This window comes from Melanerpes formicivorus, unplaced genomic scaffold (assembly GCF_026170545.1).
Source record: "Melanerpes formicivorus ecotype bairdi unplaced genomic scaffold, bMelFor1.0.p_v2 SCAF_1, whole genome shotgun sequence".
Lineage (NCBI taxonomy): Eukaryota > Metazoa > Chordata > Aves > Piciformes > Picidae > Melanerpes > Melanerpes formicivorus.
This window is the reverse complement of record NW_027142353.1, coordinates 10,815,937-10,960,115: the sequence shown is the minus strand read 5'-3', so window position 1 is coordinate 10,960,115 and position 144,179 is coordinate 10,815,937. Positions and strand designations below refer to the sequence as shown.

The 144,179-nt window shown below is 39.4% G+C and overlaps 2 protein-coding genes, 1 long non-coding RNA gene and 1 pseudogene across 19 annotated transcripts in view; all 4 read right to left on the bottom strand.

Moving 5' to 3' along the window:
• SLITRK5 (SLIT and NTRK like family member 5) overlaps positions 1-30,274 on the bottom strand; it is a 31,112-nt gene extending 838 nt beyond the window's left edge. Inside the window, exons 1-8 of one of the 16 annotated variants that reach the window (XM_068160614.1) lie at positions 30,015-30,274; positions 28,375-28,469; positions 20,225-27,353; positions 16,443-16,537; positions 9,363-9,895; positions 4,224-4,427; positions 4,001-4,079; positions 1-1,634 (exon numbers count right to left, since the gene is read on the bottom strand). The exon at positions 1-1,634 is cut by the window's left edge and continues 838 nt beyond it. In XM_068160614.1, coding sequence (XP_068016715.1) covers positions 24,466-27,345 — 2,880 coding nt within the window. In that variant the 5' untranslated portion in view covers positions 27,346-27,353; positions 28,375-28,469; positions 30,015-30,274 and the 3' untranslated portion in view covers positions 1-1,634; positions 4,001-4,079; positions 4,224-4,427; ... (1 more) ...; positions 16,443-16,537; positions 20,225-24,465. Of the gene's footprint in view, positions 1,635-4,000; positions 4,080-4,223; positions 4,428-9,362; positions 9,896-16,442; positions 16,542-20,224; positions 27,408-28,374; positions 28,568-30,014 lie in introns of those variants that run through there. The other 15 variants (XM_068160706.1, XM_068159813.1, XM_068160058.1 and 12 more) reach the window with 15 other exon arrangements.
• A 60,581-nt stretch (positions 30,275-90,855) lies between these two features.
• On the bottom strand, positions 90,856-116,727 carry LOC137452390 (uncharacterized). Of its 2 annotated transcripts, none has more exons than XR_010990079.1 (4): positions 116,635-116,727; positions 104,315-104,359; positions 98,395-98,573; positions 90,856-94,236 (listed from the first exon to the last, which is right to left on the bottom strand). It is a non-coding gene; the product is annotated as an uncharacterized lncRNA (long non-coding RNA). The 2 variants fall into 2 exon arrangements; XR_010990077.1 differs by having other exon boundaries at positions 98,395-98,570.
• Positions 100,835-100,932, bottom strand: LOC137445198 (U6 spliceosomal RNA; annotated as a pseudogene).
• LOC137445176 (large ribosomal subunit protein uL16m-like) lies at positions 106,928-113,891 on the bottom strand. The gene is given in 4 exon segments (XM_068146676.1): positions 106,928-107,019; positions 107,022-107,303; positions 107,306-107,393; positions 113,886-113,891. Coding segments are annotated over 4 exon segments (468 nt in total).
• Positions 116,728-144,179: the final 27,452 nt, after the last annotated feature.

The window sequence follows — 144,179 nt, the reverse complement described above, 5'->3', positions numbered from 1 at the left end:
TTATGTTCATACTCTAGATTACTAAACCTAGTACAAAACCAAGCACAAGAGTCATTGCTGTGGTTCCATCAATTGCAGGAAGGACATTTCTGTAACTGACAATTCTAATGAACCTTAATATCTGCAGAGGAAATACTTGTATCTTCTTGGGAATGTGAACTGTTGATAAGGGTTATCTTGAATAAAACAACCTGTAGATTAAAACAAAAAAATTCTCAGAGAACAAATTTGCCAAGTTCACCCAGAAAAAATATTTTATGAGAGAAAAAAAAAATATTTGTTTATGTATTTATTTTATTCTCTGTTCTAAATTGCAGTTCTTTCCTAAACCTTTCCTTTTATATCTGTGAACCAAAGGGATAATGCTTGTTTACCACACAAACAGAAGCAAAGGACAATAGGTAGCTTTTCCAATCTATCAAACAGTGCCCTAATGCATTCTATTTTAAAATGTATAGAAACAAGCAAATCTGCAATGATCAGGCAAAGATATTCTTCCCAAAGGTCCCTTTTCATTGGACAAAAGTAATTCTATACATAGTCCCGAAATCTTGTCTAATTCTTAAAAAAAAAAAAGACCCTGTGTAAATTAGGATTGGATCTGATTAACTAAAGATTACTAAGTTTTTTTCATTGTTGTCTTTAAGCTATGCTTTCTTTCACCTTTGTACTTTTTTTGGTGTAAAAAGGTAAATAGTGGATATAGGGATTTTGGTTGTTTGGTTGTTTTCCACAGTGGAGCCCAAATAATAGCATTAAGGTAAGAATTACACTATTATCTAAATTACATTCAGGCTTCCAAGGTTCTGAAACCTTTTACTGTTGCCAGTGATAGTGCTGTGTTCTCTTTTAAAGCCCCATATAAATCAAGATCTTTAGAATCTTTAAAATAAGAATCACAGAATTAACCAGTTTGGCAAAGACCTTCCAGATCATCAAGTCCAACCTATCAACCAACACCATCCAATCAACTAAACCATGGCACTAAATGTCTCATCCAGTGTTATTTTAAAGACCTCCAGGGATGGTGACTCCATCACCTCCCTGGGCAGCCCACTCCAATGGCAAATCACTCTTTCTGTGAAGAATTTCTTCCTAACAACCAGCCTAAACTGCAAAATTGGTTTAGAATCAGAATCATGGAATTGTTTGGGTTGGAAGGAACCTCAAGCATCATTCAGTTCCAACCCCCATGCCATGGGCAGGGACACCTAACACTAGATCAGGCTGCCCAGAGCCACATCCAGCCTGGCCTTAAAAACTCCCAGGGATGGGGCTTCAAACACCTCCCTAGGCAAACTAGGCAAACTGTTGCAATGTCTTACCACCCTCATGGGGAAGAATTTCTTCCTAACATCCACTAACATCCAATCTGAATCTATCTACTTTTTTTTTTTTTTTTTTTTTTTTTTTTTTCCCCATTCCCCCTAGTCTTGTCATTACCTGACACCCTGAAAGTCCCTCACGGACCCCATTTCCACCCTTTTTTCCCTGGGTGATGGTGATGACAAAGGTGTAGGGTAGGAAGACAGTTGATGGCTCCTCCAATATCTGTTCTCCATCTTTTGACTTATCCTTCAATCTATCTGGGTCATAAATTGCTTTATAAAGCTCCATGGTCCTTAGGTCGATGCCTACAGATGCAAGTGAGATGAAGATGCAGTTCTGTTGTGATAATCAGGTGTCAGGTAGAAAGAAAAAACTCCTCATGTTACACTTTTACACTTTTCCTCATGTTTCTGAATTTTTAAGGGAAGGGTAATCTATCTCCAGGTATGATTGGACTATACAGGGACACATTGACAGTCTATACACCTTATGAGTATGCAAGGCATGATATCTTCTGTACTATTATATCAATATGCCAGATAGGATGATATGCTTGTGAGACCCTTTCTCCCAGAAGCAAGAGGGTGAAATGGATTTTCAAGTCAATTTCATTGTATGCATCCCTCTCTGTTCTATTTTTCCCCAAGGAAGGTTGATACAGATTTATTCTTTCCCTCCCTGATGGAATTATGTAAATACCATTTTATATGTGTTACATATTGTCTTCTAGAGTTAGATATTAAATCTTTCCGCAATCCATCCACTCATACTTCTATTGACACTGTCCTACTTGCCTAAAACAAACATGATAAACATATTTACATGTTATTACTTTTATTAGTAATTAGGAGATTTCTATATTAAATATTTGTATATATGTGTGTGATTTTAAAGTATGCTTGAGTTTGGAAGAATGATTTTCTTTTCTACATACAGTCTATGGAAAATCCACTTTCAAAGACAAAACCAATTGCTGCTAAATTGGAAACCACATTTTTCTTCCCATTTTTTTATATTACAGAGACAGCTTCTACTTGAAAGAATCTATCCTCTAGTGTATGATGGACAGTTATTAACCATATCTAAAAAGCAAAATCTCCTGGGTTTAATAAGAAAAGGGGAAAAAAAAACCAACCAAAATAAAACAAAACCTACCAACAAACCACTATAAAAACAGTATCTATTTTACAATTATTAACTGAAGGGCAGTTGACTACATATATAATATACTGAAGGCTTTCAAGTACCTTTGCATATCACATTTTTCTTCCTCGTAATGGTTATGTCACATATTTTCTGTTAGTATCTGTTTCTCCTTCCATAAGAGTATAATTTTCTCTGCAAGCTTGGCTTGGTTTTCCTCAGTTTGGCTTGGCTCACAGCTTTAAGCTGTTTTAGCATTATCATATAAGTTGATTGATAGACAAGCAGGTAAAAGATTTACAGAATATTTTCCCACCAAATTGTCCATTAGATACTTCTGAGGTAAAAGTGATTTGTTTAGGATCAGCTGAAGTTTTTTACATTTTTACTGCTATGTGAGCCTGAGGAAGACCGTATAATGTGGAATGCAAATTGCTGAAGATTACAAGGGGAAAATGCTTTGTGCTTCAAAATGCAGTTATTTCTGCATTTCTGCTCAAAATATTTCCTAAAGTGAGTATTCCCTTACTTGACTCTTTTGCTAATTAACTGTAATTTGATTTGTTTCCAGATTTATTGTTACATCTCATTATTAACTATAGCACATAAGACTAACATAGGTTTTGCATGTCTGATGTAGATAGCTAGGTCTTTCGGGAAGTAACTACCTTATGTAACTGATGTAAATCAGCGTCTTTCTGGGGATATATCTCACTAGGACAAGCACTTGTTCCTGGGTGGGGACATTGTGGTACTTTTACCAGGAACATTGTTAAAAGGTGATCTGAAGAGTGATTTTTTGGTTTTGTGTTTGTTTTGGTTTTGTTTTTTCTTGTTTTGTTTTTCCAGATTATTGGAACATTAAATTGCATTAGAAAATAACAGGAAGTTTAGGCAATAACACTAAAAGCATGTAGTTTAGCAATTACTGTTATAATAATGGAAGTTCCTAGAAGCAACTATTAGACATTGGGAACTACTGGAGAGAGTCCAATGGAGTGCTACAAAAATGTTTAGGGGTCTGCAGCATCTCTCTTAGGAGTAAAGGCTGAGAAAGCTGAGGATGTTTAGCCTGAAGAAGGATGGGTGTGACAGGATGAAGTTTTGCTCAGTAGGACAAAGGGTAATGGGCACATGTGACTTTGAGGGTGTTGGAGGACTAGAAGAGGCTGTCCAGAGAAGCTGTGGAGTTGTCTTCTGCAGAGACTTTCAAAACTTGCCTGGACACATTCCTCTGCAACCTGTTCTAGTTGAACCTATTTCAGAAGGGGAGTTGAACTAGACAATCACCAGAGGTCTCCTCAAAATACTTTTAATTCTGTGATTCTGAGATTTTTCTTGTTTTCTTGTCAAGTAAAGGCAGCAAAATCATAATGGAGGCTAATGACATTTGATTATGAGTCTACATTTAATGCAAGTGAAACTTTAAACATTTTAATAAAATTGAAACAATATTTACATAATTTTATAGTATCTGTGCCTCTATGGGAGAAAGCCCTTTCCTAGAAAACTGTGCTTCCATACTTACCCTTTTTGCTATAGTGATACTTATTAGGAAATAAAATCTTTCTTCACATAAGTGTTTCTTGCATAGAAATCCCTGTTTCCTGGTTATTATGCATATAAGAAAGGAGAAGGCAAAAAAATTCATTGAAACAGTGACAGAAATTGCATCCAGCTCCCACTTCTAATGGGAAAATTCTGTATTTTAATGTTGCACACATTACTGAGGCAAACATTATTTGACTCACCCTGCATCTCTGCTGTGCATTCATCCTTAAAGAGGTAGATTAGAGAATGATTAATTCCCTGGAAGACTGCAGAATCTAGCAACTCTACTTTCTAGCTTCCAGACGACACAAAGAATGAGCATTACTCTTTAGACACGTATCCAGGTTGCTTGAAGTTAGTCTGCATGATTAAACTTCATGTAATAAAAATGTAAAAACCCTCACCTAAACAAATCAAACAAAAACCCAACAAATGAACAATAGGGAAAATAAATAAATAAACAGATAAAATCCCACAAACAACAAAACCCCACACAAACCACAACCTAAGCCCAACTTCTACACCTTTAATGAGTTTTCAGATGGAAATAACATCTAAGAATTATATGGGTGGGAGGATTCAGGAAACAACGTTTTATGTAAAATGCATTTCTGTAATGCTAGGAAATATTATATAAAAATTATCTAACTGAGCCTCACATACTGAACCCTACAGTCAGTCCACTGCACTGAAAAGTATTGCATGAGAACTGATCATAAAATTGTAATAATTAGAGGTCAATAAGATGTAACAAAATTTATCTTTCCTAGTCAACCTAAAATAATTTTATATTCTTTTTCTCTGTAATAACCTTTCAAATGTACCACCTTCCCTCTTTAGAAAATACTGAGATTTTTCTGATTCTGATCATCACACTTCCATTTTCAAGCACAAAATGTCTAGAATATATGCACTATTCACATTTAGTTGTTAGTTCAAAGTCCCATGCTCAATTGGTCACGCAGACTGAGCCAAATATTCCCTATCTAAAAATTATTTTATTTAGAATGGTTTCATCCTGTTTCCTCTAATCATCACAAGCTTTTCAACTAAACAGTAATACTGTAATTTAAGATATTCCTTCTCCCATAATAAGTTTAACTTTTCAAGACTTTTTAATGTATTGTATTGCTACTTCCAGTTCTCTGAATCTGCTATATTTGTTTGCTTGTTTTTAACTGTACATCAAATCTGTATTTCAGCTAGTCATTTTTGTTATTCAATTTATTAATACTTTCGGGATAATGAAAATCTTAAATTACTATTCAATTTGTGTGCTTTGAACATTACACAATTAAGTGCTCTGGAAAGTAAAATCATGCTATTGAGCAAAGGTTTTGTGTTTTGGTGTGGTTTTTGTTTTGTGAGGATTTTGTTTTTCTTAGATGAAACCATCAATAGTAGTGCAAATGGCTCAGCAGGTTGCATAGGGGAAGATGTTAAATGTCAGCATTCCAAAATTTGATCTAAGAACCTATCATAAAATAGTAATTCCATATCAAAGCTAAAATGTTTCATTATATATCCTTATTGAAGACAGAAGGGTCTCAAGAAAGGCCATAAATATTTGAAAACATAATTTTGGATAAGGTAGACTAAATGTCAGGTGATTACATTATGATTGCACTGAGGCACATCAGTGCAGGAGGCATATCAACAGAATTATCAAAAGACAAATGAGACACTAATTTAGAAGTTTTCTTTCACATTTTAAAATAGTTCCATACATCTGAGACTTCCATGCTTCTATCACAGTTCATTTAAAATAAAATTCTAACAGAGGGAAAATTATTCTGGATATTTTAAACTAATTTCAGAGCTTTAGCAGTCCAGAATACTAGAAATCAAGAGAGTGAAAAAAAGCTTGTCATTTGGTGGGATTTTGTGTGTTTTGGTAAGGGTTCATTTGCTTTGTTTGGGCCGTTTTATTTATTTATTGTTGTTGGGTTTTTATGCTGTTTTTTATGAAATGGGATAAATCTTTGGTTATGGGAACATGGGTATATGTTTGTGCATATGTGGGAGAAAGGTGAGAGTCATAGTGTAAAGGGACTTTTTCTTCTCAAATTTCTGTAGTGACTAACTGCTTGTTATTTCAACCAGTGAAAGAGAACATTGGTCTTCAAAACATTAATACATCTCACATCAGGGAGGCATTTTACTGTGTATATGGAAGTGCTGATGATTCTTTGAGATACTATTTTGTTGAGAACATAATGTTTTAAAGGCACAGAATGCAGGACAACCATTGGTCTGTTGCTCATATTTTAATATATTCGATTCTTACCAAAATAGTATCCAATATACTAGCCACTATGTGAAATACAGATTATGACTTCCACAAGTGTTTTCTTGACATTAAACCCAAAAGCTTGAAAAGGAAAATGGTCTTGTTACTGAATACTACCAATAAAAACATCTTAAATTGTTTGTGTATTACTTAGGAATGTAAGAATTTTGAGTCACTCTAATATCTCAAAAAATGTTGTCTTAATATTCAGCATCTATGCTGAATCATTTGTGATTTGAATAAAAGCAACATTTAAGGAACCCTGTAATTCTTCTCCTGAAAGAAATTTAGGACCTCTTAATGCCTTTAGTTTAAAATTCAGGTGTAATGAAGAAAATAATTTTATCTGCAGAAGAATCTACTGAGTGCAGTCTATTCTACTGAGTTTATGTACTGATATAATGCAGTTTTAAAAAAAGAAAGAAGTGAACTTGTCCTAAGGTTAGACCACCTCCACACTGAGTAGTGATTAAAGTCTTCAAGTAAAGTCAGTTTGGATCTATGAATGAGCAATTCACACTGACCAGAGGAAAGAATTTACCCTGTGATTAATATAAAGAGCACTTTTCCCTTACAATGAAATTCTGTAATAGATTATAATTTGCAATCATAAAAATGCATACAGTTTACTGTATACAACTATAAATATTTTAGAATAAGAATTCACACACCACTTTTGGTTGAGATCAGTGTAATTTCTAGATATATATTGCCTATAGTACCTCTACTTAGAACAGCTTGGGGAAGCCTGACTCAGTATAGGTCTGGCAATTTTAATGAGGTAAGATTTTCTTTCCATTTGCAATGATTGCCATGTATAGGGTCCATGAGTAAGAATGTTTTAGGGCTGTAAGACAAAAAAGCAAACTGCTATACACATTTAAGAGGTAAAATATATCTTTGCACATACACTTTTAATATCATTACTCAAATTAATAGAGTGTTTGTTTGTTTGGACAATGTGAAAGGCCTATCATAAAAAAAAAATCAACAAGTGCATATGATATTGTGTTGTTCAGCCGTAAAACATAGAGAAGAAAAGCACTTTCTTCACTAGAACTTATTTGATAGCACAGTCTCTAATTAATAATGGTTTTAAAAAGGAAATAAAATAACTAAAAATAAACCATTTCCAATTTAGTGGTACTTAAAAGTTTGTAGGGGTGATACAATAAGAAACAGTTTGTAGTGTGTATACAATTAGTATTACAGATGAAAGCTTTATAATTATCACTGTCACAGCAGGATGCAATATGTAGTAAGGACATGGTATTCTATAAATGGCAGAAGATATTTGGGAAAACATACTGTTAACATTTTGTAATAATTAGCAGAAATGTAGTAACTTTTTTTTTTCCAAGGGTCCTAACTTTTTCTGTTTGGTAAATTGTCCTACATAACCTGTTGTATCTGCAATATTTGATACAAAAATAATGGTATAATTTTACATACATAACTTTTGTTTGTTAATGTAAACTTTGATATCTGCATTTGTGCATAATTGGTTCATACAAAAACTGGCACGTAGTTTGTACAAACAAAAATTAGTGTTAAATTATCAACACTTATTCCCTCCCCCCCCCCCCCAGTTATTATCCATATCTGCAATATATATGGATGATATCCATATAAATCTTCCTTCAGGTTTTGGGCTAAACTTTGTTCTCTCTGACAAATAACAACAGATGTGTAAAAGTGATAGAAACACTGTGCAATCATGACAAAAGAGCAAAGGTATTAAAACAGCTATCTAGAACACTCTTCTAGAGAATAAAAGATCCTTAACTACCAACTATCAGAATGTTGCTTTGCTGGAGGATCACATATCCTACCTTTAAATGCAGGTAATCATTGAATCATTTTTGGCATTCAGCATTACAAAAATCGTAACAGAATGCATTAAAAATAATAATTAAAAAGGAGAGAAAAAGTGCTTTGCATAAAGGACAGGCCTGTTCCTCGTGTAATGAAAAGCTAAAAAAAAAACCTTAACTTTTATTTTTTGGTATGATACAGCTCTGCACTTTAAATTTGGGATACAAACAGTATTTGAAAAATTCAAATGCAACTAAGAATATTTGTATTCCCTCTATATGCTATCTAGAACACTTTTTTCCAAAAGAATTTGAAAAAGTGAAGACATTAGAATGAACAACTACCTCTGCTTCACTAAGAAAATACTAGTCCCTATGATATTATTATATAGCTGTTATTTTGGGGGGATTGTGGTTTTGTCATTAGCAATTTTACATAGCTGCACTGTAAATTAATCCACTAGAATCTGAAGTTTATTATGCTAGGAATTTTGACGTTTGCAATATATGACCGTTGTGCTAGTTGCTTTTGTACTACGCCATGAGCTAAGTAAGGCACAAAAGGCCAAATTAGGTTTCACATACCTAGAATATAAATCTAATCTAAAGGTCTTTGTTTTCTTTCTTTTATTCTGAAGTGCTTCACCTTGAGAAGTAGACTAATGTACTTTGGAGACATCCTTTGCCCACAGTTTCAATTAGTCTGATTTAAATCAGGAAAAACTGCCAGTAACTATCAGTATAATACATGGAGAAGTTAAGGCCACAATTTGTATAGTAATCTTCACAGGAAATCATTACACAAATCATATGTAGATTATAGAACCTGAACATTATAGCTATCAAGTTGTTGGTTTTTTTTTTAGCACTATAACTTTAGTCCATCCTTTTTTTTTACAATCCTGTCACAGTGTGGAAATCAATACACATTTATTCTGCATATGCATATAGAGAAATTAAAGCATACTCCCAGCTAACCACACATACACTCTGATATGAGCAAAGAAAGCCCACTAAAGTGCGGGGAGTTACATGTATGTGACTAAGGACTAACAATTGTTCTAATAAGAATATTCAATGTTACTGCTACCTCAACTGTCCTCTTTGTCATCATTGTCCCCTACTGTATCACTGAGACCACAGAGGCCACTGTGTCTAAACTTAATAATCATATAATTTATAATTGTATTAAGTCAAGCGGATTTCTAATATCACTTCTACAGACACAGACATACAATTATAAATGCATTTCCCTCCAAACTATCCTTTTTCAGGCATTGCATCAGGTTTTCAGCTTGTATGCTTGTCATTTCTCTGTCATAGTCTTATCCATGGTGTTCTTTCAAGCATGAGATTTTCTTTGGTGCTCTGATTTCTTTGGGTAATCTTTAACTAAAGGGCAAAAGAGAGGACAATGAAAAGCAGAAGCCTCATGATCCCATGCATGCAACTATAAAAGCTACTTGACATAGCAGACTTCCTTTGAGAGGGAAGAACACATCAGAGGGAAGAAGATAGAAGGAAATGCCATCTCAGGCTTCTAAAACCTTGAAACAAAAGGACACACTACCGCTGATTTTAATAGTTCATAACAACATCTGTCTTCCCCTAGTGAGTGTTTCCTGTGATGCAGCATTTCCTCATATGACATTCTTGAGTTCCATCTACCTCGGTATTGCTTCATGTCTCACGGCACCACAGGAGTTGTCATACTGCAAAAAATCTCTTCTCTTGTCAAGTGCCTAAGCACTACAGGAACAGCACTTCTCTGTCGGAATGAAGAGAGTCTTCATTATGTATTCCAGCTTCTTTTCTGTTTTTTCTTTTATAAATATACTAGTAGCAATGAAAAATATCTGACATCATTTAATAAACTAACATTATAACAAAATCCAGTTAAATTGTCAGAGACATTATGGTGGCACTTTGCTGCATAATATAGGTCAAATGTGCTTTAAAGTACGTAAGACTTTTACAAACATACGAGCATTCATAGATATCATGTACACCTATGATGCTGTATAAATGGAAATGAAAAGTATACATAGAGATATGTGTTTATTGTTATGAAGTTATATATATGCGATGTTCTCTGATGTTTGTAATTTTTAATGTTTAATACCACACATCAAATATTTTCAATATAAATACAGTCTTTGGATTATTCTGTTATGCATCTTGCTGAATTTGAGGCATTAATGCTGTTTGATATTTCCTTTCTTAACTGGTCATTGAAGCTAATGTGCAAAATGTCAGATAAAAATACATGAAATAAAATTATGAAGTAAAAAAGGCCATTGAATACCCAGTAATTATTATTTTTTTTAATTGACCAATCAAAATTGAAGGCTCAGTACTGCAAATGAATGGAATAAAATAAAATGAGTAATTTTACTCTGATAAGTATCTCCTGGTGCTATTATTAAATTCCTGAAAGTAAAATTACTCATGTTGTTCCGATCATGCAAATCTAACTATCAAAAACATCTTAAGTATTAAAAGTGTTGTTTTTTGACACAGAAGAGCACTTTAAGCATACATGCGATTCAATAAGAACACATTTTAAAATATGCTGTGAAATAACATTATTTGATAGAAGTATTTTTAATATGGCTTTTGAAATATTTATTAAATAATTTTAAAATTATTATTTGTTAATTACACTATTTTCAAACAATATAAAAATATTGGTAAATATCCATTGTTACAGATTGCAGTTTTGAGATGGTTACCTAAAAAAATATACTCTTAATTCCTATTAATTAAGAGCCTAAAGTGTTACATTCTGTAAGGTAGCTGAATCCACTGGTTTCTAGCAATTAGATAAACTATTTGTTTTGTGACAGACTTCACTGGGGGATGTTTTGTGCAATATTGGTAAAACACATCCAAATACTGAGCAACAGTAATTTTTGACAACTAGTTAACTCGAATGCTTAGGTTTGTTTTTAATTTATGCAAAATCATGTTTTGTTTGTCAGGAAGATTTTTATTTAAGAAAATCTGAAATATATTTGGAAAAGAGCACTTTTCAGGAATACGGTGAAGGTTTGTTGTCTATATTGAACATGTCCTAAAAAAATAAAGTGCTATTCTCGCTTCGCTTTCTGATAGAAAGTCTTTCAAATAATGCTTACAGAGAAGCAAATAAAAACATTTAATGGAAATTAATGAAAATTTTTCAAAAGTATTGTAGTACCCAGTGAAGTCTTACAGAATATTTATTACTGGGGAAATACAATACAATGTATTTGAAAGATTGGATCCTACAATGCTTTGCTGAACAAGATAAAAATTAGCAAAGAATTCAGGATTTGAAAATAGCTAACTTATTTCTAATACAAGATAGACAGATGCTCTTGGCATTGCATTAGTCATTCAGGCCCAGATCTTTAAAGGCATAAGGCTTAATTATTTGAGTAATTGTCATTTAGCCCTTTATTTTTATATAATTTCATATGAATGAAATAATTTGAAGTCTAAAGAAGAGATGAAAACTTTGGATGTTTTACTTGATTAAGGTATCTAAAAACAGGCTTAAGGGAAGATCTAATAGGAAACCTATTAAGTGACCATGAGATCACACACTAATCCTATCCTAAGGATAAAATCTAATCCTATTTTTGACTGAAGTGCTAAATTCCTCCTGGCTTGTCATCAGCAAATGCATAGTTACTTCCTTCTTGCTTTTTTTTTTTTGTGTGTGTGTAAAAGTGCAAGATGATCATTAAAATATATTTTAATGTAAGATTTTATATTTATATTTTATATTTTATATTTATATTTTAATGTAAGATATATTTGTGACATGATTAAAAGTATCAAGAATATAATACTTTTATTGAAAACACATCAAAGAAAATTAAAAGAACTGGCAGTGGCTGTTTTCCATATCTGTCTGTAGCTTTCTAGAATAATTATGACAAATCACTTATGTCTTATTCTTATTAGGAAAGATGTGAGTTTCCTAGCCAGAAATGTAGGTAAGAAAACATGACGCATGTTCATCCAGCACAGATTTAGCAATTTCTGTATTTCCAGGTTCTTCCTGTTGAAAAATACTGTAAAATACTATTTCTAGTTGGAGGATACATTTAGATCTATTAATGAATGAAGTTCTAACAGAGTGCCTTCCTTTAACATATTTAAAACTACTTGAAAATCACACCTATATAACAGATTCACATAATATGTTGTGATTTCTGTGAAAATCTCTTTTACCAACTACCTTCTTAACCTTCGGTTTTGGGATAGGCAAGGGAATTCATATTAATTGTAAATATTTTATCCAGGTGTAATATGAAAAAGTGAAATATCTTTAAAGATTGGGATTACATTTTTTTTTTTTAATAAGGAAATTCTAGCATTTCCATTAATTGAACAGAGTATTTCCATCTTGGATGATTTAATAAATTTTTGGTCAATTAAGACTAGAAGGATTCCGTAAGACTAATGCTGAGTTTATCTAACCTTGTAATCACAAACTTCTTTTTGAATACACAGCATATATTAACCATCTGATTCAAAGAGTTCAGTTGTACATATTCTACTAGGTTAATTCTTATGATGCTTAGTTACTCTTGAAGCTGTTTACTTTTCATTCTCATCTAAAGCATCTAAGCAGATTAAAAGAAAGCAGTACAACAGCTAAGAAAGTTTTTTATGGTGTCTTGAAAGTTTCCCCTTCAATTTATTAGGTTGTATTAATTTAAAAAACGTTAAGTAATGTAATTATTTCCTCGTTCATCCATATGAATGATTGAGGAAAATTTGCTGAGTAAAAAACAATCCAGGCCTTTTCATAGCACGTCGTAGCACCACGTCTTATATTTGTGTGCATCAATACATGCCACTTAGTATTTTTATAGCTGAAAAATTTTATATGAAAGGGTCTGTATTACAAATAAATAAACATACTCTGAATGCATGGTATAAGGTTTGTTTTAAAAGGGCATTTCAAGTATACAAACATCAAATCCTGTCCCTGACATATAAGCTTAATATGCAAAATGAAAGAGAGTATGGAAATACATGCCAAATACTTATTGCTTTCCTCAGGTAGCAATTAAAAGATAATCAGGAGAAAGTGTACAATAAATGTAGATGATTACTTGCATTTCCACATTGTATCTTTCTGAAATTATTTTTATATTATTGCCAAAAAATGTAAATCTGAGTTCCAAAATATGTGTATCCATCATATGAATAATGAAAATGGTATCAGTCATTAGAACTACTAGAAGTAAAATTAAAAACAAACAAACAATCAAGACCCACAAAAATATGTCTGGATGAAGTCTCAAACAGAAATCCTAACCAAAAGCTGGGATATTAATGCTAATACTTGGATCATGTATCCTTTAAATTTGTAATTTCTTTTTAAAATTTGCAATTTGTGTATGACAATATTCACTTCCTGCCTTAAACCACTGGGGAGTACTGCCTGTAAATAGAACAGTTACACATTTCAGTGGCAGAAGTGATGTTTGAATGCAGCTTTTATTAGCTTCTTAAGTGCCCAGTGCTGTTCCCATTGGCAGTGCTCCCATTGACTTCAATCAGGGCAGGAACAGGCCCTAATTTTGTAAGGCACTTTAGGATCCTTTGGGAAGAATGGTGTTAGAAGAATACAAGCCATAATTATCAATTAGTTGTCAACAAAGCACGCTCAAAAATATCTCCCATGGTCACAGAACGTGGTATCTTCATTTCAAGTTTCAGTTCTCTGTAGCAATTTTAATGCTGCTGCTGCTGAGTGTTTATTTGTCCAGGCACTAAGACACTTTGTGACACCATAATTTCCAACTTTGACATGAATAATTTTGATTCCTGTCCGGGGTGGGGGGAGTAAAAATCAGCCAGACAAAATAATTTTTCTAAGGTTATATAAAATGAGACAGACACCTCTTCTGACTGTGATACCCTGGCTATATCTAGAATCGCCTTTACAGGTAACAATCTCTTATAAAGAGTTAAAAAGTTGTAACTATCTAAAAAGAATACTTACAAGTTCAAGATTCCATAATATTCTAAGTATTTAATACTCTACATTCTGTCTGGTTTAACTTTTGCATCTCTGTTTTTGGAAAATAAAAATAATTTTTACTTCTGGTAACAATAATCATTACTTCCAGGGCCTCTGTCCTAAAAGTAACTTCTCTGTTCTCACTATTAAGAAATAGTTTTGACAACATTTATCTTTTAGGTATTTAAAATGCATAAATAATATAAACTGACCATATTTCCAAAACAGGGATTCACTAAAAAGGGATCCTATTTTAATACTATAGTCATTTAGCTAATTGTAATATGGAGAGGTGCAAAGCCTCTTTGCCATTTTTCACTCACTCCTAAAAATCCAGTATGACACAGAAGTAAATATGGCCTGTTTTTTCAGAGTTCAATGACAACTGTAACAACAATTCTTATTGAAGCATTTGAATGGCTAGCTATTTAACCACTTCATTCAAATACTGTAATGCCTGCTTGAATGAAAAAAAGCTCTTTTAGAAGACAAGAAATTAATATATTCAGAACCTGAAACTACTTATCTTCTATCTATGGATTTACAATTCAAATATCTGAATAAATAAAAATACTCATTAACCCTCTTATTACTTTTCTGCCATTAGGCTTAAAAATTACTATGAGGAACCTTTCCAAGCCAGTAACAGTCAACTAAAAATAAAATACAGAAAAAACAACCAGTAAGAATTTCAGAAATAGAACTAGTATTAAAGTTCTCAGGCCTTTCTAAGCATATCAAAATGCTCTCAGATACACACCAAATCACATATTTTCTACATGACTACAATCAGAAATTTTCATTTTTACAGGAAGAAAATATTTTGGTATTAATAGTAGTCGATATTCTAATACATTCAGAAGCACTTCACCATCATGTAAACCTGAACTCAGACTAAAGACTAACTTAAGCTTCTATGCATCAGCAATATATTTGAATTCCTTTTCTCCAAGAAATGTTATACAAAAAAATCTGACTAACCATGACAAGACTACTCACATCAATCAAATTATTCACATATTGAAATAGTCAGAGGAAAAAAAAATCTATCTTTGAAATTTTGTTTTCACTGTTGTGTTATCTTTCCATTAAAACTGTGAAGTAACATTAAGTTTTAATGATTAAATGAAGAATTGTGAAGCTTTACATCAACACACAGAGCACAAGATAAGGGTCACTGAATGTAAGACAAACATAAAAGAAAAATAATTTAACTATGCAATAGCAAATTGAAATTACATAGTATTGATAAGGCCAAAATTGGGCATTTTTTTATATTCTACCACAGATGATTACAAAGAGCAGTAAATAATTCTCAAACGTTCAAATGACAAGCTAGGTAAAATTTATACATATTTTAATGTTTTTAAAATGTAAATCAGACTGATTTGGACAATTGTTCCTAAGGTAAGTATTATAGAGGAAAAATGATTAGAGGATGCTTTTTTCTCCATTATTAAACTTGTGATGCTTATAAAACCTAACAAAAGGTTCTTATTAATCCAAGAATTCTTAAAAAAAAATCAGTTACAGATAACATTCAGTATATAAAATATACTGAAAATTATAGAACACATTCATTGTATAAAATTACATGTGGATGAAAACTTACTAACCATTGTAAATACATTCAATGATATTTCTAAAAACTGGTAACTTTACAATCATTATTTTACCCATTTCTCATATTTATGGAAACTTTTTTCTCAAAACAATAGCAACTTCTTATTCTTTAGGAAAAATTTCTTAAGGTAGAGTTGATGTATGAATTAACCCATTTTGCAGTAGAGGAGTTCTAACATTTAAAACTTATTAAGTAAAATATTGCACAATAAACCTAATGTATTATGCTACCAACATGATAGTATGGTACATTTCCACTTGCTTCTTGGTAGCTACTACTTGCCATGACAAAAAGGTAAAAAAAACCCCAACATTTCAGACCTAATCACAAATTGTTGATAAGAAGCTTGTGTTACCACTCTAATTTCTCTGCTGAAATACAGTTCCACTTTTTTTAGACAGGGTGCATTTAAAAAAAAACCTGACTACAATAGAAATAAATAAAATCTTTGTTTTGCAGTCTGTTACTTCAGACTTACATATGTGTAAATATGTTTAGGCATGTATGTGTTTGTGTTACAGATTTGGACCACCGATGTTTGTAGATAGAATTTAAAAAGACAAAACAAAATAAAACAAACAAAAAACCCCAACCCAAACAAAACCCCACAAACAAATAACCCCAAATCCCCAAACCAACCAAACCAAACACTAAAAAGCACTGTACCTAAGGCATAATTTCCATTGACATTGAAGAGAATTTTGCTTAAGGTCTTATTCCAGCTATCCAGAGTCACAAAAAGCCAAACACGTGCCTCTTCACTGCCTCGGAGTGGATGAATGGGAAAGGAGACAAATGAACACCATGTGATTACACTTAGGAAATGAATAGATATCTAAAAGAACAAAATATTTTTCTTTAAAAGAAAGTATACATACTTAATACCTTAGATTGCTCTGCAGACAACTTTGCTCTGTACTTAAAATAAAATAAAAAGCAGACTTCAAAACAAAGGCAAGCAGTTTGTATCAGTAATGAGTAGGGGGGGAAAAGAATAAGACTGGGATAAATAAAAATAAAATAGAATATGTATAACAGCTCAATTTTAAAGAGTTAGAATGTTTTTAAACATTAGCATTATAAAATTTTTAACCTCTGAATACACAGTATTTTTAAATTGTTTCCACAACCATTACCTATGCTCTTTGTATGAAAATAAACTAAAAATATTCACCCTTAAAAGACAATATATAATTTCATCTCTGAAGAAAGACAGTAACGTTTAGAAACAAAGATATAACTGATAGAGATGTTATAAATCAATGAGATTTGAAACACTTTTGCAGCAGCTATTTTCCATACGCATGGTAAGCAAATGAACAGTCTCTAACAGGAAGACACAACAAATTAAGACAAAATGTAAAGTTGTTAAATACTATAAAAAATAAAATCAATGGATGAATTTTCATTCACCTCAAAAACATCAAATATACTGATTAGCCAGTTGTTCCTTTGAAGTACTTTTCACCAGCACTAAAGAAGATATTTATACTTGAGAAGTGATTCAGCAGAATGTTCTTTCTTTGAAAGTATACGGTTCAAGTTCTTTGATCTTAATGTAGGCATTTCTCATAAATTTAAAAACAGAAAATTGTACAGATTCTTGAATTTTGAACTGAATGTGAAACATCCGGTAACCTATACATTTGGGGTTGCTATGAACTATCAGAAAAAAGTTAACTGAATGTGCAGTACTGCATGTAACTACACATAAACCCATGTAACCACATTATTGTATCACTTATAAATAGTCTCAGAATGTCTTTAAAAATACTTATGTGAAAGCTACTTAAAATAGGATGACTAATAGATTTTATGTAAATGTAATTATATTCAACTTAATAGTCAACCTCAAATTGCATTTAAAGTGTTTAATTCTATAATTTTAAAATAGAATTTACAATCATGTAACTGTATCATTGCTGAAGAGTATCAATACAGTGAACAATCTTGCATTAATTTTAGCAGAGAACAACTTTTATTGGAACTAACAGCTTTACTATAGTTGTGACTAAAGAACTGAATATTTCACCTAACTTCAGCATTTAGAAAGAGAACAAATCTTTGTTCTGCAATATTTACTGCATAATTTAATACATTCATTAATTTATTATTTCAAATACCAAGATCTTTGAAGGACTGTTTTCATTTTCAGAATCACTCTCGGTATGTGTTTAGGTACTCATTTGACTGAACAAGCCAATTGCTATTGTAATGAAGTTACAGCAAAGTTAAATTCAGGCTGCTCCCGTTATGTGATATTACTTCAAATGCAAATTGTAGAGTTTTAGGATGCAGGAATATTAATGCCTCTCAATTTATATTGAGCTAAGTTGCAAATATGTTTTGGCCCAGAACTTTTGTTATTAGCAAGTCTGAAACCAATAGCTGTATCACTATATTAGACAAGATGAAGCCATGTGGGACTGGAATGACTTCTTTGGTGGATACTGTGGATACAGCATTTATATGTTTCATATACTATATAAAGCACTTTTTCTTCATTACAGGCCTAAAAGCATTTAAAACACATATGGAAATATTCTTATTGATATAAGGCTTATATTAATATAAGTAAAGACAATGTTAATTAAAGAAACATAAATATAATGTATATGCATACATATGTATACATATATATATACATGCATACTTAAACAAATATATATATAAATGCACACATATATACATCTCTTTTTAAAAAATGAGAAAAAAAAGTAGTTAAAATACTAATCTACTTGGTAATTGAACTCGGTATTCAGAAATTAGAAAACTATACTAGATTGTCACCTTTCAAGCTTTAAGAATATAATTTAAGACAGTACCATTTTAAAGTGTTTTAGAATAAAGTTGATATGTTTCTGACAACAGCAATTGTGTATTTCATCCCCCTCCCCAAATAAGAATATAATTTTTTTGCCAAAGTCAGTACAAAATTACCAGGTACTGATAACCTAAAGTTCACAAATCAGATATACTGTTGAAATTATGAGAAAAAAATGTTTTATTACATGTTTAATCTTATTCCAATCTAGATATATTTTAGAAGGTTGCCCAGAACCATGTCATGATATACAATAGTAATCATGCGTCCAAACAAAAAGGAAACTCTTTGCGTTTGGCATGATCTATAGTTTTCTGCAAAATGTAAAAATACTGTAAATATGAGGCTGCAAAATTTCAGCAAAAGGGGTTGTATTTTCCATGTCAAAAACACCATGAAGGGAGTATTTTTTTCCATAATACTTATTTCACCTAAACCAAAGTTTCAGGACACAGTTCCTAGAAAAAAAGGTATGTTGCCAGTTCATATGGCCCATCATTTTCAAAAATCACTTCTATATAGGTGGATGCAAACTGCAAACTGATCAGCACAATATGTTTCCAAGATAAATTTTGCAGAGCTGTGCTACATTAATGTTGTTACTTTGCCTGCAATGGATATAGTTAATTTTGGAGGCACACAGCAGATCTACAAATGTCTATCATTACTATATTCAAAATTTTCACTTTACAAAACAGAAATGCTAAGAGAATGGCTTATTTCAATGACAAAAAGCCAAACTCATAAGAGAAAGGTAAATGTTTTATAACTTCCTTATATCAATGTAATCAGGTTCTGTACTTGCTCAACTGCCCATTAGCTGCAAGTTAAATAGTTAATTTGATAACTGTTTAATTACAAACTTCATTACACTTTATTTGTTTGTATATTCAATTAACTGAAAGGTTCTGGTTCTTAGGACCTAAATGTGCATTGCTTTCTTTCCTAACTCTGCTCTGTTTGGTGTTTTAAAAATAAACAGTTATTATAAACTATCATACTGCTAGTTACTCTGAAAAGTAGATGAATAAGGAAAAGAAGGTAATATAAAGACTTGAAATATTTATATTAACACAGTATATATACCTAGATGGATAAACAAATCTGTAAGACAAGTACTGCTGGGATGCAAGATCTATGTGCTCGTTTCATCAGAGCACACTGCAGTTTCTTAGAAGGCTGGAAGATCATGTAAATAAAGAGGTAATACAGCTGCCTTGTTCAGCATGCTGCTATCCTGCCCACTCCTCCCACAGCATCGCCTCACTTGTCTACTCCTCCACCCTGTTGTCACTCCATAGCTTGAGGTTCTACATTATTCCAGAGTAAATGCATGAAGCAGAAAAGCGGTACAAGTTCCCTACAACCAAATTATCAATAGAAACGTGAAGCCTATTTTAAAGCTGACAACTATGGAATTCTGTTTGCCATTCACTCTCTCTTCTCTCCCCATTTTTATTGTTTAATGCCAGTAGTGCAAACAATGTTCTCAGTTCTGCAAATGACAATCAAAGATTTTTGGCCCCCTTCTCTAGAGACTGGTTTGGAGATACTGCATTTCAGTATGTCAGTGTTAAACCAAATGAGAGACTATTTAGGACACTAAACAATATAATGAACCTACCCTCTCAAAATGAAGGAGATTTTTTTTAGCATATCCTTCATGATGAGGTGCTTTGATGGAGTCTGCCCCCTGAGAAGAAACCATATAAAATAAGCAGTCTCCTAAATTTCTGTAAGAAAAACACAACAGACTGGTCAGACACGTCAGCTCCAGCTAAACAAAATCTAAACAACCTACAGAACCAGGATCTTACCTTCATATTTTACCAACAATCATTATTAGCTATTCCTGCCTCTCCAGAGATACGTCTTCCAGAATGGGTCTTCCATGGGTCAGAGGCTCATTTGTTTATTGTATTTTACCACTGATTTCAGTATACTATATTAAGAATTAAATTATTATGTGATATGAGAAAAGGTAACACAACATCCGTTTTCTTAAAAGGAACACACCTATGAGTCAGCTGTGAGCTTTATAAAAAAATGAAAACAGGAAAACATTCAGAAATTAAATACTGCAATATACAGAGTCAACTGAATGCATCTTTACAACCTTAAGTGACATTCAAAATAATGGGAAGTAAATCTTAAAAAAGCAACACTGTAAGAATTTGGGCTCTAGAAGTCTAAAAGTAGAAGCTGTATTTATGTCAGAGTTTTAATTGATGACAGGACTGACATAAAATGTGATGTTTTAAGTAGTGTGTAAAAATGTTTAGAAATTACAGGGTGTATCTTCTGTGATTAACCAGTAGAAAGTCAGCTCATTTTATGAAAGATGGGTGTAAATTCATTATGTAACAGTGAAGGAGGAGTGGGAAATGGAGAGGGACTGAAAAAAAAAACCAAAACACTGTAATAACCAACATTAACCAGTTTGATAACCAAACTAATTGAAGGTTAAAATAAAGAATATTAAGAATTCTCAAAATAAGGATATGTTTTTCTTCTTCACAGACTTTGACCCCTTTGGTCAGCACTACCTCAGCAGATAATCATGCAGGTTTCACTGATCTCACTAACAAAATAAAGGTAATAATCTTGTAGGTATGCTTCTTTTCTTCAAACTATCCTGTTTTCAAAGCAAACGCACACCATTCTTTATCAAGTGATATTTTCAACTACTTTTTCCTGCTATATTTTTCCACAGTTAATAGATCATTGTAGCCACTGAGTGGGAAACCCTACTTGCATTTAAATCCTCACTTACAAATAGCCCTTTCACATGTGCTTCAGAATAGTTTTAGACTAAAGAATATTATTTTGCACTATGTGTCCTTTTTTTTGTGTCCTTTTTTAAAGGATAGATCTTCAACAATGCACATTCTGAATATAATTGACCTTTTTTTTTTCTTTTCTCCATTAATGGAATTGATTTTTTTCTACTGAAAATGAGAAATTGAAGAAATTTAAATTAATTCTTCCAATTTTAGTGCAGACTATTAGAAAAAAATGTTCATTAACAGGTATTAAGAGCATGCAGAAAACATGGTAGCAGCAGTAGTACCAGACTCAGAAATGGCAGCATCAGAATGTAAGCACAGACTGCCCAAGCATTTTTATCAGCTATTTCTTACAAATTCAGGGAGTTTTCATTTACTCATTTGTGGATGCTGCCTCTTTGTGGCAGACTGCCATGTAAAATACACCTTTCACATTAAGGTCTTAATCCTACACCTTTACTGACACCTATGCAAACTCCTGCTTACGAGTTTAGGATCACACAGAAAAAAAATAGACATAGTTTGCAAGACCTTCTCATTCAATGCTGAATTAGCCTCTCTTAGTGAATGGTTCAGTGCCAGAGAGGCTGCAAATTTTCTTACTTATACCCATTTAAAGACAGTGTGCCTTTACTGAGTTTAAATGGAAGGAGAATCAGGCCACTGCTCTCAGCAATAGTTAAAAATGCAGTAATTCAAAATTAGGGCTCCAAAACTGTGTTTGAGGCAACAATGCTCACATTTTTCACTAATGTCAATGTGAAGGCTGCAGGAGACCAAGAGCAGTGCACAGAACAGCCATGTGTTGCGTCTCTTGTAACAAAAGAACACTCCTCATACCCGCATTTCAAACTGAAATAACATTCTACTTACTAAACTGTCCAAGCTAAATACAGTCATGCTGCCTTGTTTTTTTTTTTTTGGTTTTGCTTTTGATCAGTGTGGGTGGCATAGAGGGAAGAACACATGCCAAGAAAACATTTTTCTTGAATTCCAACAGATCAGTTATATAGCTTTGTTTTTTGTAGTAAGTGACAGATTGCACATGCATAGGAAAAACAGAACAGAACAGAGCCCTTTTTGCAATAAAAGATATACTAGTGAACAATTCTGCAAACAATATCAAACATGACAACCTAATGAAGAATGACAAAATTACATGTGAAATATCACATACCCTGTTTCATATACTAAAGAACACTTCAGTAAGAAAACAAATGTATATATAAAACTATCCTATGCAATATGTTAGTGAAACACATAACCCTGTGTTGTTCTCTGACCCATGTTATGTAGACTGGTAGTTAACACGTCATGTTTTTCTTTTAAAATGTTAGATCTTTATGATGAGACATAATTGCTAGTAAAGAGAATCCAATGTACAAACAGATCATCTTGGCAAGAGATTTTAAATTTCAGATATTCATTACTTCATAATCTTACATTTGAAATATTTATCAAGTGTTTATTCAGAAACTATTAAAAAATCACATGTGCTGGGATACATATGAGACATCAATTTGTCCCATCTTACAATGACGTGTTTATGAAAATCCTTGCCATTGCCTGCTGCCCAATGGGGTAAAGACATTGTATATAGATGTGTACAGTCCATCATTTGGTCTTTCAGGATGCCAGTAAACACGTGGATCTGTACAAGTGCAATTTACTTGACTAAACAATCAGAAACTGGCTACAACAGTTGCAAAATCATTGTATTTTGGTTAACTAAGGAAAAAACCCACACAAACAAACAAACAAAAAAAACACACCAAAAAATCTCCAAACAAAAATCCAAAAGTGATAAATCAAAAATGAAACACTTATTTTTCCTGCTAAAATGAATGTCTTCTACATGTCCCTCCCTAGTTTGCCCAACCAGATGTCTGAACAGGGAGCTGCTAAAAGGTATAATTTTATGGAGAGAAACATGGTATATTTTTCCCATTGTGATCAGATTTTATGTCTTAGATTGTCTGTTAAGATTTGGTGAAAATTGGCATTAGCTGTACTGATTTGAAAGGTTCTTCTGAATACTACATCAGCTTTGGGAATAAAACTCTCAAACTCTGGAAAAAAATAACACTTCAATATCCCAGTAGTTTTACTGGTAAGAATAGCTCTGCATCCTCTGTCCTAATCTTTTGGGCAGTTGACTAACTTTGCTCAATGAGTGAATCTACAGGACTACACACATTGGCAAAGTTGTTCACATGCTTAAGCGCCTGCAGGATGAAGGCCTGAGCTGGGACTTCTTTCACAAGTAGAGATACTCAAGTGATTAAGAATTTGCAGGATTACACCTAAAATAGTGAAGGAAAGAGAAACTCTAATGTGCATATAAAAATAGGTGATACAATAAAATATTTTTCTTATATTTCATCAATAAGTTATTTTCACTAACCAGTTATGGATCATACATCTCTGCGCTCTTTAATGATTTGTCCACATCTACAGTGATCCTTTTAGTTTTTTGTTTTTAATTCAAAAGTCCAGAAAGAATACAAACACATCCTTAAAAAAAGGAAACCTTGTATTAAAGTCGGGGTGTGCTAATCTCTCCATAAAAGCCATTTAGATTCGCCCATAGCTAAAAGGGGAAAACGTGCGCTGTACTTTTCAACCAGAAACAAAGCAAAATTAAATAGAATTTGTACAAAATAAGCAAACAAAAAAAACCATGACTTTTGTACATGTAACCTGAATATGAGAGGACCCTCCTGCAACCCTTCCCCAAGCACACACAGACACACAGTGCCAGTGCCGTGTCGAATTTACACCATAGGTGGTTTCATACTCCCAAACACAGTAAAAGAATAAAAACAAGGGGGAAAAAAAAAGCTGAAAATAAACAGCACACCCTTCCAGAATCATTTCCCCATGCTGAAAAATCCTGTGCCAAGGCACTTCGCCCTACAATAAAATGAATTAAAGGAGGAAAAATAGGCCGGGGGCGAGGTGGGAGGTCGGCATTTACGTTCTTTTGCTTGTGGTTGTTAAATACAAATACTCTAGAGAAGGAGCTGCTGTGGCTGGCAGGGAGGCAGTGGGGCAGGGGGCGGGGGGTGGGTGGTGTTTCTCAGAACTGGCTGAATGTGGTCTGTTTTTCCAGCACTTCGAGGTAGTCCGGCTCTGCGTTTAGTTTTGCTTTTAGCTCCAAATACTCGTTCCTATTTGGCTCTACATAGACAGTACTCGGGGGGCTGTAGAGCACCGTCTCCCGGAGCCTGCTGTCCACCGGCCCCGGGTGCAAGTACTGGTGGGCACGCCTAAGGTCATAGTTGGGGGAGTATGTGTAGGCGGCGGGTAGCTTGGGGTAATCGGGGAGTGTGGAGCCGGGTGTGCCCACCGTGGAGGAGGTGGAATGTTTGTCGGGCTCCAAAATGCCCCTGTAAAATCGATCCGCGTCTTGCACTGGGGAGAGCAGCTCCTCCCGAGGCTCGATGGTGCTGACGCTATACGCAGGGCTGCGCACCGGGGCATCCTCCCCGCCGGGCGCCGGCGGCGGCGGGGGTGGTGGGGGAGGAGGCGCGCCCCCCCCGACTTGCAGGGGGTGGCTGCTATAGGTGACCTTGAGCTCGTGGAGGTCTTTGTAATCCTCGCCCGCATTACCCTCCCGGGAGCGGTAAATGGGGTTTTTGCACATGTGGCCCAATGGGTGCGGGATGTACTCGTAGACGTGGCCGGCAGGGGTCTTCACTTTGGGCAGCGCCACGCCCCCTCCACCGCCGCCTCCGCCGCCGCGGTGAGGCGGGTGCTGCTGGAGGTGTGGGTGGTGGTGGTGATGGTGGCCGCCGCTGTAGACGCTGTACTGCATATTGAAGGAGCTCACGTCGGAGTTGTTCGCGCTGGCATGGTCACCCTGGCCCTTCTTGCGCCGCTTCATCACCAGGACGAAAAGCCCCGCCGCCACGAAGACAGACATGATGAAAACGAGCAGTAGGCTGAGGATCAGCACCGAGAGCGGCACCGAGGAGCTGCCACCGCCGCCGCCAGCGGGCGCAGAGCCTCCCGCTGACGCCGTGCCGTTGAGGCGCACGGTGGAGGAAGAGGGGGTGGTCCTGGCCGGCAACTGGCCCGGGGACGGCGTAGGCGTAGAAACGACGATGTCCGAGTAGTCGGGGCACAGCAGGTCCGCCCTGACAGCCCGCATGTCGCTCTGGGAAAACTTCTTAGGGGACTCGCAGATAACCTGGTCCACCAGGACACCCGTGTTGAGCTGTTCCAGCCACAGCTTCATGCCCACCACGTCGCAGGTGCAGTCCCAGGGGTTCTCGTGCAGGTCGATCTGCAGCAGGGATTTCAGCTGGTCCAACACCCCACTCACTGGCAGGTAGGAGAAGTGGTTGCTCCGCAGGCTCAGCCTGTAGAGAGAGAGACCAGAAAAAATGTTCCCTGGCAAAGACCTCAGCAGATTGTTGTTCAAAAACAAGAGCTGAAGGTTGGGAACAGATGCAAAGGTGCCCGCCTCTATTTCCCGGATGACATTGTACTGCAGGAACAGGTACTGCAGGCTTTGCAGCCCATAGAACAGCTCTGGACTCAGCCGCTCGATACGGTTCCCATTCAGATACAGCCTTCGCAAATTAGTTAAATCCCCAAAAGCCCGGTCCTGAATAACTGAGATCCGATTATTGCCCAGATGCAGCAAATCCAGCCCAGTGGCATCCACAAAATCTGCCCTGCGTACCAGCGCAATGTAGTTTTCCGTCAGATACATCTTCTTAGGATTATATGGTTTGGGCTGCAGTTCAGAAATGCTCTCGATCTTCCTCTCCTGACAATTGACATTGAGGCCCAGATCAGAAATCTGCAAGTTGCAAGTGCAGGCAGTGGGGCACTCCAAAGGCACCGGGGATTTGGTCTGGTAGGCAATACTGGGGCCATAGTTGCTGTATCCCAGGTCTTTCGAGGGCAGGCGGGACGTGGGGCGCACCCTTGTCTTGTTGGGTTGGCGGGTTCCTCTGGGGGGCTTCAAGGGAGATTTGTAAACAGCTGAAGAAGAAGTGGCCACGGAATTGACCGAGGCTGGGGTAGTGTGGAAATGCCCTGTGGTACTCAGTGGCGTCTGTGGTCTCATTTCATAATCAGAGATGAGCCTCCTTGGGCAAAGCTCCTGCTTGGAGACTTCATCCAAATCTCGACCATGTAAGCGGAAAGGAGTCTCACAAACCACATCTCCCACCAGAGCAGAGTAAGAAATACTGTCCAGCCAATCCTTTAGAGCAATCAACTCACAAGAGCAATTCCAGGGGTTTTCCTCCAGCTGCAGCTCCACCACTTTATCCATGTGCTGCAAAAGGCCCACGTAGGGCAACAGCTTCAGTCGGTTACCCCTCAGGTCCAGGTGAGTTAAGGGCACAAAACGAAAAAGGTTGTTGGGCAGACTGGAAAGGAGGTTATCATTGAGAATCAGAACCTGCAGCAAATGCAGTTTGCTGAAGGCATTGGGCTCAATGACACTAATATAATTATAATCGACCTGTAGATATTCCAAACTCTCTAGCCCAAGAAAAGTGTCATCCCGTAAAAGTTCCAGCTTGTTATTGTTCAAGTGCAGTCTCCTTAAACCTCTCAGACCATGAAAGGCCCCAGTTTCGATGTCTTGTATGTCATTGCTTCCCAGATGCAAAATCGAAGCCCCTGTGTAATTGACAAACTGGTTCGGGTACAGCCTGTTCAAAAGGTTCCCAGACAGCAAGAGGTGGTAGACAGGGAACCTTGGTGGACTGATCTCAAAAAGGCTGATGATCCCTCTGTTTTCACAGCTCACTGTTAAGATGCTGTCCTTCTCCTCACAAGGACAGGCATTATCACAGATTTCCCCATAATACTCAATGCTTTCTGCCCATGAAAGGACTAGCGATGTTAAAGCAAATGCGATCGTCTGCAGCATCCAGATATGCATTTTTTTGTTGAGGTCCTGTTCCAGAGTTACTGTAGAGCTGCAAGCATACATTTTATTTCCTGTAAGAATAAGAAGAAAAAAAAAAAAAAAAAGAAAGCAGCATAATAACATAGCCCCATAAAATTTAAAATGGACACAAACTTAACATATTATCTTTGGTGGAGCAGAGAATGGATTGTCAACTAAAAAAACCAAAACACAAAACCCCAAAACCCACAACAAACCAAAAAATAACTCAACCAACCTTCTGTCACTTCTAATTTCCATACTTTTGAAACGTGGATGGCATGCATTGATTAAGAGATTGATGGGCAACCCCTAGCAAGTCAAATGCCTTCAATGTTTAAAAAGGTAAGGTTACAGTAGGAATTGTTCTGGTTCTGTTCATATGGGGTGCATTTCAGTGCTTTCTTGGGATTTCTTTTTCATGACCAGCCGCATAAATATACATAAAATGGCTGTCAGTTCAGTTTCATGGTTCTAATTTAAGAGAAAAGAAGCACCATTTTACGAGATTTCCCACCTCTCCTATTATCCATCTCCCCCTTCCCTTCAGAACCTCCCCAATGAACAGCGCACCAAGGTCTTCCCCTTGTTCTACCTTGATTTTTAACTGGTGGTGGAAATGCCATGTAGGAATCCAAAGAAAAATGCTCAGTGCTGAAAACAGCAGCTTAAGTCGACACAGAGAATAGTGACACATTCTCCACATCACACATTTCTTAAAACTCTTACGTTTTTGGCTTTTTTCTGCCTATACATTTACAAATCATACACACCCCCACATGGACATGCACACACACATGCACACCCGAGTGACTTTTGTGGTGGAATTCTTCAGTAATGAGATTAAATATGTTAACCCCCTACTTCAGTGCACTTAACAGCTCTCTTCAGTGAGATAAATTTTGTATCTTTACACAAGTAAATAATTTTAACAGATACAAGATACAGTGATCCCCCAAAATTACACTGTAACACAGCTGACTGTAAAACAGAGGTCTTCAGTTCTTAAGCACACACACATATATACGTGGTCCAATACAGACATACATAAAAGGAAGTGTTTTAACCACTCACCCAAAATTTGTGTAAAATGTAAAACATGTGGCTCATCTTCGGAATCTCAGCCATATCTGACATACCGCTTATTCCCAACGTTCTGCAAAACTAGCCTGGTAGAAGTGGAGAGATCTAAATAGGTCTCATGGAAATATCTCATCGCCAACACTCCAAGCATCAGAGTTACTGATTATAAGCAGTGATAGCTGTCAGTACTCCTCATCCTTTGAGGGAGATAACACCCAGGCTTATTAAAAGCCAAAGGGGGGGGAGTGGGGGGGGAGAGGGGGTAGAAGGGAAACCCTACCATTGACCTACGTCAGTAATTTAATACCCAAATTTCACCTATCTGGAAACAAATCCCATTTCTATTCCTTCTTGCAGTGTTTCTGACTCCTTGTGGCATTCTTCTACTTCTGCAAGTCTAAAAACAAGATGAATAGAGAAAACAAATGCATTGTGTGTGTCGGTAGGAGAAGGCTAATAAATTATCCAAGCTTAAATGCTGGGGATCTTGGAGCAGGTTTGCATTTTCTATCGTCCACCTCAGAGCTCCAATCCTCATGACACAACTCTGGTTTGGAGGAATGCATCCTAAAAACCGGTAAGTCTCAGTACTGCAAGCCATCTCCTGTGGCATCAGGTTCAAGGATGCAAATCTAGCACTTGCAGCAAAAGCAGTCATGCAGCAAGAAATCGGAAGTCTTGGTGAATCTCCCTCTAATTCTGACCAGACGTCAACTGGATTGGAATTACTCAAAGCAAAAGGCTTCACTGCATAAAGGCAGCAGGAATCTTACTCAAAGGCATGTATCTAGCATATTCTTTCTCAGCTCGATCAGATCCATCCATCCATTAAACAACAGTTCTTCGGAGGAAAAGGGGGAAAAAAAAAAAAGCCACTGAAGACCTGCCCGGTCAGTGTTAAACTCCCGGGCATTTTAGAACTTTAATTCAATTATGGCCAGAAGAGGAGACAAAGGCAGTATTCCCTCCCTCCTCCTTTTCCCTTTGCTCTGGAAAAAAAAAAAAAAAATCAAAAGGGGGGGGGGGGGGCAGGATGTCAGGCAAAGAAAATAAAGTTGTAGCTAGCTGTGGACAAGGTTGCAATCCCGCCCTGGAAACCCCTGTGTGATGACTGCGTGCTGCTGTTCGTCAGCTCCCTACAGAGGTTCAAACTGGGGGGGGGGGGGGGGAGAAGGGGAGGGGGCCCGGGAGGGGGAAGAAGGAGGGGGGGCGACGAGGGGGAGTGGAGAAGAGGAAAGGGGTTGCATCGGGGTTTTTCTTATGTGCCGTTTCTTCCCCGAAGAGTTCAACCCTTAGATTACCGCACTGCACAGCCAGCTCGGAGCAGCGTTCAGTACCGCCGACAGGAGCGAGCAGCAGTAAGCAGCCTTGGCCGGACACTGCCCCCCACCTGAGCAGCATCCAGAGTTAGCAGAAACGGTTTTTTCGTGTGGTGGTTTTTTTGGTTGGTTGGGTTTTTTTTTGTTGGTTTTTTTTTTTTTTTTGGTGGGGTGGGGGTGGAAGGAGGACGAGGGAAGGGTTGGAGATGGGAAAGCAACAGCAAGGAGACCCGGTGGTGAAGAGGCGGGAGAGAGAGGAAGGGAGGAAGAAAAGAGATAGGGAGAGCGAGAAAAGTCAGCCCCGGTACTTACTTGGCCCGAAATCTCCGGGGCCCAGGCATGGTAGCAGCCCATGAAGACGCCTCCCCGCTGCGCGGGCGCTGCGCGGAGCCGGTGGGGAGGAGGCGGCGGCGAGTACCGGCGCGGCCGGGGCGGCTCGGTGCGGCACGCGCACAAACACCCGTCGCGCGCAGGCGGCGCCGAGACACCCGCGCTCGCACAGAGACATACACGCGCGCGCTCCCAGTATCACACAAGCGCGCGGGCGCGAGCGCGAGCACGCGCGCGCTCCCAGGCAGCAGTTGGGGTGCGCGCCCTGCGGGGCGGGGGCTGCTCAAGAGGAGCGCCGCGCTCTGCCTGCCGCCGCTGAGCGCAGCGGGAGGAGGGAGAGGGGTGGTGGGAGGGGAGCAAGGGCGGGGCGGTGGCGACAGTGGAGTGGGCTTGGAGGGGGTGCTGCTGGAGAAGACAGGCGGGGGGGCATGGGGAAAGAGAGTTCGGAGGGGGGCCCACAGGGGAGGGCCGCGTTCCCGGGCGGCGGGGCTAGTGTCCCCGACTGACGGCGCAGCGGGCAGGCGGCCCCCCTCGGCGCCGCGCAGCCCGCATGCACAGTCGCACACCGTGCACGCAGACGCCGATACGAGAGCCACACCCCCGCCACACCCCCGCCCTACGCACCTAGGGCTGCATTCGCACTTTCTCCCGCACGCATCAACTTTCTCCACGCGCCCTTGGGCTTCTGTGGATTTGGGAGCCGGCGACCCGCGTTAGGGAGCGGCGCGGCAGCACCGCCTTTCCAGTCCTCTTTTCTCGCAGCGCTCGCTGGCCGTGGCCGGACAGCGCGGAGAGGAGGAGGCGGCGGGAGCCGGTAGCCCGACGGTCGTTGCCACTGCTACTAGAGGCGCAGGAGCCTCCGCTGAATTCGCGGAGACCGTGGGGAACTCGTTAGTTCCGATGAAAGGGAACGGCAGGTTTCACTACAGGCATCCCCTGAAACCGGGGACGCAAGCTGTGTGCCAGGGTCGTTTTAGTTTACCTTTCACCCTCAGCCTGCGAAGGTAGGGAGGCAACTGCCAGAACTAAGACTCTGCCGCCTCCCTCCTCGTTGTCCGGCCCCCTTCCCACGGTAACGGGGGAGGCCACGATGCCGCCAGCTGTATTCCCGGGCGTTCCGAGCGCCGTGCGGCTCGGCCCGGCTTGGCTCAGCGGGGCTCGAATCGGTACGCTGAATTCCGTTGCCGCCAGATGGCAGCGCAGGGAGGCGGATGGGCAGCGCCACCCCACCCCGCGCAGGGCTGCCCCGCCGGCGCTCTGCCCCCTGGCGCTGGTAGCACGGCCGGGCACTGGCATGGCAGGGAGGAGACCGGACTGTCGGGGATGTCAGTGGTCGTGATGGGGCGAGGCAAAGTAGCCGAGGCGATGTTGAGAGAACTGCCTTTCTCTTTGTCGCGGTTGAGAGGACTGTCGTTGTTCCACTAGCATACGGAACATGGAGGGCTTTTCGTGTGCGCAGCTGGCTGTAGCAGTGGTGGTGTTTTTTAAGTGTAGTCTTAGGTTTTTATTTTCCGAGAAATTGCGTGTTTGCCTGATCTTCAGAAAAGAAAAAGGTAATTTAACTGCATTCTTGCAAAGATATGCACATGTTCGCGTCTGTGTGTTCATTACTGCTATGTGCTGTACATTTTAGCACGTAAATCAAACAGGCTTTGGGCATACCGTGCATCCTATGGGCACAGCACAGAGGCTAGAATTCAGAGGCTGAAATCCAGCTTTAACTCGAAGGTAATGCTCAATGTAGCTGTGCCTTCACGGGTTTTCTTGTGCAAGGCTAAACACTGAAGAGAGAAGAATTTCTGTATATATGAATTCACCACATTTATATCTTTAGCAGACCTTTCTGATAGCTGGCATTTTAACATCTCAACATGATAAACTCAGGGATGATTAAAGAATCACCTTTTTCTTAATGCTCAGCCTTCCTTAAAAAAAGTGTGCTCTTTGAAAATGTAAGAGGAGTTTGACTAAAATCCTCTTTCCCTAATATTGAAAAAAGCAAGATCTGGTATTTGGATGGAAGACAACTTCCTTATATAAATCAGGTCATATTACTGACCTTGTGGGAGCTTTGGGAAAGCTTTTAAGCGAGAGGAAGTACTTACTTCTATTATTATAGAATCTGACATTCTTGTTTTGATGCAAAACCTATTGACGCAGTGGAAGATTTTGAATGGTTTTATACTGAGTTCCAAGATAGTACTTTTAATCAGGAGAAGAACACCAAACCATGCTAATCTTTTTTTTTTTTTTCTCCTTAGACACAGACACATACATATGGGATGATAATGTAATATAAAGAATTTACAAGTAGTAAACAGATGTTTTACAGGATTTTTTTGTGATCTCACTGTTTTTGAGAAACTTTTTTTGTGAATTAATGTTTCTGTATTTTTAATTTATAGGATTTCATGCATATATGCTTGCATTTTTAAGGCCTGTCATTTATAGCATCTGTGTTTCTATGCTGTTTTTCTGTCTGACAAACAAAATTAGACACACAAAAATCCTTTTTAGTCATCTAGGCTGAGCTTGACTCAACCAAACTGTTTGGAAAAAAACTGCTATTTCACAAACATGAAATTGTGTCAAAAGCTACTATGTAAAACTATTGTACTTATGTTTCAGTTTAATTATTCTAGTCCTGTGCTAATGAGATATTAAAAGTATAATGGATAGTAAACCCAATGTAATAAAATCTTACCTCCAAGTTGTTAGACTACTAGATTATTTCAGTAGCACACATGAGGTCTAAATAGTCATTATTGTAGAACTGTCATGCTGCTGTCGTGTTCATTCTTGCTCTGATTAGCATTATAATTTTAGTAAAATGTAAGTTCTGTAGAGTTTTGCAGAATATTTATTTCAGTATGCATGACTAGCATGAGAGGGCACAGTTTATCTATGAAGATAACTCCATTTGAATGGAATCTGTATAATCTGAAAGTATTCCTTATGGTGGAAATATATATCTGAATTTTTGAACTAGAACTGTCATAAACCTGAGCATGTGAACAGGCAACAGTAAATGCTGCTAAATTTATGAGAAATAAAGTTGGTTTTATTACTATAGTGTGTTGCCATTTGCTAATTTATCTTTCACCTGCCTTTCATTAAACCAGGACATCCTCAAAAACTGGATGGAAGTAACTTGTATAACTCTCATATGGAATACAAATAGAGGGATGTGAATGAGGATGGAGCAGCAGAAAGGATGGATAAATGATGAATACATGAATGATATGTACAACAACTTGTAACTGTATAGATCTACCTTCTTCCTATAGAACTTCAATCAATACGAGTTGCAGGACATCTGATAAAACATGTGGAACCAGACATTGTGGGAAAACAAGAACATGGACGTACCAGAGTTGTAAGTGAAATATATTGGAAGTGAGGAATATACACTGTTTAGGAAAGACAAAAAAAAGGGTGGTGAAACAATTTCATGTTAATTCACTAAAACCTGTTAAAGAGTAAAGACCATTAAGCAATAGTGCAATAAAGTAAAATTTGAGAGTGAAGGTCTGCATGAATTAAAACTGTTTAGCAAAGGGTAGGAAAAATGCTTCATGGGGATGCAATCTGTTACAAATATGTTGGTACAAATTTGTTCTGGATAGCAATTATGCAGATTTATGTGGTTTCTCATGGGCAAGTCTATTAAAAAATAAACCAGTAACGCTGGGTGTGACACAAATTTGAACATGATAGGGAATAGCTTCTTCTGTGAAACAGACATTGAGCAGGCAAGAGGCAAGGATAACTTAGACTTAATTTTAGTGAATGATAGGATCTGCAGAAAAGAATTCTGATATAATATAATCTTAAATCTAATGGTTCTGAGATTTTTTGCTTCATGTGAAGCTACAAGACAGAGAAAAATATGGAGGATCTGTAACTGCAGTCCAGTTTTTCAAAAAGGCAAGCTGAGAAAAAAAAGTTTAGTGAAAGAGTCTTGAGCAAAGAGCAGCAGTATTAGAATTCAGATAAAGCATGATAATACTTCTATGTAAAAAAAATGCAAATGTTATTGAATGTTTACACTGGGGGAGAGGGGAAGAAACATGCAGACAAACAAAAAAAACCCCAAACCCAAAACAACAGAGTTTTTCCCAGAAGAGTAAAACCTTATTAACAATAAGCTATTAAGTTATTAACAATAAGCTCAAAACCTGTAAAGAGTAGAAGAGATGGTGATTACCAAGGAGGGAGCTGCATCATTAATTAGAAGGTATAAAGTCAAACTGAGAATGGTTAGAAACCTTGTTGGATTGAAACCTGTACAGGAAGTTGAAACATAGCAAAAACTGTTTAAGCCATGTAAGTAAAATGAGAACTTGTTAAAGGATGGGTTGGACATTAAGAATAAAGTTGGACTAAAGTTGGGAAAAAATGTCTCTATTTCTAGTGAGACTATGTATATAAGCTTTGATATATAGGAATGTAACAAAATGTGTATTTTTTTTATATTTCATAATTTAATATCTTGGACAGTGGTCTCTTCAAACACCGCTGTAACTTTTTTAGAAAGTATATTTACAGGTTCTATTCAGTTGTGGGTATTACATTCCACATATAAAGACAGTTAAATTATTCAAGCACAGATCTAAGAATTTCCAGTGCAGTGATTCAAATTGGAAATACAGGTGCTGTGATCTGCGGTTTTCCCACAAATGAGATCCTGTGGCAGATGCACTGCGTACTCACAACTTGCTTCTCTATCTGGTATCTTCCCAGATGCGGTGACTATAATTCGAGCAGTCCTTGGCTCAGAGATGGCTAAGGGCCTCTCTCTCATGTGCTCCATTGCCAGGCTGTAGTCTCTTCTGGGATTCAATTCCTTGGAGCTTTTTCCTTTTCTGTCTTGGTCCAGGTGCAAGGCCTGGGTGAAGTTGTTGCCTATTAATGCAGGCCCTTCAGATGCTACTTGGGCAACATGTGGCTCCTGTTCCTTGCTGGGTGAGAACAAGGCAAGTTGCCTGATTTCTTGGATGCTTTAAATAATGTCTCAAAACAATTAATGCCCTTTGGTAACAGAGAACCCTGATAACTGGACCTGTAGAATGGGGCATATCCAAACATGGCCAGGGACACACAGTTCACAGCTGTGTTACAAAGTTAATTACACATGGTACATGTTCATCTGGACCTTATATGTCCAGGTTTCCACATTCACAGGTGCTTAGCCTGTTGTCTGGGCTAGGGCATGTTTTGGGGTTTGACCCTTCAGGACAAGGAAAAGTAGGAATAGGGCAGGAGATACCACATCATCAGTGTGTCTGGTACCATTTGTACTGGAAAATATATGTCTTTGAATGCTGAAAGTATCAACGCATGAAACGAAAGTCCAGAAGTAAGCAAGTCCAAATTTTCCAAGTTGCTTTGACAAGGGGACAGTACATAATGTTGAGAGGGGAGTTACTTGAATCGATATAAATAATTAGATGATCATTAGATTAAAATTGGTGACCAGCTTTGAGTCTAGTCCTCTATAGTACACTTAGCACTAATTTTATGATGTAAGTTAGGGGGATCTGGACAAAGTTTGCAGACCATGTAAAACCAGGAGTATTGCTGAGACCCAGATAATCAGACAAGAAAACTTGTATATACGCACATACATACATGCATTCTTATCTATATATGTGTCTGCATTTGTGTTGAGATACATGTATGTAAATTTATGTAGATTATATCAATAATTATATATTTAATGTTACTACCAATATTTTAACACATCACTATAACTTTAATTCATGTGTATTTATTTATTATTTTATTTTGATCTGGACAGATAGAGATAATGTAAAATTGAATAAAACAATTGCAAAATCACCAGTAAAAACTCTTGCTATAAACTGGGGTGACCCAATTTTATACAGAGTTCTAAAAATCTGAAGGTAGTGGTTTATCAGAAAGTGACTATATGTTACTATTATAAAAGAGGTGCTAATATAAAAAGAAAAGAGAAATGGTTGTCCTAATAGGTGGGAAGATGTTGATACTATTATGAAGAATGTGCGTTTTCATGAGTTGCTGTTCTATTATGCATAATTCCAGTCATACTTTTAAAGATCTTAAAATGAAAATCAAAGTTCATAAACTAGGGTAATTAGGGTAATTGTCTTCAAAGGATTTTTTTTTAATAGTGTATTTTTAGTTAAATACTTATAAAGACAAAGTATTTGAACTGAAGAGTGTTGCTGGAATTCCATTAAATGCTTACTTACTGATTATTATGTAGCCTATAAATGTGAATAATTTATTGACCATCTGAGAGGTGAGATACGGGAAAGGCCTTCCAAATAGGTAATCAGGCCAATAAAGCAAAGTTATTTTAGGATAGAATTTTAAAAGCTCACTGGGAAAAAAAAAATGTGTAATTGAGTGGGACGATTCCTGTTAGGATAGTGACATTTGTACCAAGCTGGGAAGAAGCTTTTTGAAGAAGGTGGAATATGGTTGTTCTACATTTATTCTGTATCTGTTCTCTGCCTCAGGGCTTACTGCAGGCTTTTAGGTCAGGAAGAATGTTTGTTTTCCACTTACTGTGTAATTCAGATTCTGAGTTCTGTTAATTTATTTTGTTTATTCTTCTTTGTAACTTGGGGAAAGTTTTAATTCCTAAAACATTCCACAAAAAACATTCTAACATACTCCTCATATTGCAGGGGTTTCAATAGACCATTGGTGGTGCTCTTGTTCCCCACCTTTCCCCATTTTTTCTTTTTCTCCAAGGAACATTAGAGGTCTGGTCCACTCTTTACTGTGAGAATGTAAAAAATTAGATAGTCCACTTCAGCTCTATGCGCCTATGCTTCCAATTACTACTTCTTATATTCAGGTAATTTCCATTCTCCCAAATATACAAGTCATGGTATGAATTAAGTGGCATACAGGAATAAAAATAGCTGTAGAATTTCCTAAACTGTTTCGTCAATATATATTAGATCTTTCTTATCTCCTTGCTATGTTTAGGATTATCAAATAATCAAAATTGTATTGCATCAAATATGTCTAATAATAAGTACCTAAATATATTAATAATAACTGAAAGAAGAGGACTGATTTCATGTGGATCTGAACACTTCCTCTGAGGCAGCATCTTAGATTTTCTGGTAAAAATTGTAGAATAGGATATACACATGTTTATTCATATTCTTATACACAAGCATAACCTTTATGTACAAATCTACTATGTTATTATTATTTTCTTTCTGCTTTAATTTTATTACAGGAAATAAAACAGATTTAACAGGAGAAACCCAGAGAATAACCAAACGTTTTCTGTCTTAATGATTAAAACATTCAGTAGAAGGAGCTGAGTTAAAATTTTTATTTCAGATTAGATAATTTAAATTTGAGCATGCTTCTCTCCTTCAAACATAAATACTGACCTATCTTGTTCTGTTCACTTTGAGGGAGCTAAGCATCTTATAAGAGTTTCTATCCAGCTGTTCATCACAAGCAAAACAATCAGGGGAAGTCAGAAATTAAAAATCAGTAATGATGCATAAATTTGACTTTGAGTGACTTTAATGTGATTTGTAATATCTATGAAAAAAATACTGTCTAGTTAAATGTTATTTGTAATAAAATACACAGTAAAGAATGTACGTCCTTGAGGCACCTGAAGGTACCCAGCAAGAACTTTGCCAGTCTCAGTGGCTCCTGAATACTATAAATTGTAGGTAGGAGCATACACACATATTTTTGTGAACTTAGCCCTGTGTCACTGCATCTACTTATATGTACTGAGCATTATGTTTTTTTCATTGAGAAGAGTCAGGTGTTTGATGGAATTGTTATGTAAGATAAGCTGTTTCTATGCACAGTAAGTTATATTATGTTAAAAAAGTAAATTCTCAATCTGATTTCTAAAAACTAAATCCAGTCTCATGGATTTCTACATCATATGTTTAAACATATATTAACAAAATATAAACATAATGCATTAGTTTCACAGATTTATATACGTACATCTCTTTAATAACATAGAATGGACAGATTCTTAATGAGACAGTTTGGTCTACATTTAAGGTAAATATTAAGCTTTATTTACACAGGGTTAATTTAAAAATCAGTCTTTTATTTAACTGTTCTACCCTGATAGGCATTTTGATTATGTTGCATTCCCTTATGTTTCATTCCATTGGAGCACAAGCCCTATGAGGAGAGGCCAAGGGAGCTGGGGTTGCTTAGCCTGGAGAAAAGGAGGCTCAGGGGAGACCTTATTGCTATCTACAATGACCTGAAAGGCGGTTGTAGCCAGGTGGGGGCTGGTCTCTTCTCCCAGGCAGCCAGCACCAGAACAAGAGGACACAGTCTCAAGCTGTGCCAGGGGAGGATTAGGCTGGATATTCTTCATAGAGTGATTTGCTATTGGAATGTGCTTCCCAGGGTGGTGGTGGAGTCACCATAACTGGAGGTGTTTAGTAAGAGACTTGATGGGGTGCTTGGTGCCATGGTTTAGTTGATTAGATAGTGTTGGATGATAGGTTGGACTCGATCTCAAAGGTCTCTTCCAACCTGGTTAATTCTCTTTTCTCTTCTCTTCTCTTCTCTTCTCTTCTCTTCTCTTCTCTTCTCTTCTCTTCTCTTCTCTTCTCTTCTCTTCTCTTCTCTTCTCTTCTCTTCTCTTCTCTTCTCTTCTCTTCTCTTCTCTTCTCTTCTCTTCTCTTCTCTTCTCTTCTCTTCTCTTTTCTCTGGAAGTGAAGAACATTTCAGGGTTTTTTACATGGGGTGGGGGTTTTTGCTTATTTGTTTGGTTTGGGTTTTTTTGTTGGTTGGTTGCTTGGGGTTTTCTGGGTTGTTTATTTTGTTGCTTTGGTTGGTTGTTTTGATTTGGTGGTGTGGTTTTTTTCTGGTTGGTTGGTTGGTTGGTTGTTTTTTTTTTTTTAATTGGTTGGTTGGGTCTTTTTAAGCAAGCAGATTCAATCCACTAAAAGCACAGAAGACTTACCATGAATTGGAATTGCATGTTCTGGCTATTCAGTGTGTTCTGAGTCCCATACCACTGATGACTGCTTCAGGTCTTCTGACTGGGGAGTTTTCATCACTTGCTGCCACTAGGTGTCCCTATATGCTCCTATGTGCGGGAAAACGCTTAATGAAAGCGTGGGCTGAAGGAGGAAAACTTGAGCGGGAGGACTAGGAAACAAGGTACTAAACTTTCTGGTTTTCAGAGTTCTGTTTGACAAATGTCCTGCATATTAGTGAAGATGACATATTAATAGATTCATAATTGTTCATTTATATTTCAAAACAAACTTTAAATAAAACAACAGCAAACAAACCCACGCATTAATGTAGTCTTAGAGTGGAGTGGTCTTTTTGATATTACATAGCTATGTGGTATCAAAAAATGGGAAAAATTTTGAAAAATGTCAGGTTAAGTCACCTGTTTGGTAAATTTATTGTAATTTTTAAATTACTGATGGAGTTTGGTATAAAAATAGATTTTCAGATAATAAACTTTTATTTAATATATCTGTCTATGAGTGATTAATAAATGTGTATTGTGATGAGCCTCTCAACAGCATCCTGATAAATGGGATGTTTCAATAATTAACGGCCTTGGATGGATTGTACAGCCACCTGACTCTTACAGTGAATGTTTAAATAGATCATTAGTTATAAAAAATAATTTGCTTTATACCATAATTCTTTAATAATCAAGTTGTTATTAAATGTTAAGCAGACATTCTTGTAGTGGACCAGTTGTTTAATCAAAGTCAGCAGCCATTATGACATGAGAGCAGAGAGCTTTTAAAAATAATAATAATTATTAATAATATTCTTCTGAAGTAAAGGAAAAATGTGAATGGTGTGAAGATATAGTCTTTGGATTACAATAAACAAGATTCTTGAACAGACACCTCAAAGATTAAATAATTATTCCATATAATATCAAAAGGCAATGGGTGCAACACTTTGAGACCAATTATACCAATATTGTCTGGAGAACACAAATTCTTGACCAGTGCCTTTTCTTTTTCAAAATGGCAGACCTTAAACAAAAAAGCTCTCATTCTTCAGAATACTATTCAAAACGTGACTACAGAAAAGCTATTTTTCTGGACCTGCAGTCAGTAAACCTGAAACTATAATAATGAGTTTACTGAAACTTGTACAGAACAATAATTGTCTCTTGCAGATGAACAGCACTGTTAAACACTACTGCTAGACATTTGTATCACACATCGTCCAATAATTTTGGATTAGGGAAATAAGGTTTTGTTTTAAAGGTGTTTGCTATCAATAATATTTTGTTGCAATGTCTACTGATTTTAAGATACTTATGGTCTTGATTTAAAATTTGTGTCTCCAGTCTTTTAACCCAAAAGTGAGAGTTTTACATCTCCACTGCAATGAAAACTTGTGAATTGATTGAATGCAGTGAAAAACCATAGCTTGTTCTTAGGCAGCCTCATCTGCTTCATGTTATTGGTTCTTGTTTGGAAGCAAACTGAGAAAAACTCAAAAGAGCAAGACAGGTATCATAATACGTTGTTTGGTTTGGGTTTTTACTTGTCTGTTTTAAATTAAATTACATTCACTCAGTCAAAAAGACTGAGTGTTGGCACATCAAGAAATCTATGAGACAAATTTATTATAAAACTGAAAATTGGTTATTAAAGATACTGTGGTGTCATCCCATATTCTTTGAATCACAGGCTGGAATCAAGCTAATTTGGGAATCTTTATTTGCTACAGTTTTTATGGTAAAGCATAAAAGGATAAGTGATATGTAAGGACTGGCTTTTTCGTTCTTTGCTTTGTTAAGTAATTGCTGTAACTGATAATCAGGTTAAAATTTCTATACAATAGGCAGTGGAAGGAGGAGGACTGGTACTTTGCCATTTAATATGAAGAACAGAACATGATTTGTGAGCAAGGGATTTTAACCACAATTATATACCAGTAGAATGTGCAAGCAAGAATCTGCTTATGTTTTGTTATCAGTAAAATAATTGAGTAAGACCAGTGTTTCATTAGTTTGCCAGCGAAGGTACCAGTTTAAGTGAAAAATGGTAGCAATATATTGAATACAAGCTTCTGTATGGCATATATTAGCTATATAAAATATACAGATATGTTACATGACACTAAAAATATAATGCCTTGAATAAAAACAAAAAAAAATCAGAATAATTATGTGATGCACCTTAGTTAAGTTTTTCAAAATGCCCTGCAAACATTAATTCTTATTCTGTTGTTGGTTATAATACAGCATGTACCCTTTCATTCCCTCTGTTAAAAAGAAATGCAGTTACAGTCTTCAGAGGAAAAAAATGTTCAGATTTGTAGTTTGCTTCTACACAGAAGTGGTACCAATTTAAGATTTAATATAGCTTCAGCTGTAGATTTCTGTACAGGTCCCTGTGGAACGTGAACATCCTACAAAGCTTAAGTAGAAAGCCACGTGAGATTTTGCTATGCTTATTGCTGTTGAGGTAGTACTTACTACTGGAAAATGACATCTGGATTTTCCATTAGAGTTATGTAATCAGGTAGTATCAGCACATATTGGCATATTAAACCCTATGATTTAGAGAAAAATCAGTTGGGAGTCAGCGGAAACCAGTGGTAACTGAGTAGTATGAAGTTACTTGACTCTACTTTGCTACTGGGAATTTTGCAGTCAAAGTAGAAAAAGCAGATGAAGGAGAAATTAAAAAAAAAAAAATATTATCTCCAGTCTTCTTTTCAGGAAATGAAGTAAAATGAGAACAGTTAACTGAAATGTTGCATATGAAGTACGGAATTCCTTATTGAATGAGTTCAATTCATTTCTCAGAGCGCCCTCTCCAATATCTCATCCAGAAAATGAATCTAACTCTTAATATACTAAAGTGTTGGAAACCTTTAATGTCTTTTTCTGTCTTGTTTCAGTCCATCTTTTTTTAATGCAAATGTGTTGCTGAAGAAATGGAAATACAGAGGTTTAATAAATAACAGTATCAGTTCCTAAGTCATGAATTCTGTCTTGTCTAAGATAAACTGTAGCATTTTTTAAGCTTACAGAGATTCTGCAAGCTTCAAGCTTTGTTAGGAAGCTGTCTTCCTTTACAAACATTCCCTACTTCTGAAATGCATCAATGCAGTGCTCAATGAAATTAATTCTTTCCACTTGATCATCTTACCAGCTACTACAGGAATGAAATATTTTATTTTGCTTTATAAAATAAAACATACTTTTTAAAGGCAGGCAGGTAGCATCTTCAAAATAGTCTTACTAGGCAACCATGCATGGTGCCTCTAAATCAGGGGCAATTAATCTTAAATACTCTCCTATACATACTGATGTGAAGTGAGTATCCCCAAAGGCAGATTCTACTTATGCATCCTGAAATGTGCTCCAAATATGTGCCACTCTCTACTGTCATGAGGACATAATATATTTAACTTAGCTGATACCTAAAATCAAGTGAACTTAACACATAATTGGTGGTCAGTCAATGTATTAAAACCATAGATACATAAATATAACTGTAAAGAGAACTAATGCATTTTTATACTTTATGTCATCTGTAATTTTATTGACCTGGCTGGGGCTTTGGGGGAAATATAATGCTACTAATCATGAGGCAAGTATTGCATCAAAATTCAGACTTGCAAAAGTACTTAAATTATTATTACAGAAAAAAAATCTTCAATTCTCTTTAAAAAAATAAACTGTAGGTTCTTAGCAAGTGCACATGAAACTTTCTGTATGGCTGAACTTTATGTATTTATATCTATATTAGTATCTATTTTTTGTATTGTCATTCTGTTAAATTGTTGTAGATGTACATAGGGACTGTGGAATATTGCTGTGGGCATTAATGATGTGACAGCAGAGTTATGTAGCCAAAAGTGGGAATTTTTTTTGTTTACTTTTTTGCTGTTTTGCATGGATTAAAATATGGATACCAAAATAATAAATTTCCTTACCTTGTGTGTATGTTTTCTTATCATAGAAATTAATACTTAGTCAACAAATTATGTTTAATGAAAACAGTTTTCTTTTAATTAATATTTTATCATCTTGCATTACACATTCTATTACTCTTAATAATAGTTTAAACATGTAATTTTTTTATTTGCATAAAGTTAATAGAGCTCAATGATTAATCTTCACATCTGAGGTAAAATAAAATAAATGTCTTTATTATGCTGAAAGGGAAGTATATTAAAAAAAAAAAATGCTGCCATTAGTCTTGCCAATGAAATTTGCACATTTGCCAGGATATCTAAACAATGAGTGCCATGTGATTTATCAATAATGACTGATGACTTCCACACAATTTCATTTCTACACTAACATCCAAAATGCTACTATAAAACATACATGGTTTATTTCTCTTTCTGCATTTGACAAAAACAGTTTTAATTGAATTGCACATCCTGTATGTGCCTTTACTCCAAATTCTTAGTTGAAGAAGGAATCTAATACTATTATGAAAAACCTTCTGATCCTTGTTGATATCTCTTATAATTCATCATATATTGCTGCTTAACACATACTCTTTCAAACAAAGAGTGTATTTTAAAACACAGTGTCTATTACTTATGTGAAGTAAAAAGTAATAAATATTTTCATCTTGCAAAAAAGCCCTTTAGCTTATGGATTCATATTGCATTATCATATATTATTTAAACTGTAAACTAGTAGCCTCTTAATTTAGCACATACTATTTTATATGCCTCCATCTGGTTTTGGTTCCTTTTTCTAATCTTTATTCAACTGTGGTTATGATTTTAAAAAATTATTAATACTTGCAGATATTGAAGCGTAGCCATGTTACTATGATTTCTTCATCACTGCGTTTTCTAATCAAATTATCTTTGTATTTTATTGCAGAGTTTCATAACTCACATAAATATTGATCCATTCTGGGCCACATTCTGACATTATGGATAGCATTTCACTGCACTGATAGTACTAGTCCAGAGAAATGAAAGCTCCAGTAACAAAATCTGTGAACAGAAGTAATTCACTTTTCTTTTTAGTACTTCTTATTCATGAGTTCATATTTTCATTCTTTCAAAGTAGTTGCATTAGGTGACATTCACCACATTTCCCAACCCCTGTCCACAATAAAATGCCCCACATATGTGATTTAAGATTTAAATCCAGACTACCTATAGGTAGACCTATAGGCTGTTTCCCTTTCTGAATTTTCATTTGCAGAATGTGATGTCATTGGATAGTCAAATCACTAATATAGAACTTTTAATCTCTCCCAAAGTAGGAATAAAATTTGCATGCCTGAAATATACCCCAGGTAGCTCTGGAGGTGCCATAGAATTTTGCTTTATCATTTGCACACCTGTAAAATTTATTTACTGCCTTGGATACTCCTCCACTATGGATAGAATCCTTTCAATTTTTTTCAAAACTGTTAATGCAAACTGTTAATTCACAGACTGCCAAAGTTTTAAAGAACGTTTGCTTGGATATTTGAAATGTGCATTAGCTAAAGTAGCATTTGAGAAAATGCATCATGTGATGTTAATTATTATCATTGCTGTATTTTCTTTTTTTTTTTAATAAGTTTCAGTAAAAGTTTGTTGATAACAAGAGATAACAGTTGAAATTCAATTAAGAAATACATTATATAACAACTTGAGTTAAAACTATTAATAAGTTCAGGGACTTGCACACTATGGACTTCAGGTAGATCGAGATATAGATCCAAACGGGTCCATTCAGAAGAGCCCTGCTGTGACATCTAGCCCTGGAGAGGCAAGACATTGCTCCTATGGGAGACTAGCTGTCCTTACTGGAAAGATTCAAGCACAACATATAGGTACTGGAGCCTGATTTAAGGGAGAATTATTTGCTCTAGGATGTCTCTCTACTTAATGATAAACAGGTGTTAAAAGCCTCCTTAAGAACCCAATCACCTTCTCAAGATAGCATTTTTTTTTTTTTTTCAGTTGACTATGTCCCTTTGTCCCTCAGGAAACGTAAGGATCTGAAATAATTTAAAGGCTCCTTTAAGTGCTGAAGGCTAGATGGCAGTAACTCAAATGAAAGCATCTGTTTTTGGCTCTTCCAGAAATCACTAAAAGTGAGTAAGCATCCATGCTGCTAATCTCTCTTTTGGAAATTAAGAGGAATAGTTTACGTGAAAGATCCACACTATTATGTTCTTTAAAGGTTAGTAATGAGGAAGCTGAGTTAGAGGTTGTGTCTGTGGGAAGACTTTAATCATAAACCAGATGAATTAACAAATCTGAGGGACAAAAGATTCTGAGACAGATAAAATTCTGTTTGGCTGAGTCAGACTGCTAACAGAAATTTTTATTACTAACCTATATCAAAATATTCTGTGATGTGTTATAACTCCATACATGCTTGTTCAAGAGTTAATTAGCCTTATATTCCATCTTCACACCTCCCAAAAGGAAAAGAGCACACGTGAAATTCACAGTTAGCTGCTGAGATGTTGGAGGTATTAAAAACAACTCATGGATTCAAATCTCTCTGTTGCTCTGCTGTGGTTTTTTTATTTTTTCCCAGTGCTGTTTTCCAACCTACTAACTTTTCTGCAGTCCGTTTAGTTTTGGAGCATGGAGAATCAAAAACCGTATCAGATATTTAACAAAGCTCTTTAGGTTGAGTGAAAAGCCATACTTCTGTATGTCATCTATATCCTAGTAGCTACCACCAGAAGGTCTTGTCAGAGGTTTTTCCATGTCATGCTTGAACATATATGCTCCAACAAGAAAGTAATAGTCATTATAATGCTTATAACAGTTCAGAGAGTAAAGCATACTTCCTCTCTCCAGCCTTAGCATTATGATTCATCACAGCTACCTTGTCCTGACCTCAACCATCAACACCTCAACCAGATAATGGCACTTATACTGATACTGAGGATCTTGAAAATACCTAATGTTAGGTTAGCTTTGTATTTTTATCAGGTATAAAATTGTTTTTTGAAAAGTAGTTAAAAAACTATTGTTGTATAAAAGCACTGTCTTTAATGCCAGCCTACCACATTTTCACCCTAAATGCTATGAACTATTATCAAGGAGTTTTGCCTAGAGAATCCTGGGGCTTTTTTTGATACCTTACAATATTATGAAAACTGCTAACAGGGATTTTACTTTATTTCTTCCTTCTGACATTGCTCAGGCTTCTTTACAAAACATCTAACATGACTTGATTATGCTACAAACCCTATATTTATTTTATTATATAAAACATATTTTCTGCACTTAATACGAGTTTTTTTCTTTTTTTTTTTTTTTTTTTTCTTTCCAAGTTGTTGTCTCTCAACACCAGTGTATTTTGATACCAGATTACTGTTTTTTTTCAGATCATTAGAAACAGAATATTTGGCTCAGCTATCTCAAATACTTCATTCAAGGAACATTCCAGGAACAGCATATCTAATTTCAATGCAATATTTGATGAGACTGTTCATTCAGCGATATGAAACTCTAACCAAGGAACTTATAACATGAGTTTAATAGTCTCTTCAAATTGTCAGGTTTCAAAATCAGTTCTTCCCAGTCAGATGAAGCTCTGAGTATAGCAGTCTAGGCTTTTACATTTTATGAAGCCATTTATGCATCTAAACCTTTAATATTTTGCCTCTGTTTCATTTGTCTTGTTTACACATCTTTTTGTCATTTATAGTAGTCAGCTAATAATCCTCAAAATTATCTGAGCAGTCTAACCCTGGCATTCCACTCCAGGAACACCTTTTTAATCACTGACTGTCATATTCACTTTGTTCAGCATGACCTTCTGAAACTCTATATGAACAGGGTTACTTTTTCAGTGATTCAAATTAACCAGTATTAAAAATATCTGTGAAGCCACATAGTGGTTATAGACACTGTCTAGAACTCATGCACACTGACAATACTGATCTAAAATGTTCACTTTCTTTGGTGACTTTTTCACTAAAGATGTCAAATGACTCAGTAATTGAAGGTCAGTGCTTGAAGTTACATTTTCCAGTTTAATAATATACATATATAAACAGTACAGAATTAACAAAGATCTGGAAAATACAACTTTGCAATCAAGGGAAAAATCCTCTCCAGTTCTATCGGAATAGAATGCTTAAATATTATATTCTTTCATTCTACCCCACATGCCTATCTTTTATTTTCAGTGGAGAATAAATGATTATAATTACCAGACTCTTGAATATTCTCATGTAAATAGAAACCAATTCCAGAGGCTCTAAAAATTGTGAGATGAACTTTCAGATCCGGATGAAGTCTACTGTGTGGCATTATATGTTTCCAGCTGATCACTTGTTTTGAAAGATGCTTTCCATTAAAATGCCAGGATATGTAAATGTGCCAGACTATACTTGCCAGAACTTTTAACTGAATAAGACTTCAGAATTCAGTTTCACAGCATGGAATTTGCTACTTCTCTGTGAATTAACTTTGTGATGAGAATAGTTTAGTTCTTTGAAATCAGCTAGTTAATGATACTAAAAAATTATGAATACGTTCTGGAATACTGGCTACCTGCTGAAAAATATGGAAGAGACTTTTCTTAATGAATTGTACTAAAGGAGGATAATTTCCATTATAAATGACCTTCTCCCCCTCCCCCCCCCCCCATTGGATGTGCCCTCCTATTCTTTCTTGGTATTATCTGTATTGCAGATATGAGAAAGTAATAACAGCAAATACATACACTTGTCTTTGTTTTATATAGCCTATAGTCACATCATATTTCAAAGACAGTATTGAATATGCTTCTCCCAAAGATTTGTAAGGTCAGCCTGACCCCTGAATAAGGTTCTTTTACTCTGAAAACTGATATAGCTGCATGATAAGGGAGGAAAATGTTTGCAGCATCAGTTCAGAGAAACATGAAGATGAGTGGCTCTGAAGATTACAGAGTGTATATAAGAGTCCTAGAGGTGTAACTCTGTGCATATATGTGTGTCTGTGTATCTGTGTGTTTGTATAGGAGAGCACATAAGTATTATGTATCTATGCACAACCCTCTTATATTGTATCTATAACTCCATCTTTTTTGGGGGGGACATGACTTGTTCCCCAGTAGTCATCTGCCTTCTTTAAGATACCACTCAACTACAGAGGGAAAGCAATCAATCATTTCCCCAGGAGAGAGTGGTTGCATTCGCTCTTTGTCTACATTCAGTTATGTGAATATAGGTGCAATTCTTCTACAATCTCCCACTACTCATTTGACTCCATAACAATAAACCAGAATAAGTTTTGGATGAGATTTTCACACATTCATCACACAGGGGTGTATGCTTTGTGAGTTTGAGTATTTTAAAAATTCTGTACATACAATACAATATAATTCTGTACATACCATGAAGAATTAAATGTATCTGTAGTAGCTGCAAGTAGAATACCACATGCCATTCTGTGACAATGAATCTAGATAAAGTGAAGGCTTCTGAAAAGAGGCTAAAGACCACTGAGTAGGACAACTATGTATCTAACATCTGTTTGAAAACATGTTGAAATCAGTGTAAGTTCAGTGTCTTTATCCTTGGAGAATCTGTGTGTAAAGATTGCCTACTCTAAGTATGTTATTCCCAAGACAGGGAAAAATGAATTAGAGCATATGATCAATATGCATCCTAAGGTGAAAGACTGTGATATTAAAAAAAGGGAAGAATTTAGGATAAAGGACAGGTTTTAAACTACATTTCTTACCACGGCAACAGTTATGATTAAAAAGATACTATTGAAAGAAATTCTATTTCAATTTGAGTTGATCATGTTGTTAAGTAATTTTTTTTCTGAACATCTTTAAGCATTTCAAGGTTATGTTTATGATAGGGTGCTTGCATACTTGAAACCGAAGTTACAATTTACCTCAGCGGTACACTATTGCAATGTGGTTTTGACCCTGGATTTCTGTGATATTCCTTTTACCTACTGACTGTCAGTTTTAAGTGTAAAGGAAGTATAAACCAATTTGCAGTCCCTGTATGGGGAAGGAAGGATAGAGTATTGGCAGATTTTGCATACATTTAGATATGTCTAGTCTGCCATTCTATCACTTAGTATGCATTTAGAATGTTTTTCAGCCACACAAGAGTGGCTGCTTTGGAGGTTTTCCAGAAGCTTAGCTCTCAGTTAAAGAGAGAAGTCTACATTTACAAAGAACCATTCACAGCTGTCAGAAGTTAGCTGTCTGTGACACTCAAAGTACAGCTGCAGTTTTTCCAGAATACTGACAACTTCTGTGGCAACCAGAGTCTGTTCGCTAGTACTGGAATTTCTGAAGCTTTATCAGAAAAAAAAAGTCTTACTTGCCTATGCATGTAATTTGCATTTCTATGTTTTTATCCTCGTTTACTGCTTTCTGTTCCAGTGACATACCGTATTTTTCCCCCCTGAAGTTAGGAAATTGTAAGATAGAAAGTTTTGAAATAAAAGGCTTATTACCATCAGTTTTGTTTGGTGTTTCTAAACTTCCAGAATGAAGAGAATGCAGTAGACTCTGCTTTTTCTGACATTCTGAGCCATATGAAATTGGATTTAAGGCATTAATGAAAAAGATACAGCATCACTATTTAAACTAAATAGGAGTGATGGGACCATATCCTCCCAGTGTTACTGCAGTCAGAAGTATAGTCATATCCTCCACTTTTTACTTCAGTTAGGATGCTATCTGCAATTCCATTTCTTCTGTAGACACTCTGAATGTTCCTCACTTTTGTTCATATAGAATATACAGAGAAACAAACTTACTGTGATGTTGTTCTCATGGGTGACTTCAACTTGCCTGATATCTGCTGGGATCTTAACATAGCAGAGAAGTGGCAATCTAGGAGGTTCTTAGAATGCATGGAGGACAGCTTCTTATCCCAGGTGCTGCGAGAGCCTACCAGGGGCAAGGCTATGCTTGACCTCCTCTTCACCAGTAGGGAAGGGTTGGTGGGTGATGTGGTGGTCGGAGGGTGCTTAGGGGCCAGTGACCATGAGATAATTGAACTCTCATTATTTGGTCAAGCTAAGAGGGGTAGCAAGAAGACCTCCACTCTGGATTTCCGGAGGGCGGACTTCAGGCTACTCAAGGAACAAATTCAGAGTGTTCTTTGGGATAAAGCCCTTAAAAACAAAGGGGTCCAGGAGAGCTGGACATACTTCAAGGAAGAATTGTTGAAGGCTCAGGGACAGGCTGTGCCAGTGTGCCAGAAGATGAGCTGCCGGGGCAGATGGCCAGCCTGGATGGTTAAAGAACTTTTAATGGAACTAAGGGAAAAAAAGAGGGTGTATCACCTTTGGAAGAGAGGGGAGGCAACCCGTGAAAAATTTAAGGATGTTGCTAGGTCTTGCAGGAAGAAAATTAGGGAGGCAAAAGCGCATTTGGAGCTTAGTCTGGCCTCTGCTGTGAAGGACAACAAAAAGTCCTTCTATAAATACATTAATAGCAAGAGGAAGGGCAGAGGCAACCTCCACTCCTTGGTGGGCACGGAGGGGAACGTTGTGATAAGGGATGAGGAAAAGGCAGAGATACTTAACACCTTCTTTGCCTCAATTTTTACTAGCAGGACAGAATGTCTTCCAGACAGCTGGCCTGCAGAGCTGGCAGAAGGAGCCAGGGAGCAGCATAGTTTTCCACTGTTCCAAAATGGGGCAGTTGGTGATCTGCTCAGCCGCCTGGATCCCCACAAGTCCATGGGACCAGATGGGATCCATCCTAGGGTGCTGAGGGAGCTGTCAGAGGAGCTGGCCAAGCCACTCGCCATCATTTTTCAGCAGTCCTGGCTCACTGGAGATGTCCCAGAGGACTGGAAGCTGGCCAGCGTGGTGCCCATCCACAAGAAGGGCCGGTTGGATGAGCCAGGCAATTATAGGCCTGTCAGCCTGACCTCAGTGCCAGGCAAGATCATGGAACAGGTCATCCTGAGTGCATTAACACAGCACTTAGAGGGTGGCCAAGGGATCAGGCTCAGCCAACATGGATTTAGGAAGGGCAGGTCCTGCCTGACCAACCTGATCTCCTTCTATGATCAGGTGACCCTCCTGGTGGATGTGGGGAGGCCTGTGGATGTAGTTTACCTGGACTTCAGCAAGGCCTTTGACACCGTCCCCCATAGCAAACTCCTGGCCAAGCTGTCAGCCCATGGCTTGGACAGCAGCACTCTGAGCTGGGTTAGGAACTGGCTGGATGGCCGAACCCAGAGAGTGGTGGTGAATGGTGCCACATCCAGCTGGTGGCCAGTGAGTAGTGGAGTCCCCCAGGGATCAGTGCTGGGCCCCATCCTCTTTAACATCTTTATTGATGATCTGGATGAGGGCATTGAGTCTATCATCAGTAAATTTGCTGATGACACCAAGCTGGGGACAGGAGTTGATCTGCTAGAGGGTAGAGAGGCTTTGCAGAGAGACCTCGACAGGCTGGACAGATGGGCAGAGTCCAACGGCATGAGATTTAACACATCCAAGTGCCAGGTTCTGCACATTGGCCACAACAACCCCATGCAGTGCTACAGGCTGGGGTCAGAGTGGCTGGAGAACAGCCAGGCAGAGAGGGACCTGGGGGTGCTGGTTGATGGTAGGATGAACATGAGCCTGCAGGGTGCCCAGGCAGCCAAGAGGGCCAATGGCATGCTGGCCTGCATTAAGAACAGTGTGGCCAGCAGGAGCAGGGAGGTCATTCTGCCCCTGTACACTGCACTGGTTAGGCCACACCTCGAGTACTGTGTCCAGTTCTGGGCCCCTCAGTTTGGGAAGGATGTTGACTTCCTGGAACGAGTCCAGAGAAGGGCAACGAAGTTAGTGAGGGGCTTGGAACACAAGCCCTATGAGGAGAGACTGAGGGAGCTGGGGCTGCTTAGCCTGGAGAGGAGGAGACTCAGGGGTGACCTTATTGCTCTCTACAACTACCTGAAGGGGGGTTGTAAACAGGCAGAGGTTGGTCTCTTCTCCTAGGCAGCCAGCACCAGAACAAGAGGACACAGTCTGAGGCTGCACCAGGGGAAGTTCAGGCTGGAGGTCAGGAGGAAGTTTTACTCAGAGAGAGTGATTTCCCATTGGAATGTGCTGCCCGGGGAGATGGTGGAGTTGCCGTCACTGGAGGTGTTCAGGAGGAGACTTGACAGTGTGCTTGGTTACATGGGTTAGTTGATTGGGTGGTGTTGGATGATAGGTTGGACGCAATGATCTTGAAGGTCTCTTCCAACCTGGTTTATTCTATTCTATCCTGTGTTCTATTCTAATGCATCATACAGATTTCATTTCATTTGTGCAATTCTGCAACTGCATTCCTCAGCAATAACCTGAAGTAAAATGTTTGTGTAATACCACATTTTTCTGAACTATATTTTTTTCTCATACCCTTCTTTTGTTTTCTCCTTGAAATGTTTGCCAAATTATATCAAAGGGAACAGCACCAATTTGGAACAGAAACCATATTCTATTATTTCTTATGAGAAGTACACAGTGCACATTAGAATAATGTAAGGCTGTATATAGTAAACATTTTTAAAATTATATCCCAGAACATCATCTTAAAGAATATGTGGAATATAAAACAATAGGGGGAAAATCCTACAATGAACCCAGGGAGATCCAACTGTAGATTTCACACTAGTCAAGAATTAGGATAGTTTTATGACTTGTATTTTACATCTAAAGCAGTTTCAACATTTTCTTGTAACTAAGATTGTTTTGGTTTGGTTTAATTATTTTTTTCTCTTTATTAGTAAATCTGGTAGTTTTCAGGCTGTTGGTTTGTGTTTGAAACTTTAGGTGTCAGTGAACAGGGGGCTTGCAAAGCTTATCCAAGGAACCTGGGCCCAAGTCTCTTTGATTTCATTTGTGTTACTTGCAAATAGCTGAAAGTATTTGCTAGTTCATACAAGGAATCACTGTTGAGAGGAAAGAGGGAAGAGGGGAATGACATTTGAAGACTCATGACTTCTCTTTGTTTCATTATTCCTGACGTTGATCCACCCTCCTTTTGAGTTCCTTATTGCTTCTGACGTTATTTTGTTCTTGAGGCTGACCATGTAGTGTAGAAATGTGGAAGACCCCTGAGGAGTTACAGAGAAAATCCCTTTACAATCAGGACTGGGTGTATCAGGCTGGCAAGCTACTTGTCTGTGTGTAGCACAGTAATTGACTGCTTCTCAGTTGGAGCCTTTCTAGATGTCCAGTTTTTTCTGAGTACACTTATCTTTAAAATTGCCACAATTTCTATAGTATTTTCAAGAAATAAAACCCCACACAAAACAAATAAGCTGTATCATGTAAAAGGACTGGACCGGTAAATGCATACTCTCAATATTTTTGATGTTCTTAAAAAACAAACAATTGAATAACATCTCACAAAATAAAAAAAAAAAAAAAGCCACCATTTTTTTTCAAGTTTATTTTTCTTCTGCAATAGTAAGTGGATGCCACAGGCCAGTAGTTTTGGATGTATCTGTGATATGAGCCTCACAGATACAGAAGTATTTGTATAAATGAGTCTGTGGCTTATGCACAGGATTTCCTTAGAAAGACAATCTCTTGGATTTTACTATGTACCTGTATTCTGGGTAGTGCTGCCTTGCTATATTAAACTGCATCAGGATAGCACTCAGTGAAAATACTTTCCCTCTGTGCTGCCATTTCTTGTCAGTTTTGCAAAGGAAGCTGTGGTGGGTTTGGAAGGGTAAGGCCGAGAAGCCTCCTCCCTTCCCCCTTGTAAGGTAAAAGGGAAAAAAAAATTGAAGGGAAAGGAAAAAAAAACCTCACAAGCTGAATTAGCAAAGCAGTGGAGCTATATTTACAAAGCAATGTAAGGTATGCAGGGGAATATTTACAAATTTACAATATCTACAATATCTACAAAGATATACAACAGAGTAACACAGAAATGAGAGTGACCCCCCTCGGACAGAGAGGGGTTCCCCACCTCCGCTCTCCCCTCTCTCCCCCCTTTCCCCAGAACGGGATAGAAAGAGAAAGAAAAGAGAGGAAAAAAAAGTTAGAAGCAGTTCGTGTTAATTGGAAGGGAGTTAATATACCGGCCTTTATCTGTCTTCAAGGCCGAGGCCTTGGCAGAAAGCCCAGCACAGAGACAGAGCTGCTGCACGAAGAAAAGGCGGAAGCAAGACTGACAGAGAAGTGCTGGAAATGTCCAGTTCACTCCCAGTTCCGAAGGTGCTTCCTCCCACTCTCCCAATGAAATTAGTTTAGATTATTCCTTCCGTTTACCAACTTCCGTCCACCATATTCCCTTTTCTTAAGGGGGCAACGTCAACCGGCCACAGTCCACCCCTTCTAAACAATTTCATTGGCTGTTCATACTGTCCATCCAATCCAAAACAATATTTACAGTTCGTGAGTAAAGTTCATAGTCCATTCCGGCTATGCTCAGATGTAGATGATTCAAAAGTCCAAGGAAATCAGAAAATGAGAAAAATGGAAAACAGTTCATTTCTTCACCGACGAAGTGAAGAAAAGGGAAACAGGGATTCTCAGGGTCTCTTAGTTGACTCAGGGCTCTCAGGGATCTCAGGGTTCGTGCACCGTAGATTCCTCGTTGATTCTTCCTTTGGACGCGATGTAGCTGTACAACAGTTCAAAGTTAACCTCCTTCAGCTAAAGTTAAGTTTCTTTGTGGAATACACTGAATTTCACCATTCTCTTGCATTACCCAATAAGTGTGACCCGGACCTTCAGCTGAAACCACCCCTCGGACAGGTTTAGCCTCTCCTGAGGGTGAAAATACCCAGTTTTACCTAACAGATTCTTTTCTCTAACAACAGGAACTCTATCACCTTCTACTTTCCGTAGCAAATCTGAATGTGCAGGTCCAGCTCGGTTCACTGAACCTCTACTATTTACCAGCCAGGTTGCTTGTGCTAAATGTTTTTCCCAGTTTTTCAAAGATCCACCTCCCATGGCTTTGAGAGTGGTCTTCAACAAACCATTGTAGAGTTCAATCTTCCCTGAAGCTGGTGCATAGTAGGGAATGTGGAATATCCACTCAATACCGTGCTCTTTTGCCCAGTTCTTTACAAGGTTGTTCTTGAAATGAGTTCCGTTGTCTGACTCAATCCTCTCTGGAGTTCCGTGTCTCCACAGGATTTGTCTCTCCAGACTGAGAATGGTGTTGTGTGCAGTTGCATGTGGAACTGGATAAGTTTCCAACCACCCAGTGTTTGCCTCTACCATAGTAAGCACGTATTGCTTACCAGAACGCGAACGTGGTAGAGTGATGTAGTCAATCTGCCAAGCTTCACCATACTTGTACTTGGACCATCTGTCACCATACCACAAGGGCTTAAGTCGTTTTGCCTGCTTAATAGCAGCACAAATGTCACAGTCATGGATGACTTATGTGTTGGCATCCATGGAAATGTCTATGGATCTGTCACGAGCCCATTGGTATGTTGCATCTCTGCCTTGATGTCCTGACGAATCGTGAGCCCACCGAGCTAAGAATATCTCACCTCGGTGTTTCCAGTCGAGATCAAGATTAGAGTCCATGTCTACTTGAGAAACTCTTGCAGCTAGATCTGCCTCATGGTTGTGTTGCTGTTCCTCAGTAGCTTTGCTCTTAGGAATGTGAGCATCGATGTGTCTCACTTTCACTGGAATTCTCTCGATTCGATCAGCAATGTCCTGCCATAGGTTGGCTGCCCAAATGGGTTTTCCTTTCCTCTGCCAACCACTCTTCTTCCAGTTCTTTAGCCAACCCCATAGAGCATTGGCTACCATCCATGAGTCGGTGTAGAGATAAAGCTTTGGCCATCTCTCACGTTCAGCCACGTCGAGAGCTAGCTGGACAGCTTTTACCTCTGCGAACTGACTGGATTCTCCTTCTCCATCTTTCGCCTCTGCAACTCGGCGTGTTGGACTCCACACTGCAGACTTCCACCTTCGCTTGTTTCCAACAAGACGACAGGAACCGTCTGTGAACAAAGCATATTTCTTTTCATCATCAGAAAGGTCATTGTAAGGAGGAGCTTCCTCAGCACGAGTTACTTTCTCCTCTGGAGGTTTGGCACAGTTGATACCTTCAGGCCAACTGGAGATCACCTCCACTAGACCAGGTCTTTCAAGATTTCCTATTCGAGCTCTCTGTGTTATCAGAGCCATCCACTTAGACCAGGTTGAGTCTGTGGCATGATGTGGTGTGGATCCTTTGCCTTTGAACATCCAATTCAAAACTGGTAATCTGGGAGCTAAGAGAAGTTGTGATTCAGTTCCAATCACTTCAGAAGATGCTTTTACTCCTTCATAGGCAGCTAAAATTTCTTTCTCTGTTGGAGTATAGTTAGCCTGTGAATCTCTGTAACCTCGACTCCAGAAACCAAGAGGTCGTCCACGTGTCTCACCTGGAGCTTTTTGCCACAAGCACCAGGTTGGACCATTGTCACTTGCAGCCATGTACAAAATGTTCTTAATGTCTGGACCATCTCGGACAGGTCCCAGACCCATTGCTTGAATTACCTCTTGTTTTATCTGGTCAAAGGCTACTTGTTGTTCAGGTCCCCAGTGGAAATGGTTTCTCTTTCGAGTCACATCATACAGAGGTTTCACAATCTGACTGTATCCAGGAATGTGCAGTCTCCAAAATCCCACTATCCCCAAGAAACGTAGGGTCTCTTGCTTGTTTGTGGGACTTGCCGTGGTAGAGACTCTATTTACCACATCCACTGGAATGTGTCGGCGTCCATCCTGCCACCGCACTCCCAGAAACTGAATCTCTGTGGTAGGTCCTTTCACCTTGTCTCGCTTGATGGCAAAACCTGCATTCAGAAGAATGTCAATGATTTTGTTACCTTTCTCAAAGACTTCCTCAGCAGTTTTACCCCAGACGATGATATCATCGATGAACTGGATGTGTTCTGGAGCACCGCCTTTCTCCAGAGCATCGTGGATCACTGCATGACAGATGCTTGCACTGTGGATCCAGCCCATTGGCAGTCTGTTGAAAGTGTACTGGATTCCTCTCCACGTGAAAGCAAACTGAGACCTGCATTCCTCTGCTATGGGAATAGAGAAAAATGCATTAGCAATGTCTATGGTAGCATACCATTTGGCCTCTTTGGATTCCAGCTCATACTGTAGTTCCATCATGTCTGGTACTGCTGCACTCATAGGTGGTGTTGCTTCATTCAGGGCTCGGTAGTCTACCGTCAGACGCCAGTCTCCATTCTGCTTCCGCACAGGCCACACTGGACTGTTGAAAGGTGAATGAGTTTTGCTGACGACTTTCTGACTCTCCAACTGACGAATCAGATTTTGAATGGGCAACAAAGAGTCACGGTTGGTTCTGTATTGTCTGTGATGCACAGTCTGAGAAGCAACCGGCAATTTAATGTCCTGTATCTTATGTTGTCCCACAACTGCAGATTCATCAGAAAGCTCAGGTCTGGCAGACAGCTTCAATTTTTGTCCATCAATTTCTATTGAAGCTACTCCAAAAGCCCATTTGTAACCTCTAGGGTCCTTGAAACGCCCTTCTCTCAGAAAATCAATTCCCAAAATACAAGGTGCATCAGGTCCGGTCACAACTGTATGCTTCCTCCATTGTTTACCAGTTAAACTTCTATTAAACTCCACCTTACTTAACTCTTGAGATCCACCAGTGACTCCCAGAATAGTTATAGACTCTGATCCCTGATAATTTGATGGTATTATGGTGCACTGAGCTCCTGTGTCAACCAAGGCCCTGTACTTCCGAAATTGTGAAGTGCCAGGCCACTGGATGTACACATCCCAATAGATTCTGTTATCTCTGTTATCCCTCTCCTCCCCCTGGTGGGAGGCAGGGCACCCCTAGTTATGGGGAACATGCGCACATGTGCATTGCACATAGTTTGCAGGGTTATAACTTTGCATGTTATAACTGGAGCCACTGTTGGAGCTATAAGAGTCGTTCTGGGGAACTGTGGAAGTAACAGCTACCCTTCTGGTATTGCTACCTCGGGTTCTGCCACTTTGCAATTCCCTCAGTCTCCTGAAAAGATTAGAAGTTGGTTGGCCATCCCAGCGGTTCATGTTCTCACCAAACTGGTCACGCAGAGTTATCCAAATAGTTCTACGTGATTGCCTTGGTGGTCTGTTTTGGAATGACCTGTTTTGGAATGTCCTGTTTTGGAATGACCTCCTTGGAGGACGTGTATTCCTCACAGATGAAACTTGTACCCACCTGGAGGAAGAATTGAAACTATCCCTTTGTGCCAATTGGGATATGGAATTTCTAAATTCATCTTTTAACTCCCTTATGCAATTCTGTATATCACCAGACATAGTTTTAATGGCCGAAACCACAGAACCACGTGTCATGCTATCCTCCAATTGTCTCATTTGATCACTGAATTGGCCAATGGTGGGAGAAGCTCCACCATAACTTCTTGACACAATTCTGCTTGCCAGAATGTTTGCATAATTAGAAGGAGCAAGTTTGATGATCTTTTTAGCAAGACCAATACCCACAGGAACGTCATCAGGATTCAGAGTTTCATGTTCACCATAGAGTAGCTCTCTAACAGCAAATTCTCTCAAGCGCTTAATTCCCTCATCTATGGTAGTCCAGGGTTTAGGATTCCATGGAAGATCATCTCGGGAAGGGTATCTCAGGGCAACCGCTATTAAAAGGCGTATCCACAGATTAACCTTACCGAGAGCTTCGCCTAGATGTCTATCTATTCCATTGTCCCTTGAGAGAGTTCCTAACTGAGCTGCTGACTTGTCTCCAACTGTTAGAGCTGAAGCACCTGTATCATAACACCTACTAAGCCAAGCTAGAACTGGCTCCTTATCTGCCCTGGTGAAATCTTTACGGACATTTCTCAATTCCTCGCGGGGCGAAGAACAGTCCATAATATCATCTTCCTCCTCGTCTCCCTGAATTCTTTGCCCATATAATCCTGCTGTCATTCTCCTAAGGATCTCTTTAAGCTGAGAACCACCTTTGCCAGCTGCCTTCCTAACTTCATCTCTATCCTGCTTTGATCTCACTAGGTTAGCTAGATCTTTAAAACAAACCTTCTCTTCCTCCTGAGCAGGATCTTTTAGAGTAGAGGGCCCCTCACCAGGATCAGTCTCCTCCTCTTCTTCTCCATCTTGGGCCTTTCCACCTCTAGTCTTTAAAGGAGCCACCTTAACTGGAGCTGTGTTTGAATTTACAGCCACCTTAATGGTAGCTGACAGGTCCTGAGATAAATCAGCTGCTGGGGCAGTGACTTCCGGTCCCACCGAGGGAGTGGGTGGAAGTGACGTTGCTCCGGTAATGGCCGACGGAGAAGAAGAAGGAGGAGAAGGAGTGGGAGAAGGAGTAGGCGCCATGTTGATACCAGCCGATGCCCTTGGCTGCTTGCTAGAATCAGCAAAGTCATTTAGAGCTGCCTTACCAATTAACTTTTTAGCCTTCTTTTTGACTGACACAGGTTCTGCACAGTCCTCGTCACTAGATGACTCTGGGACTGATCGAGAGCCACGGCGTTTTCTTTTTGATCTAGTTTTAATAACAAAACAAGCTCTGGATATCTTTCTCTCTCGCCGCAAAGAAATCAGGAGATACACGATAATTATCACCAGCAGCAGAATTATACACATCAAATAAATCACTTTTGGATCCCAGGCATCACCTAAAGTTACTGTCTCCTCAGGCGGAATCTTAAAACCCTTTATCTCAATTGGGAGAGTGGTGGAGGTAACATTCCTGTATCTCACTGGCCATAGGAAATTAATACATTTTCCATACCATAATTTAACTCTATACATAACCCACATATAAATTGTCCGCACCAAATATTTACCCAGGTAATCCAAAATCAAACCCAAACAATATCTGTAAACCAGAGCACCAAAAATTGAAAAGAATAATCGCTCCACAAACCACAATACCTTAATGTTTGCTAATTCAGCTAGAAAACACTAAATCAATCAAATAATAAATTAAACTAATTATCTGCCGCACGTTGGGTACGCCAATAAAAAAAAATGTGGTGGGTTTGGAAGGGTAAGGCCGAGAAGCCTCCTCCCTTCCCCCTTGTAAGGTAAAAGGGAAAAAAAAATTGAAGGGAAAGGAAAAAAAAACCTCACAAGCTGAATTAGCAAAGCAGTGGAGCTATATTTACAAAGCAATGTAAGGTATGCAGGGGAATATTTACAAATTTACAATATCTACAATATCTACAAAGATATACAACAGAGTAACACAGAAATGAGAGTGACCCCCCTCGGACAGAGAGGGGTTCCCCACCTCCGCTCTCCCCTCTCTCCCCCCTTTCCCCAGAACGGGATAGAAAGAGAAAGAAAAGAGAGGAAAAAAAAGTTAGAAGCAGTTCATGTTAATTGGAAGGGAGTTAATATACCGGCCTTTATCTGTCTTCAAGGCCGAGGCCTTGGCAGAAAGCCCAGCACAGAGACAGAGCTGCTGCACGAAGAAAAGGCGGAAGCAAGACTGACAGAGAAGTGCTGGAAATGTCCAGTTCACTCCCAGTTCCGAAGGTGCTTCCTCCCACTCTCCCAATGAAATTAGTTTAGATTATTCCTTCCGTTTACCAACTTCCGTCCACCATATTCCCTTTTCTTAAGGGGGCAACGTCAACCGGCCACAGAAGCTTATATGTTTGTTGCGTCTTTTGCCTTTACTGTGGCTTCTCCCCCTCCCCTAATTTATGAAGGCAGATCCAAATCATATTGTAATCAGTCACTGTTATTAAATCTGTCTATGCATTGTAACATATATATAAATGAGATTATCATGATTTTTAAAAGTGTATTCAAAACCCCTATTGTAGAAGACAGTGAAAAAAATAAATTTGATAAGTAAATAAATTTGATATTTTATTTCAAAAGATATCTTAGTAAGTATATTTTCTTCTTCATTCCTGAAAGAAGCAGAGAAAAGCCATGTTGACAGACGTGTTCTGTGGAGCCCAAGAAAATCTTTATACCAAATAGCACATTATTATTGTATTGCCATCATGTTACCACAGGTTTCTAAGTAGTCTTGAGGCATTCACATTCTGATCCATGGGGACCTCTTTATCTCATCAAATATGACATGCCCATTCTGGGTAGAAAAGTACTCAAATTAAGTCACTTTGCATCATCTCAGGACCTGAATGTTGTCAAAAGACTGGTTTTCCAATGGAAACATGAAAAAATGTATATTTTGTTGTTGTTTGGATTCTTTATTTCATTCTGGTCACTCTTTATGGAATAAAAGGTGAAATGCTCAGAAAAAAAAAAAAAAAAAAGGAAGAAAAGAAGTTTTGAAATGTTATTTCTGTTTCTTTGTGAAACCCATCCCTCTACCTTGTTTTCTAGTGCAATAATAAACTGTCACTCAACCACAATGAAAAGCAGAAAAGTTGATGAAAGAAACACTTTTTAATAATACTTTGTTAGTACAAGGAACTCATTATAACTTGGTAGTCCTTATGCAAACCATTTATCAAGACTTGAGAAATAAATGTTGTATGGATAATGCAAACATTCATAGCTGAACTGTTAGTATAGCCAAGAGTTTTGTAATAGAGATGATTATTCAGATCAGGGAGAACTGGAGTGACACAAAGAAGACAAACTCATGCATCAAAATACAGCATAAAGAGAGAAAGAAAACAAAGTAGAACTAGTGATGTACCATCTCCTACTAGCAGAATGATGTCCTGCCAGTCTCCATGCAATGACCACCTTAGAAAAACTACTCCCAGACCTTCCTCTTCCCCCTGTTTTATTGCTAAGCATGATGTAATATTGTATTTATCCCTTTAGTCAATTTGGGTGAGCTGTTCTGGCTCTGCCCCATACCACATCTCTAGGCAAATCTCTGTGGTGGCAGAGAGAGAAACAGAGAAGTCCTTGATGCTGTGCAGACACTGTTCATCGACAGCTAAAACATCAGCGTCTTATTAACACTGTTGATTTGTAATATAAAAGGCACCATGCAGGCCACTATGAAGAAAAATTGTTCTATCCCAGCCAGATCCAGTAAAATACATTCATCTTATAACAGCAAAGATCTGCTGACCTAGCAGATGGAATCAGGGAGCAGTGTAGTTCCCCTGTGATCCAGGAAGAAGTAGTTAGAGACCTCCTTAGCTGCTTGGATCCCCACAAATCCATGGGACCGGATGGGATCCATCCTAGGGTGCTGAGAGAACTGGCAGATGAGCTCGCCAAGACACTCTTCATCATTTTCCACCAGTCCTGGCTCACTGGAGAGGTCCCAGATGATTGGAAGCTGGCCAACATGATGCCCATCCATAAGAAGGGCTGGATGGAGGAACCTGGAATCTACAGGCCTGTCAACCTGACCTCAGTGCCAAGGAAAATTATGGAGCAGATCATCATGGGGGGCAATCACTGCGCACCTGCAGGATGACCAAGGGATTAAGTCCAGCCAGTATGGATTTAGGAAGGGCAGGTCCTGCCTGACCAACCTGATCTCTTTCTATGATCAGGTGACCCATCTGGTGGATGTGGGAAAGGCTGTGGATATAGTCTACCTGGACTTCAGCAAGCCCTTTGACACCATCCCCCACAGCAAACTCCTGGCCAAGCTGTCAGCCTGTGGCTTGGACAGGAGCACACTGCATTGGTGTAATGGGTTGGGGCAGATCCCCTCCCCACCATGGGCAGAAATAACAACTCAGACAAAGGGATTGCAAAAGTGATGGAAAGTTTAAATAGCAAAACAATAAAAAAACCAACAATGAAAGTTTTGCAGAGAAGCACAAGCACCTTGACAAAGAGAGAGAAATCCCACAACATACCCAAGAACATCCCATCCCCACCTGGGGGTACACCCAAACCCCCAGGGCTCTTTCCTCCCCCCCAACCCAGCCTTGGGCCTGGGCAGGCTCAAGGGAGGCGGCTCACGCCATTTTACCTAGGCAGCAGCTGGGGATGAAAGAGGAAGTGAAGACCCCGCATGGATATTTTATAGGGGAGCAGGGCATTATGGGAATGAAATACCTGGTTTCCTGTGACCACCCCCTGGGCTGGGTCCACTCCTTGGGACCTCCCAGGTGTGGTCTGTGCCATAGCATCCGGGCCAGCACCCAGCCTAAACCACCACTCGCCACCCCTTATTCCATACCATAATCCCTGCACCCAAAACATATCATCAAATTGGAACTCTTCTGATGACATGTCTAGCAACAGTCCAGGTCTTCATCTGGGCATTCTTCCACACAGTCTCTCATTCAGGCTCAAGTACCAGTCCATTCCAGTTCTTCTTCCTCATATGATGGAACCTCCCAGCGACACAGAGTCATTCTCCTGCAGTGTGAATTCCTTGTGGACTCGTTGGGACATCCTGGTCACCTGGAAATACCTCACAACTTCTCAGCTGAGCCTTTGTTTGCTTTTACATTTACTCAGCAGCTTTTCCCACCCCTGGGGCAATCAGGCTCCATAACTGCTTTTTTTTTTCCATCCCTCCAGGGAGCCGCAGCCAACCGCTTCCAGCCACGGTCCGAAACTACACAAATGCACATCACAGGCACATCACAGGCACATCACAGGCACATCGCAGGCATATCACCCCCCCCACTGGGGGTTCGCATACCAAGGCATCACCGCATCCAGTTCAGAGCCCTCCCCTGGAAGACAGGGTGGCTGCAGCACAACTCGCTGAGAAGAGAGGAGGTGCAGCCAGGTGCTTGGCGCCATTCTTGGAGCATGTCTGAAAACACCAGGGAAAGATTTACAGCTGCCGCCGCCGCCTGAACACAGCCCGGCATGGCCCCCGCCGTCTCTGTTGCCGTGTTGCAGAGTCCAAGTCACCTCCACCCCTTCGGGCATCCAAACGGTTGCTTCAGCCAAAGCCACGAGCACGTTCTCAGGGCCATTGAGAACAGCTTTCTAGCTGAAGTCCCCGCTCGCCCTCGGGTTTCGGAAGCCGCCTCTTGCCCTCTCGCCACGGGTGGCTGTCCCCCGCAGCGGCAGCAGGCCGACTCTGCTCTGCTTGCCTCTGCCCCTCCTCCGCTCCTCTCCCTGCCGCTCATCGCTCCGCAGAGAACAAGGAGGAGAAGGCAGGTCTCGCCTTCTTAGGCTACCCGAGCATTCTTAAGCCACCCTGGGCAGAAAGTCACAGAAAGAGCCACCCCTCGCTGTTCCCAAGCAACAGGAGGGACTTCCATGCCATCAGCCACGCACCAGGTGTCCTTCTGCAGTCCACAGAAGTTCACACAGTCGCCCCGGCAACAAAACTTGAGCCCCAACTTCCAAACCCAAACCGACACCCAGAACTAAATTTAAACTCTCCATCTTTTGCAATCGATCTTCAGAGTGGGCACAACAGCCAGTCCAACGTTGGGTGCCAAAATGTAATGGGTTGGGGCAGATCCCCTCCCCACCATAGGCAGAAATAACAACTCAGACAAAGGGATTGCAAAAGTGATGGAAAGTTTAAATAGGAAAACAATAAAAAAACAACAATGAAAGTTTTACAGAGAAGCACAAGCACCGTGACAAAGAGGGAGAAATCCCACAACGTATCCAAGAACATCCCATCCCCACCTGGGGGTACACCCAAACCCCCAGGGCTCTTTCCTCCCCCCACCCCCCAACCCAGCTAAACTACCACAGTTGGTTTAGGAGCTGGCTGGAGGGCCATGCCCAGAGAGTGGTGGTGAATGGTGCCAGTCAGCTGGTGGCCAGTCACTAGTGACACTAGTGGTGTCCCTCAGGGATCAGTGCTGGGCCCCATCCTGTTCAATATCTTCATTGATGATCTGGATGAGGGGATTGAATCAGTCATCAGTAGATTTGCAGATGACACCAAGTTGGGAGGAGATGTCCATCTGTTACAGGGTAGAAGGGTTCTGCAGAGAAAACTCGACAGGCTGGACAGATGGGCAGAGTCCACCATGATGGCATTCAACAAGTCCAAGTGCCAGGTTCTGCACCTTGGCCACAACAACCCCATGCAGAGCTATAGACTGGGGTCGGAGGGGCTGGAGAGCTCCCAAACAGAAAGGGACCTGGGGGTGCTGATTGACAGCTGGCTGAACATGAGCCAGCAGTGTGCCCAGGTGGCCAAGAAGGCCAATGGCATCCTGGTCTGCATCAAGAATAGTGTGGCCAGGAGGAGCAGGGAAGTCATTGTGCCCCTGTACTGAGCACTGGTTAGGCCACACCTTGAGTACTTTGTCCACTTCTGGGCCCCACAATTTACGAAGGACATTAAGACTCTTGAATGTGTCCAGAGAAGGGCAATGAGGCTGGTGAGAGGCCTTGAGCACAAGCCTTATGAGGAGAGGCTGAAGGAGCTGGGATTGTTTGGCCTGGAGTGGAGGAGGCTCAGGAGAGACCTTATTGCTGTCTACAACTACCTGAAGGGTGGGATGGTCTCTTCTCCCAGGCAATCAGCACCAGAACAAGAGGACACAGTCTTAAGCTGCACAAGGGGAAGTTTAGGCTCAAGGTGAGGAGAAAGTTCTTCAGAGAGGGAGTTGGTAGCAGCTGGAATGTGCTGCCCAGGGAGGTGTTCAAGAGGGGATTGGACATGGCACTTGGTGTTATGGTTTAGTAGTCATGAGGTCTTGGTTGACAGGTTGGACTTGATGATCTTTGAGGTCTTTTCCAATCTTATTGATTCTCTGACTATCACTTCTGACACTGTTTTTGTAAAATAGGTGAACAATAACCCCTGTCAAGGATATGAAGCTAAACTGGGTCGTCTTCTTTGTTGATGCTTTGTGACACAGTTTTTAGATTCTTAACCCACAGTTCTACCAAGCAAACTGCAGGGAAGCAGACTGTGCACTCATATCTTAAGTTCTCTTAAGAAAACTGTATGTCAGAGGAAGAGAGTAAAAATCAGCTATATTGTTCAAAACTAATTTAAAAACATAGTTATAGAATTATCCTCTTCTGAGAGCAAGGAGCTATTAAGAGCTGTCACCAAAATATGTGTATAGTTTACCCAAGTACAGGCATAATAAATATATTCAGAGAAGCATAATCAATGAGGATTGAAATTAGAAAATGCACATCAAAACAACAAGTTTTATCTTTATTACAAAGTATTCCTTTTGAAATAGGAAGACAGTATCTCAGTGACTTCTAGCAACTGATACGCTGTGTTCTGGAAAGTGTTTCTTAAGCTATGAACAAATGCTAATGGACATATTAATATCTATATATACCCACACACATATAGCCACCACTATATCACAGAATCACAGCATTGCTGAGGTTGGAAAGAACCTCTGGAGGTTGTCTTGTCCACTTCCCCTGCTTAAGAAAGGCCACCTAGAGCAGGCAGCCCAGCACAATGTCCAAACTGCTCTGAGTGTCTCCAAGGATGCAGATTCCACAGCCTCTCTGGGCAACATATGTGTGTCTATAATATGTGTCTGTAATATTTTTATAAAGATGGATCAAATGAGAAATGAGAATTCTGGCAAACAGCCAAACGAAAGACTACAATTTGCTTTTAAGTGTGCAATGCTTGATCATCTGCACTGGATGTGGTTAACAAGCAGTTGTGTGAGCAGCTGTGTGGGGTTCAGCTGCTGACTGTGCCTGAACCAGGGCACTTCCTTTATTTCTGTCAGTACTGGGAGGTTCCATCAAATGCTATGTAGACAGTTTTGAGAGAGGAACAACAACAAGAAGAATAAAAAAGTAATTGAGACCATTTATATTCATGTAGTGTTTCAGTGTATCTGTGTATTGACAAAGTCTTGTCTTTTCAGAGCTGCATGAAATAGCATGTTATTGTGTTTAATCTATGTATTAACCATCACAAGACCACTATTATACTCCTTTGTTTTTCTAAAGAGAAGTGTTAAGACTGATTTACACCTTCTTCTTTGCAAGAATACAAGAACTACAATTTACTGTTTATTTTTAAATGGTATTTCTAAATTTTTACACCCTTATTTGGAACCATGCTATAGGACTATGTCATGATCTTTAAAACTGTATATGAGGACATTTACTTATCCACCTATCCATCTAATTTTCAGGTCACCTGTGATATGAACAAATACTAAAATCAATAAATGGGAGTTTTCGATTGTGAAGTTTATGCAGACTAAAAGGTTTCGGTTTTCTTTTTATCAAAGTTCTTTTAAGAAATATCTTATTAGGGATTATTTCTTTAGTTAAAATGTTAGTTTTCATATGTGATTTGGAAAGATTTGATTGAATTGATTGATGTTCAAATCATAGAATCATCAGCTCATAAAGTAGGTTAAGTCAGAAGGGACAGATGGAGGCCATCTATTCTGACTCACCACTCAAAGCAAGGCCAACTTCTAAATAATCAGGTCTTATCAGCATTTTTGTAGATGCTGCTCTGACATCAAGGGAGTAACTGAAAGTTCATTTACATCTACAAAGGAATTTCTGTTGACTTTCAATTAGCCTGGAGTCATTGATAAGAAATGCCTTTTTTAATTCCTTTGAAAATTAGCTTGTACTACCTTTGAGTGATTGAATATTGTATGCATGTGTGGTAGGTTGCCCATGGTTGGACACCAGGCTCCCACCAAGCTGCTCTATTACTTTCCTCCTAAACTGGACAGGGAAGAGAAAATGTAACAAAAGTCTCATGGGTTGACATAAGGACAGGGAAATCACTCAGCAATTACCATCACAAGGAAAACAACGACTTGGAGAAATTAATTTAATTTACTACCCATCAAATTAAATTAGGGTAAGAAAAAAATAAAAACAAATCTTAAAATACTTTCCCCCCACCTCTCCTTTCTCCCCTGAATTTTCTAGCTCCTTCTCTGAGCACTATGGGAAGATGACTAATAGGGATTTGGATCCGTTCATTATATGCTGTTTCAACACTCCTTCCTCCTCACACTCTTCCCATGCTCCAGTGTTGGGTCTTATCCATGGAAGACAGTCCTCCATGAACCTTTCTAACATGGGTTGTTCCCATGAGATGAAATTCTTCATGTACTGCTTCAGCACAGATTCTTTCCACAGAGTGAAGTCACAGAAACATAGAATCAGAATGGTTTGGATTGGAAGGGACCCTCAAGATTATAGTTCTAATCCCCCTGCCATTGGAAGGGACACCTTCCACTAGATCTGTTTGCTCAAAGCCCCATCCAACCCAACTTTGAACACTTCCAAGGAGGGGCATCCACAACTTCCATGGGCAACCTTTTCCAGTATCTTACCACCCTCACTGTAAAGAATTTCTTTCTAATATCCAGTCTGTGGTTGTTTGAGCCTTAACTGGGACTTAGGAGCTCAGATGGGGGCAAGGCTGAGAATCCCTCCCCTGTTCCCCCTCCTCCTTCCCAACAGAGAGGAAAAAGGAAGGAGCAAATCCACCAAGAAATAATTTGGAGTCATCTTGAAGTAGAGAAGTAAAGAATTTTCTTTAAACAATATATATATATATATATATATATATATATATATGTAACAATAACAGTTAAGGTTCACAAGGGCAGGGAACAAGGATGGATGGGAGGGGAAAGAAAGCAATCAAGAATACAAAACCAGTCTCTCTGAAGAGGCACAGAGGCAGAAAGGAGAAGGATCAGGCCTGACCACGTGGCAGAGAAGCAGGGAGCCACCAGCAGTCCTCGTCCAAGCAAAGGCAGAGTCTAAGAGAGCTAATGCCTGCAGTATCCTTCTTCTTGTAACCTTGCTGGGCTGGGATGGGGAGTGGAACAGACTAATTTAGATTCCCAGGCGGAAAACACCCTCCAGGGAGGGCAAAAGCTCTCACAAGCCCTCCCCCCTGCTTCCAGGATGGGCGTAGCCCATCACACAGTCTAAAACTACCCTCTTCCAGCTTATAAACATTCACCCTTGTCCTTGTCACTATAAGCCCTTGTAAAAACTCTCTCCCCAGCTTCCTTGTAGGCTCTCTTCAGATACTAGAGGGCTGCTAGAAAACCCCTCAATAGTCTTCTCTTCTCCAGGCAGAGCAACCCCAATTATCATAGCCTGTCCCCAGAGGGGAAGTGTTCCAGAGCTCTGATCATCTTCGTGGCCGTCCTCTGGGCCCACTCCAACGGTTCAATGTCCTTGTGTTGGGATCCCCAGAACTGGAAACAGTACTCCAGGTGGAGCTTCATGAGAGCATAGTAGAGGAGGAGAATCATCTCTGTCAACCACCTGATCACACTTCTTTTCATGAAGCCCAGAATATGGTTGGCCTTCTGGGCTGCAAGCTCACATTGACAGTTTTTCACTGACACCCCCAAATCCTTCTCCTCATATCTAATAAATACTTTTCTTGAATGTGTTTTGTGTAGGAAGGAAAAAAACACCTGTTCTTTGTAGAGAATTTGAACATATATTTCAAGAATGTCCTTAGAGTTATTTTGAGAATAGAATAGAATAGAATAGAATAGAATAGAGTAGAATAGAATAGAATAGAATAGACCAGACCAGGTTGGAAGAGACCTTCAAGATCATTGTGTCCAACCTATCATCCAACACTACCCAACCAACTAAACCATGCAACCAAGCACCCTATCAAGTCTCCTGCTGAACACCTCCAGTGATGGTGACTCCACCACCTCCCCGGGCAGCACATTCCAATGGGAAATCACTCTCTCTGTAGAGAACTTCCTCCTAACCTCCAGCCTAAACCTCCCCTGGCACAGCCTGAGACTGTGTCCTCTTGTTCTGGTACTGGTTGCCTGGGAGAAGAGCCCAATCTCTGACTGTCTACAACCCCCCTTCAGGTAGTTGTAGAGAGCAATAAGGTCTCCTCTGAGTCTCCTCTTCTCCAGGCTAAGCAACCCCAGCTCCCCCAGCCTCTCCTCATAGGGCTTGTGTTCCAAGCCCCTCACCAACTTCGTTGCCCTTCTCTGGACACGTTCCAGCAAGTCAACATCCTTCCTAAAGTGAGTAGCCCAGAACTGGACACAGTACTCGAGGTGTGGCCTAACCAGTGCAGTGTACAGGGGCAGAATGACCTCCCTGTTCCTGCTGACCATACTGTTCCTGATGCAGGCCAGGATGCCATTGGCCCTCTTGGCTGCCTGGGCACACTGCAGGCTCATGTTCAGCCTACCATCAACCAGCACCCCCAGGTCCCTCTCTGCCTTGCCGCTCTCCAGCCACTCTGATCCCAGCCTGTAGCACTGCATGGGGTTGTTGTGGCCAATGTGCAGAACCTGGCACTTGGATGTGTTAAATCTCATGCCGTTGGATTCTGTGCATCTGTCCAGCCTGTCGAGGTCCCTCTGCAAAGCCTCTCTGCCCTCCAGTTGATCAAATCCTGCCCCCAGCTTGGTGTCGTCTGCAAATTTACTGATGATGATCAACTCAATGCCCTCATTCAGATTGTCAATAAAGATGTTAAAGAGCACAGGGCCCATCACTGATCCCTGGGGCACACCGCTAGTGACTGGCCGCCAGCTGGATGTGGCACCATTCACTTCCATTCTCTGGGCTCGGCCCTTCAGCCAGCCAGTTCCTAACACATCGCTGTGTGCTCCCATCCAAACCATGGGCTGACAGCTTGGCCAGGAGTTTGCTGTGGGGGACAGTGTCAAAGGCCTTGCTGAGGTACAGGTAGACTACATCCACAGGCCTCCCCACATCCACCAGGAGGGTCACCTGATCATAGAAGGAGATCAGGTTGGTCAGGCAGGACCTGCCTTTCCTAAATCCATGCTGTCTGGGCCTGATCCCTTGGCCATCCTCTAAGTGCTGTGTGATTGCACTCAAGATGACCTGTTCCATGATCTTGCCTGGCACTGAGGTCAGGCTGACAGGCGTATAATTCCCTGGCTCATCCAACCAGCGCTTCTTGTGGATGGGAACCACGTTGGCCATCTTCCAGTCCTCTGGGACATCTCCAGTGAGCCAGGATTGCTGAAAAATGATGGAGAGCGGCTTGGCCAGCTCATCTGCCAGCTCTCTCAGCACCCTAGGATGGATCCCATCTATATAATGTTTCACCTTTTTTGACATCATATTGCAGAGCTCATTTGTTTTAGGAATGGATTAATTAATGGATTAATCTGTCCTGTTCTTTCATTGAATTCTGAAGTACTTGTGTAATCATTCTAATCTACTTTCCTAAATATTTGGCATGGAAGTAGTAGTTTTATTTTTCTTAAACTGTCTTACAAATAAACTACCTACAACAAATTTAGCACTTCTAGCATCTACTGAATAAAATTCATGCTAGTGCAAATGCAAAAGCTTTTCCCCTTTCAAAGAACTGTTTAAATTAAAACCAAACAAAACCTTGACACTGTTAAAAAGGTATGTCTGTATGGAAAATATTGTAGGAATATTAAATCTAATTTGTATTCGCAGATAATTTCAGAGAAGTAGCATAAGTAATGCTAGCAGAAATACTTTGAACAAAAATTGGTATGTCCATTAACAAACAAGTCATCCAAACAAATTAGTTCAACCACACAATTACTCCACTAAAAGCATGTGAATTTTCCAAACCATATTTTTTATAGACAGAAGAAAATTTTCTGGCAGTTGCCAAAAGATCTTCAGTGTTGGAAAGGTGTTTTGAGTTAACCCCAATAGACAGCTATGGCTGCTTGTTCATTACCCAATGGTGAGGCAGGGAGAGAACTGGAAGGGGGGAAAGTCATAGTTCAGCGATATTCATTCTTTCTTGAGCGATGAGATGAAAAAATCTGACATACTGATTTTTCAGCTACATTGTTAACATAATATGGACTATTGTTTCTGGTATTTAACAGAAGAGGTTGAGCCTGAACTTCAGTAGTGTGAGCAAAATTCCTTCACCATTGGATATCTTTGACATGGAGAGTAAAGTAGTTGAGGATGTTATGTGTTTTAAATATGAATAACAAAAATGACTATGAATGGGGAAAAAAAATCACTTAGCATAAGTGAAACTCAGCTGTTTTCTGAAAAAAAAAACACAAAAATAACCAAAAACCAACAAATACAACAACAACAACAAACAAAACCAAAACAAAATCAAAACCACAAACAAATCCAAATCAGCAAAGCTGATTGTGGTCCAAAACTGAACATTTCAGTAAATATAAATAATTCTTGTGGTAGCAAATAAATACATCAATACATTTATGAAGTGCCAAAGATAACATGGTTCATGTAAACATATTTTGAAGAATGTCTATGAAAAATTAAGAACAATGCACATGAGAAGGCAATTAATAAGATTACTATTTTAAAAGGAGATATAGGAAAAGAGAAGGAAAATTAAATCCCTGAGAAAGAAACTGCAACATTTTAGAATTATAATTAATCTATGTAGATCCTTAGGGTCAAGATTCTTGATTAATGATAGACTCAATACATTATAGGACCATAGGAAACAACTCTGCTAAGTAGCATAACAGCTCTCATGGTTGCCATGGCAAAAACTAGCAGTCATCATTATAGCCTTCTCTATTGTTACCAGCTAGGTAGAGTACTGCTTTCAGGACTTGTATCTGAGGCTTTTCTTTGCCTGAGAATGCTGCCTGGTGCATTGAGATAGTGCCATTGAAATAGATATGGCTGATAATAGCTAAAAGCAGGAGGGAATGAGTTCCTACCCACAGTCAACAAGTTGAATAACAGTTTAGCTAGGAAGTGATTTAGCTGAGAAAAAACAAGTCTGTAGTTTAGTGCTGTATTGGGACAACAAAGTCTTAGATTCTTGTCTCTGCACACAATGTTTGTTTCTTTCATTTCAGATACAGAAAACCTACAGAAAGAACATTTTATCCAGTGACCAGAGCTCTGTGCTATGCCTTTTGCAGAGCTATAGTGTATTAGCTAGTTTGATTTTAACCTAAATGTTGAAAGACTAGTTTTTATCACCCTATAAAAACCCCCACAATTTAAATAAACAGGTGTAGTCATGTAAAAAGTAAATCAATGCAGTCTAGGCAAAATTCTGCTAACATTGTTCAACTTGTATTTAAAGCACTTTAGAGGAAATATACTTTTATCCCCTTCTTTTCTTTCTTTTATTCTACAGTTTGAATCACTTGTTGGTAAAGAGATTTTGATTATGAATTAAATGTAAATTGAACCTGAAGACAAACATAACTTTACAAAAATGTAACTTTTCTTAATCAGTTTAAGCATAATTGGGAGATTTCTTTATGATTCTATACTTAACATAATTATTTCTGTCAGGACAAATCAGTGCTAATTGATCCAGTAAACGGTTTTTATGTTATTTGGCCACCATGCAACCTGTTTTCATAGTCACATAGTTCTAAAACTTTGATCCAGCAACACCAGTGCTTCTTGAAAACTGAAGTCTGCCCTGGTATATTGAAATCTTTTGTTTGTTTAGTTTGGTTCGGTTTGTTGTTGTTGTAGGTGGATTATTTTTGTTGTGTGTTTTTTTTTTTTTTTTATTTTTTTCCCCCAGGGTTTTTCTGAATTCTGAGTTATGTGAATTAAATGACACCATCCCAAAGTAAGTATCAAAATAACTTTTTTTTTTTTTTCTCTCAGAAAAACACCAATATGCAATTTGCCTTAGACAAACCTACCCTTCTGCATTTTTAAGATCAAAAACATGTAAAGACTTTGAATTTCCATTGAAGTGTCCTGGGAAAGTGGTTGCTATTGCCTTCTCTATTTTTCTTTGTGGATTGTCTTTCCTGTAGTGAAATTGTCGAGGTGCAGGATTAAAAAAAAAAATAAAAAAAATTGTTATGGTAGAAACTTGTGATTTTTCTGCCCTTCATTTTTCCCCACTTAAATCCAAACAAACAAATAAAAAAGAAACAAAACAAAACTAGAGGGATTGTGTGTGTGTGTGTATATATATATATAATTGAAATTAAAAAAATACAATTATGCACTAAAAGACTATAGCCTCCTAGATGTGGCACTCTTTGTCCACCGTTAATTTTCAATGAGCTTTATGATATATAAAGAATTCAAGTCAGAGTTAACATTCAGTTATCAGTACCATCCACAGTTAGAAAAGGTACAGCACAGGACAGAGAAATCTGAACTAGGAGACTAATTCCTGACACTTTACTAATCCAGTCTTTCATCAGAGTTAAGGAATTTAACATATTGACATTTAATCTGAGGAAACAGGTGAAATTAATGAAATAGCCTGGAATTACTCCTGAACAATTAAATCGAGGATAATTACAATTTGTATCACGTTGTATAAACTAAGTAGTGTAGCCTATGCTCCTTAATTTCCTAAATCATAAACCAACAGCTGAATTATCATCTAAAAATCCTCTTTACTGCATTTCTGTGCTGTTCTACAAACTCTTCCAGTCAGTCTTTATTTACCCTGGATAGACATTTACAGTCCATTTTCGTAGGCTGTATAGCTAGTGAATTTACTTTGCTACAATATTAAAAGGAAATGAAACAAAAATGTTGCAAACATGGTTACAATGAATTAATTTAATTTATAAATGCATGATTTCACCAGTTCTGGTTGCAGCTCTCGCTGGACTTTGTTTTAGATGTTCCCGTATATTAAATGAAAAAACATTCAGCTGTCTTTAAGCAGCATAATAGGCCTCTTCTGAAATGAAATAAAATCTTAGTGTAATTATAAATAAGTATTCTCACAAATCCTTTTATTTTAATGGCACCTATCAGATATTTCACATGCCAGATAAGATGTCAGCTAATTTCTCTGTTTTTAATTGCCTCCTACATTTGGCCTAGTGCCTAATCTGAGCTCTTTATGCTCTCTTTTCAGAACTGGCACATGCCAAACACTGATTGCTTCATATTCACGTTGGCCTACCTTTCACTTCCTTTCAGGTTCTATAAAACAGTCAATATTTCCATGCCATCAGTGAATCCACATCTTTGAGCTTACTGGTTTGTTTGGGGTTTTTTTTGTAGTATTTTGATATTTGTCATTAAAACCAACATATGTTATTAACATTGACTATATTTAAAAATTCTAGAATGAAGAATTATATGTGAGATTTATGAGAAATAAGGAGAGAAAGAAGAAGAAAAATGTTAGCCTTCACATTAGCCCTCATATCCAGCCTTCCTGCTGCAGCATTGATACTACTTATGCTCTCAGAGCAGCAACTCAGCTGCTAAATTATGCCTTGATTTTATGAATGCAATTCAATTGCTTAAATATTTGAAAGACTCTAGGGTTTCTGAGACAATGGCATGGAACCTGCAAATATGAGACCTGTTTTGTAGGAGTCCCATGCCTTTCTGGACAGAAATCATTATTCTTAAAGCACAGATGTCTGCTGTAAGGCAAGAGAAACAATGTTCATGTAAGAGATGCTTCATGGGGCTGAAAATCAGGAACAAGAAAGAAATAGAGAGGAAATTCCACTCCCTAGTACATAAAAATCCTGCTATCCTGAAATAGCCTGCTGCTATTTCAAAGTAGCAGAAAGGTGGAGACAGCCTGACAGATGAAGTGATGTGAAGGAAGGGAGTCTCAGCTGTCCTTCCACTCCCAATCATATCAGAGTTACTTTTTCCTTGATTTGTTAGTAGAGGCATAGACAACTTTATTTTAGTAGTAAACCAGATAATAAAATATATATCTCTCCAAACAAATTCCCATTTTTTTTGTTTGTTTTGTACCACCTACTAAAACTGCATGAACTTGGTTTTATCATTGTGAAACCATTTTACTGTTTTGGTGAAATTAGTCATGTAAAACATGTAAACTTTGTAGCTCTGAGTAGTGAGAGTATCTACCTGAGTCACAGGACATTGCTATTTGATCTGTACCTTATACTTCTCCTTCCCACTGAAGTATGCTGTAATAGTGGTTTCATAAAAGAAAGATAATTTCCACGCAAGATCCCTTTACAAATTTCTCATTAGCCAGGCTATTGGGCTGTCCTTGTGGGAGAGTGCATATTTCCATTATGCAAATCTTGGAGGATTTTTACAGAAATCATTCTGCATAAAGATTCAGTTTCCAAATTGGCATGGCCCATGTTTTTTTGCCTGTGTTGCAGCTGTGCTATCAGCATCTGCCTAATCAAACCTTACCAGAGAATTTTCTGTAGAAATCCAATGACCAGTCAATTAAAAAATTCTAAATAAAGAAGAACTTGGGAAGGGGTGGGGGGAGGGAAGAATGTATTAGCTTTGGAAAAAGGGGCAGGTGAACCAGAAAGTGTTCAAAGATGTTGTAAGGTCATGTAGAAAGAGAATTAGAGATGCAAAAGCTCAGTTAGAACTTAAACTGGCCAATTCTGTTAAGGATAATAAAAAGTGCTTTTGTAAATACATTAATAACAAAAGGAGGGCCAGGGAAAATCTCTGTTCCATATTGGATGAAGTGGGGAGCACAGTAATGGAGGAAAAGGAATAGGCTGAGGTACTTAAGAGCTTCTTTGCCTCAGTCTTTAACAAAAAGATTGGATATCCTCGGGGCAGCTGGGCTCCTGAGTTGGTAGACAGGGATGGGGAACAGAATATACCTTGTGTAATCCAGGAAGAAGTAGTTGTGGCCTGCTGTGCCACTTAGATCCTAACAATCCTAATGTAATGGGTTGGGGCAGACCCCCATCCCCACCACAGGCAGAAATGATGACTCAAACGGATTGCAAAAGTGATGGAAAGTTTAAATAGAAAAACAATAAAAAAAACCAAAGTTTTACAGAGAACCACAAGCACCGTGGCAAAAGAGAGAAATCCCAGAACATACCCAAGAAACATCCCATCCAAGACCCCCAGGGCTTCTCCTTCCCCCTCCCCCACTGCTAGGCTAGTCTCAGCTGGCCAGATCTGAGACTGCCCATCACCCCCCAACTCCGTGGCCTTGGGCCTTGCCAGGCCCATGGCCGGGAGACATCTCCCCCAGTTACCGGGTGGCAGAGAGGAAGGAAAGAGGAAGTGCCAGACCCTGCATTGTACTTTATATTGGTGCAGGAATTACGGGAATGGAATACCTGGGTTTCCTGTGACCACCCCCTGGGCTGGGCCCACCCCTTGGGACCCCCCAGGTGTGGTCTGTGCAGTGGTATCTGGGCCAGCACCCAGCCTAAACCACCACAACAAGTCAGTGGGTCTAGATGGGATTCATTCTAGAGTGCTTAGGGAGCTGGCGCAGGAGCTGGCTAAGCTGCTTTCCATCATTTATCTCCGGTCCTGACTAACCAGAGAGGTCCCAGATAACTGGAAATTGGTCAATGTGACGCCCATCCACAAGAAAGGCCGGAAGGAGGATCTGGGGAACTGTAGGCCTGTCAGCCTGAACTCAGTGCCTGGCAAGGTTATAGAGCAGCTATCCTGAGTGCCATCAAACAGCATGTACAGGTCAACCAGGGGATCAGGCCCAGACAACGTGCATTTAGGAAAGGAAAGTCCTGCCTAACCAATGTAATCTCATTCTATGACTGGGTGACCTGCCTGATAGACAAGTGGAGAGCTGTGGATGTGGTCTACCTAGGCTTCAGCAAAGCCTCTGACAGTCTGCCACAGCATCCTTCTGAAAAATCTGGCAGCCCGGGGCTTGGACAGGTACACCCTTCGCTGGGTTAAAAACCAGCTGCATGACTGGGCACAGAGAGTGGTTGTGAATGATGCAGCATCCAGCTGATGTCTGGTGACCAGTGGTGTCCCCTAGGGATCAGTACTGGGCCCAGTTCTATTCAACATCTTTGTTGATGACTTGGATAAGGGGATCAAGTCTACTGTTGGTAAATTTGTGGATGACACCAAGTGGGGGAGCAGTGTTGATCTGCTGGAAGGTAGGAAGACACTTCAGAGAGACCTGGACAGGCTGGGTCAATGGGCTGAGGTCAACGGTATGAGGTTTAACAAGGTAAACTGCAGAGTCCTGCACTTTGGCTACAATAACCCCATGCAGCAGTTCACACTGGTGGATGAGTGGCTGGAGAGCAGCCCGGCAGAGAGAGACCTGAGAGTGCTGGTTAACAACTGGCTGAACATGAGCCAGCAGTGTGCTCAGGTGGCATGGAAAACCAATGGCATCTTGGCCTGTATCAGGAATAGTGTAGCCAAGAGGACTAGAGATGTAATTCTGCCCCTGTACTCATCACTCATGAGGCATCACCTTGAGTACTGTGTGCAGTTCTGGGACCTTCAATTTAAGAAAGCTATCAAGGTGCTGGAGTGGGTCCAGAGGAGAGTGATGAGACTGATGAAGGGACTGGAGGGAAATTCTTATGAGGAAAGGCTGAGGGAGCTGGGGTTTAGATTGGGGGGGGGGGGTGTGTGTGTGTGTCTCAGGGGGGACCTTATCTGTTGTGAAGGTGAATCATGCTCCAAATATTGCCAAACCTTGTCCCAACATGTTTTGCTCACATTACCCCCTTCCTCCTCTTTTCTGGAGTGGGTACTCAGCCCAGAGTCAAGTAAACAAAGGACCAGGTGTCACCAAGTCAGGGTAAACAACCCAACCTGCCTTTTTTGGAGTAAGCAAGATAATGCATCCACTTCATGGGATGCTCATGCTTCTTCCAAGTTTGGGCATAATTCTATCCGCATGCTAGGCCATTGGTTAAAAGGTCTAATCAAGTTTGACTAGTGGCCAAGTCCAAGCCTTGAGCAACTTATAAATATTACTCCAAATTGTAAACAAGTTAGTCTTTGCTCTTTGCTTAAGCTCTTTATTGCTGTTGCACTGTTCTGCTCCATCCATGTATACTGTCTTTGTCTGCAGCTCAGAGAGAAGCCTGTTACCCAGGAAGTGCCACCGTGCCTCAGTTTACCCAGAAGTCTTCAAAGAGTCCTTCGCTTTGCTTCACTACAACTTATCATTGTATTCCAGTCCTGCCACTAGGAAGAAGCTGCCACCACATCTTAAAGGGACTGAACCCTGTTGGTAAGGTTACCCAGTCAGGGGCAGAAATTGCCTGAATCCTTTTGGCAGTTCTAATAGTCTGCTGCAGTTATGAGGCAGCAGACCTGTGAGCTAAAGCATCCATGTGCCCTCTCACCACGTAAGGACTGTGCTCAGCCACAGGAGAGAAGGAGCCACCGCCTGCTGCTCCACAGTCCCATGAGTTAAGTGCCACTTGATACAGAGCCCCGTCTCTGCCAGGATGACCTGTGAGTGTCCCAAATTCTCACTCATTTCAAGCTGAGCCAGGGAAAAAGCCAGGCTACTCTGCACAGCCCCTCATCCCCCCACAGTCTCAGTCTGCTCCAGGAGGGGAACTGTTCCCCCACCATGTCTTGTTGACTCTGCAGAACTGCAGTGCCAACGGAGCCACTCTAGAGAGTTTATTCAGGTGAACCTGCCAGTCAGCAGAAGTTTACACCTCACCCCCTCCCCCCCCAGCTGTGGGAGAAGGCTTGCCTACACGTGTGTGGACAGGACTGCCCCCAGGAGCCAGCACCACGTCCCCACAAGCCCTGAGCTTCGGCAGTGACCAGCTATGGCATTGTCAGATCCCCAGAACCAGATTTGGCAGCCAGCATAGCAACCAGCTTAGCAACAAGAGAAACCATGTATCTTTACAGTGTTTGTGTGTTTAACACCAAATTTGTTTCTGTTTAAAATCCCCATGCTTTAGCCTGCATGGTATTGTAACTGGTTGTTTATAAGCAGCCCTTCCTGGGAACACCCAGAGCCATAATTTGTGATCATAATTTGATTTAAGTCTCTGAAAGGTTTCTTTACTCGTATGCCCTGACACACTCTCTCTGTAGCTATTTAACAGCTTCAAGTGTCTTGTCGAGTCGCCATCTGGTGCACATGCAGTGTAATTGCACCCTTGGTTCTTAACTGGTTTGTGTATTTCTAATTGGGTTCAAAATTGTCAAACTGTACCAGTTTATGGACAATATGTCCACAACCATGCATTAGAATCTTCATATAAATATTGATAAAAGGTTATTAATAATGTTAATATTAATAAAATATTATTTCTTTTATTAATTCATATATTAATAACCTTATTTATAACATTATTTTATATAATCTATATCACATTATTATATATATTATATATAATATATCACATTATTTTATATCTTATATATGATATTATATTGTATATGATATATATCTTATATATATATATCTTATATTTATATCATTATAATACATTATTATGTATTTATGACCTTAAAGGCTCTGGCCAGCCTGATCTAGTGTGGGGTGTCCCTGCCCATGGCAGGGGGGTTGGATCTAGATGATCCTTGTGGTCCCTTCCAACCCTGACTGATACTATGATACTATGATACTATTATGCTATTATCATACTCTACAACTACCTGAAAGGAAGTTGTAGTAAGGTGGAGGTTGGGGTCTTCTGCCAGGCAACTTCTCCCAGGCAACTTGTGACAAGACGAGGGTATGGCCTGAAGCTGCACCAGGGGAGTTAATTTTAGGTCAGGTATTAGGAAGCACTTCTTCACGGAAAGGGTAATTAGGCACTGGAATGGACTGCCCAGCTAGGTGGTCAACTTGCCATCCCTGAAGTTGTTTAAGGAAAGAAAGATTGGATGTGGCACTTAATGACATGGTCTATTCAATGTGGTGGTGCTAGGTCATAAGCTGAACTTGATGATCTCAGAGGTCTATTCCAGCTTCAATAATTCTATGATCCTATTATTACCACAGTACCTATAGACAGTAATGCAAGAACTAGAAGAAAGACTGAAGTCCAATAAAGAGCAGAACAGATTGCAGCACAGGGAATAAAGCAGCAGATATAAGACTTACCTTGTTAAATATTGTAACTTGTTACCGTATCTAAAAATCAACAATTTAAAGCTTCTGCCTCAAGCAATTGCTAGAAGAATCATGGTATGGATATACATCTTGGTACATATTGTGTTTATAATTTAGTGACTTAGTGAATTTGTATACAGGATTTCATGATTGTGGTATACTTTGATTTGCAATAAATATAATTTAACACTTTAGACATATTTAGCAATTTATGCAGCATAAAATATGCAAATGATACTGGTTTATAATGTTGGGAATCAAAAGAAACAGGAAATAAGAACTCAATTATGCTTAATGTATATCCAAATATTCAACTGTGAAAAAGTGAGGATTGGAAAACAAGCATTTTAACACAGATAAATATTAATTTACAGTTATGTTTAAAATGCTTTTCTCATTGTATTTTTGTATATTTGTCATGCTATAATCCAGACCCACAAAATACTCATCCATATGAAAATTTAGCAAAGTTATTAGGAAAAAAGGGGATTTAAAATTATCTCATGTCCTGAGCAATGCAAGCAAACAAACAAGCAAGGAAAGAGAGTGATTCTAAGGAACAGCAAATTTCTGAAGCTGAAAGGAAATTGTGTTTCCTAAAGAGGACATCATCTGCTAATATCAGGCTTCCTTTAACAAAGATTTATTCAATGACATTATTCATTGCAAGGACAAGGTAGATAAAATTAAATAAAAATATTATTATTCTTTCTTCCCTTCACTGACTGAACTTAAAGTTCAGTTAAACTCACCTTTGCTATTGGATGGTATTTATAGTATCTCTCCATGACTCCCATGCCTGTACAAATGTCACTGAGTCCTCAGGGTTGTAGTGTGGTTTAGACAATGTATTTTACTGACAAGGCATTTTATTGAAATCCATGCAGAGTAGGAAACAACAGCTGGGATAGAAACAATTTACAATTTCACTTTTATAACAGCTAAGCCTTCAGTAATGTTAGTTTAAGGTGGTGCCTTGAAACAGGAACCTCTGAAAATTGTTTGACACAACAGAGCTCTGATTCAAAAAGCAATGAGGGACTTTCATACTCTATTCAAGCAGAGCAGCCACAGAAGGTGGCATCATGAGCCAATGTCTTAACAGGCCTAAGCTGGCAGAGCTCCACTCTGCACCTACGCTACTCACTGGAAATGCTGTTGATACTCTGATGATTTTCAGCAAAGATTTATTAAAGTATTCATGGTGAGTTAACCATTTTGTCAGCTATGCTTTTTTCCTAACTTAAAGTAATTTTAAGTTGAAATTTCTGATGCCAGTCAATCTATAAAATGCTTAGATTCATACCTTTTAACAAAGTCTGATATTTGTATTTACAAGGCAACATGAATGTACAAAACTATGAACAAGAATCTTAAAGGTAACCTAATCTATTATCTCTTAATATCACTGAAAGATTGGCATCTATTTATTTCTAAAAAACACTCACTCTCTCTATGTGCATTTACCTATAAAATCAATGTATTAAATACAATTATGTGGGAAAGTTACCTCTGAAAATGAGAGCTGGCTTGAACTCCAGTAAGGTATGAGAAATACTGGGTTCTGTGTTATTTGTTTTCCCTTTTATTCATACACCTTAAGACCCTAAAATAAAAATTACATGAGAAAGCCCAGGTATTCTAATAAGTATTTTTAGAATGTAAAAAAAAAAAAAAAAAAAAAAAAAAAATAAAAAAATTAAGTCATTTGGTCACAGAATTGTTAATTTATTTATTTTTTCCCAAATATAACATTTAAAAATACCATCTTTAGACATTTATATGTTAGGGCCGTGCAAGACATGGTTATATGTTTACATGATGTTTTAAGTACACCAGATAGCGCTATAAACAATTGTTATGACATACTGTATGGTTATGAGGTCAAAGATAGCCTCTCTATGTATCTAATAAGAGTTTAATTAAACTTTAGAATCAAGCCTTGGTTTTGATGAAATTTGTAATACTAATTGAATGCCATGATACATTGGGAAGAATATGTATAATTTTCTTCAGATTTAATAATTTTCATTGGTAGTGGAATATTAACCATGGATATATTGCCAGCCAGAAACTTCTGTTCTGTGTGATTATTTGAATTTCTTGAATTCATTTGGCATCAATTAATACATGTCATGTTAGTAACAGCTTTAAATAAAGGATGTGTCTGTTATGACAAACACCTACTTGATAGGACGTTAAGTAGGTGAGCTTTAGTACTGCAAAGGCACTAAGTTATTCTACATTCTTGATCCGTTGTACAACTTGTAAAGAATTAGAAAGTTTACATCTTATTTTGTATTTTAGAGGGAATTCAGAAGTCCATGCTTCATGTTCACTCAGAGAAAAAGATACTGTTTTCCACTGAGATTTCTAAGATTACTCAGTAAGCAAAGTCATAGGAATTCTCCTTTCCACTGATTGTAAAGGCAACACATAATTTCAAAAAGTAGAAGACATAAATTAATCCATTATCTATGGTTATTTAGTTTTCAAATAACATTTCAGTTTCAAAGGAAGAAATCTTACTAATCTTATCTTAATCTTAAAAACTTTATAAAACATTGTACAGAAAAAGATCTTGTGGCATATTTATGCTACTGTGTTTTTTAGAGAGTCAGAGAAAGCTTAGATGCTAGACCATTAATAATCTGTAATGTTTCTTTTCTCACTCCCTTGCCTCTGTTTGAGAGTTTTCCAACCATCTCTTTGAAAATCCAAGTTTGTTTTAATATGGGTTACAAGAACAGCTTGGTTCTAGTGTTCCACTAAAAGTGTAGTTACTGATATGATTTCACCGACTTTAGTTTCCTCTGCCCTCTACAACTCTCTCTTCTGTTCTGGCAGGCTTTGCACCCTCAAACATTCCCAGATGTTCTTATGTCACATCTTAAAGCATACAAAGTAGATATTCAGTTTCATCCTTTAAGAATGTCTGCTGAGCTGTTGCACCACTGCATGCTATTCCAGACAATTTCAATTACACAAAAGAGGCAGAAAGGTAATTATACTTGAGGCCTGAGGGTCACCAGAAGGGGTCCAGAGGAGATCAAGAACCAAGAGATTTGCTTGGAATTATACAAAAGGAAATTAAAATAATTGTTTTCAAATCTTTACAGTCTCTGTCTGATGAAACTTGTAAACAACTGACTGGTGTCTCAAGAAAATGTTAGTAGCTCTTTTGATAATATAATAGAAAGGAGAGCAGAATACATCATTGTTTAAAATGCCTTTTTTTTTTTTTTTTCCAAGCAGTTAATTATGTAATAAAGGTAAGACTAGAAGAAAGCTCACTAAATTCCAAAATGTTAGATACAGGGATCTTCCCCTTTTAATATGTATATAATTTAAAACTATTTTAATTTTAAACAAAGCCTACAAGATTTTACTAGTAGTCTTTAGCTCCCATGTATGTAACAGGGAAATATTTGCATAGTATAGTATGTGAATGTTGTTTATGCATGCTCCTTTTATACAGACAGAATATAACTGGCAATAGTGAAATAGAAATCCTAACACATTTGACAGCAGCTCGCACCTACATCCTCACATTCATATTTGAGAAGAGGTCTGGGAGTAGCTCTATGTTACAGTTTGAAGGAGGAGCTTTTGCCTAGTCCCTGACTGCAAAGACTGAAAATAAATTACCATTGGATGTAAAAGAAAAACAATTATAAGGTCTATATAATTTGTTGGATTGCTACTGGGAATATGGAGCAGAGGCATAAACAGTTCTTTGCTCTCTTTTCTTCTTCTGTCACTTCTGCTTGCAACTTTCCTCTCTCTCTCTCCTGTGGCCTTGCTAGGGTATTTTTGTTTTGACTACTGTGTGAAGTAATGGGAAGAAGGGAGGAAGTGGGGAGAAGAGGTTCTCTCTATGGGGGTCTGAGGAGTTTCTGTGTTGTTTATAAATTGTAAATATATATATAAATATATATAGAGTACATGTATATTTTATATATTAATTGCATTTCATATTTCTAGATTTTTAGTTTCCTTGTAGATATAGCTTCATTTGCTTCCACCCCAAACTGAGCTAGTTTGGCAATTTTTATTTTGAGGGGTAATGCTCTCAAAATGTTTTGGGGGGGAATTTCAACCCATTACACTCTAAAAGTAAATTCTGATTACATTACTTTGCATTTTCATGACAGAACTGGGTGTTAATTGCTAGAGTTGGTTCTGTATACATCTGTCTTCTTCCTGACATCCTTCTCATTCGTATTGTGTAACAGTGAATAAAAAAAAGTGAACAGTCTAGAGGCAAAATAATTGCTTTATGTCAGGTCAAACAACTATTGAAACTGCAAAGAGGACTTGTTAGAAACTTTTTTGAACAGTGTCTTTAAAGAGTTACATTGGAGGGAATTTATGAGACAGAGTCATATGTCAGTTTCTGTAGAATCTTCCTAAGCACCTGATGACCTGTGGAAAAGAATGGAAGAAATTTGGCAGAGAAAAAATATAACAAGAACTTATTTAAATTCTTCTCCTTAGTCAGCTTTACTATATGAAGTTTTGTGTTCCGAAACTTGCACTGACAGAGGTCAAGATCCCTCTGGACAGGCAAGTTTATTTTGTAATTGCAAGTTTGCACACAGAAGCAATTACATGGGATGAACTGTATTTGGACTAATGGTCTCAAGAGATGCCATCAAGAGATGGCAGCTGGATCCTCCTGAGGACCTCATCACCTGTGGAAAGGAATCAAAGAAATTCCTTAAGGGTCCTAAGGAGGTCATGTGACCCAATGCCTGAAGCAGGGCCACCTACAGCAAGCTATCTATATGGCTTTTGGATATTTCCAAGAAGAGAGACTCCACAACATATCTAGATGACCTGTACCAGTACACAGTCACCTTGACAGTGAAAAAGTTTCTTGATGTTCAGAGGGAACCGCCTGTGTTTCAGTTTGTGCCTATTTTCTATGATCCTGTGACTGGGCACCACTGAAAAGGGACTTCCTCTATCTACAGGCCCAGTGTTTTAAGATCTTGAACAATGGTGTAGGCAGTGGGATTGAGTGCATCCTCAGTTTGCAGGTAATATGAAGCTGAGAGGTACAGTCGACACCCCTGAGGGATGGGATTCCAGAGGGACCTGAACAAGCTTGAGAAGTGGGCCTATGTGGGACCTCATGAGGTTCAAAAAGGCCAAGTGCAATGTCCTTCACCTGGACTGGGGAAGCCTCCTGTATTAATATAGGCTGGGAGATGAATGGATTGAGAACAGCCCTATGGAGAAGGACTTGGGAACACTGATGGGTGAAAAACTGAACCTGAGCCCACAATGTGTGCTTGCAACCCGGAAGGCCAATCATATCCTGATCATAGGGATGGAGCATCTCTCCTAGGTGGACAGGGTGAGAGAATTTGGGTTTTTAAGCCTGGAGAAGAGGAGTCTGGGGAGACCTTATTGTGTCCTTTCAGTACTTGAAGGAGGCATGTAAGAAAAATGAGAACAAACATTTCGGTATGGCCTGTAGTGACAGGATAAGTAATCATAGTTTTAAATAAAAGAAAGTAGATTCAATTTAGACATAAGAAAGAAATTTTCACAGGATGGGGGTGCTGAAACATTGACACAGGTTTCCCAGAGAGGTGATAGATGTCCTGACCCTGGAAACATTCAAGGTCAGGTTAGACAGAGCTCTGAGCAACCTGATCTAGGTGAAGATGTCCCTGCTCATTTCAGATTGATTGGTTCCCTTCCAAACCAAACAATTCTATGATTCTGTGCTCTTTGCATCCTCTCTTCTGGTATATATGTATTGTCGTGGGTTTGTCTCAAATGGTCACATGTATATAAATCAATGTAATCCCTCTGAGCCTTGTTTTCTCTGGGTTGAACAGTCTCCTCTCCCTCAGAATCTTCACAGGAATGGTGCTCCATTCCCCTCATCATCTTTGTGGCCCTTTGTTGGACCTTCTCAAGTATGTCCATATCTCTCTTGTACTGGAGAGCCCAGATCTGAACAAAGAAAGTACTCCACATATGGCCTCCTGGATAGTTACATACTTAATAGACTCAGGGTGGCTTAATTCAGGAAACAGTGTCATGTTTATAACACAGTTTCTGGGCACGGAATAAGCTACAATGACAACAAGAACAAAAAGGAAAAAGAAAAAAGGAAGGCTTGGATTGATACAGTTCTGCTAGTGGCATATCTGGAAAAAAATCCTTGCACTATGTACAGTGTCTCTCATGTTTAATATATGAAAGAGAGAGAAAAATATAATTAATTAATAGGTGGAGAAAAGCACAAAAGAATAGACTGGACTTGGGTTCTCAAAAGTATGAAAAATCAACAGAGAAACCTGCCTAAGCAGCTCCCTGCTCCTCAGCTGTTAGAGATTGAGTACCTTTCCCCTAAATGAAACTCAAGAATTGTCCCCTTTAAGTGGCCTCACTTATCAGCAGTTTCATTTCGTAAAAAATTCTGTAACCTCATCAAAATGTGATACTGTTATTAATGGACAAATACAATGCTCCAGTGATTAATTTTTCAAATGCCTTTACTCTTCACAAAAGTGACCCATCAATATGACATTCATAGATGCAGACCAGCTGATTAGCTTATTGGCCTAATAGTTGGAGGTGAGATTAAATTATTATTTTCAAAGTGTTGTACTTGCTGCTAAGTGGCAGGTCTAGTAAAATACCTTGAGTTCTTGAGTATTGCACTTGATTTGTTGATTCTATCTGAGAATCCAAGAGGAAAATGAGAAAAAGATGCAAATTATTTCTTGTTTCTCTTCTACATTGTAAAATATTAACTCATCACACATGCATAAATATTCATCAAAAATTATTTTGCATATCATTATTTATATTTTCAGTATCTGTCAGTACATTTTGATGAGTGGCAACCATTAATTTGTAATACAAATTTTTCCATGCTCAGCATATATGCCATTTCACACAGAACTGTAAATTATTAAAGCTAAATTCAGAAGTTTTTAATTAGCTAAACTTTCACTACAGTCAGCAAGGGGTTTTGTCTAACCCCCTGCCCACAAAATTGTGAAAACATATGACCTTTTATTCTCTTTTCTTGCTAAGCAATACTTGTGCAACAGATACTCTCATTAAATTCAGAAAACATTTTATTTCTACTTAAACAAATAAATAAAATTTGAATAATAAACTAGACAGGATGTCCTCAAAAGTCTAGAGTAGCTGAGCAACATGATGTAAAGCTGTCATTTCCTACACTTCTCCCATTCACATTTCAAGTGATCTGTGAAGTATTGTCAGTATGCTGAGGCAACTGTTCTCATCAAATGACACTGATTCAGCTTCAAGGATGACATAAAAACATCCAGATGGCATTCATGCTTTACATCAGATAAATTATATCTTAAAATTCAGAATGGTGGTCACAGTATCTCTTTTATCAGTAAATAGGAAAAAAAATGGATTGGCAATGGGTTTTCGAAACAACACCATTCATATGCCTTGTTTGTCTGAGAGACAGTAACATGTACCATAGGCTATAATAAAGATCTGAAATATAATCAGAGTCACCTGAAATAATTATTGCCCCTTGCTGAATCTAATATAATTGAAATTAAATAAGAAGGAACTGTAAGAATATTTTTGACCAGCTGCCATACACATTTCTTAAAGAAAGATCCTCTGTAATGAATGAACTGAATGTAATTTTGGAAGAAATTTTCTCAGGAGAAATCTTATCTTCTTCAATTCATGTTAGTAAAAGGGGAGTGTTATCTTATGCTACCAACACATCCAGTAATTACATTCAAAGGACACAGAAGAATTGTCATTCTCTGGAAAAGTCAAAACTCAGAAGTTCATTCACTTGTAAGACCTGACATTTTGGGGAAGGTGAGGGAAACAGTCTGAAAAAAGTGCTCATAAAGGAACTGGTGCTTAAGAGTAATGTCCTATAATAGGAAAAGAAACCCTTACTGGTAGCAACTAAGGAAATACTAGCCATAAACTACAAGTCACAAGGTGGGAAAACTGCAAAGATGTAAACAAGCTAATTAAGATATGTTTCAGTGTATACTGAATATTAATGTACCACTGAAAGAAAGTTAGCAATGTTTTAAAGCTAACTTGTTCATTATGTATGCAGCTAGTAAGAGTATAAACCCATGCACATTTGATCTGAGTATCTTCTTAAAGCAAGATTATTCAGACTTAAACAGAACACTTAAACACGTTCTTCTACAAATTCATTTTTATGCAATCATCATTAGCATGATTAAAAGCCCCTTGTTTCCAAAGACTGCTCAGAAATTAAAGATTAGTTTAAGTGTAGTGATAATGATTTATTATAGTAGACAGACAGAAGAGCTTTCATAGTTAAACTTTCCATTACTCTGGTAAAATGGAACAATTTCCTACTTTTGACAAACATTTTACTAAAGAGGATTACTGGAACATTTATGATGTTCAAATAAATTATTTATTTCCTCAAACATTTAATACATGCTGTAGCAATATTTATTATGCATAGCATTAGAAAGACAGTTCAAGATATCTTAATTATTTTGGATGAGCAGATTAATAGTAGAAAACTTGGTGGGATCTGTTTTGTCTATATGGAGACTAATCTAAAAGGATATTCTGTCATAACTGTTCTTACCCTTCCTGCTTTAATGTAGAAGAAATGATATGAAGAAAAACTCTTGGGAGCAGAAAGATATAAGCATCCTTTATGACCACCCCCTACATCCCTCCCAGCCCATATATACATAAATCTGGATAGCAAGCTTTGGAAAGCCTCAGTTTTTAATAACTTCTTTTTCACTTGATTTTAACCTAAAATACAAATGTTTGAACAACATGTTGGAACATGTTGAAGTGATGATCACATTCCCTTCTACAACACAGGGAGCGAATCCACCATTGGCAGAGTATGGACAGCAGTGTAACTCTACAACTTTTGTTCCTTGGCTTTAGTCTAATTTTAGAGGACTAAATTAGATACTGAGTAATAGTTCTTTCTTCCTGATTTCCATCACAATATTATGTTAAAACTGGCCAAAGAATATAGTTTACAAGAGTTTGTAGCATCAAGGGCAAATAGGGTTTTTCTTGGCTTGCCTTCTTGGAGTAATATAAGCTGATTCAAGTGAGTTGTTTAAAGAAATTTAAATTTTTTATGTTTTCTTAGTTCCACCATCAGAAGTTTTCTGCTCCAGGGATTCAAAATCCCATTGTATAAGTGGCCAGAAATAGATTTTCTAATCTGTGGCTACAAACCATGGATTTACCTGTCATAACACTAGTTAAGGATTATAAATGCACCAATATTTCTCAGCTGAAGAATGAAGGAATCTTGTGGGTGGATGGAAGTCTACTTTTTTATTTACTTATTTACTTAGAGGAGAGTAAATCATGGTAGTGTTCCACAAAAACATTATCTTCTCGTTAGAAGAACTAATGCATACTATTCTTCACTGTAGTAGGAAAAAGATGTATCATAATAGCAAATATAAAAGAAATACAAATATTAGTGAAGTATGTTAAATAACTGGAAACACTGAGTAGTTGCAATTTATTAACTGTAAACCCAAAGAATGGCTGTCAATGGGTCCATGTCCCAGTGGAGACCAGTGACAAGCAGAGTCCCTCAGGGATCAGTCCTGGGACCTGTCTTGTTCAACATCTTTGTCGGTGACATGCACTGAGTGCACCCTCAGCAAGTTTGCTGATGACACCAAGCTGTGTGGTGCAGCAGACACGCTGGAGGGAAGGGAGGCCATTCAGAGAAACCTTGACAGGCTGGAGAGGTGGGCACAAGCCAACCTCATGAAGTTCAATAAGACCAAATGCAGGGTCCTGCATCTGGGTCGAGGCAATCCCAGGCACAAATGCACGCTGGGCAGGGACTGGCTGGAAAGCAGCCCTGAGGAGAGAGACTTGGGGGTGCTGGTGGACAAGAAGCTCAACATGAGCTCTCAATGTGCACTTGCAGCCCACAAAGCCGATCAGATCCTGGGCTGCACCAAGAGAAGTGTGGCCATCAGGTCAAGGGAGGTGATTTTCTCCCTCTACTCAGCTCTGGTGAGACCCCACCTGGAGTACTGCCTCCAGTTCTGGAGCCCCTATTACAAGAGGGATATAGAGGTGCTGGAACGTGTCCAGAGAAGGGCCACAAGGATGATTAGAGGTCTGGAGCACCTCTCCTATGAGGACAGACTGAAAGAGTTGGGGCTGTTCAGTCTGGAGAAGAGAAGGCTCCCAGGTGACCTAATTGTGGCCTTCCAGTATCTGAAGGGGGCCTACAGGAAGGCTGGGGAGGGACTTCTCAGGATCTCAGGTAGTGATAGGACTAGGGGGAATGGAATGAAGCTGGAGGTGGGGAGATTCAGGCTAGATGTGAGGAAGAGGTTCCTCCCCACGAGAGTCGTGAAGCCCTGGAAGGGGTTGTCCAGGGAAGTGGTTGGGGCGCCATCCCTGGAGGTGTTTAAGACCAGGCTGGACGAGGCTCTGGCCAGCCTGATCTAGTGTGGGGTGTCCCTGCCCATGGCAGGGGGGTTGGAACTAGATGATCCTTGTGGTCCCTTCCAACCCTGACTGATACTATGATACTATGATAATGCTAATGAATTTTACTGGCTATTTTTGTGTACTGAAATTATGGTGGTACCATGTGAGCTCTGTAGTGGAAATAAAATATAATACATATAATTAACATTTGAGATTAAAACATGCTAAACTGACAGTAAGAAGAAACATACTGCTAGCTACAGTACCTCATTTCCAAGTTATTATGCAGTAACTACTTTCAGTAACACTGCTGCAGTTCTCAATCTTTTCGTGTTTCAATTTCATGTACTTTTCAGGACTTAACACCTCAGCCATCATGTGTGGCTGAAATGTGATATATGTAAGATATATTTAAAACTGTATCTTAAACTGGTATTCATATCTATTTAATTGTGTCCCCTATAGTTCTTCTTTGTTCTTATTTTTTTTTTTAATTATTTTATTTTAATAAAGCTAGACCAATGTCACAAATTAAATGCAACTTCTCGGACAATGTTTTTCATTAACATGGTGACTCCCATAACTCAACCCTGCCATTTCTCGAGACAGTTTTGATAGAAAGCTTGCAATTGTCTCAGCATGTTTTTTTCCACCTGGTCACCTTTATTTCCTTACTCTCACAATCCAAAGATTTCTTGTTAGATTAACTAGCTTCTCAACTTAGTTGTAAAACAGTTCATCTGAAGCTTTTGAATCTGTTAAATCCAGCTGTAATTGCTTTTTATTATGTTTTAAAATTATATTTTAGGCGTTCTTTTTGAAAGATATAAAAAGAAAGATACCTCAAGAGCTCATTCTGTGTTAAGTGAATGGGTAATATATTTAAAATTTAGAAATAGGCTACAGAACATTGATAGTGGATCTAACTATATTTTATACATTAAGACTTCATAATTTGACTACAAGATGTAAATTCATAATAGACCTTACTAGCAGAGTAGATTGTAAAAGTGCCACACACACACACACATATATGTATATATATCTTGGCCTGCTGTGAAATGAAACTGCCTTTCTTCTGCAGGAAAGTGCAATGAGCCCTCACTTGTGTGCATTGATCAGATAATTCATCTTGGCTTGACGATTTCCTTAGTGTGCTCATGTAAACGAAGCCTTAAATGAAGACAGCACTGAGGCCACATTGTTGGGCAGTGAAGATCCCAAGCTTAGCTGAGGGTGGTGTTAGGATGCCATAGAACCAGACACCAACTTCTCCTTAGGAAGCCCTTGTTAACACAGGTCTAAAAATATCTACTTGGTGATACAAACAGTCACATCTATACATTAGATAGATGTATATATATATATACTAGAATTAATCCCAGCATGACAGCCTCTGTTGAAGTAGGAATAGGGGAGTAAATTAGTTTTGAAAAAATAATAGGGTGAACACTCTGGGTTTTTTCCTTTTTCTTTTGATTTCATTATTTCTGCAAAAGGCCTGAGTCTTTCACTCATCTTAAAACAAACAAACAGAATCTTCCTCTCCCAGGTAGTTATACAGAGTATATTGACTTATTTAGACGAATTTGAACTTGCCGATCGCAGAATGAAGGAAGGGTTCAATGTCTGTGAAATCTGAACATCATTTGACTGTGATAGTTGTCATATCTTTGAATATTTGTGTTTTAATTCCTCAGAATCACGAAATGAGAGTGATGATAAATTCCCTGCTTGTATTACAGAAGCTCTGGTCAGTGTTCAGCAAGTGGTTTTCTGTTTATATGGTTGTTTATTGATTGTTGTTGTTGTTGTTTTTTTTCACAGTGCCTTTAAAAATAGTGCTTTGATACAAGAGAGGAAGAGATTCTGTGAAATTCAGTTTCATAAACACACATTTAACACAAAGAATTCCAGAGCATTTATTAAATAAAATAAATAAAAAGGATTTTCACTTTTATGCCAACATTGGCACCTCTGAGTTTCATTAGCTTCCTATGAGTTTCTGTGTAGAACAAATGCATTAAGGATTAAACTGCTTAAAGCATAAAGGCTTAAACTGCTCTGGCTAAGCTCTTTCTTTTCTTGTACCATATTGCTTGGGATGTCTTAACCAGAAATTTCTGATCTAGAGCTTCTTCTATGTAATCAGCTGTCAGACTGTGATTTATGAGCATTTGACTCAGGTTGAGGTTTGGGTTTTTGTTGGTTTTTTGTTGTTGTTGTTGTTGTTTTTGCCTCCCCATCTTGTTCTGCTACAACTCATGTTTTTATCTCATGGTCTCCTTATAAAATTCATCTTTTCACCTGTGCAGCTTTAGAGAGGCTGAGTGAAAAGCATCAACACGATTGCTGTCTTCTAGTGAACACGCATTCAGAGTGGCTGGTTAATCCACTATGTGGCAAATGAATGTGTGTAATCTCATTTATGTCATGGGTATAAAGGATTAGAATCCTTTGGATTGTATTATTTTAATTAAAAAGAAATAATCAGTCATACATAATGCCACATGAGGTCTCACAAATCTGTTACAAAGTGACAAATTAGCCAATATATTATTATAGAGAAGAACAAAGAAAAGCAGTAATGTCAGTATTGTATTCTACATGCATATTGAGTACTGTGTCCTGTTCTGGGCCCCTCAGTTTAGGAAGGATGTTGACTTGCTGGAGCGTGTCCAGAGAAGGGCAACAAAGTTGGTGAGGGGCTTGGAACACAAGCCCTGTGAGGAGAGGCTGAGGGAGCTGGGGTTGCTTAGCCTGGAGAAGAGGAGACTCAGGGGTGACCTTATTGCTGTCTACAACTACCTGAAGGGGAGTTGTAGACAGGCAGAGGTTGGTCTCTTCTCCCAGACACCCAGTACCAGAACAAGAGGACACAGTCTCAGGCTGCTCCAGGGGAGGTTCAGGCTGGAGGTCAGGAGGAAGTTTTACACAGAAAGAGTGATTTCCCATTGGAATGGGCTGCCCGGGGAGGTGGTGGAGTCACCATCGCTGGAGGTGTTCAGGAGGAGACTTGCCAGGGTGCTTGGTTGCATGGTTTAGTTGGTTGGGTGGTGTTGGATGATAGGTTGGATGTAATGATTTTGAAGGTCTCTTCCAACCTGGTTTATTCCATTCCATTCCATTCCATTCCGTTCCATTCCATTTCATTCCATTCCATTCCATTCCATTCCATTCCATTCCATTCCATTCCATTCCATTCCATTCTATTATTGGATTGATCTGAACAGTGGTGGAATTTTTTATGAATATTAATCAAATAATAGTAATTTTTAAAAGCTTTAAATAAATAACTTTTGTATGGTAACCAGAGATACAATCAATATTTTTCATTCATCAAAAGAAGTATTTAATGAAAAAACAGCCATATGCCTTTATGCTATTTGAATTTGAAAGACAAGTAGCAAACTCTGTTAAAATTACTATTTCCCATCTCACCCATAGTGGATTGCTAGCAGGTTTCATTGCATTTATTTGGAGTAAAATAATTATAAACATTAATAAAGTTTCTGGTGAATCTAATCTCTTTTCAAGAATATATGGAATGTAAACTTACCAAAAGAAAAAAAGTAATAGAATAGAATAAAATAGTAGAATAGAATAGTACTTCAGTTGAAAAGGACCAACAATGATCATCTAGTCCAACTGCCTGACCAATTCAGGGCTGAAAAAAAACAAAAGTAGGACATACTATTAAAAGCATTGTACAAATGTCTTAAAAAACTGATAGACATGGGACATTGTCCTCCTCTTTTTGAAGCCTGTCACAGTATATGGCCACCCTCTCGGTAAAGAAATGCTTCCTAATGTCCAGTCTGAACATCTCACCATGCAACTTTAAATCATTCTTCTATGTGCCTTATCACTGGATACAACTCCACTGTAGCCCATGAAAGTTTCCCATGCCCTTGAAGGACTGTCTCCAGTGTGAGGGGCACCACATTGTAGCAGGGTAGAACTCTGAGGAATTTTCCCCCGAGGAGGAAAGAGTGGCAGAAATAATATGGAATGGACTGGGATTGACTGCAGCTATCATTCCCTGCCCTACTGCACTGCAGAGAGAGGAGGTAGCAAAGGTAGGTGCAGGAAGAAGTGAAGGTGGGAATAAATGTATTTATCACAGTTTTACTTGCTCTGATTCAGTTGGTAAATTGGTGGTGGTTCTGCTCTTCAATTTTTTTTTTCTCCCCAAGTTGAGTCTGTCAGTGACTGAACCCTCCCTGCCCTTTATGCTCTCCAGCATTTATTTTTTTTTTTCCTCCCCCCTCTCCTTGCAGAGTGGGTAGGAATAAGCAATTTACTGCATGGTGTTTAGGGCTGGTTGAGTGGATTTAAAGCACAACACTCATCTGCATGCTTGTTGAATCATTTTTATTTGGGTTCAATCAGAATAAGAAATTGAATTTACTTAAAACAAATGTTGGTGCAATAATTTCTTCCTGATCCAGTGAAGACTTTGATGTTTTTATGTAGGGTTGGAATTGCCAAACCTTCTATAGACAGTATAATGATAAGAAATTTAAAAACTGAGAGGACAAAACTATTGATTTCCCTAACCTTTATTTTTTCTATGAATTTTGTATTATATATTATTTTTTTAAAAATGAACAAAAGCAGTTGATACACTTTTCCTTTTGAAAACAAGGATATTACTATTCTACCTCTTTACTAAGATATTGAGATAACAATTGGTATAGTTATAGAACTTAAAAACCTGTCAGTCTATTTCTCTGTCTTTGTGGAGTCTTACATTAAACACCCAAACATTTACTTGGGCCTAGTAGGAGTAGCATTATATACTCCCTCAGCTAGCTGTAATGCTGTAGTTTCCAATACAAATGGTTTCCTAAATTCTGTTGATATCACTGCTGTGCTTGTCCTCATTTTTAATTGGTTTTAAGGTTCAGATAGGAAACATCTCTCTTTGATGTTTTCACAAGTGGGAAAAAAATGTGCCTTTCTGTGCATATCTCAACAGAAGGTAAACATTTTTAATAGCGTGTGGGATTGCTAATTAGAGCCAATTGTGGCTTTATTGACCTATCTTGACAGTAAGTCAAAACTTGCTTTCTTCACAAAGTGAGGGTTTGTTTGTATGATTAACTGGTATTCACTGAACCTCAGTGGCAGAGAGTTGTTTCACTGCAATCCTCTAAATTTATTAGTTTATATTTCATAACTTCTTATCTTTGAGTGGAAACTCAGGCTCATCATTACATACTGGAATATATACATTCTTATTCTCTTGCTGTCTACAAAATCAGAAAGTTGAACAAAGTCTATAGTGAATTAAGGATCTGAATATCATGGATAAATGGTTCTCTGTACAAACAGAAAAAAAGTCAAAAGGGAGTTCTGAAATCCCATTATCTTAAGGGTAATACAGATATTCAGTACAAATAGCTAAGATGAAATTATGGACTTTTCCAGAGGGAAAAAAATAATCTAATTTAACTAGACAATATTTTTTTCCCAAATTTTTATTGTGGTTCTATAAAAAAATCCTGTAGAGTGATGAATATACCCAGCCAGCAACAGCACATCATGCAGGTGGTTCTTCATTCCTACCCTACACTGGTGGGATGGGGAGGCAAAAATATAAAAAAAACACTCAAGAGTTGAGACAAAGGAAAAGGAAGACTCACTCCCCAGTTATGGTCAGGGGCAAAACCCAGACAACATGGGGAATTAAAATCAGTTTACTTTAAACAAAACCACCACAAATTCACTCATTGAATCTGAGTAGGATAGCGATAACTACAACCAGATCTTAAATAGATGCACTTCCCCCACCCCTCCCTTCATCCCAGATCCAATTTTGCTGATTCTTCCCCCACAGCAGTGCAGCAGGACAGAAAATAGGGGCTGTGGTCTGTCCACTGTATGCTAATATAGAAAGAAATCATGTACTTACAGAGCCATTAACTTCTTCTGGTCAATAAAAAGCATCCAGAAGTTAGAAAATGTGTCTCCTCAAGGGAAGGAGTCATCAGTTTTACTTCAGCTCTGTAAGAATTTGGTTATTTCCCCAGATAACTTAATTATTTTCCTACACTTTTGACTGAATTCCTTCATGCCTTTTTCCTTTAACATCCTCATCTGCTTTGTTTGTTTCCTCCCATTCTTTGTTCCTTTCCAATCCCTTAACTCATTTTATCAGTTCCTAAATAACCTCTCTATCAAAGCCACATAGAGTAATAAATTTTGTGTTAATTTTCCCAAAGGCTACACAAACCTAAACCTGTAATTTCCAAGATATTTGGGCTTTTCATCTGGGCTTTTCCAGAAGGTATGCATCTTTATGTAACCTAATGTAGAGGATGAATTGCAAAATATTTTCTCAATACAGACTCATACAGGAATCTCTGAAATTGAAATGTTGGTGAATGTTTCACTCAGTTACAGAGTGAATCCTATAAGGCTTTTGGAAACAGACTGTGAGCTGTGGTGTTTTCATTAGATACAATTTTACAGCAATTCACTCAGTAAGTCAAATGTAGAACACATTTCCAGATTTTAAACAATTGTTAGTTTGAAAAGAGCCAAGAAAGATCTTATTCACACTTCTTTACATGTGGTGGTGCTGCACAGTTCTTTTCTTTCACCTATGGACTGAAAAACTAACTTTTATAAGTCATTATTAGAAAATTTTACAAATATGTTCTCCCTTCTGAAATCATATGTATCAGAAATACTCTTTTCCTACTCTAGGAGAGAACATCTGTGGCAGTTTTTACCATAATCTTTTTTTTACAATATTTTCACCAGAAAAAAACTAGGTAAAAAATTATATGAGCCACTATCAGATCTAGTAAGTGACTACTGTTGTGGCAGAGAAACTATAAACTGTGGTGATTTGATGGCTTCAGGGAAGAGATGGACAAGACTAAAGCCTTAAGAGGTGTTAACAGTTGCTAAGTGATCCTAGTAACCATAGAGTCATTACTAACTACAATATATACCCATGCTAAAAGTCTAGGCTTGTATCACCAAAATCTTTAAGAGTTATAACAATGCCAATTGAAAAAGCTTATTATCACCTCATATACCTGAAATGAGTGACTAATTAAAAATGGCAAATAAGAAAGACCACTTGTGGGCTGATATGCATACACTAAGAGATCCTGAATCATAAGACAATGTAGGTTGGAAGTCATCCTTGGAGATCACCTGGTGTAAGTCTTCAAAACAGAGCAAATTTAGAAGAGGCTGCTCTGGGCTATATCCAGATGAGTTTTGAAGAGTTAAAAACTGAGATTCTACAAACTTTCTCAATAACCCATTACAGTATTTGACCCCTCTTAAGGAGAAAAATACTTTTCCCTATATCTAATGACAATTTTCAGTGTTCCAACTCATCTCTCATCTATTAGTCCTCACCTGTGAGATACATTTTTCCCTTCTTTCTCCTACGTTGCCCAGATATCTTCTCATTTCTCTCCTCCTTTCCTTTCTCCTCCTTCATTTACCATTCAGGTAGCTGAAGAGAGGTGAAAGATCTGTGTTTAGTCTTCTAAAACTGATGAAACTCAGTTATCTCAATCTCTTCTCATATCCTGCTGAGTTCAAAAGAATGCAATATATGTGAGGTAAGGGCTGATGACAAGAATAAGAAAGCTTTTCCAAATCATAGTCTTACATTCTGAGTTGAATAGTTGGGCTGCAATATTTATACACAATTTTCTACAAGACTGGCAAGGATTTTGACATGACAGTCAGAATTTCACAAGCATCCAGCCATCTCAAGCTCTGCAGCATCTACAGCGAACTATTTACACCCAAGAAGAGAACTTACCAAGCTGTTAGAATTACATGACTTTCAGAAAACCTATCTGAATTACAAAATAGCATCTACAAAGGGAAAAGAATGTGAATCAAAGACCCTGAATTGTAAAGCAGACAGAGACTTATGACTGAATACACAAGTTGGCTGAAGTCAAATGTCAGGCTCCAGGGTAAACCAAAAATTCTAATTCCTAAGATTTCTGAATAGCTTGGTGTGCAGGGTTGAGGCAGCCCCCTTCCCCACCCCTGGCAACAATAAACACTCAGACAAATGGATTGCAAAAGTGATGGAAAGTTTAAATAGAAAGCAGTGAACTTTTACAGAAAGCCAGAAGCGCAATGACAGAGAAAAATCCCAAAACAGACCCAGAGAGATCCCATCCCCACCTGAGGGTACACCCAAGACCCCCAGGGCTCCTTCTTCCCCCTCCCACTGCTAGGCTAGTCTCAGCTGGCCAGACCTGAGACTGCCCATCCCCCCATGGCCTTGGGCCTAGCCAGGCCCAAAGCCAGGAGACATCTCCCCCAGTTACCGGCTGACGGAGGAGGAAGAAAAGAGAGTGTGCTAGACTCCGCACTGGATCTTATAGTGGTGCAAAGAACTGTGGTAGGAAATACTACATAATTTCCTGTGTCCACCCCTCTGGGCTGGACTTCTGGACACAGGAAGTAAACATTGCAGGGGGGCACCCAGCTCAAACTGCAACACTTGGTAATATGACAAGAATACTATATGTCCAAGAATATGAAATATGCACTGCCTTTCTAAACAAAAGGACTTTGTCAAAATTCATTTCCTTTTTTAAGGTTGCCAAGAAGCAGTTCCAAGATCTGGTCTACAATCTCATAAAGAACTGAATGATTAACCAATGGGGATGCACACCGCTATCATATTGCAAAGCCTGTTAGGGATATCCACATGTGTGTCAGCATCTTACACTTTAAAAAAAAGGGTGGGACCCTGAAAGGCAAGGATTCGGGTTGAAAGGGACTTTCAAAGGCTATGTAGTCCAACCCCCCTGCATCCTCCATTAGATAAGGTTGCCCAGAGCCCTGTCAAGCTTGACTTTAAATATCTCCAGGGACGGGGCTTCAACTATTTTCCTGGGCAACCTGTTGCAGTGTTCCACCACCCTCATGGTAAAGAGCTTCCTCTTAACTTCCAACCTACTCATCTTTAATTTCAAACCCTTGCACCTCATCCTATCATAGTTTCATAGTTTCATAGTTTCATAGTTTCATTCAGGGTTGGAAGGGACCACAAGGATCATCTAGTTCCAACCCCCCTGCCATGGGCAGGGACACCCCACACTAGATCAGGCTGGACAGAGCCTCATCCGGCCTGGTCTTAAACACCCCCAGGGACGGGGCCTCGACCACCTCCCTGGACAACACATTCCAGGGTTTCACCACTCTCATGGTGAAGAACCTCCTCCTCACATCTAGCCTGAATCTCCCCACCTCCAGGTTCATTCCATTCCCCCTAGTCCTATCACTACCTGATATCCTGAGAAGTCCTTCCCCAGCCTTCCTGTAGGCCCCCTTCAGGTACTATTAGGTCTCACCAGAGCCTTCTCTTCAGACTGAACAACTCCAGCTCCCTCACAGATATTCCATCCCCCTCCTCTGGATGTGCTCCATCAGGTCCTTGTCCTTCTTGTGTTGAGGGCACTAGACCTGGACACACTGCTCCAGGTGAGATCTTACCATAGCAGAGCAAAGTGGCAGAATTGACTCTCTTGATCTGTTGGCCACACTTCTTTTGATGCAGCTCAAGATGTGATTTGCCTTCTGGGCTGCAAGTGCACAATGTTGACTCATGTCCAGCTTCTCATCAGCCGGCACCTCCAAGTCCTTTTCTGCAAGGCTACTCTCAATTTCATCATCCCCTAACCTGTACTGATATCTAGGATTGCCTTGACTTAGATAAGAGACTTTACACTTTGCTTCATTGAACCTCATGAGATGCTCCTTAGCTCATCTCTCCAGCCTGTCCAAGTCCTTCAAACATATCAGCCACACTACTTAGCTTTTCAAAAATTTGGAACTCTTCATGAATTTGCACATTATCCTTGCACAGGAGCCATGCTAATCTTCTCCCTATCATTCCAATTTTAGTATCCACAAACTTGCTGAGGGTGCACTCAGTCTTGCTATCAACATAATTTATGAAGATAATGAACAGCACTGATACCTAATAATGGATAGTAGTTCATGGTTTGACAAGTTGTGGCACTGTTGTAGTTTGGGCTGGGTGCTCCCTGCTGTGTTTACTTCCTGTGTCCATAAGTCCAGCCCAGAGGGGTGGACACAGGAAATTAGGTACTTTCTACCATAATTCTTTGCACCACTATAAGATCCAGTGCGGGGTCTGGCCAGCTGAGACTAGCCTAGCAGTGGGGGGGAAGAAGGAGCCCTGGGGGTCTTGGGTGTACCCTCAGGTGGGGATGGGATGTTCCTGGGTCTGCTTTGGGATTTCTTTGTCACTGCACTTCTGGCTTTCTGTAAACATTCACTGCTTTCCATTTAAACTTTCCATCACTTTTGCAATCCATTTGAGTTGTTATTTTTTGCCCGTGGTGGGGACGGGGTCTGCCTCAACCCATCACAGGCACACTCTGTGCAACATAACCAGTCTTAACTCTGGAAGGCAGCATGCCTCAAGTTACTTCCTGTCAGAATTGCCAATAGACCCTTCAGTGCCTTCTAGCAGGGAGTCTTCCAGTAGGAGCATACACTGTTTCTTTTTGTGATATCTACTGTGTTCTGTTGGTTTATTTGCACCTTGTGGGCCTTGCTCCTGTGTGTCTAGATAGTTTAAACTTCCAACCTGTTTTCAGTTGAGATGTTGGAGGGTGGAGACAGTGGAGGAGATCTGCACTGGTAGGACACTAGAGTTCATGGTGCTTCATTCTCACTGGTGTCTGCTGCTGGGACTTGGTTCTGAAGCCACCTACCAACCTCTGCCTCTGCTCCACTAACACTGCACATCCTAGTTACTGCTTCCTGTAACAGCCACTTGATGTAACAAGTAATCCACTTTTGCACACTTTGTGTAAATGATTTAAATGCTTACTTTTTGGGCAGTCACTGCAACCTACTGCCTATACTGAAGTTTACTCTGTTACCAGTTCTGTCTGTGTGATACCTCAGATATTACTGGGGCTTTCACTGAAGAAGCAGTGGTTGTTGTCCTGAGGTGAGTACCCACCATTTCTGTAGTGCCAGAATAGCTGCTGGAATAGTTTCTGAGCCCTCCTCAACTTCCTTGCCTGCTCGAACTGCCACACAAACTATTGCAGATGATAGCAGTAGGTGATGTTGGATTCAGCTGGATTACATCAGTAAAACAATGTAAATTTCATGTTTGACCTTTGTTTCAACAGTTCTTATGGCATTTCCACTGACATCAGCAATTCATGATTAAGATAGACTTAAAAAGAAGTTTATGCTGATAAATAGGAGTATTACGTTCAAAGACAGTGTAAACATTAGTAACATTTAAATGATAGACTTATTTCAAGACTCCAGACCCTATATTCAACACAGGTAAACAAAATATTTTTTTAAAATAATGTTCAAATAATATCCATTACAGTGCTTTATCTGTATCCTATTTCTACATTTTCAAAAATTTAAAGATTTAGGCATATTTATCTATATATAAACCAGAATCTGACACTGACCATTAGGCTTGGCAGGCATGGAACTTTAAAAACAGAAGTGTTCTAAATATGAAAGTTTGGACAGAGTTTTCAGGGTTGAATATTGAAGAAGACTTGGCTAAGTAGCCCTTATAAGAGCAAGATTAGTAACACACACGTATGCAGTAAATACCCATGAAGTATATAAAATTGTTTTGTCATCTGTAGTATTTCATATGAATAAGTTTTTTGGTAGTGATTCTCTGACAATATTTATCAGTTCTTCATACTCTCATCTTACATATGTTTCTCTCTAGGAAGGTAGATAGATTTAGGTACTATACACTTCAAACCATAGTAAGATTTTTTTTTAGAAAGGAACATTACAGCAATAATGCATGGAAGGAGAGTTGAAACAAGCAGCTGCTACTTTTGAACTGTTTATAGAAGACAGTATACAAAACAATCATATTGGAGCCTTTACACATTCACTCCTTATTTTTATATATATATATAGTTTCACTATATATATATGTGGAAAAAACATACTGTGTTTGCATTTGTATAGTGAAATGCATACATAGTGCAGATAATTTAAAGCAATAGAATAGAATAGAATAGAATAGAATAGAATAGAATAGAATAGAATAGAATAGACCTATAAAATACATATTTTACTGCTATAGAAAAAAATATCATTAAAGCTTTTATGGAAAGAGTTGCTAAGGCTTTTCAAGTATAATTGAAAGCTTATTTCACCAAGCTATTTGTAGAAAGAATGTTCTGTCCTCTGGGTTCTGTGTCAAGAAGCAGAAGAAACCTCAATTGAATTTTCTACCGCTTTTATTCCTGTTGCCTTGACATCCTGTATTAGCTGTTCAGGGTATTATATACACCCCCATGATAGATGAAGGGGCATTTTGGGGTGATTTTTCTTTTTCTTAAAAAAAAAAATAAAAAAGGAAAAAATAAAAGGAGAAGAAAAAGAAGAACTAATTTTCTTTTATTTCCAATAAAAAGGAAAACTGATGAAGGACAGGTCTGTTCTTACATCATGTCACTGGAACTTTTAAGGACAGCTCTTAAAGAAAGACAGGAAGGGAAACAAGAAAGGAATGAAGGAAGAAAGGGGAAGGAAAGAAGAAAAGGGAAGGAAGGAAGAAAGGGGAAAGAAGGGAATAAGAAACAAGGAAGATGAGAGTGAAAAATGGTATTACTAATAGCAACAGAATTTTCCATTATTAGTTAATTAATCAGATTAAATCAAATTCAAATGAAAATAATTGTGTTTTATTAAAAGAAGATGAAAGGTATTTACCAGGACTACTAGTCAACTCTTTGTACATAATTCCGTCCTCATTATGCAAACAAAAGTGACTATGCTTTTTTTAAGGCACAATAAATATTTCAATGCATTGTAAAAATAAATATTGATAAACTGAAAGTTCAAAAATTGTAAAATAGGCTCTAAGCATATTGGTCAGAATAAGTAGTTAAATACTCAAAGAAAACTTTTTTTTTTCTGTTAAACATCATGAAATAAAATTTTTAAAAATGTATCAGGACTATACATCTATATCTACACCACATCTTGAAAGTTTCATGAGAATTGTCTAGATATCTATTTGCTACTGACTACAAAAGAGGCAATATCTGCTCCACAGCTACTAGAGAACCTCAGTACAGGGTTTTCTTGAAGATCTTCATATTCTTTGGAAATTCTTCCACAGTCATGGTCTCTTTGTTGGGATTTCACCAAGAAAATCTCAACAAACTTAGATGAAAGAGCAGAATGGGTTTGAAAATTCTTTTCTTTCTCAGGTTCTGAATATTCAAAATTAAAAAATGATATTAAGATCTGAATGACTTACCTATTGGATCCTATATCATCCCAAATATTCAGCATCTTGTTTCATCTAGAAAAGTCATAGCAATTTTGGTAATTTATTAATGATGAATCTTCTGAAACTCAGAAAACTGTGATTACTACTGATAAGAGTAAAATACTAGACAGAATCCAAAATTACTATAATTTTTTTTTTTTTTTTTTAAAAAAAGGTACTTAACCCAAATACAGTTGTGACTTTTTTCAGTTAATCTCATCCCCAAAATTCTCAAGTTTGGAGAATATGGGGTTTATACTGGTATAATGTACTTTAATTTTGGAAGAATGACAGCCTTACAATTTAGGGTACATATTAAGTACTACTTCACATACTTTTTTCTCCTATGAGGATCTGCTTATTCCTTACATTGGCAGTTCCTAATAATCATTACATTCTCTCAAGTAGATGGAAACACTAGAATACATATTGGACCACAATCATAAAAGTGTACTAGTATCAGCTGCAAAAAAAATACCTTGGATATAAAAAAATAAAATGAATGAACTGGAGTGATTCCTTTCAGTTGCCTAAATACTGGCATTGAATAAATAACCTAAGCTGTCTTGATTGCCACATGTTAGTTCAGAAAGGTTGAGGTCTACTGTATGTCTTGTGCAATATCTGTCACATAATCTAGGACTTAGGAAATAAAACTGGTCACCCAGCAAATAAACCCTAGATTTTGAAAAGTCCATACTTCCTTAGCTCACTAATCTAAGTGAGACTTCATCTTCCACATTCTGTGCAGCAGACAGAAGCACTTCTAGACAATCACTGAGAGAGGTGCAATAGCTATCTCTCTAGTGATGCTAGAAACTCTTGATTGATTTTACATGAAACATAATATGCATATTTTTCAACTCACTTATAATTTTTGGTGTCTGTATGCACATTTGGCATTTTGGTACTCATTCTGGATTTTTGATTATCAGGCCTTCATTCAGTTGTCCAACTTTACACACCTACTGTGTAATAAGGTATCTTGGATATGCTGTAGCTTTTATTTCAGTATTTTGCAAAAGCTTTGATTAGCCAGGTATCCTCAGCTGGAAAAGAATTAATTTTCATCATAATACCTGGTGTAATGCTGTGGTTTAGATTTAGGATGAGAATAATGCTGAGAATACACTGATATTTAGTTGTTGTTGAGCACTGCTGACATGAAGTCAGGGTCTTTTCTCTTCCTCAGACTGTTCTGCCAGCAAATAGGATAGCGATGCACAAGAAGTTAGGACAGGACACAGCCAGGATGGGTGACCCCCAGCTGACATTCCATGACATATGACATCATGCTCTGGTGTAAAGTTGAGGGAAGAAGGAGGGGATGTTTAGAGTTACTGTGTTTGTCTTTCCAGATAGCCATTATGTGCAATGAATCCCTACTTTCCTGGAGATGGCTGCATATCTGCCAGTGGGATGCAGTGCATGAGTTGCCTGTTTTGCTTTGCTTGCAAATGTGCCTTTGCTTTTCTTTGCCTTTTTCTTTTCTTTACCTTAGCTTTGGCTTGTCTTTATTTCAACTCAAGAGTTTTCTCACTTTTCTTCTTCTGATTCTCTCTCCCATCTCACCACAGAGGAGTGAGAGAATGACTGTGTGGTGCTTAGTTATTGGCTTGGACTAAACCACAACATCCTCTTTTTGGCACCTAGCATGAGGCTCCAGGGGGTTCAGATATAGACAGATCTGAACAGATCATGTTAAAACAAATTGGTTCATGGGGTTACAGGGTCACAGGGTCACAGGATGTGAGGGGTTGGATGAGACCTCTGAAGATCATCGAGTCCAACCCCCCTGCCAGAGCAGGACCATAAGATCCAGCACATTTCACACAGGAACACATCCACATGGGGTTTCAAAGTCTCCATAGAAGGAGACTCCACAACCTCTCTGGGGAGCCTCTTCCAGTGCTCTGTGACCCTCAGAGTGAAGAAGTTCCTCTTCATGCTGAGGTGGAACCTGCTGTCCTCTAGTTTATATCCATTGCCCCTTGTCCTATCACATGGTGCAACTGAGCAGAGTCTGTCCCCTCCCTCCTGATCCCCAGTCCTCTGATATTGATAAACATTTATTAAATCCCTTCTTAGTCTTCTCTTCTCCAGACTAATCAGCCCCAGGTCTCTCAGGCTCTCATAGGGCAGTGCTGCAGTCCCTTAACCATCTTGGTACCCCTCCACTGAACTCTCTCCAGCAGATCCTTGTCCCTCCTGAACTGGGGAGCCCAAAACTAGACCCGATATTCCAGATGTGGTCTCACCAGGGCAGAGCAGAGGGGGAGGAGAACCTCTCTTGATCTGCTGGCCACACTTCTTCAGGCACCCCAGGTTCCCATTGACCCTCTTGGCCACCAGGGCACACTGCTGTCTGTGGTGGGTTGAAAATTCCCCCCCAACATTAAAACTACCTAAAACCACCACACTACCCTATGGAGAACCTCTTACTCGCTAGCACTCCCAGCTCCTTCCCCCACAGGGATGCTCTAACCCACACCACTGCACCACCTCTGGGGACCCTGCTGGCTATACCTTTCCCCCTCCAAGAAAGCACATCTGGGGTGAGAGAGGCTTCTGTGGGAAGCTTTAATGGGAGTTGGAAGCCACTCAGACCCTGTCCTCGAGGAAAAACTTGCCCCAGTACTGTCCCTTGAGGTGTAGGTTGTAGGGGCTGAGGTAGCGGCATATGCCCAGGACTTGAAGGTCCAAAGGTTCTGGTTGTTCAACCTCCTCACCTCCTTCTGCCACCTCATCTCCCACAGGCTGTCCCTGATGATGGGGACAGTGCAGAAGGACAGCTTCCTGGCCACCTGCAGCAGGAAAGGCTTTACCTCCTGAAACTTGCAGCGCCCACCCAGCTCCAGTACCAGCTGCCTGCTCTTCACCACTGTCACGTAGCGGTCGATGGGGCCCTTGCCGACCCCCATGCGGTGCCCCTGGCTCTTCTTGGTCAGCAGCTTGGAGGGGGCTGGCATGCACCAGATGCAAACGTGGCCTTGGGGTCCATGCAGCGGACGATGGTCAAGCGGGTCATCTCGAAGCAGCCCCAGTTCAGGTAGCCACTCCCCAAGGCCTTTGGAGGGGGAAGGTGGTGAGCTCAGAGCAAGGGAGGGGAACACAGGTTTGCCCCAGGCCTGACACTGTGCCATAAGCTGTCCCCCTGCCCTTTCTGTGGGCTTTGGAGTGGAACAGCCTCTCTGAGCTTGTCTCCAAGCTGCCTTTGAAATGTAAGTTGGGTTTCAAATGCATTATTGCATGGCTTGGGCCTGTCAGGCACTTCCTGACAGTGGGGAGCTCAATCCATCATGGAGTCATGGAATTGTTTGGGTTGGAAGAGGCCTTCAAGATCATGGAGTCCAACCCTTCACCCAGCACTGCCAGGGCAGCACAAAACCATGACCTTCAGCACCACACCTCCATGGATTTCAAACCCCTCCAGGGATGGGGACACCACCACCACCCTAGGCAACCTGGGCCAGGCCCCAAAACCCCTGAAGGACAAGAAATTGTTCCTCATATCCAATCTTGTGCTTATTCTCAGACTTCTGTCATATAACATCTTGCTTGCTGCGTATGTTCCCCGTTGTGCTGTTTATCACCTCAGGAGGCTGGATTAAGGTTATCATCTCAATTTACTGTGTAACACTAGCTTTTGATATGGTGAAATTACTTGTTGAGACTAATCTGGTATTTGTACTCAGCACTGCCATCATCCCCATACTTTGGGACCATCTCTTGGCAACTATTAATAATGACACCCTTTACCTTTTCTCCTCAGATATGCCAGTCTATCAGTGAGACAAGGGGGGATGCTCTTCCCTGTTCCTTCACCTCCCCTTTCAACTTCACCTTCTCCTCCAGGCTAGTTACGATAGCTCTTGAGAATTTTCAATATCCTTGGGGTGTTCAAACCAAAAAGGGTAAAAAATGCTGTGTGAAAAAATGCTGTGTGACAGCTGTGTGAGATAGTAGTAGGAAAAATGTGAGAGAAATAAAAATGCAGACACCAAGGTCAGAAAAGGAAAGGAAGGAGGTGCTTCAGACCCCAGAGCAGATATCCACACTGCAGATCCCATGGTAGAGGAAGTACATTTCTGCAGATCTTGGTACTTCTCTCTACATCTTGGCCCCTGGACAAGACCACACCAGAATGAATATCCAGACTGCAACCATGGAGGACTTCATGCTGGAGTAGATGGGTATTTCCTGGAGCATGGAAAAAGTGTAAAGAGGAAGGAGCAGTAGGAGGCACTCTTACATGCTGCCCACAACTTGACATTCCTCATCTCACTGCACAACTCAGGGGAGTGGAGAGAATGTTGAAGAGCAGGGAATGAACAAAGGAAGTTTAGCCTGGAAAGGTGGGCAGAGTGAGGGGGAAGGCATTTAATTTTTTTTGGGTGTGTGTATGTCTTTGTTTCTCACAATTCACCTCTATTTTTACTGGAAATAAATTGCAATCATTTTCCCCAGATCGACTGTTTTGCCCATGATGGTAACTGGTAAGCAATTTCTCTGTCTTTATCTCAACGTAGAATCTTTTTAATTTTACTTTCTTTCCCTTTACTGCTGAGGATGAGGAATATGAAAACATTGGGTAGGAGTTTGGTTCTTAGCTGAAGTTAACCCTTCACAAAGACATCTGTACATGGATGTCTTGTGAAAGTATTAAAAATATAGGTTTAAATATCACCTTTCAGTGTTCCATAACAATGCAGAAAAGAACAAATTTTCTATCTGGCATTAATTGTTCCTTGAAGTTTTTATTTTTCTTGCAAATTGCCTGAACTATAATCAGTCACAACTTCCTGGAACAGAGAAAAATGCTTTCTACAGAAAAAGCAAAAACAAACAAACAAACCACCACCACCAAACACAACAAAAAAAACCCCACACCCAAAAAACTCCAACCCAAACAACAATAAAACACACACTTAGAAAAAAAAAAGCCAACACCAAAAAGAAAACAAAAATCCCAAAACAAAACAAAACCCCCAAACTGATATATGTAACAATGCCAAGAAACAATAAAATACAAATGCTAGCATTTTAGGTTCAGCAAAGTAAAGTACTGAACATGAAGTACCTCCACTGTAAATACATGGATGGGAACTTACAGATTCTAGAGGATATAAATTCTGAAGCACGCATAAATCCCTTTACAGGTTAAGAATTTCTAGACAGTCCGTAGTATCTTTCTTAAGACCAGTGCTACTCTACTTAGTAATTCCTTTTTACTTCAGTGATTTGTCAGGCTTCAGCTCAATGTCAGAAAGCATATCAACGATTCTGTGATTATTATTGATTATCAGGTAGTTCTGCTAAGACAATTAAATCCACTCCTAAAGACCTCTTCCATTGCAGTGTTGGTTGTATGATTAACATAACTGCTTTCAATAATAATATAATATTCTTATAAATATGCATCCACTTTTATAAGCGAAAAAAATTATTCATATGGCTATACTGAAATACCTGTCTTTAATCATCTACAGTAGGATTCAACTCATTTAGTTTTATTAATGGATTTTAGCTGATGCTAACCACTGCAGGAACTCTTATTTTTTCTTTTTCACAGTACTGTGTCCAGTTCTGGGCCCCTCAGTTTAGGAAAGATGTTGAGTTGCTGGAATGTGTCCAGAGAAGGGCAACAAAGTTGATGAGGGGTTTGGAGCACAAGCCCTATAAGAAGAGGCTGAGGGAGCTGGGGTTGCTTAACCTGGAGAAGAGGAGGCTCAGGGGAGACCTTATTGCTGAGAGAGACAAGAACAAGAGGATACAGTCTCAAGCTGCACCAGGGGAGGTTTAGTCTGGATGTTAGGAAGAAATTCTTCATAAAGAGAATGATTGCCCATTGGAATGGGCTGCCCAAGGAGCTGGTGGAGTCACCATCACTGAAGGTGTTTAGGAGGAGACTTGATGGGGTGCTTGGTGCCATGGGTTAGTTGATTAGATGGTGTTGGATGATGGCTTGGATGCAATGATCTTGAAGGTCTCTTCAACCCTATTCTATTCTATTCTATTCTATTCTATTCTATTCTATTCTATTCTATTCTATTCTATTCTATTCTATTCTATTCTATTCTATTCTAATTTGTAAATACTATGACAGAGCCCCTGATCTTTTTATGTTTCTTTAACACTTGCTTAAACCTTGATAAGATACAGGTGTTAGTGTGATGCTTTCTCAACAGCCAATCCTGTGCTTGTAACTGTCACTTGGATGAATCTAATAACCAAGCACAAACTGCTTTTTAGTTGTGTTAGCCTTTATAAAGAAAAGACTTTGTACAATAAAAGTGACACTTAGCTTGCATCAAGCTGCATCCTGTCTCTCAATCGTGGCAGTCAGGCTCAACAAGGCTCTGAGCAATCTGATCTAGTGAACGATGCCCCTGCTCACTGCAGAAGGAATTGGACTAGATGGCCTTTGGAGGTCCCTTCCAACCCAAACCATTCCATGATTCTATGATGATCTAGCTCTAAATCCATTGCTATGGGAGAGTTCCACTAGATCAGGTTGTTCAAAGTCCCATTCAACCTGGCCCTGAGTACTTCCAAGTTCCCACTGACTAGAAAAAGGGCAGCCCTATAGAGAAAGACTTGGTGTTGATGGATGAAAAACTGAACAATATGTGCTTGCAATGTGGGCTGCATCAAAAGAAGCATGATCAGCAAGTTGAGGGAGGTGATTCTCCCCCTCTGTTTCATTGTTGTGAGATCTGAAGTACCATGTTCAGCTCTGGGGCCACCAACAGGATGTAGACCTGCTCATGCAAGTCTAGAGGAGGACCATAAAGGTGGTCAGAAGGCTGGAACACCTCCCTTGTGAAAACAGGCTGAGAATGATGGGGTTGTTCAGTCTGGAGAAGACATGGCTCCAGGGAGACCTTATAGGTGCTTCATCTCAGTACCAGTACAAAATTGATTTAAAGTGTAATTAAAGTGAGATTAATAACATATCTTACTCATATTTTAGGCACAAAATCATAAAAGTGAAAATTATGCTTCTTTAACCTGTTGGAGGTTACTGAAAAAAGAATAAACAATAGATGAATGTCACCCTAATTAATGTAAGTTATGCCTTGACTGTTTTTCTGATAATGTGGTACGTAAAAGCTCGCTAGAATTAAGGGGTAGCTAGAACATAAAAACCTAAGTCTTGTCACAGATTTCCAAAGTGGCTAACCAATAGAAAAGGATTCACAATGAAGGAGTTCTTTAGGGCAATAAAGTGTAAGATCTGATCAGACAAGAAACTGCTGATTTATATTTAATGAATTCTTTGAAGCTAGCAAGTGTTTTTATTTTGATTTTACAGACAGGAAATGGAAATAGAGTGCAATGTCAAAAATAATTTCTTAATATCTATGACAGGTGTAATGAATAACCTTAGAGCTTGCTTGCTCGCTCTTTCTCTGACAACAGAGCTCAAGCTCAGGCAGTGAAAAGTTGTGGAAATTGACTTACTGGAAGAGTCTTTCAGTAATGAAGAATATCTTTGCTTTCAGGGTGCTATGACCCTGAATAAGAAATACATTTTATTACTGTTTTTAAATTTTTAATCAGAAGTTGGAAACTATCTGAGATATTTCAGAAAAAAAGACAAAAGAAAAAAATAGAGTCATGTTCCATCACATTTGAACAACTGGTTGATGTTGATATCAATATAATTTTATTTTTAAATGTAGTCTGCCCTGAAAACAACCCAGAAATAATTTTCATTAATAAAATTAAATAACAAAATTCATGTCCGAATCAGTTTCCAAGCTCAGGAATTACTAGACAGAGTTAAAACACACAATATGAATCATACAGCATAAGCCACACCTGACAATGTATATATATTTGCCATGTCTATTATACCTTTGGAGTTAAACCCCTAGGATTAATTTTGTGTATGTTACAATTTCTTTATTTCTTAGGAAAACCATTTTATATATTTCTGCCACCTAATCTTTATTTAGCAGATAATTATAATTTAGTGCAAAGCAATATCCTCCAAGCCTACAGCTGGCCCTAACGTACCATGCTTTACTGGTTTGTAATGGTGCTGGAAAGCACTTTGCATATGAAGAGGAAAAGCTCAGCTGCTAGCACTCCAGTTATACAGCCTTCATCAGATCTGAGTAACCCTGGCTCTCCATGGGTGAAATGTTTACAAAATATTCAGTAAATTATTTTATGATAGACTTCTCTATTATACAGAAACACCACTAGCATTTTCTGTGGTTGTATTTCTTGCGTCAGCTCAGGACCTGCCGTAATATTATTTAGCCGACTTTGTAGGAGCTAACAGATGGCTTCCAAAAGTTTTGTTAACTCACAATATTTATCCACTTGTTATTTGTAGGTTTCTTTAGCAGTTTATTGCCAAATGATAATTTCTAAATAATGAAGACTTTGACTAGTGCTTCCAGACCCAAATCCTTTCCTTCTTCATGATTCTTACAAAGAAAAAATTATATTGTCCCTTTCTGAAACCAATGTACTTCATTCCCCAAGTCTCTGCCCTCAGACTCTGTGAACTGAGTGATGTGGTTAGAGCATTTGCTGGTGAACACCAAGGCAAAAATGTTGTTGAATACCTCAGCCTTCTCCATGTTGGTTTTATACAAGTCTCCCATTCTGCTCATGAGTGATGAGTAGAGTTTCTTTCAGATTCCTCTTTTTAAATAGGTTTGCCCTAATTAGCTTGAGGCAATTCACAGGTGATCACTTCCTTGTGCCTTTCTAATGCCTAAACAGCCCTTGTATCCTTCCCAGGGCTTAGAACACTAAACCTGTCTTCCACTAAATCTAATTTAAAGTTCTGTTTATAAATTCAGCCAGTTTATTCCCCTGGACACCCCAGCCATCTGATTGCCTGAGTCAGAATATCCTAAATAGGTCCAAGGACATTTAAAACCATTTTGAGGTACAGGTTTCATGAACATATGGACAGAAAAGCCAAACATTAATATCAAGATGAGTCAGTATTATTGCTCAGTAAATAGACTAATCAGAAGTGACAAATTATGCTATGGAAACTGAGTTATGCTGCCTCTAGTCTTCAAAAGCCTTGGTTAGTATTTATCAAAGTACTGTAACTTCAAGTAAAAAGACTGGGTTCCATCAAAATGCTTGTTTTGCCAGAGCAATCTTTGTCTTTTAGTTTTCACCTGCATGTAGACTAATGTAATTTGAAATCAATAATTAACTGCCTTCAGGGGTTTTAAAGTATTTCATATCTGTCTTTTAACATATTCCTTCTAAACATGACATGATTTGCCAGACATTCTACCTCTCTGAACTGAAAAATGAGTATTTGCATGTTATCTCTATGACACAAAATTGTGGGGGAAAAAAATCAACAACAACGTGGTTTTGCCTTGGGTAGTTACATATCCTTGATAACTCATTCCACTGACCAGATTTGTTCTCTTCACAACCTTCATTACCATGTGTTTGTCAAGTTTGTCTTTGTATATTCTTGTAATAGGTCCTTTGACCAAGTACCCTTAAAAGGAGCAGACACTCTCTCTTCATACTTTTGAAGCAAGGTCTTCATTCAGGGTGCAATTACCTCCATGTTGTCCTGTTGTAACTGCTAACTGTTTCACATTCTCCTTTTCTCCTATCTCCAAGTTTTAGATGCTGTCATCCTCAGCAACACCTTACTTTTAAATCAGTTCAGGGATTGTGAACTATTTCCATTATTTAGATACATCTCAATCACACTTACTAAAGCTGCCAGTTTTAAAGGGCAGAAAAGACAAATCATCCTTTTGCTTGTACAATTGATGGAGAACTGCACTATTTTGAGAAGTAGCAGAAGTAGTTGGTTATTCTTTTTAACTACATTTAGAGGTATTAAGTTTTAGAGGCAAGAAAAGGGAAACAAACATTTTAAGTACTCTTTTTTTTTAATGCTGGACTTACAAACCTTAAAGTATATATTTTTTTTTTCTGTCTCAGATTCAGAGTCTTTTAGTCTCAGATGAAAACAAGCTACATTTGTAAACCAGTCAGTGATATTTGAGAGGATTTCTTTGCTTACCTAAGAAATTATGTGGTAATTCAACCTTTAGCCTTCTGTTTTAAATGTACTTGCTAAATGAAATTAGCTATCATATTGTTATTTTTTAATATTTCTGATATTAGTATGTCCTAAGCCACTTCTGATTTTTTTTCTGTTCTGGATCTCCTGCCTATGAGTAATATGAATGCTCAGCATGGTTTTGCAGCCAAAATATTACAGGAATTTCCTGAAAAAGTCTTCAGCTACGGTGCAGACCAACCAACTCCTTCATATTTAAAAGGTCACACATTCAATAGAGAAAAATCAAATAAAATCAGGGTTTGTTCACCACTGGGGTTCATAAAACACACAAAATGTTTTGAGCCCTTTAGCAGGTAACTTTAGCTTCAGGACAAAATTACCTTTCTGCAGGTCTGTCATACTAACTTTTATAAAAGCACTTGATACTTGCTTCGCTAAGAAATTTTCAAAACTTTTTAAACCCATATGTGCTTGTGCTTTAACATGGCTTAAAGCTGCAAACTCAATTACAAAAACACATTTTGTTTCATATTTTTTTGTCTATTCTTCTTGTTAATGTTTTAACTACAGATGACTAACATTTTAAATCCCTGGGCTAGAAGAACATTGGGAAAAAAATGGTTATATCTCTTATAATTATTTATGATGGAATAAATTATTTCAAAGATTCTGTATATGTTTAAAATTTGGGATTTGGATTTCATCAAGCAAGTTTCCTGAAGAAATGCCATTCAGGATTTAATTTGCTATAAAGACTAAAGGCGTACGGCCAAACTATGTATTGTGAGCCAATTTGTGCACATCCAGGCCTCCTAAATATCCATTCAATTTCATTTACTCTTCTACTTCCTGGAATAGTTTAATCTTTTTTGTAAATGAAATTATGAAAGAGGTGCTGTGGCACAAAGAAGCACAAATGAGGGCCAGAATGAACAAGGCTTGGATACAGGGATAGCAAGAAAAAATACATTTAAAACACCATCCAGGTAGTTGCCAGGAAGAGCTAACAGATTCTTCCAATGTCAAAAAGAACATATCTCAGCATGTGTTTGTAATTTAAATTTATATATAGAATATTTAGTATGCAGTCGTTAAACCACTAGTAACAAAATGTACTGAATATCCTCAGTGCCTCAAGAATAAACAGAAGTGTCCCAAATATCTCAGCTTTTCAAGACATGACACTGTCTTAACATAAGTCAAATAAAAATTGAAATAATCCAACAGGAATTCCTCTCAGAATGTTACTTTGTCTCAGATTTTCCTATTTTCTTGCAGATTAAAGATAGAATTCTAGATCTAGGTGAATAGTAGGTGTTGAGATAAATGAGTACCTAAGGGCAGGGAAGTGAAAAATGCCTATGTGAAACACATGGAAAACAGCCATCCTATCTCTCTGTCATTGGACACCCTAAACACCTTGCCTGTCTTATCTCAAACAGCTCAAGCTGGAACCATTGTAAGGGGGAAATTGGGAGAGAGTTTTAAGTGTTGTAAAAGCAGAGTAGTGAACTGCTTTCCCCTACCTTCACCCCCTCATATGGCTGGAAAACATAGTTTTGAGCATGCACCAGCTAACAGGTCAAACCTTGGTCTACTGTTGCCCCTCTGAAATTTTTTGCACAGTTTCAATTCCCAGACATGGAGAGCCCCTGAACTCCATCACTCAGCCAAGCAGACTCAAGATAGTTGTTGCTCTGAAGGTGGTGCTGGACCGACTAAATACATAAGGTGAGTGCATGAGTTTACCTTTGTCAACCCTCCACCTACAGAACCAGACTCCAATTCAAGACAACAATGCTGGGTGGTGAAATCTCTCTCTCCCCTCTCATCAATCCCCCAACCCTCCCCTCCCCCTGGCCCCCCCTTTTCTCTTTATTTTCTTCTATTTGTTTTTCTTTTTTTACAGTCTTGGCCCAGTTGGTTCTGGAGTAGTTGATAAGTTGATAAGTAGTTGCCATTAATGACAGGCACAAATAATTATTAGAAAATGGCCCCTGTGACCATTTCTGCAATGATTAATGGTTGACTAACTTGTATTTATGAGACTTAACTCTGCTAAAATCATTAATAATTTAATAAAAAGGTATCTTCAACATTTCAAGATAAAAAATTCCAGAAAACACTTAAGTTCTTAACACCTAAATTGCAATTGGCTTTTCAGGTCTACCTTGGGGAAACAATTTATATCTTCCCCACCCAAAAACCAACCCTCCCCCACCCAAAAACAAAAAGGTTTCTGTGTAAATGATTGCTGGACAAACCAACAAACCTGGGTTGAGTTGAATCTCCTGCTGATATTCAATAACATGCTGAACTTCGCTTTCAGTACACTGATGACGTCATTGAGTGGGGTGACACAGCAGTGGAGTTGAGTCATGTGTTGAGCTGAATCTGCTGCTGATATTCAATACCTTGCTTCTGTCATGCCAGCTTCAAAATAGAAGTGCTGGCAGGAGCAAAGTATTATGGGGCTTGAAGTTCTGATTGTAACATGAAAGGTTTCCTGTTTCAGTTGCTTCATTTGTTTTCTGCATTTGGGGTGTTGGTCTTTTCTGCTGTGCTGGCTTTGGGTCATGGGGATAGGAGTAAGTCACTGCCTTCTGCTGCTGTTTCTGAATTTTGCTGCACTTTTCTATAATTGTAATTGTGTGTTGTATTATCTCATTTCCAGTAAAGCTTTTTATCTCAACCCAGAGGTTTTTTTTTCTTTGTGTGTGTGCGTGCTTTCCCTCCTCTCTGTTTGGGGTGAGAGTAGCATGTATTAACCCAGGATGTCATTTCAGGTTCCATGTCATTTCTTTGGGTGTTTTCATCTGTTTAAAAACATGGAACTATCTTCTCATTTGATGTTGTCCTTAGCAGTGCCTATGTATTTTATTGATACTTACTGAAAATGTTCATAAGTAATATTTCAGCTATGCATGTTTGATTACTAAACTTCTTGTATTGTTAATAAGTGATATACAAAGAGACATCTAATTCTTGATTCAGAGCAAAATTTTTTCTTTGTATAATGAGAAAAATCTTTTCTTATTGGCACAACTGTACAAAGGTAATAGACTAAATCACACATTTTTGCTTTGTTAGATTTTAATTGTAGTCACCCTTTAGGAAACTGAACATTTTGTCTCTATGGTGTCCTACCACATCTATCAGCATAATCATCACTGTGCTTCTCTAATGACATGTTGATATTGGAAAAATGAGAATTTCGACCTTTGTGCTAATTAGTTATATGAAGAATCTAGTGAGATGCAAAGTGTTAGACTTAACAGTACCTCAGATTACACATTTTAATCAAAACTGTGAAGGTAATGAATAATGCTAATTATACCATAGATATTCATTCAAACAGATATATAGTAACATACTTGTAGGCTTAAGTGTATTTCTCTTTAGAGGTTTCTAATCCACTTCCTAATTATCTAATTAGTAACAAGTATTTCTAGTTTTTTAAACTTCTAATGAGAAATTTTGTCAGGATGAATATTATTTCCCTTTTTTTTAGCAGAAAAATATAGTTAATGTAATTGTTAGTTTCTGAACAGCAATGTATCTATATCGACTTATATGATAAAACCTTTGTGTGAGGTCTAGCACTTCAGAGGTTTCTAAGGGAAAGGTTTAGGTAGCAGCAATATCCTTCTGGACATAATTTGATGTCATGCATATGTTAACTAAAAATATTCATGCCCATGTCAGTTATCATTCATCCAGAACACTAAGGTTTGAGAAGATAAAGTAAAACAACTTTAAGTCATGAATTTTATACTTCCTACTCCAGTGAATCATGAAGTATGAGTCATTCATGATAACGATAAGAGAATGACACATTAATCTGGATGCATTTATAAAACCTTTATCCATGCACATAATATTCCACTCTTTGAAATAAAAAGAGATGCTAATGTTCTAGTCAGTAAGAAAGTGTTTTGCAATATGAAAAATGGGTAAGCAAGCTCATGAAGAAAACAAATTACTATAATACATGTGATTTTCTTGTACATTTTACTACAGGAGAAGTGCAATACACAATTTTCATTAGAAAACTCTAGGAAAAATATCTCTTTTAGTTTCCTGGGAATGCAATGCTAGAATTGTGCTGTTCAACTCAATGAAAAGTTGACACAAATACGTTCTCCACCATACATCATCACACACCTAACCTGAGAGTTTTGAACAATTAAAAAGTATACTAATGGCTTTTAAGTTTACCAAACAATTCTGGAAAAAGCTTGTTTTCAAAAATAAAGTTCCTGCAAAATGCAATGCAATCTTGCCATTTCTTCTAAAGTCCGTTATTTCTGAACAGTCTTCTTGAACTTCACCACACTATGTTGTATATAGAGGATTCACTGATCTCTGTGCCTCAGCACTGCCATAAGCGATTTCAATACCTGTTCTCATGCATCTAAAGGATCATATATCTCATCAGCAATAACATACTGATTTTTCTATCAACATTCAGCTCAAAATGATCTTATGAAAAACTTTCTTTTTCTTTGAAAATTTTCCTGATCTTCCTTCAATAACCAAGGCCAAAAAATAGAATTCTCTGTTTCCACAGGGAAACTGAATGAAACACTGGGAAGAGGGCTTTCTACAAAGGAAGTGTAATGAAAACATCTAACTTTTGCCAAAATATTTGTCACAATCTTTTTACAGGTCTTTTTTTGATGTTTTGTTACATCAAAATCTTACAGACAAAAAGGAAGACACCATATATACAAAGACAAGAATTCAATGAAGGGCAGTGACAGTCACATGATTATGGGAGTGAGGAACCAGCTCCAACCAGTTCCATCTGGTTCAAAACTCTCAAGGCCACACCAATCTCCTGAAACAGACTTTCTTATACTCTGCTGGGGCTGCAAAGTTGTGGAGGCCAGGGCAAGGGCACATCAATTTTAGTCACCGACTATGAGCACCTGAGGCTATGCTGAAGTGACACATACCCTAATGCTGCCAAGGTCAAGTAATGCACTCATGAAAGTGAAGATAGGGGCACTTGGTGAAGTGTAACATACTCTTTCAAGGAGAAAAAAACCCACACCAAACCAAACCAAAACACAATTTTGCCTGTTTTGGTGAGGCTGAAATTTTTTGTAACATGTTTCTATCTGTGCTGGGTTACACCCATCCTGGGGATGGGCTGTGAAAGCCCTGCTTCCTCAGGGGACAAAAGAAACCTGATCCAGGTAAACAGAAAGGGACTTGGTTTCCCCATCCCAGGAGGAGGGGTCCCACTCCCCCTTCCTGTCCAGCAAGCCTATAAAAAGGAAGCTGCTGTGGGCATTTGTTCTTTTTGCTCCTGTGTCACTTGTTCAAAAGAACCAACAGCTGCTGCTAGCCTCCTGGTTCTGCCATGTGGTTGGGGCAGGTCTTCTGCCTGCCACATCCATGCTTCTATAAAGGACTGAAATCTACACACATCAAGGGAGATATAAGGCCATCCAAATTTGGTTTTGTGTATTTTCCTTTGTATCCTTATTCCTTACCCTTGTAAATTCTCCCTGCTACTGACTCCAAACTGACTCCAAATATTTTGTTGGTAGATTTACCTCCTTCTCTTTTCCCCTACCCCTTTTTTTTCTTTCTCTCAATTTTCCTTATCAGGGAAAAGGGGGGGATGGGGAGGGGGCATCTGGGGGAGGAATTCTTGGTTTGCTATCATCTGAACTCTTAAATTCCAGTTAATGCTTAAACCACTACAGTACTATCTACCTGTAATAAACTGAAGAACTGGAACAGAAAATCAAAAGACTTTCAAAAGAAGTTTCTGGTTGAACTTAAATATATTTTAAAATTTGTCTAACATACCTTATATACAATTCTTATAATTAGCATTTACCTAGCATACTTATAATTGGTATGTTAAGCGTAGCCCTACTTTAGAAATGAAAGCAATTATTTAATATTTTTACTTATATTACTTTGTCATGATTAGATATTGTTTATATTATTCAAATGCTGTAAAGTCTTTGTAACATCGGGGTGATGTTATTGCTCTCTACAACTACCTGAAGGGAGGTTGTAGAGGTCTCTTCTCCCAGGCAACCAGCACCAGAACAAGAGGACAAAGTCTCAGGCTGCACCAGGGGAGGTTTAGGCTGGATGTTAAGAAGAAGTTCTGTACAGAGAGAGTGATTGCCCATTGGAATGGGCTGCCCAAGGAAGTGGTGGAGTCACCATCATTGGGGGTGTTCAGGAGGAGACTTGATGGGGTGCTTGATGCCATGGTTTAGTTGTTTAGGTGGTGTGGCCGGTTGACGTTGCCCCCTTAAGAAAGGGAATATGGTGGACGGAAGTTGGTAAACGGAAGGAATAGTCTAAACTAATTTCATTGGATGAGTGGGAGGAAGCACTTCTGAGCTGGGACTATACTGGACATTTCCAGCACTTCTCAGTCAGTCTTGCTTCCGCCTCTTCTTCAGGCAACAGCTTTCTGTCCTGGGCTTTCTGCCAAGGCTTCGGCCTTGAGGCCGATAAGATACCAGGCCTGTATATTAACTCTTTTCCAATTAACACAAAACTGCTTTTAACTTCTTTCTTTCGCTCTCTCTCTCTTCTAACCTAATCTGGAGAAAGGGGGGGAGAGAGGGGAGAGCGGAGGTGGGGGACCCCTCTGCCGAGGGGGTCACTCTCATTTCTGTGTTACTCTGTTGTATATCTTTGTATATATTGTAGATATTGTAAATTTGTAAATATCTCCCTGCAAACCCTACATCGCTTTGTAAATATAGCTCCACTGCTTTGCTAATTCAGCTTGCGAGTTTTTTTTTCCTTTCCCTTCAATTTTTTTTTTTCCCCTTTTACTTTACAAAGGGGGAAGGGAAGAGGCTTCTTGGCCTTACCCTTCCACCCACCATTTTTTTTTTATTGGCGTACCCAACGTGCGGCAGATAATTAGTTCAATTTATTATTTGATTGATTTAGTGTTTTCTAGCTGAATTAGCAAACATGAAGGTATTGTGGTTTGTGGAGCGATTGTTCTTTTCAATTTTTGGGGCTCTGGTTTACAGATATTGTTTGGGTTTGATTTTGGATTACCTGGGTAAATATTTGGTGCGGACAATTTATATGTGGGTTATGTATAGAGTTAAATTATGGTATGGAAAATGTATTAATTTATTATGGCCAGTGAGATACAGGAATGTTACCTCCACCACTCTCCCAATTGAGATAAAGAGTTTTAAGATTCCGCCTGAGGAGACAGTAACTTTAGGTGATGCCTGGGATCCAAAGGTGATTTATCTCATGTCTATAATTCTGCTGCTGGTGATAATTATCGTGTATCTCCTGATTTCTTTGCGGCGAGAGAGAAAGGTGTCCAGAGCTTGTTTTGTTATTAAAACTAGATCAAAAAGAAAACGCCGTGGCTCTCGATCAGTCCCAGAGTCATCTAGTGACGAGGACTGTGGAGAACCTGTGTCAGTTAAAAAGAAGGCTAAAAAGTTAATTGGTAAGGCAGCTCTAAATGACTTTGCTGATTCTAGCAAGCAGCCAAGGGCATCGGCTGGTATCAACATGGCGCCTACTCCTTCTCCCACTCCTTCTCCTTCTTCTTCTTCTCCGTCGGCCATTAACGGAGCAATGTCACTTCCACCCACTCCCTCGGTGGGACCGGAAGTCACTGCCCCAGCAGCTGATTTATCTCAGGACCTATCAGCTTCCATTAAGGTGGCTGTAAATTCGAACACAGCTCCAGTTAAGGTGGCTCCTTTAAAGACTAGAGCTGGAAAGGGCAAAGATGGAGAAGAAGAGGAGGAGACTGATCCTGGTGAGGGGCCCTCTACTCTAAAAGATCCTGCTCAGGAGGAAGAGAAGGTTTGTTTTAAAGATCTAGCTAACCTAGTGAGATCAAAGCAGGATAGAGATGAAGCTAGGAAAGCAGCTGGCAAAGGTGGTTCTCAGCTTAAAGAGATCCTTAGGAGAATGACAGCAGGATTTTACGGGCAAAGAATTCAGGGAGATGAAGATGAAGATGATATTACGGACTGTTCTTCTCCAAGGGAGGAATTGAGAAATGTCCGTAAAGATTTCACCAGGGCAGATAAGGAGCCAGTTCTAGCTTGGCTTAGTAGGTGTTATGATACAGGTGCTTCAGCTCTAACAGTTGGAGACAAGTCAGCAGCTCAGTTAGGAACTCTCTCAAGGGACAATGGAATAGATAGACATCTAGGCGAAGCTCTCGGTAAGGTTAATCTGTGGATATGCCTTTTAATAGCGGTTGCCCTGAGATACCCTTCCCGAGATGATCTTCCGTGGAATCCTAAACCCTGGACTACCATAGATGAGGGAATTAAGCGCTTGAGAGAATTTGCTGTTAGAGAGCTACTCTATGGTGAACATGAAACTCTGAATCCTGATGACATTCCTGTGGGTATTGGTCTTGCTAAAAAGATCATCAAACTTGCTCCTTCTAATTATGCAAACATTCTGGCAAGCAGAATTGTGTCAAGAAGTTATGGTGGAGCTTCTCCTACGGTTGGCCAATTCAGTGATCAAATGAGACAATTGGAGGATAGCATGACACGTGGTTCTTTGGTTTCGGCCATTAAAACTATGTCTGGTGATATATAGAATTGCATAAGAGAGTTAAAAGATGAATTTAGAAATTCCATATCCCAATTGGCACAAAGGGATAGTTTCAATTCTTCCTCCAGGTGGGTACAAGTTTCATCTGTGAGGAATACACGTCCTCCAAGGAGGTCATTCCAAAACAGGACATTCCAAAACAGGTCACTCCAAAACAGACCACCAAGGCAATCACGTAGAACTATTTGGATAACTCTGCGTGATCAGTTTGGTGAGAACATGAACCGCTGGGATGGCCAACCAACTTCTAATCTTTTCAGGAGACTGAGGGAATTGCAAAGTGGCAGAACCCGAGGTAGTAATACCAGAAGGGTAGCTGTTACTTCCACAGTTCCCCAGAATGACTCTTATGGCTCCAACAGTGGCTCCAGTTATAACATGCAAAGTTATAACCCTGCACAATATGTGCAATGCACATGTGCGCATGTTCCCCATAACTAGGGGTGCCCTGCCTCCTGCCAGGGGGAGGAGAGGGATAACAGAGATAATAGAATCTATTGGGATGTGTACATCCAGTGGCCTGGCACTTCACAATTTCGGAAGTACAGGGCCTTGGTTGACACAGGAGCTCAGTGCACCATAATACCATCAAATTATCAGGGATCAGAGTCTATAACTATTCTGGGAGTCACTGGTGGATCTCAAGAGTTAAGTAAGGTAGAGGTTAATATAAGTTTAACTGGTAAACAATGGAGGAAGCATACAGTTGTGACCGGACCTGACGCACCTTGTATTTTGGGAATTGATTTTCTGAGAGAAGGGCGTTTCAAAGACCCTAGAGGTTACAAATGGGCTTTTGGAGTAGCTTCTATAGAAATTGATGGACAAAAATTGAAGCTGTCTGCCAGACCTGAACTTTCTGATGAATCTGCAGTTGTGGGACAACATAAGATACAGGACATTAAATTGCCGGTTGCTTCTCAGACTGTGCATCACAGACAATACAGAACCAACCGTGACTCTTTGTTGCCCATTCAAAATCTGATTCGTCAGTTGGAAAGTCAGAAAGTCGTCAGCAAAACTCATTCACCTTTCAACAGTCCAGTGTGGCCTGTGCGGAAGCAGAATGGAGACTGGCGTCTGACGGTAGACTACCGAGCCCTAAACGAAGTGACACCACCTATGAGTGCAGCAGTACCAGACATGATGGAGCTACAGTATGAGCTGGAATCCAAAGAGGCCAAATGGTATGCTACCATAGACATTGCTAATGCATTTTTCTCTATTCCCATAGCAGAGGAATGCAGGCCTCAGTTTGCTTTCACCTGGAGAGGAATCCAGTACACTTTCAACAGACTGCCAATGGGCTGGATCCACAGCTCAAGCATCTGTCATGCAGTGATCCACGATGCTCTGGAGAAAGGAGGTGCTCCAGAACACATCCAGTTCATCGATGATATCATCGTCTGGGGTAAAACTGCTGAGGAAGTCTTTGAGAAAGGTAACAAAATCATTGACATTCTTCTGAATGCAGGTTTTGCCATCAAGCGAGACAAGGTGAAAGGACCTACCACAGAGATTCAATTTCTGGGAGTGAAGTGGCAAGATGGACGCCGACACATTCCAGTGGATGTGGTAAATAGAGTCTCTACCATGGCAAGTCCCACAAACAAGCAAGAGACCCTACGTTTCTTGGGGATAGTGGGATTTTGGAGACTACACATTCCTGGATACAGTCAGATTGTGAAACCTCTGTATGATGTAACTCGAAAGAGAAACCATTTCCACTGGGGACCTGAACAACAAGCAGCCTTTGACCAGATAAAGCAAGAGGTGATTCAAGCAATGGGTCTGGGACCTGTCCGAGATGGTCCAGACATTAAGAACATTTTGTACACGGCTGCAAGTGACAATGGTCCAACCTGGTGCTTGTGGCAAAAAGCTCCAGGTGAGACACGTGGACGACCTCTTGGTTTCTGGAGTCGAGGTTACAGAGGTTCAGAGGCTAATTATACTCCAACAGAGAAAGAAATTCTAGCTGCCTATGAAGGAGTAAAAGCATCTTCTGAAGTGATTGGAACTGAATCACAACTTCTTCTAGCTCCCAGATTACCAGTTTTAAATTGGATGTTCAAAGGCAAAGGTTCCACACCACATCATGCCACAGACTCAACCTGGTCTAAGTGGATGGCTCTGATAACACAGAGAGCTCGAATGGGAAATCTTGAAAGACCTGGTCTAGTGGAGGTGATCTCAAGTTGGCCTGAAGGCATCAACTGTGCCAAACCTCCAGAGGAGAAAGTAACTCGTGCTGAGGAAGCTCCTCCTTACAATGACCTCTCTGATGATGAAAAGAAATATGCTCTGTTCACAGACGGTTCCTGTCGTCTTGTTGGAAACAAGCGAAGGTGGAAGTCTGCAGTGTGGAGTCCAACACGCCGAGTTGCAGAGGCGAAAGATGGAGAAGGAGAATCCAGTCAGTTTGCAGAGGTAAAAGCTGTCCAGCTAGCTCTCGACGTAGCTGAACGTGAGAGATGGCCAAAGCTTTATCTCTACACCGACTCATGGATGGTAGCCAATGCTCTATGGGGTTGGCTAAAGAACTGGAAAAAGAGTGGTTGGCAGAGGAAAGGAAAACCCATTTGGGCAGCCAACCTGTGGCAGGACATTGCTGATCGAATCGAGAGAATTCCAGTGAAAGTGAGACACATCGATGCTCACATTCCTAAGAGCAAAGCTACTGAGGAACAGCAACACAACCATCAGGCAGATCTAGCTGCAAGAGTTTCTCAAGTAGACATGGACTCTAATCTTGATCTCGACTGGAAACACCGAGGTGAGATATTCTTAGCTCGGTGGGCTCACGATTCGTCAGGACATCAAGGCAGAGATGCAACATACCAATGGGCTCGTGACAGATCCATAGACATTTCCATGGATGCTATCACACAAGTCATCCATGACTGTGACATTTGTGCTGCTATTAAGCAGGCAAAACGACTTAAGCCCTTGTGGTATGGTGACAGATGGTCCAAGTACAAGTATGGTGAAGCTTGGCAGATTGACTACATCACTCTACCACGTTCTCGTTCTGGTAAGCAATACGTGCTTACTATGGTAGAGGCAAACACTGGATGGTTGGAAACTTATCCAGTTCCACATGCAACTGCACGCAACACCATTCTCGGTCTGGAGAGACAGATCCTGTGGAGACACGGAACTCCAGAGAGGATTGAGTCAGACAACGGAACTCATTTCAAGAACAACCTTGTAAAGAACTGGGCAAAAGAGCACGGTATTGAGTGGATATTCCACATTCCCTACTATGCACCAGCTTCAGGGAAGATTGAACGCTACAACGGTTTGTTGAAGACCACTCTCAAAGCCATGGGGGGTGGATCTTTGAAAAACTGGGAAAAACATTTAGCACAAGCAACCTGGCTGGTAAATAGTAGAGGTTCAGTGAACCGAGCTGGACCTGCACATTCAGATTTGCTGCGGAAAGTAGAAGGTGATAGAGTTCCTGTTATTAGAGAAAAGAATCTGTTAGGTAAAACTGTTTGGGTATTTTCACCCTCAGGAGAGGCTAAACCTGTCCGAGGGGTGGTTTCAGCTGAAGGTCCGGGTCACACTTATTGGGTAATGCAAGAGAATGGTGAAATTCAGTGTATTCCACAAAGAAATTTAACTTTAGCTGAAAGAGGTTAATTTCAAACTGCTGTACAGCTACATCGCGTCCAAAGGAAGAATCAATGAGGAGTCTACGGTGCACGAACCCTGAGATCCCTGAGAGCCCTGAGTCAACTAAGAGACCCTGAAATTTCCCTGTTTCCCTTTTCTTCGCTTCATCGGTGAAGAAATGAACTGTTTTCCATTTTTCTCATTTTCTGATTTTCTTGGACTTTTGAATCATCTACATCTGAGCATAGCCGGAATGGACTATGAACTTTACTCACGAACTGTAAATATCGTTTTGGATTAGATGGACAGTATGAACAGCCAATGAAATTGTTTAGAAGGGGTGGACTGTGGCCGGTTGACGTTGCCCCCTTAAGAAAGGGAATATGGTGGACGGAAGTTGGTAAACGGAAGGAATAGTCTAAACTAATTTCATTGGATGAGTGGGAGGAAGCACTTCTGAGCTGGGACTATACTGGACATTTCCAGCACTTCTCAGTCAGTCTTGCTTCCGCCTCTTCTTCAGGCAACAGCTTTCTGTCCTGGGCTTTCTGCCAAGGCTTCGGCCTTGAGGCCGATAAGATACCAGGCCTGTATATTAACTCTTTTCCAATTAACACAAAACTGCTTTTAACTTCTTTCTTTCGCTCTCTCTCTCTTCTAACCTAATCTGGAGAAAGGGGGGGAGAGAGGGGAGAGCGGAGGTGGGGGACCCCTCTGCCGAGGGGGTCACTCTCATTTCTGTGTTACTCTGTTGTATATCTTTGTATATATTGTAGATATTGTAAATTTGTAAATATCTCCCTGCAAACCCTACATCGCTTTGTAAATATAGCTCCACTGCTTTGCTAATTCAGCTTGCGAGTTTTTTTTTCCTTTCCCTTCAATTTTTTTTTTTTCCCTTTTACTTTACAAAGGGGGAAGGGAAGAGGCTTCTTGGCCTTACCCTTCCACCCACCACAGGTGGGTTGGATTGGTTGATGGGTTGGATGCATTGATCTTGAAGGTCTCTTCCAACCTGGTCTATTCTATTCTATTCTATTCTATTCTATTCTATTCTATTCTATTCTATTCTATTCTATTCTATTCTATTCTATTCTATTCTATTCTATTCTATTCTATTCTCCTTCTGCTTGATTTGAATCATTTTACCTTTCATCCTAATTAATTTCTAAGACAATCATATTGTTGTCCATAATATTGATGAAGAACAGAAGTCTGAGCAGAAGTCCCTTACTGGGCTCTCACTTCTGGATTTCAGAGATTTTTGTTGTCTTGTCTTTCACAAATTAAGTTGCAAGTAAATCACTAAGACAATCATTTTAATGAGACAGCAGTGTTTCAAAGCCTGCATTGCTCTTGCTTCTTGATCAATACAGAGGTGCTGAACTCTGAAGTTTTTGTTGCTTTTTTTTTTCAGATCTCTTTCTAATGAGTACATTACAGAGAATAGATAATGACACAAGTAAGGTAGATTAGAATGAAAACATATTTTAAAATGCATTTAATAAATGACTCACAGAAATGCTAAACCCCAGATGTCAAATTACTGTGACTGCACAGTCTCAGATACTTTCTGGCAAAATTTTCCACTCCATGGGTGCTCTGTATTCCATACTATAATGAATAGTGCTGGTGAAAGCAAATTTAATCCACCCTCAGGTTTTGGTTTTTTTTTTTTTTCCTCCAAAACCTCTCCAAAAGATCTGAAGCCAGTCAAATCCAAACCAAATATTTTTAAAATAAATATTCTCAAGCAGGAAAATGCGGCTCAACTGAGTTGCTTGTGGAACCAAGACTTTTTATGGCTTTAAAGATTTTTATTTTCTTCACATTAATGCTTTAAAATGGTCTTTAAAACTGAATATTCAAATTCCTGGCTGATGTAACCCAATTTGATGGTAAATGCCAGTTAAGAGTATTCTGGCAAGAAAAACTTTTCACAATGTACTATCATCCCATGCAAATAAAGAGCCTTGTTTTAAGTGGGTTAGTTTTTGATTGGTGGTTTGGTTTTTTTTAATCTTTGGTTTGGGGGCCTTGAAACTCACAACCACAGTGACATATATGCAGAATCAGTAGTACAGTGCATGGCTTTCTCCAGCAGGATTGTGGAATTTCATTAATTATGTCAGCCAACTCTATTCCTTGGGTCAGTCACCATCCAAGACCAACCTACTGTTAAAATATGAAAAAACCCTATCTGGATAGTTCATGAAAACTCAGAAGCTTATCATCTGTCAAAACAAAAAAAAAAAAAAAAATCTTTTTGCTCAGAATCTTATTCTCTCTATTTATCTTTATCCTCAATTGTTGCATGTCTGTCTGCCTTTTTTCACAGAAACTTCAGGTACTTCTGAAGTTTTCAAAGTCTAACCTTCCACAGACATTTTCTTGTTTCAGCTGTTTAAATCTTGGTGCCATATTTTATAATATAGGTCCAAAATTCCAAGCTTGACACAATTGTCTGAGAAAAAAAGAGGAAGATAAAACATTTCACGTACAGTTTACCCCTATCAGAAAAGGAACAAAACCTCAGGTAATAAAACAAAACAATAGACTCTGTTTTTAATGGTTTTGTGTTTAAGTAAAGCCTAAGTCTGCTTTTGAAATATATTTGTGTAAAATCTTAAGGCCCTAAACACAAAAATGATTGACCAACCTCCCCAAAACTACCTTTACCTTTTCTGTTGGTTTGGTGAAAGTTTTACATTTTCTAAGGAAGATAATGTTGCTTAAAACAAAGCAGAAGACAGTAAGCTGTCCTACTTTAGTAAGCATCTTACCCTCTATTGAGATTCTGTAACAAAAAACGATCTTCAGTTTGGACACCACTTTTTTTTTTTTTTTTTTTTTTTTTTCTAATACCATTCCCAAGTTGGTTTATGAGTTTGTCACTCAATTATTTCCAGTCTCATTTTATTTTGGATTGCTGTCTTACAAATTTGTTATAATTACAGCATTTGGTGTGTGAAGCTAAGAAATAAAAGATCTTTTTAAATCTCAGACTGGTGCATTTTCTTTGTGACCACAAGCAAGTAATTCAGTTGTCTTATTTTAGCAATTTGTGAAATGAATGAATAAAAATCAAAGTTTCCTTACTTAAGGACTTTTTCATAAATGATTTGTATGGATATTTGCAAAGTCTTTAGAGAGTATAATGATGTATGATGTATTATGTATTAATAAGACACAACTAATTTTATAAATTAAACACCAGTTGAAAGGGAGTAAATAAAGAAAGGTTATGGATTGTAATTCAGGGTGGTTTCTAGAAGTGTCATCTACAACATTTGTCAAAAAATCTGAGGCTGCTCTGGCTCATCTCAGAGCTCCTTTTTGTTTGCCATTCTGCTACCCCTGAGCTGACATCTCACATTCCTATGCTCTACAGCACTTCACAAAGGAAAGGTCCTGAATGGCTGATTTTCTCTTCATGTCCTCAAAATCCCAAACTTCCCAGCTGCTTCACTTGTAACCTTTCAACAATGCCCACTGTTTTCTGCTTCAGGTAGTCTTAGTTTTGCCATCAAACCAGGTTCTTTCTCAGCTCCCAACCCTCTGGATTTTTTCACATTTCTCCTCTCTCTTTGATTATGCATTTCCACTATGCCACTCCACCTATATTCCCAGTCTTTCAGTTTCTTTGGTCATGAACCTCATCTTTCTTACTCTTCATCTTTTTCTTCAATAATATAGTTTACTTCCAGTTTAAAAATGTTCCAGTGTCTTGTGACTACTGCTACTACTCTCCTACTGATCACAGAAACTTGTTCTTTTTCCTCAATTTCTTTACTCTCTACTTGGCCAGGAACAGACTTGGCACTCCTGTGAGAGGGATTTATCATAACAAGACGCTTGCCATAATCCACTTAGATGCAATTGACAGCATGAAAAAAGAGATCCAAGAACAAAAAGGGCAAAAAAGATATATGAGAGTCTCACCCAAGAACCTATGTTGTTGTTTTGGTCTGGTTTGGTTTTTTAACTTACTCTTAAATTACTTGGAGAGGGGAACAAAACCTGTAATTTTTCCAGTTGGAGAAATACGAAGCACAGAACTGATAGCATAGACTTGCAGAAGGATTTGAAAAGGTAATGTGAATTGCTGATGGAACAGCTGTTGAAATTCAGTGTTGATAAATGCAAGGTAGTATGCCTGATGAAAAAATGTCTGAAAGTTTACTCTTAGTTCTCATGAAATTGATCATGAAGTTAATGTTAGGAGTTGCCTAAAATTGGTAGCTCTGTTTAGCAGCAGAAAGATGATTAAAAAAACAAAACAAAACAACACAACAAATTAGGAATATTATTTTTTCTTCTTTAATGTATGGTTTACAAGCACTTTCAATGCTCTATGGAATTCTTGTGACCCATATTTCCTTCCAAAAAAAACTTTAATGAAAATAGAAGAAATTCCTATATCCAATGGTACTTCCTCCTTTGAGGCATGGGGATTTTAGCCATTTATGAAAATAATCTATGTCAGGGAGACTTTGGTAAAGACAGTTAAAATGAGGAATGAATGGAGGAGATGAATAGCAATTATTCACTATTTCTCTTTATCCAAATAATATGTAATACCTAATGGAATTATCTTGTAATGGATTAACTGGTTTAACAAGAACACACAAGGTAGATATCCTGTTGAGAGTTTATCACAAACCACCTAAATAGAATGAGGAGGCTGATGAAGCATTCTACACGTGATTGGCAGAAGTCTCCAAATTGCCAGCCCTTGTTCTCCTAGGAGACTTTGATTTACTGGACATCTGCTGGAAATACAACACACCACAGAAGAAACAATCTAAAGGGTTCCTGCACTGTATGGAAGATAACTTCGTGACACAGCTGGCAAATGAGCCTACCAGGGGAGACACCTCAGTAGACCTCATGTTTACAAACAGGGAAGGACTAGTGGGTAATGTGGTGGTGGTAGGCTTTCTTGGGTTAGTCAGACCCATTATTCTCAGGGTATTCAGCCTCCTGATAGGGATGGAGAGCGGCATCAACTCCCCATAATATAGGAGGGAACAGTTAATGACTTGTTATGCCCCCTGGGCATTTAAAAATCTGTATGGCTGGATGGGATTCAACAAAGAGTGCTGAAAGAACATGAAGAGGAACTTGCCAAGCTGCTCTCCATCATCTGTCAGCAGTCCTGGTTAAAGGGGGAGGTGCCAGAAGTTTGGAGGCTTGCCAATGTGATACTCATCTACAAAAAGAGATGAGGATCCAGGGAACTACAAGCCTGTCATCATGACCTGAGTGTCAGGGACAATTATGTTCATCTTGGTTGCACTCACCTGGCAAGTGCCGGATAACGGAAGGGTCAGGCTCAGCCAGCATGTGTTCATGAAAGGCATAGCTCCTTCCTCAAAAAAAAAAAAAAAAAAAAGAGAGAGAGAAATTCAATTAGAAAAGGGAAAAAAAATCCCTTACTGGTAAAGAATAAAGTGTCATATTTTATGACAAAAATTGTATGAGCCCGTACCACCTAGTGTGACAAAACTGCTACCAGAATGGCATAGATGTTAAAGGTGAACTGTGAACTTTGAATCAGATTTATGAAAAAAATACTTTTAATGTATGAGCCTTTGAACAAAATAGATTGTTTTATAAAATGGACATTAACAAGTAATCTCAAGAAAGAAAAGATTAAATTCTAGTGTCTTAAGCCAAATAACTGAAAAGAAGAAAACACATTAAAGTTCATAAAGAACAGGCTGAAGAGGAGAAGATCTTTTACTTTATTGCAAAAGAAACAAAAACTCTTATAGTGATTCATTATTAGACAGTTTGCTTTAATTTTCCTGGGAAGTAGGAAAATTGTTGTTTGCTGTGTTTTGTTTTTTGTTTTTTTTATTAAAGAAATAAGAAGGATGATTCTTGAAAAAGATACATTTCTGACAGTACAGATGTCTGAAATTCAGTGTGGTTCAATCTCCTGAAAATGCAGTACAGTTTAAATTAAAGAGCATAATGTTGTGTTCTGAATGAAATGTTAATATATAAGTATAAAGCTGATATGAAACACCAAAATAATGACCCTATATTACAATGACAGAAAATGGCCAGACCAAAATCAGTACTCAAAATTGATAAACCCAAAACAGAGAGACCATGCATCGCATCAGATTTTCTCCTTTGCCTAAGCTCATTAATGTGTGGTTTCATAAGCAGAGTGCTGTTTCCCTTAAAATCAATGTGAGTCTTTCCAATTACATCAACAGATAAGTCTCAGGTCTGAAGGTTTTAAGTATACCACTTTACCATTTTAGGCTGTGCCTTTAAGAAAGGGACATTTGCTGGAACACTCTGGCTGAATATTTTAAAAACATTCAGATATTCTAAACAAATTTCATTAGTAGATTGGTAGAATACAACTTTAAGTTTTAGTTCAGTTGGAATCTTTCTGTTCCATTCTGTTCTGCCTTTCCAGCCTGTCTGCTTCTGAGCAACTAGCCGGAATGACTTTGGATAACAGATGAGAGGACTAATCCCTGCATGTGCTTTGAGGCCTAACAAAATTTCATCCTTATTAATTACCTTTTCTCTCTCTCTAGCCCTTTTTGGGAAAAAAGGGAGGTAGGAGGAGAGAGGGGTACAGAGGGGGAACCCTCCTCTGTCCAGAGGAGGGAGTTTTGTTCTGATTACTTTCTTTGCTGTGTATTCCTGTATATATTGTAAATACTATATATATTGTGTATATACAACCTGCATTTCATCTTGCTTGTGCATAGAGCTCTACCCTTTGTTTCTCCGACTGAGTCAGCCGTGGTTTCTTTCTTTGTGGGGAGGGAGAACTGAACCTTCTCTCACCACCACACACATCTAAGCTTTTAAGTATTTCTCTGAAGGAGACTGTGCTGATGTAAATAAATACATTAAAATATATTGTAGATATAAATATATGAGAGGGATAGGCTATCTAGGAGGCCAATAAGAATGATGTATTATCATGATGTAAAAAAATATGTTTTTCACAGGTAATATATTTATTTCAGTGTTTTTTGTATGACTTTGCTAGAATTGCTGTATCTAGAAATTGACATTCTAACTAGAAAATATCACAGCAAAGATATGCATGGCCTGTGACTTTATACATTGAAACAAAAGTAACATTTTAGGCAATCTTTTATCTTCTAGATGAAGATAAACTTTTTTTTTTTCTCATAATTTTTTTCCCCTCCTACAACTAAAAAATAAAATTAAGCTGAAACTTAGCATATTCCTGACTTATTTAGAATATTTGTTCATGGGGCAGGAAGGGCAGGGGGTGGGGAAGTGGGAGGTGGACGGGGAGGTGAGAGAAGAGAGGGAGAGTGTGAGTCTAGTCTTTGACCCAGACAAAATAGGTAAGTTTCAGTGATAGCTACAGTTTATGCCACATGGCTGTAAAGAAAGAAGTAAGATTTTAAGGAATCAGAGGAGGAAGAGAAGGATGCCATAGCTCACTCAGGTTCAGTGAGCTATATAATCTATTAAAGAGTTTGACTATAAATTCTTTTGTATCTGGACACTGGGCAGGCTAACTTGTGGACATAAAGGAAAGCAGTGACTTTTTATACTTCCATGTGGTAGCACTGCCATTGTTGCCTCTTTTTGACATGGAGGCAACCATGATAAGTCTGAATGGGCATTGACTGGCTTAAGTACACTTCCTATCTATAAAGTGCTGATATTCTCCTTGTCTGCTGGATTTCTATAGCAACGACTGAAAGGCAGTAGCACATGGAGAAAAAAGTAGTAAAACAATTTCTTGTGTTATAATTTGTTCTTATCTCAAGTCTAGTTCTTTTTCAAAGCTTACTCTTACTTTATTGGAGGATGTCAAACTGTTTTTGCTTCAGAGAGGTGAAAATGTTTAAAGCAGTCATGACTACAGTCCCAATATCATACATTACAGACATACATGAATATCTATATTTAATACATACATATTGCCTATGCGTATCTAGTATCTTACTACTTATTCATTTTAATGTCCTTTAAGTTATTAACTGAGATATAAATCTAAACTGAGGATGAAATTCAGTATTATTTTCAAATTTTCATATGACTTTAGTCTTTATTTAGAATAAACCTTTATTTAGAATAAACCAAACCAGGTTGGAAGAGACCTTCAAGATAATCGTGTCCAACCCATCAACCAATCCAACCCACGCAAACAACTAACCCATGGCACCAAGTATCTCCATCAAGTCTCCTTCTGAACACCTCCAATGATGACAACTCCACCACCTCCTTGGGCAGCCCATTCCAATGGGCAATCACTCTTTCTGTATAGAACTTCTTCCTAACATCCAACCTGAACCTCCCCTGGTGCAGCCTGAGACTGTGTCCTCTTGTTCTGGTATTGGCTGCCTGGGAGTAGAGACCATCATCCACCTGTCTACAACCTCCCTTCAGGTAGTTGTAGAGAGTGATGAGGTCACCCCTGAGTCTCCTCTTCTCCAGGCTGAGCAATCCCAGCTCCCTCAGTCTTTCCTCATAGGGCTTGTGTTCCAAACCCCTCACCAACTTCGTTGCCCTTCTCTGGACTCGTTCCAGCAAGTCAACATCCTTCCTAAACTGAGAGGCCCAGAAATGGACATAGTACTCGAGGTGTGGCCTAACCAGTGCAGTATACAGGGGCAGAATGACCTCCCTGCTCCTGCTGGCCACACTGTTCCTGATGCAGGCCAGGACGCCATTGGCCCTCTTGGCTGCCTGGGCACCCTGCAGGCTCATGTTCAGCCTACCATCAACCAGTACCCCCAGGTCCCTCTCTGCCTGGCTGCTCTCCAGCCACTCTGACCCTAGCCTGCAGCTCTGCATGGGGTTGTTTTGGCCAATGTGCAGAACCTGGCACTTGGATGTGTTAAATGTCATGCCATTGGATTCTGCCCATCTGTCCAGCCTGTCGAGGTCCCTCTGCAGAGCCTCTCTACCCTCCAGCAGATCAACTCCTGTCCCCAGCTTGGTGTCATCAGCAAATTTACTGATGATGGACTCAATGCCCTCATCCAGATCATCAATACAGACGTTAAAGAGCATGGGGCCCAGCACTGATCCTTGGGGCACACCACTACTGACTGGCCGCCAGCTGGATGTGGCAACATTCACCACCACTCTCTGGGCTTGGCCATCCAGCCAGTTCCTAACCCATCACTGTGTGCTCCCATCCAAGCCATGGGCTGACAGCTTGGCCAGGAGTTTGCTATGGGGGATGGTGTCAAAGGCCTTGCTGAAATCCAGGTAGACTACATCCACAGGCCTCCCCACATCCACCAGGTGGGTCACCTGGTCATAGAAGGAGATCAGGTTGGTCAGGCAGGACCTGCCCTTCCTAAATCCATGCTGGCTAGGCCTGATCCCTTGGCCATCCTCTAAGTGCTGTGTGATTGCACTCAAGATGACCTGTTCCATGATCTTGCCTGGCACTGAGGTCAGGCTGACAGGCCTATAATTCCCTGGCTCATCCAACTGGCCCTTCTTGTGGATGGGCACAACGTTGGCCAGCTTCCAGTCCTCTGGGACCTCTCCAGTGAGCCAGGACTGCTGGAAAATGATGGATAGTGGCTTGGCCAGCTCATCTGCCAGCTCTCTCAGCACCCTAGGATGAATCCCATCTGGTCCCATGGACTTGTGGGTATCCAAGCTGCTAAGGAGAGTTCCAACCACCTCCTCATGGAACATAGGGAAACTGCAGCTCCCTGGCTCCTTTTGCCAGCTCTGCAGGCCAGCTGTCAGGAAGACGTTCTGTCCTTCTAGTAAAAAATGAGGCAAAGAAGGTGTTAAGTACCTCTGCCTTTTCCTCATCCTTTGATACAACATTTCCCTCCATGTCAACCAAGGAGTGGAGGTTGTCCTTGCCCTTCCTCTTGCTATTAATATATTTATAGAAGGACTTTTTGTTGTCCTTCACAGTAGAGGCCAGTTTAAGCTCCAAATGTGCTTTTGCCTCCCTAATTTTCTTCCTACATGGTTTGGCAACATTCTTAAACATTCCGTGGGTTGCCTCCCCTCGCTTCCAAAGGTGATACACCCTCTTTTTTTCACCTTAGTTCTATTAAAAGTTCATTACCCATCCAGGCTGGCCGTCCGCCCCGGTGGCTCATCTTCCGGCACATTGGCACAGCCTGTTCCTGTGCCTTCAAGAGTTCTTTCTTGAAGTAGGTCCAGCTCTCCTGGACCCCTTTATTATTAAGGGCTTTATCCCAAGGAACCCTCTGAATTAGTTCCTTGAGTAACCTGAAGTGTGCCCTCTGGAAGTCCAGAGTGGAGGTCTTCTTGCTACCCCTCTTAGCTTGACCAAAAACCGAAAATTCAATTATCTCATGGTCACTGGACCCTAAACACCCTCCGACCACCACATCACCCATCAGCCCTTCCCTGTTGGTGAAGAGGAGGTCAAGGATAGCCTTGCCCCTGGTAGGCGCTCGCAGCACCTGGGATAAGAAGCTGTCCTCCATGCATTCTAAGAACCTCCTAGACTGTCTCCTCTCTGCTGTGTTGAGATCCCAGCAGATGTCAGGCAGGTTGAAGTCACCCATGAGAACAAGGTCCGGAGATCTTGAGACAGCCTTAAGCTGCCTATAGAATGCTTCATCAACATCTTCCTCCTGGTTGAGTGGTCTATAACAGACTCCAACCAGGATGTCTGGCCTGCCGGTCTTCCCTCTAATTCTTACCCACAAGCATTCAACCCGATCGTCCCTAATCTCCATCTCAATGGCATCTAGTGCCTTCCTGATGTACAGGGCCACCCCTCCACCCCTTCTTCCTTGCCTTTCTCTCCTGAAGAGCTTGTAGCCGTCAATTGCAGCGCTCCAGTCATGTGACTCATCCCACCATGTCTCTGTGATAGCAACTACATCATAACTTTCCTGCTGCAGCAAGGCTTTGAGCTCCTGTTGTTTGTTACCCATGCTTCGTGCATTAGTGTACATGCACTTCAGCTGGGCTGCTGGTTTCACCTCTGACTCTAGCTTATCGCCCCCAGACTCTTGCCTGAGGGGACTAGTTTCAGCCCCTTCCCCTGATCTTTGAAGTCTTTGAAGTACTTTGGATTATATGTATATAAGAATATATATTCATGATTTTAATGTAATTTCTGTAAAGGAATTATTTATTAAAGTAAAAAACACTCTTTTAAGCATCCTGTAAAATGTGTGTGAGAAATGAGCTCACTGTGGCCGGTTGACGCTGTCCCCTTAAGAAAGGGAATATGGTGGATGGAAGTTGGTAAACGGAAAGAATAATCTAAACTAATTTCATTGGAAGAGTGGGAGGAAGCACCTTCTGAACTGGGAGTGCAGGAGGACTATCCTGGGCACTCCGGCACTCTAACTTCAGTCTTGCTTCCGCCTCTTCTTTGGGTAGCAGCTCTCTCTCTGCTGGGCTTTCTGCCAAGACTTCGGCCTTGAAACCGATAAGATATAAGGCCTGTATTGACTCCTTTCCAATTAACACAAACTGCTTCTAACTTTTTTTTCCTCTCTTTTCTTTCTCTTTCTATCCCACTCTGGGGAAAGGGGGAAAGAGGGGAGAGCGGAGGTGGGAAACCCCCCTCAGCAGAGGGGGGAACTCTCATTTCTGTGTTACTCTGTTGTATATCTTTGTATATATTGTAAATATTGTAAATTTTTATATATTCCCCTGCATATCCTACATTGCTTTGTAAGTATAAAGCTCCACTGCTTTGCTAATTCAGCTTGTGAGTTTTTTTTTTTTCCCTTTCCCTTCAATTTTCTTTCCCTTTACCTTACAAGGGGGAAGGGAGGAGGCTTCTTGGCCTTACCCTTCCAACCCACCACAGCTCACTAATAAATTTTAAATACTGACAGTTTATTATAAAATAAAGGCAAAACAGTGCTGGGCACAAAGCAGATTCACTAGACATGCACCATAACAACACAAGTTGAGTTTATATAGATGTCAAACTTAATACATATTCATAAATATCTCCACAAGTCCCTTTATATTTCCCAAGCACGCTCTCACCCACCATTCCCAGTCCTGCCCGTTGTTGACTGAGCTCTTCAAATCTGGGATAATGGTTTGCACTCTTGACCCAGACAGTCTCAGACATCTTGACGCCTCACCATCCTTCCGTTTCTCTCCCAATACACATCCTACACAACACAGACTACAACCAACCAATCAGCTTAAGGATTGAACCTCGCAGTCCCCAACAATGCTGGCACCCACCAGCACCCACTTTTCCCTTGCGAAAGCCAAATATAACAATTTCTGATATGTAGAACTTAATTTTATTAATGAATGTATTAGTGAGTTTCACTATATTAACTCAAAATAGAAATGTCTACATAGCTGAGAGTATGTTTGGGGTTTTTTGTTTGTTTTTTAATATGCATTCTATTACTGAAAATTTATTTTGCTGATTTCACGCTGTAGAGACTATGGCACGTTGTAAGTTGTGTAAGTGCATATTTGCCATGAACACTGATTATGATAAATATTCTGTGCTTTAAATGTACTTCACATTATTTATAAGTAAGGGGAAGTGCAAAGTCATAGGCTAAACAAAATTTTATACTAGCACAACACATACACAATACCACAAACTGATATCATCATTAAAATGACTAAACCTGAAGCATCACGAGTTGTTATAGAGTGTCTTTCCAACAATTTTTACTTTTCCTATAGCTTATTACAACACTTTTATTTTCTTTACTATAAAATATATTTTATACCAAAGGCAAGGTGATTGTATTAGTTCTATTACCATGTGTTCATGTTATCACCTTATTTGAACAGAATTTTATTCTCTGTACCCGCATCAGAAAGATATAGTGAAATAACTAAAATACTTGAAATGATGTCCAAATCTGACACAACTCTAAATGTTTCTGATAGTTTTTAACACATATTTCTATGAGTTTCTATTAAATTGGTTAAGAAAAACTGGAATAGCACATATTTTATCCCTGAATAACAGTGTGTTCATTAGGTTTCAGTAAACCAGAAACAAATTTTCCTTAATGTTGAGGGTTGAGGGGAAGGTCCGAGCCTTCTCCCCGCCCTGTAAGTGAAGGGAAGAAAATAGAAAGAAAACCACAGCTAAGCACAGCTGGATGAGCAAGAGAATGTGCCATATTTACAAAGCAGTTTAGGAAATGCAGGGGAATTTATACACAATTTACAGTATTTACAATATATACACAGAAATATACAACAAAGTAATACAGGAACGAAATTCCCTCCTCTGCTGAGGAGGGTTCTCCCCCTGTACCCCCCTTTTCTCCCCTTTTTCCCCAAAGACGGTTAGAAAGAGAGAAAAAGAGCAATTGTTAATTAAAGCAGAATATGTTAGTAGAGGCCTTATCTGTCCAAGGTCAGTCTGGCTGAAAGCCCAGAAGGGGGAAAAAGTACAAGACTGAGACAAATCTCTCTGGGAATCAAAACTTAAGGCAGTACTCTGCCACTCCACCAATGAAATTAGTTTAGAACTGTCCTTTGTTTATAAAACATTCAGCCATGGTGTCCCTGTCTTAAAGGCATAGCCTCAAATGGTCACAGTCCACCCCTTCTAAACAATTTTATTGGTTGTTCATACTGTCCATCCAATCAAAGATGGTATTTACAATTCGAGAGTAAAGTTCATAGTCCATTCCAGCTATACTCAGATGTAGATGATTCAAAAGTCCAAGAAAATCAGAAAATGAGAAAAACGGAAAACAGTTTATTTCTTCACTGACAAAGCGAAGAAAAGGGAAACAGGGATTCTCAGGGTCTCTTAGTTGACTCAGGGCTCTCAGGGTTCTCAGGGTTCATGCACCGTAGATTCCCCATTGATTCTTCATTTGGACACGGTGTAGCTGTACAACAGTTTAAAATTAAACTCTTTCAGCTAAAGTTAAATTTCTTTGTGGAATACACTGAATTTCACCATTCTCTTGCATTACCCAATAAGTGTGACCCGGACCTTCAGCTGAAACCACCCCTCGGACAGGTTTAGCCTCTCCTGAGGGAGAAAATACCCAAACAGTTTTACCTAACAGATTCTTTTCTCTAGCAACAGGAACTCTATCGCCTTCCACTTTCTGTAGCAGATCTGAATGTGCAGGTCCAGCTCAGTTCACTGAACCTCAGCTATTTACCACCAAGGTTGCTTGTGCTAAATGTTTTTCCCAGTTTTTCAAAGATCCACCCCCCATGGCTTTAAGAGTGGTCTTCAACAAACCATTGTAGAGTTCAATCTTCCCTGCAGCTGGTGCATAGTAAGGAATATGGAATATCCACTTAATACCATGCTCTTTTGCCCAGTTCTTTACAAGGTTGTTTTTGAAATGAGTTCCATTGTCTGACTCAATCCTCTCTGGAGTTCCGTGTCTCCACAGGATCTGTCTCTCCAGACTGAGAATGGTGTTGCGTGCAGTAGCATGTGGAACTGGATAAGTTTCCAACCATCCAGTGTTTGCCTCTACCATAGTAAGCACGTATTGCTTACCAGAACGAGAATGTGGTAGAGTGATGTAGTCAATCTGCCAAGCTTCACCATACCTGTACTTGGACCATCTGTCACCATACCACAAGGGCTTAATTCGCTTTGCCTGCTTAATAGCAGTACAAATGTCACAGTCATGGATGACTTGCGTGATAGCATCCATGGAAATGTCTATGGATCTGTCACGAGCCCATTGGTATGTTGCATCTCTGCCTTGATGTCCTGACGAATCATGAGCCCACCGAGCTAAGAATATCTCACCTCGGTGTTTCCAGTCAAGATCAAGATTAGAGTCCATGTCTACTTGAGAAACTCTTGCAGCTAGATCTGCCTGATGGTTGTGTTGCTGTTCCTCAGTAGCTTTGCTCTTAGGAATGTGAGCATCAATGTGTCTCACTTTCACTGGAATTCTCTCGATTCGATCAGCAATGTCCTGCCACAGGTTGGCTGCCCAAATGGGTTTTCCTTTTCTCTGCCAACCACTCTTCTTCCAGTTCTTTAGCCAACCCCATAGAGCATTGGCTACCATCCATGAGTCGGTGTAGAGATAAAGCTTTGGCCATCTCTCACGTTCAGCTACGTCGAGAGCTAGCTGGACAGCTTTTACCTCTGTGAACTGACTGGATTCTCCTTTTCCATCTTTCGCCTCTGCAACTTGACGTGTTGGACTCCACACTGCAGACTTCCACCTTCACTTGTTTCCAACAAGACGACAGGAACCGTCTGTGAAAAAGCATATTTCTTTTCATCATCAGAAAGGTCATTGTAAGGAGGAGCTTCGTCAGCACGAGTTACTTTCTCCTCTGGAGATTTAGCAGAGTTTGTACCTTCAGGCCAACTTGAGATCACCTCCACTAGACCAGGTCTTTCAAGATTTCCCATTCGAGCTCTCTGTGTTATCAGAGCCGTCCCACTTAGACCATGTTGAGTCTGTAGCATGATGTGGTGTTGAGTCTGTAGCATGATGTGGTGTGGAGCCTTTGCCTTTGAACATCCAATTCAAAACTGGTAATCTGGGAGCTAAGAGAAGTTGTGACTCAGTTCCAATTACTTCAGAAGCTGCTTTTACTCCTTCATAGGCAGCTAGAATTTCTTTCTCTGTTGGAGTATAATTAGCCTCTGAACCTCTGTAACCTCGACTCCAGAAACCAAGAGGTCGTCCACGTGTCTCACCTGGAGCTTTTTGCCACAAGCACCAGGTTGGACCATTGTCACTTGCAGCCATGTACAAAATGTTCTTAATGTCTGGACCATCTCAGACAGGTCCCAGACCCACTGCTTGAACTATCTCTTGCTTTATCTGGTCAAAGGCTGCTTGTTGTTCAGGTTGCCAGTGGAAACTGTTTCTCATTTGAGTCTCATCATACAGAGGTTTCACAATCTGACTGTATCCAGGAATGTGCAGTCTCCAAAATCCCACTATCCCCAAGAAACGTAAGGTCTCTTGCTTGTTTGTGGGATTTGCCATGGTGGAGACTCTATTTACCACATCCACTGGAATGTGTCGGCATCCATCCTCAACCGCACTCCCAGAAACTGAATTTCTATGGTAGGTCCTTTCACCTTGTCTCGCTTGATGGCAAAACCTGCATTCAGAAGAATGTCAATGATTTTGTTACCTTTCTCGAAGACTTCTTCAGCAGTTTTACCCCAGATGATGATATCATCGATGAACTGGATGTGTTCTGGAGCACCACCTTTCTCCAGAGCATCGTGGATCACTGCATGACAGATGCTTGAGCTGTGGATCCAGCCCATTGGCAGCCTGTTGAAAGTGTACTGGATTCCTCTCCAGGTGAAAGCAAACTGAGGCCTGCATTCCTCTGCTATGGGAATAGAGAAAAATGCATTAGCAATGTCTATGGTAGCATACCATTTGGCCTCTTTGGATTCCAGCTCATACTGAAGTTCCATCATGTCTGGTACTGCTGCACTCATAGGTGGCGCTACTTCATTTAGGGCTTGGTAGTCTACTGTCAGATGCCAGTCTCCATTCTTCTTCCGCACAGGCCACACTGGACTGTTGAAAGGTGAATGAATTTTGCTGACGACTTTCTGACTCTCCAATTGACGAATCAGATTCTGAATGGGCCACAAAGAGTCACGGTGGGTTCTGTGTTGTCTGTGATGCACAGTCTGAGAAGCAACTGGCAATTTAATGTCCTGTATCTTGTGTTGCCCCACAACTGCAGATTCATCAGAAAGCCCAGGTCTAGCAGACAGCTTCAATTTTTGTCCATCAATTTCTACAGAAGCTACTCCAAAAGCCCATTTGTAACCTCTAGGGTCTTTGAAACGCCCTTCCCTCAGAAAATCAACTCCCAAAATACAAGGTGCATCAGATCCGGTCACAACTGTATGCTTCCTCCATTGTTTACCAGTTAAACTTCTATTAACCTCCACCTTACTTAACTCTTGAGATCCACCAGTGACTCCCAGAATAGTTATAGACTCTGATCCCTGATAATTTGATGGTATTATGGTGCACTGAGCTCCTGTGTCAACCAAGGCCCTGTACTTCTGAAATTGTGAAGTGCCAGGCCACTGGATGTACACATCCCAATAGATTCTATTATCTCTGTTATCCCTCTCCTCCCCCTGGTGGGAAGCAGGGCACCCCTAGTTATGGGGAACATGCCCACATGTGCACTGAGCACAGTGAGCAGTGTTATAGCTGCAGCCACTGTTGGAGCTACTAGAGTTGTTCTGGGGAACTGTGGAAGTAACAGCTACCTTTCTGGTATTGCTACCTCGGGTTCTGCCACTTTGCAATTCCCTCAGTCTCCTGAAAAGATTAGAAGTTGGTTGGCCATCCCAGCGGTTCATGTTCTCACCAAACTGATCACGCAGAGTTATCCAAATAGTTCTACATGACTGCCTTGGTGGTCTGTTTTGATTTGATCTGTTTTAGAATGACCTCCTTGGAGGACATCTATTCCTCACAGATGAAACTTGTATCCATCTGGAGGAAGAATTAGAATTATCCTTCTGTGCCAATTGGTATATGGAATCTTTCAGATCCTTCATGCAACTCTCAATTTTTCCAGACAGAGTTTCAATGGCTGAAACCAAAGAACCACGTGTCATGCTATCCTCCAATTGTCTCATTTGATCACTGAATTGGCCAACCTTGGGAGGAG